This window comes from Myotis myotis, unplaced genomic scaffold, assembly GCF_014108235.1.
Source record: "Myotis myotis isolate mMyoMyo1 unplaced genomic scaffold, mMyoMyo1.p scaffold_m19_p_6, whole genome shotgun sequence".
NCBI lineage: Eukaryota > Metazoa > Chordata > Mammalia > Chiroptera > Vespertilionidae > Myotis > Myotis myotis.
This window is the reverse complement of record NW_023416368.1, coordinates 82,823,851-82,968,029: the sequence shown is the minus strand read 5'-3', so window position 1 is coordinate 82,968,029 and position 144,179 is coordinate 82,823,851. Positions and strand designations below refer to the sequence as shown.

Here is a 144,179-nt window from a genome sequence, read left to right as displayed (position 1 = left end):
TATTTGCTATTTACTGTATTAGAAATTAAAATGGAGCTTTAAAAAATAAGTCCACTGTATTTTTAAACAGTTTTTATAGCATTACTGAAATTCTGAGCTGGATAATCCTTTGTTGTGGCAGATGGTCTTGCCCACTACAGGGTATAATATGCAAGACAATATGAAAAATAATTATTTTCCGCACCAAAATTTGAGTGGACATGTGTCATTAATTTACATTTTTGCAAATTTTTTAAATGTCTGGCTTAAGAGAAGACACCTGATTCTCATGGATATTCTGTCTGCAATCATTTGTCATTACTTCAGTCATCTTAATCCTTTGCTTTGAAGAAGTGTTAGGAAGACCCAGCCTCATGTAGCTATCTGGCTAGAAAAAGCTGTATTTACAAAGACTCAGATAATTGTGATTATCCTTTGACATTGGACCAAAAGTCCACAACTGCTGGTATTTTAAATTAGGTACAATGGAAATTTACATTATACCCATGAACTTACAGTAGGTACTCTGTTAAGTTCGTACCGATTGATCTATCTTGTAAACCAAAGGAATCTTTCACTTCTACATTATTTTATGATAACGTTAGTCATTTGGAGAGTATTGGTCCACTTTCTTACTACAGTGTCCGTACCTCCATTTTGTGAGTATCACCACCAATCTTGCCAGAAAAATCTCTAAGTATTGAAAAGCTGCCCAGCAGACAAAGCAAGGCACACATTGTTTCCCTGGTCGAATAGCTCAGTTGGTTTGAGCGTTGTCCTCAGATGTCAAAATCATGATTTTGATCCACGGTCAGGGCACATACAAGAAATAATCAATGAATGTGTAAAATTAAGTGGATCAATAAACCGATGTGTCTCTTTTTCTCTCTCACCCCCTGCCACCTCTTATTCTATTTCTCTGAAACAAAAACGAAGAACAAGAAAGACAGTCCATGTTTTCCCAAATCCTGATTGTTAGCTTGATAGCTTGATAAATGTACAGTTTACTTTCCTTGATGGGACAGGCTCACTGTTTATGTTTTGCGAGAATGGCAGGTGTATTCTCAGGTAAAGATGTAATTCTAAGGAAAGAGTGGCTTGTTCTGCTCACAGCTAAGTCATGAGCGCTTCTCCTTAGCAAAACCACATCTCAGTGTGCAGAAGTGCGTAATGCCCACTCTCCCCCTGTTGAGAAGGTGAAAACAGGATCCACGTTTCATAATACTCTTCCTTTTTATCAAGGACGTCCTGAAGTGAGGCAGAATTAGTTTTGAACTGCAAGTGGCAGTGAAGAATACACTGACTGCTAGCACAGTGTGGTACCACTGCCTTCATCCATGCTCACACACCAGTTTTGATCATCTTTGATTTTATACAACATTTCAAAAGTCGGTGTAGACTCAGGCAATGCCTCAATATTCCTCTAGCATGAGTGTTGACCGCATGGGCCTCCTGAGAAATAGGGCAGTGGTTCTCAACCTTCTGGCCCTTTAAGTACAGTTCCTCATGTTGGGACCCAACCATAAAACGATTTTCGTTGCTACTTCATAACTGTAATGTTGCTACTGTTATGAATCGTAATGTAAGTATTTGATCTGCAGGATGGTCTTAGGCGACCCCTGTGAAAAGGGTCGTTCAACTGCCAAAGGGGTCGCGACCCACAGGTTGAGAACCGCTGGTCTAGGGGAACCTAACCCCAGTGGCCGGCAGAGCTCACTTGTTCCAATGAGCAGAGTGTTTTAGTGCGGAGAACATTGCAGTCAAAAGACTGGTCACTTTTAAAATAGAAAGGCACCTTTTTAATTCAAACCTTTAACAGATACAAGAACAAATTCACAATAAGAATGTAATACAGGAAACTTAACAAGTGGAAAAACAGGAAATAAACATGAATGTCATATCCACATGAATTAAAATTCTAAACACATTGTAGCCCAGCACTACTGCTTTATAAAGTGTTCTTGTGTATTCCAGTGTGAGCTGGAGGGATGGAACCATATTTGGTGTACCAGCATTGCCTGTCAGGGAGGGTCAGTGGTTTTGAAGGCAACTCTCGCTGGTCATTGCAGAAAACATCGCACAGGGTTTGATGTACTGAGCAAAAAGAAGTCAGGAAACCCTCTTACAGAGTCAGTTTGTCAGACTGCTCTGTGGGAAGTTAAGCTTCCCCCTGAACCCCGTCTCCACTCCTAGATGATGTGTTGCTGAGAGACTAACATTTCCTGAGTAAGGTTCTCAAATGCATATTCTTGTTTTACAGAGTTGGACGTAAATCAATCGATATTTTCAATGAGAGAAAGCACCCCTTCAGAGTAAGTGTCAGTTTTATTGAGGTTCTATCTGTCTCTCCTACTGTGGTGTTTATTTCATACTGGTCTGCTTTGAAATGAATTATCAGAAGAAAACGACTCCCTCCAGCTTGAAGTCAAAATCATCTTCTTTTCAGTCTTCTCCCCACTGCATGTTGTCTCTAATGATTTTACAAAAGGAGGCTTGCGTGAGGGCCACGTCAGTAAGAACTGAGCCACAGCTTTGTATAGTCAGGGAGCTAAAGTGAGTAAATGTGCCCCAAATGAGTAAGTGTATCTTTCTTAAAGAAACATTTCAGGAGCACCAAACAATATAAATGTCTGTAAATAGACCTACAAGGTCTGTTAAGACTCTTTGAAAAAACTGAGGCAACTACTTAAATTTTAAACCAATTAAAATGAGAGGATTTCCTGCTTCCCTCCTCTGAAGCTCTGCAGCGACATGTAGCTGGTGCCTCCTGGGGAGCACGGCACAGCCAGAGTCTCGGGGTCACAGGAACATGAACATGTGTTTTCAGAGCTGGTTGCAGAGAAGAGTGACATGGGGTCAACATGCCTGTGAGCCTAAACATGGTATACATTTCGGTAGACTTCTGTGGGCGGGGGGAGGGAGAAACATACATAACTGTATGCAGGTTGTCTGTATCTGTGTTCAGTAACCGGTGAGTATAGAATCAGTGTTGTTTAAGATCATTGTTTATACCTCAAAGACTAATAGAGCCCTAGCTGGTTTGGCTCAGTGGATAGAGCGCTGGCCTGCGGACTGAAGGGTCCCGGGTTCAATTCTGGTCAAGGGCACATGCCTGGGTTGTGGGCCCCATCCCCAGTAGGGGGTGTGCAGGAGGCAGCTGATCAAAGATTCTCTCTCATCATTGACGTTTCTATCTCACTCTCCTTCTCCCTTCCTCTCTGAAATAAAAAAAAAAGTGTCATTATTTTTTAAAAAGGCTAAAAGACATGTCACCTAATCAAAATTATTTTAGGGACAGGTGGGCAAAGTAGAAGGCTGCTAGCATGAGAGCTCTTATGTATTTTCCTTCAGTGGGTATTTGTATTGCCTTTTTTCTCTTTTCAGCACGAAATACTTACAACGGACCACTTTCTGCATGACCCTGAACTGAAGAGTGTCTACAGATTTGTCTGTGCCCTTTTCAGTGCTGAACACCTCACCGCTGAATGTGCGATTGTGACCTTGGTAAGACAGCTCTTCCAGGGGCTGCTTCTCTGTCCCAAGCACAGGCGATGGTCCAGCTTTGCACATCAAAGCAGATTCCTGACATGATCCTCAGAACTTTATTAAGAGAAGCTATGAAAGGGAGTAAGCCACACACAGTGGAGCTAAATAATCGTTGGGATTGAAAGTGTTACCATTGCAGTTTCCATCACAAACAATTGCTATTAAAGACATGAGGGGAGGTTTCGGTTTCTTCCCCCAACTCCCCACCCAACCCCAAGAGCTTATATTCTAGTGGGGAAGACATACGTAGTTTTTTAATGAGTGTTTTTAAAGAGATGAACGCTTCAGGTGGTGTGAGCACCAAGAAGATAAAGCAGGATGAAGAGATAAGGTGATCACAGGGATTTACTCTTTTAGGCAGCAAGGTCAGAAGAGCCTCTTTAAAGAGGAAACATTGGAACCGTGACCTGGCTGAGCTGAGGAAGATGAGCTCTGGCCTTGTGGGCAGGGGGCCCGAGGCACGCTTCTGAGACGGGCACAGGGTTTGTGTGTTCAGGGAACAGTGAGGTGTGGCCGTGTGGTCAGAGTGTGGGATGAGGAAAGAAGATGAGGTCAGAGACGGGCAATATCCTATCTCATAGGGCCTGGAGGCTTGCAGGCCATGGGAAGAAGTTACATTAGATTTGCCTGATGGGAAACCTTTGGCAGACATAGAGTTGGGGGTGAAGTGCTCTCAAGGAAAGAGGCTACTCTGGTTCCCTGGGGAGAAGAGAGTGTTGTTGGAAGTCCGAGTGGAGGCAGTAAAGTCAGGAGTCAGTAAGAGTCATACAGGTGAGAGGTGCCCAATGCACTGGCAAGCGGTCAGGTTCCCACGGAGAAGGGGAGGCCAGACCTGCTAGCAGATCGGAGCAGGCTGGCTCAAGTGGAGGTTTTTGGTCCCAGCAACTAGGCAAGTGGCCGTGCCCCCTCTGCTATTAGGGATGGCGGGGGAGTGGGCAGTGAGATGAAGAGCTCTGTTCATATTGTGAAGGCTCCGATGCCCTTAGCAATAGCAGTTTCAGTGGCGTGACAGCGCCAGGGGCAGACTAAAGTGGTGAACGAGAGAATGGGATGGCCTCTGGCTTTGGCTGGCCAAGCAGTGTCTGTAGAACGTAAGGATAGAAGGAATTTCACCCTTGCCAGGTGGCTCAGTAGATAGTGCAGTAGCCCACACACCAAAGGGTCACGGGTTCGATTCCTGGTCAAGGACCCCCACCTGGATTGCACGTTCGATTCCTCTCCCAAAACAAGCAAGTGGGGGGGGGGGGGGGGGCAGCTAATGGATGTCTCTCTCATATAGATGTTTTTCTCTCTGTGAATATCTGTCTCTCCCCACCTCCCTTCCTTCCACTCTTTCTAAGAATCAATGAAAAAATATCCTCCCATGAGTTTTGGCAAAGAAAAAAAAGAATTTCAAAAATGGATCAAATCTGTCATTTCTAACACTTCTAATCAAGCATTTACACTGAGCTAAAGTGAAAGACCAGTGCTCTACTTTTGCAGATTTTCATGGAAAGGCTGTTGGACTATGCACATATTGACATGAATCCCACTAACTGGAGAAGAATACTTTTGGGATCCGCCCTTCTTGCCTATGAGTATTGGGACAAACAGACTGTGTGGGGCATGGACTACTGCCAGCTCATCAACAACATCATTACCGTCGATGACATGTGAGCGCTGCTCCCAAATTTCCTTCCCCACTTTATTGAGCTCACCCCTGTGGGCAGGCTCCCCTCTGCTCGGGCAGGGGCAGGGCGCTGAGCAGGGCAGGACGCAGCGCCACGTGGGAGAACACGGTTGGAGTCTGACTCCGTGCCCGTCAGAGGCCAAGTCCTAAAGGGGGCTTAGTCCAGCCAGCTCATCTATCTTTCATGTTTCTGCTTTTCATAGTTTAAAAAGTGCAGCCTGTCCTGTCAGGAGGATTAAGGTGAACAGAAACTTCCCTTTTGTCCTCTGCTGTTAGTCACATGCACTAGGTGGGGGATGGGTCCCCTTTCCCATCAAATGTGGCTGATTTAATTAATTAATTTATTTATACTCGAGGAATCCTTGTTGCCTCAAGAGTGTTGGCCCCTCAGATAGTAGTGGTGGCTTCCCATGGATCCCTTCACGGCGGTGGTGACGTGCCCGCTTCGTTTGTTGGTACCTCTCTACTTCCACAAGCCCCTTCCTGTGAAGGGCCTGGTGGAAATGCCTGCAAGTTGGTTAGGGCCCAGGAGCAGCCTACATCACTCCTTTCATCTGAACACTACAGCGGGCCCTGGTCAGTGAGCCAGGAGCACGAATCCACAGCTGCACTCAAGGGACTCTGAGCCCCCAAGTCAGCAGCAGGAGAGCAAAAGGGGGCGGTCACCTCTTCACACTCCTCCCAACTCCAAGTGCTGGGATGCAGGAGGGACCTCAAAGAGCTGCACCTGGTTTGATGGTTACAGTCTTAGTACAGCTGGGTAACCTTTACTTGTTTCAAAACACAATTTAGAGTCATTCTTGTAGCGCAGAGTGACATTTTTGTCGGTAGCCCAGATGACTGAAATGTTCTGTGTCGGTTTTGTCTCCTCCTCCTCCCCTAGGAATGAGATAGAACTATATTTTTTACGTTTAATTTGTTATAATACTCAGATCACTGGCAGAACGTATGCCAGATATTACTTTGACCTTCTAGCCATAGCCGAGAAACACAACGTGCACGATCTATTTGAACCTTTTTGCAAAGTAGAGAACAGAACCCAGAGGTAAGGCTGTGGAATCACTAAGTGGGGTTTTCTGTCTGTCACCTAAGCCAATATCTGTTGACAAATTCTGTGAAACAATGATTAGGAAAATGAAACGCTTTATAAAGTTAATACATTAAATAAGAGCTTTTTAACTCTTTCACATCATATATCTTTTATTTTTCACTATTGCAACTCCTCTTCTACTATGGTGCTGTTCTCAGAATGTCCACAAGAGGGCACTATTGCATCTAATCCCTTATTAGGGTGCTGTTTTCAGAATGTCCAAAAGACAGCACTATTGCAACACCTCCCTGCAAGGGCTAGAGCGCTCTAGGTCTATTATTTGGGTTTTCTTTTCAGTCTGGCAGAATTCATTACTAGGGTGTTGTTCTGAGAATGTCCACAGGAGGGCACTATTGCAACACCTCCCATATTAAGGTGCTGTACTCAGAATGTGCACAAGAGGGCACTATTGCAACCAGTCTGTTACTATGGTGCGATTCTCAGAATGTCCACTAGAGGCACTATTACAACACCTCCCTGCAAGGGCTAGAGCACTTGAGGTCTATCTTCCTGGTTTTCTTTTCAGACTGGCAGAATTCATTACTAGGGTGCTGTTCTCCGAATTTCCACAAGAGGGCACTATTGCAACACTGCACTGCAGGGCAAGAGCCCTCTAGAACTGTCATTTGGGTTTTCTTTTCAGGCTGGCACAATTGATTACTAGGGTGCTGTTCTAAGGATGTCCACAAGAGGGCACTATTGCAACACCTCCGTTACTGGGGTGCTGCTCTATGGATGTCCACAAGAGGGCACTATTGCAACACCTCCGTTACTAGGGTGCTGCTCTCAGAATGTCCAGAAGAGTCACTATTGAAACCTCGCCCTGCAGGAAAGAGCCCTCTAGGTCTCTCAGTAGGGTTTTCTTGAAAAAATTATTCACAACTGAATTGGACACATTTATAATGGGCGCTTTCTGTGGTACCTTCGTGGCACTTTAGAATAAAATGTGTTTCTACCATAATTATCATGCAAGTGAAATCGGTCCTTCTGATGCTTCAGTCATTAGACCTTCCCCACCTTCCAGTGAAGTTCAGCACATGCCCAGTTCATTACAGTTGGCTTGGAGTAGAGAGTAACTAGTGAAGATTGGCTAGAATTTGAACAGCTCACAAAACACTGATTGTGCCCAAGTGTCTGTTTAGTGTGTTTACGGAACAAATGTTCAGGCAACAGATGATACTGTTCTTTGCTATCATTGAGAACCCAAAATTTAAGTAATTCTAAATTCCCTTGCTCTGGCAATCTACTTATAGCCCTTAAGGGACTTCCCTTAGTGAATTTGCAGAAACAGGCATCCACAGAACCTAGCAGTGTAGACCTCAGCTACCCAAAGGGGCAGGAACTATGCGCTATGTAAAGGAGTGTGAACGTGTGGCTCTCAGTGATGCTTGTTTGAAAGGGTTGGAACCCGTTTATTTTTTAATTGTGCCTTCTTTGTATTTGGTTTCCTTTCCTAGGCTATTTCCAGAGGCAGTCAAGGAAAAGACCTGGGCAGACCTGCTATAGAAAGATCCCTTAATGCTGACAATGTTATTGGCATGCAACACACCAAAGCCATGCTCTCTAAAGAAAATCAGGGGTTGTAACATCATGAGACCCTCATCTACAAAAACTACAAAAATGCCACCTCTCCTTCTCAAAAGCAGTGGTAACAAGCAGTTAAAGAGATAAAGGAGGTCCCTGGCCGGCTTGCCTCAGTGGTTAGACCATCAGCCCATTCACCTCAGGGTCCTGGGTTCTATTCCCAGCCAAGAGTGTGTAACTGGGCTGCAGGTTTGATCCCTGTTCCCAGTCCAGTCCCATGTAATAGGAAACAGTTAATGTCTCTCTCATATAGATGTTTCTCTCTCTCTATCCTTCCTCCCCTCCCTGCCTTCTCCTGTCCCTCCCTCTCTTCATTCCCCCCTTTCCCTCTTTCTAGAAATTAATGGGAAAAATATCCTAGTGTGAGGATTAGCAAATTAATTAATTAATTAATTAATTAAAATTAAAAATAAAATACAAACCAGGAATAAACAAGAGGTTTCCCTCAAATCTTAGTGAAATTTTAAACTTTGATATTGTGTGCTTTGGCATCCAAGGCACCCCTGCAGAAGTATAAATGCTACAGAATTATAAAACACCATTTACAATTTAATTAGAAAACTTTGCCAGAGAGATCCTAGATGGCTGTTAGGAAAATGAGGGTAATCGCCACCTCCCACAGCGACAGCAAAATGACGACTAAGTTACAGGACAACCGTCAGCCAGCACCACCTGAAATCTGGCTGAATGGAAGTCCTACATCTAGAGAGTAAAGAAGATTGAGACTGGTAGGAGGGGTGAAGGCATGGAACTGGATGGCCTGGCGCCCATTAGAAGAGCAAAAAGAAAACAGATTCCAAAAATATGAAGATTGTGTAAGGAGCCCTAGGACAACTTCAGCCGTACCAACATTCACATCAGGGAGTGGCTGGAGGAGGAGACAGAGAGCAAGGTATTCAAAATCTACTTGAAGAAATAATGACGGAAAACTTCCCCTGCCTGGAAAAATAAATAGACTTACAAGTCCAGGAAGCACAGAGAGTCCCAAACAAGAAGAACCCAAGAGCCCCACACCAAGACACATCATAACTAAAATGCCAAGGGTTAAAGACAAAGAGAGAATCTTAAAAGCAGCAAGAGAAAAACAGTTACCTACCTACAAGGGAGCACCCATATGACTGTCTGATTTCTCAACAGAAACTTTGCCAGAAGGAGTTGCAAGAAATATTCAAAGTGATGGATAACAAGGATCTACAACTGAGATTACTCTACCCAGCAAAGCTCTCCTTTAGATTTGAAGGTCAGATGAAGAGCTTCACAGAGAAGAAAAAGCTAAAGGAGTTCATCACCACCAAGGAGGAGGACGAAGAGGAGGAGGGGCTGGGGGAGGGAGAGGGAGAATGGGGAGAAGAAATCAAAACAATGAACAATAAAATGGCAATAAATACAAAACTACCAACATAAAACTCAAAATAAACAAACAAGGAATCTACTGAACAAAATAAATTGATGAATAAAATAGAACCAGAGGCATGAAAACATGGAACAGACTGGGGAAACTCAGAGGAAAGGGGGCCGTGGGGGTGGGAAGAGATTATCCGAAGATCTCACCTGCCTATATGCATTACCTATGGACTCAGACAGTAGGGGGGTGAGGCCTGGGGCAGGGCAGGAACCGGGTGAAAGGGGACAATGAGGGGATAAAAGGGACATCTGAAGTACTCTCACCAATAAAAATTAAAAATACTAATAAAAGTTTAATTACATTTCTCTTAAACTGATTTAGTTTTGTATGTTGTAAATATTAAGCTTTTAATTTTCTGTTTCAGCCCCCTCGTGAAGATGGCAATGATTGGCTGGAACAAAGAAATTTAATATTTAAATATTAAACATTATATTGGTTTCAGCCATCATTGGATGAAAAAAAATAGTTTAATATTTAAATATTAAACATATCACACGTTTTTGATTCAGCTATCTTTGGTAGAAACAAAGATACTTAGTTTTAAATATTAAATTTTTGTTTCAGCCACAATTGGCTAAAAATATTAAAATTTTAAGAGTGAACATTTTTGTTTCTGCCAATATTTACATCTTTAAGAGGGGTCCAAAACGATTAACATTAAAAGCTAAATATTTAAAATTTGCCAAAATAAATAACTTTAAAAGAAATTTAAGCTCCCAAATGATGTTTTATAAATCTGTAGCATTTATACTTCAAGTGCCAAAGATTAAATTTCACTAAGTCTTTAAGGGAATACCTTGTATTTTTATGGAAATGTCCTCTTTTAAAAATAGTTCTTTGAAATGGCGATTCAAGGACCAAACTGGAATTATAACTAAAACATACAGGAGTGATTTTCAAACATTTTCATCTCATGGAATACGTAAACTAATTACAAAAATTCTGCGCACACACTAAAAAACATATTTTCTGCCTATCTGACAAAAACAACATATATAATTTTTATTCACTCACTCCAGACAATTTTTGGTCTGTTGGCTGTTGCTTTTTATTTTTATTTTATTTTATTTTATTTTGACAATCTAAGGGAAAAGAGGTCAGTGCTCCCTATTAAATAGTCAGGTATTGCATGTTGTAAATATTTTTGCAGCAAACAAGTTGAAAGTAATAGACCTAGAACAAAACTCAAAAACATATTAAACACACACACACACACACAAATATCCAGAGCCAACAATGTGAAATTCACAATGTCTGTCAGCCAATAAGAAAAACTCCCAGGCAGGGGGGCACGGGGTGGGGGGCGGGGAGGGGGGCCTGGGTGAGTGGAGAGGGGGTCCTCGCAATGGAAGAAAAAAGGGGACATCTGTGATACTTTCAACAATAAAGATAAATTTTTAAACATAAACAATACGCTTACCCACAAAAAAGGAAACAAACAAATAATCAAGGAAACAAAGAAAAAAAAGAAAGAAAACCTATCAGACACATAAAGAAGTAAGGAGAATATTATCTATAATCAGAAGAAAAATCAGTCAATTGAACAAGACAGCAGACAGGGACATTAAAAGAGTTGTCATAACCATGTAAGAAAGTATGGGCATGTTGAGCTGGGACAGGGAAGGAATAAAAAGACATGAGTCAAATCCCAGAGATGAAAGAGCTTGAGATGAAAACACAGAATGGGATTAACAGTCGACTAAATGCCATAGAAAGAAAAGATTAGTGAACGTAAATACATAACAGAAAACTACACAAAATAAGAGAGAAGACACAGAAAAATAACAGAGCATCAGTGAGCTATGGGCCAATTTAGAGCAGCCCAATATATATATAAAATTAGAATCCCCAAAGCAGGGTGCAAAAGGAGGAAATGGTGATACAAAATATTTTTCAAAATATTAACCAAAATGAAGACTGTGGAGCCACACCTATAAAGGGCTGAAGGAAAAATATTGTCAACATAGAAATCTTTTAATGATACAGACTTTTTTGTTATATAAAACCTGAGAATATTCCTCCCCTGCAAAACTGCACCACAAAATTGTGAAAAGAAGTCCCTCCCCCAGAAGAATGATGGGACCCAGAGAAATCTGATACTACTTGAGAGAAAGAAGGTCTCTAGGAACAATAACTAGAGGGGTAAATATAAAATCATTTTCTCATTTTAAAATGGCACCAAAATAAGAAAAATAAATGGGTTCTCTTTACCTGCTTCCTCGCCAACACTTGCATGATGGAAAGTTCTGGAAATGGATAGTAGTGATGGTTGCACAGCATTATAAATATATTTAGTGCCACCGAATTGTACACTTAACAAGGACTAAATGGTAGCTCTTTTTTACTTTAATTTTATTGTTGACACTTTTACAGCTGTCCCCATTCTGCCCTTTGCCCACCTCCACCCAGACCCCAGCCCCCATTCCTTCTGGCCATCTCCACCCTGTTGTCGGTGTCAGTGGGTTATGCACATATGTTCTTTGGTTAATACCTTCATCTTCTTTCATCCAGTCCCGCCTCCCCAATCCCTCTGCCAGCTGTCAGTCTGTTCCATGTACCCATGCTTCTGTCTCTGTTGTGTTCATCAGTTCATTTTGTTCATTAGATTCCACATGTGAGTGAGATCATATGGTATTCGTGTTCCTCTAACTGGCTCATTTCCCCTAGCGTACTAATCTCCAGGTCCACCCATGCTGTCACAAAAGGTAAGAAGTCCTTCTTTTTATGGCATGTAGTGTCCCATTGTGTAAATGTACACTTTGATCCACTCATCTACTGATGGGCACCTGGGCTGTTGCCTGGCCGGCGACCATCACCTCCTCCCCAACCCCGCCAGGGCCTTCGTTCCCAGGCTGGGACAGGAACCAGGGTGAGTGGTGGTGGACACGGCTCTTTCCCAGGCGGTCTGAGGGCCGGCTCCCTCCTTATGGCCAGCAGCCAACCTCCCATGCACCATCCCTCTCCCTGGCCATCAGTCCCTGATCGCTCCGGGTCTGATAGGCCCTGATCACCAGCCAGGCCTAGGGACCCCACCCATGCACGAATTCGTGCACCAGGCTCTAGTTTTTTAATAAAACTCCATAATGTTTTCCACAGTGACTGCATCAGTCTGCATTTCCTCCAACAGTACATAAGGGTTCCCTTTTATCCACATCCTCGCCAACACTTGTTTATTCATTTATTGATGATAGCCATTCTGGCAGGTGTGATGTGATACCTCATTGTGGTTTCAATTTGCATCTCTCTGATAACTAGTGACTTTATAGTATTTTTTTCATAAATCTATTAGCCATCTGTATGTCCTTTTTGGAGAAGTGTCTCTACAGGTCTTTTCCCATTTTTAAATTGAATTGTTTGTTTTCCTGGTGTTAAGTTGCATGAATTTTTTATATTTTTTGGAAATTAACCCTGTATCAGACATATTACTGGCAAATATGTTCTCCCATACAGGGGGTTCCCTTTTCCTTTTGTTGGTGGTCTCGTTTGCTGTGCAGGAGTTCTTTAGTTTGATGTAGTCCCATTTATTTATTTTTCCCTATGTTTCTCTGGCTCTAGGAGACATATAGGAAAAATGTTTCACTGCCTATGTAACAGGATTTTTATGGGTTTGCAACTTACATTTCAGTCTTTTATCCATTTTGAGTTTATTCTTGTGTACGGTGTGAGTTAGTGGTCTAGTTTCATATTTTTTGCCTGTACCTTTGCAATATGCCCAACACTAATTATTGAAGACACTCTTTTTATTCCATTGTATGCTTTTGCCTCCTTTGATAAATATTAATTGCGCTTAAAGGCGTGGGCACCCCACAGTTCCATTGATCTCTATGCCTATTCTTGTGCCAATGCCAGGCTGTTTTGATTATAGTGGCTTTGTAGTATGGTTTGATATCTGGTATTATGATCCCTCCAACTTTGTTCTTCCTCAAGGTTGTTAAGGCTATTTGGATCTTTTTTTGTTCCAAAGATAATTTTGGAATATCTGTTCTAGATCTGCAAAATATACCATTGATATTTTAATAGGAATGGCATTGAATTTATAGATTCCTTTGGGTACTGTGGATATTTTAATGACATTAATTATTCCAGCCCATGAACATGGTATACGGTATTCTTCATCTTATTTGTATCTTCCTCCGTCTCTTTCTGCAGTGCCCTATAGTTTTCCGATACAGGGCTCTTACCTGCTTGGTTAAGTTTAATCCCAGGAGCCTTATTTTCTTGTTGCAGTAGTAAGTGGGATTGCTTTCCTAGTTTCTCTTCATGAGAGTTTATTATTGGTGTATGAAAATGCCACTGGTTCTGAAGGTTAGTTTTGTATCTGCTACTTTGCCACATTTGTTCATTAGATCTAGTAGCTTTGGTGGAGTCTCCAGGGTTTTCTAGCTACAGTATCCTGTCATCTGTGAATAATGACAGTATTACTTCCACTTTCCTAATGTGGATGCATTTTATTTCTTCTTCTCCCATCTTCGCTGTGACTAGGACTTGCAGTGTTACGTTGAATGAGAGTGGTGAAAGCACACATTCCTGTCTTGTTCTTGTTCTGAAGGGAAATGCTTGTAGATTTTGCCCATGAGCATGATGTTAGCTGTGTGTTTGTCACATATGGCTTCTATTACATTGAAGTATGTTCCCTCTATTCCCACTTTGCTGAGAGGGTATACCATAAATGGGTACTAGATTTTGTTAAATGCTTTTTCTGTATCTATTCATATTACCATGTGGTCATTATCCTTCACTTTGTTTAGGTGGGGTATCACATTATTCACTGTGGATATTGTAGCGCCCTGCATCCTCAGAATAAAGCCCAGTGGATGTGAGACAGAAACAGGGATCAGTTGCCTCTTCTACAAACCCCAACCAGGGATCAAACTCACCACCTGGCTATGTGCCCTGACTGGGAATTGAACCAGTCACCCTTCGGGGCATAGGACAACGCTCCAACCAATGAGCCACACTGGCCAGTGATGTATGATATTTTTAATGTATTGCTGGACCTGGATAAGGTTATATTAGACCTATGGTCTTTCTTTGTGGTGTCTTCATCTGGTTTTGGAATTAGGGTAATGCTGGCCTCCTATAATAGTTTGGGCGTTTTCTCTCCTCTTGAATCTTTCAGAATCGTTTCAGGAGGATAAGCGTTAGTTCTTCTTTCAGTGTTTGGTACAATTCACTGTGGAGCCATATAGTCCAGGACATTGACATGTTGGGAGTGTTTTCATTGCTGTCACTGGTTGTAATCTGTCTATTCAGATTTTCTGATCCACCCTGATTCAGTTTGGGAGATTGTATGTTTCTAGGAATTTATCCATTTCTTCCAGATTGGCCAATTTGGGGCATGTAGCGGTTCATAATATTTTCTTTCAATCCTTTGTATTTCCTTGGTGTCAGTTGTTACTTCTCCTCTTTCATTACTTTGTTTTTTAATTGATTTCAGGAAAGAAGGGAGCAAGAGAGAGAGATAGGTGATGAGAGAGAATCATTGATTGGTTGCCACAGTGAGAAATAAGCCTGCAACCTGGGCATTGGCCCTCATCAGGAGTCAAACCATGACCTCCTGGTTCATAGGTTTACACACGACCACTGAGCCATGCTGGAAGGCATCCTCTTTCACTTCTGATTTTGTTTATTTGGGTTCTCTCTCTCTCTCTCCCCTTTTTTTTTTTTTTTTGATGAGTTTGATTAATGGTTTATGAATCAATCTTGTTTCTTTTTTCAAAGAACCAGCTCTTGGTTTCATTGATCTTCTGTATTGCTTTTTTAGACTCTTTTTTCATTTATTTCTCCCCTGATCTTTATTATTTCCTTCCATCTACTCACTTTGGGTTTGTTGTTGTCTAATTTCCCGTTTTATTTATGGGTACGTTAGATTGTTTATTGAGATGTTTCCTATTTTCTGAGGGAGGCCTGCTTTCTCTGTGTCCTGTAGATTATGGCTTGTTGTGTGCTCATTTCCATTTGTCTCAAGGTAACTTTGGATTTCCTCCTTGATCTCATTGTTAACCCATTCATTGTTTACTAACAGGTCATTTAACTTCCATGACTTTGTGTGATTTTTACATTTTTTTCTTGGGGCAGATTTCTTGTTTCATACAATTATGGTCAGAGAAGATGCTTGATTTAATCTTAACCTCCTTAAATTTATTAAGACTTGTTTTGTCTCTTAACATGTGGTGTATCCTAGAAAATGTTGCATGTGCACTTGAAAAGATTGTTATTCTTCTGCTTTGGGGTAAAATGCTCTATTTTTATTTCCATTTGCATGGAATATCCTTTTCCATCCCTTTACCAGGTTACCAGGTAGGTACCCAGAAGAGGGATTCCTGGATCATGTGGTAACTATTCTTAATTTTTTGAGGAACCGCCATAGTGTTTTCCATAGTGGCTGTACCAGTGAATGAGAGTTCCTTTTTCTACACAACCTCTGCACCACTTACTGCTTGTCTTGTTGATCATAGCCATCCTCACAGGTGTGAGGTGCGATCTCATTCTAGTTTTTATTTGCATTTCCCTAACAGCTAATGGGGTGGAACTTCTTTTCTTATATCTGTTGACCGTGTGTATGTCTTCTTGGGAGACGTGTCTGTTCAGGTCCTCTACCCATTTTTAACCTGGATTGTTTGCTTGGTGTTGAGTTTATGATTTCTTTATGTATTTTGGTATTAACCTCTTGTGGGAGCTGTGTTTGCAAATATCATTTCCCATTTGGTCGGTTGCCTCTTTGTTTGGTGGTTGTTTTCTTTTGCTGTGCAGAAGCTTTTTTGTTTGATGCGGCCCCACTCACTGGTTTTTGCCTTCCCTTTCCTTTGAGGTCAAATTCATTAAATGTTCTCTACAACCAAGCTCCATAAATGTATTGCCTATGTTTTCTCCTATATAATTTATTGTTTCAGGTCTTATATTTAGGTCTTTGATCCACTTTGAATAAATATTTGTGCATGAGAACCAACTGCAACCTATTTCCATTCTTTTGCATGTGGCTCTCTACGTTTTCCAGCACCATTAACTGAAGAGATTTCTTTCCTCCATTGCTGGCTCCTTTGTCACAAATTGCCCATATACACGTGGTTTTATTTCTGGGCTCTGAATTCTGTTCCGTTGATCTCTGTGACAGTGTTTCTGCCAATATCATGCTGTTTTGATGATCCTAGCTCTGTAGTATGATTTGAAGTCACATAGCATGAATCCTCTGGCTTCATTCTTTTTTCTCAGGATTACTTTGGCTATTCAAGGTCATGGGTGGTTCCATACAAATCTGATGACTTTTTGTTTGATTTCTTTAAAAAATGACATTGGGATTTTAATGGGCACTGCGTTAAATCTGCATATTGCTATGGGTAATATGGCCGTTTTAACTGTGTCGATTCTTCCAATTCATGAATATGAATTATCTTTCCATTGATTGTATCTTTTTCAATCTCTTTTAATAATGCTGTTGGTATATGAGTCTTTCACATCCTTTGTTCATTTTATTCTTAGGCATTTTGTTCTTTTTGGTTGCAATTGCAAAAGAAATTGTTGTTTTTTGTTTTAATTTTTCATTTCCTTTTCTGAAGTTTCATACAGGTAAGCAGATACAGACATCGGTATGGTGGTTACCAGAGGGAACAGAATTGGGACAGTAAAGGGTAAAGGGGGCCAAATACATGGTGGCAAAAGATGATTTGACTTTGGGTGGTGGGCACACATGCAATATACAGATCATGTATCAAAGAGATGTTCACTTGAAGTCTGCGTGATCCTATTTACCAATATCACCCCAATGAATTTAATAAGAAATAAAAAATAAATCCCTAGATAAAGCCTAAGGACATAATCAACCCTATAAAAATTTATGCAACAATATTTCCTACATAGCTTTAATAATAAAAATTGAAGCAATCTAAACATGCAAAATGAAATAAATGGTATATCCATGAGGAATATTATGTATTCACTTAAATTGTATCTATAAGTTTTAATAGTATGGGGAAATAATTGTGCCAAAACATAAATTTATAAAATAAAGGGTATACTACATTGTATTTTACTGTAATTTCACCTCCTGAAGAACACATTGCGCAGCAAGTAATGGAAGGGTCTGGACTAAAATGTTAATCATCGTTCAGGGTAGTGAGACTATGCGTATCTTTCCTTGTTTTTCACATTTCAGAATTTGTCTCAAATAATAAAGAGTTGTTATTTTGAGAATGAGAAGAAAGGTAAAAACTAGAAAAACATTTCTATGGAAAATGTATTCATACCGCAGCTCAGAAATCTACCAAAAGTGTACACATTTATGCTCTAAACTAAATCCATCAGGTGGTTTTAAAAATACTCTTATGAGAGTCAGATGATTCAGTTCCCATCACCCCTATAGGTAATTTATTCCAAAGGATAACAATCAAAAAACTTGAAACTTAGCTGCAATTTTTGGTTTCTATTTGAATCCATTATAAATTAGTGAGTTGTGGGAATATGTCTATATCACATTCTAACTCCTCTTTCCTTTAGTAAGCAACTGGTTCATTTCATCTTTATCTTCTTGTGTTTTCTCATTTATCGTCTCTTGATTATTTTATTCTCTATCATCTCAAGTTCTTGGGGTGCTAATCTCCAATTTATTGTGTCCCGACTATACCGCACATTGTATCATTCTCTCATGCCGTCTATAGGTTTAACTGTGAGCACAGCTTTAGCAAGGTGCATTGGTTTTTTAGATATTCCATGTGCCTTGACTCATAAAAGTGTACCCTAAAGAGATTTTGCATTTGCTCTGTCACAGCTCTTGGGAATTCCATCCCATTCAGTTCCCATTTATATACTAATACCTGGCCTTCAGAATTTCAAACCATATGACCAGTACTAGTTCAGATCTTACACGTTGGCGTGGGGTTTTAATTTCTCAGAGGAGACCCCTTCTTATGCACAAAGCTCCTAAGGCACAAACTCTTTTAGACCCTGGATGTGGTCTCTCTAGTGCTCTTGTCACAGAGGGGCGGCTCTCCCAGTTTCTTCAAATACATAATTTCTCACGCACCTGAAACGGTTGCCTAGCTACCGTAAGAGGAAAATGAATTGGATCTCTCCCCTCATGACAAGTCCATTCCTACGCCTCCGCCAACAGCCCAGTAAGGAAACTGCCGCCTACCTTGTGGGCATCCCCGCCTGTGCCTCTTCTCCAGGCCAGTGGCGTCCTGCTCCTGAGAGCTCTGGCCCTGGCGCCCATGCTCTCCGTGTGGGGAGGAAAGATGTGAAGTGTGGAGGGTTGGGGACAAGTAGGCACAGCCCAGGGGCAATTCAGGGGTAGGTTCTGATTTCTATCTACATCCCTGAGATGAGGTTCTCTCAATTATATGACCCCTAAACAGGGTCATAGTGGGAATTATCTTTCAAAAACAAAACTGTGTCTGACTGTATAGGACATAACCAAGCCTTTGTAAGCTCTTTTTGTCATTTGTCACATCATTGGCTTTAAGAGCGTTTTCTAAGGGAAGGGTGGGGAGTTATTGCTCATTTACAGCAGAAGCTGCCCAGGACTACAGGCCCTCAGGTGTCCGCTGGGCACACGTGGAGCATCCAGGCTGGCACTGATCTGAGACCTTTCTTCATGCAAGTTTCCCTTTTCATCAAGGATCTCAATTCAGTGGTTCTTTCTAAATGTTCCTCCTCTTTGCCCAATAGGTGAGTCTAAACCTCTTATTCCATTTCCATGTCTCATCTCCACCACTACTGAATTTCCCACATGTATCACCATCCTTTTGGCATTGTTTCTATAAATGCTGACTCTAATATGTAGCCTGTAGACTAACAGCATGCTTGTGTAAGATTCCTAGGAACTGCCCTGGCTGGTTCTGGTCAGTGGTTAGAGCGTCCACCTAAGGGTCACAGGTTCGTTTCCAGTCAAGAGCACGTAACAGGGTTGCAGATTTGAACCCTGCCCCGGTTGGGGTGCGTGCAGGAGGCAATAAATGTGTCCCTCTAATCTTAATTTTTTTCTCTCTCCCCCTCATTCCTTCCTTTGTGCTCTCTATAAAAATCAATGGGAAAAATTTCCACGGATGAGGATGAAAAAAAAATCCTAGGAACTATCTTCAGAAGATACAGGATCCGACCTTCAATCATCCCAGTTCCAGGAGTTTTGCTGACCTTCAACCTCAGAACCAGGAGGACCGAGACCAGGAGGACCGAGAGCAGGAGGACCGAGCCCAGGAGGACCGAGACCAGGAGGACCGAGACCAGGAGAACCGAGACCAGGAGGACCGAGACCAGGAGGACCGAGACCAGGAGGACCGAGCCCAGGAGGACCGAGACCAGGAGAACCGAGACCAGGAGGACCGAGACCAGGAGGACCGAGACCAGGAGGACACCCGCAAGACCATCGCTTGACCAGTTTCAAGATGTGTGGGATGGACTGTGCAGGACTCATGCAGAGAACTTTTCCGTCCCCTCCCCTTGATATCTTGTTTGCTTTCCCTCTCCTTCCCATGAAAAGCCCAGCCTGCACTGAGATGTTGAGACGGACTTTGTGACAAGAGCCTCCCCATCTTCTTCTTTGTCGGCACTTGAATAAACCACGTTCCTTTTTTACCAACATTTGTCTCGTGAGTTTGGCTTTTGCGGCCCCAGGCTCCTGAACTTGGGTTATGGTTAAAACTGGTAAAGTAGGTGATACGGCGGTCGGACCAGGACCTTGGTAAGTTGCGGAGGGCCCAGCCTGGGTCCCAGAGGGCTGTGGCAGGGGTTGCAGGAACTTCCTAGCAGCTGCCAAGAGGTCTTCAACTCATTGGCGTCTTGCTCTCCCTCTCAGGGCATCTGGCACCTGAAACTCTGCGCTGGTGAAAGGAAACAGGTGTCCGGGGAGTCAATGGACTCCAGAGCTGGGTATCGTCTGGTGTGCAACCAGGAGCCACTGCCCGCCATTTGGGGTTCTTTGAATCCTTTTGGATTCCTTGGGGATCAGTAGGCACTGCCTGGTGGCAGGCACGGCTCAGGGACTAAGAAAAACCCCAGTTCCTAGGTTTGGGATTTGGTGGGAGCACCTTTTGGTTTTGGTATTTGAATTTGGGTGTATTGTTTGCCTTTCTTCTTGCATACCTCTTGTGGGGTGTCTTACTAATTATGTTCTTGATTTGAAATAATATTGAAGAAACTTGCATAGGAGCCATGCTGCTATAGAGGTGCCTGCTCCTTCCTGTTTGTCTAGCTGTAATTCTGTGTGTGAACCTTGACTGTTAAGCATGGGGGCCTCTGCCTCAGTACTGAGTGGCAGCCCCCTGGGTGGCATTCTGGCCATGAGTGGTCCACCTGTGGTTATGAGCCAACGGCCAAGAAAAATATCAATTTTTAATTGTAACACAGCTTGGCCCGTGTCTGTTTTGGGGTTTGAAGAGTGATGGCCCCTAAATAGTTCTTTAATCCAGCCGTCGCCAACCGATGGTCCGTGAAGTCGAAAGGTTGGCGACCGCTGCTTTAAACTACTATACTATTTGCAATTGAAGTTGTTTTGCCAAAGGCCTGGTAAATGTGATATGGTCTGTTGCATGCAAGCTTTGATGTTGTTACATCACAAGAATTCTGCTCAGAAAGATCCAGATTAGTGGTTCAAAGAGGGGGGGAAAGTGCTTACTTCCCTCCCAGACAGTAAAATTCACAAGGAAAGAAGTCTTCTAAACACTCTTAAATCTTCCTCCTGAGGCCAGGGGCTGCCTCAGTCCAGGGAACAATGGGGAAATTAATGCCTCCCCAAACCCCACACAGGCTGTGCATGCAGCTGGAGCGACTGCCCCACCCCCTGAATGTGAAGGGGGAAAATGGTACTTTTAAATGCCAGCTGCAGGGCCTGGTACCCCCCTGCCGTTTCCCAGCTTCCCGGGAGTTGTCAAGGTCAGGTTATCTCTGTTATGCCTCTTTAAATATGTGAGTGTATCTGTCAACGAAAAAAACATGTTTCTGAAAATTATGAAATGTTTTGTTTTTAGTTGTCACTAAAAATAAAAATATCTAAGAATTTAGAATTCTAATTAAGTTGTAAAAAATATATGCTTTTGACAATAAAAAGTAAAAGTTACAGCAATATTTTTTTAAATTGGAAGAAAATAAATTGTTCTTAAGTTAGTTATTTCTGAATGAGTTAAGAAAAAAACAAACGGAAAGTGACTAAGAGACACAGAAGGTTTGTGGTTGTCACAGAAGATTGGTGTAAGTTGCATAGGGCCCTTTGCAAGTTGAGGAAGGATTGTGTAGAGGTACGAAGCAAAAAGAGAAAGAATAAAGGAAATTTAAAAATTAAAAAGAATTTAAAGTTAATATTACAGGAAGAAAGGACAATGAAGAAGGAATATGGAAAGGGAAATGGAAATGGGGGAAAATAAAAAACAAAAAAAAAGGTACTTAGATAGTAAAATGGAGTCGTAATTTTAATGACAAATGAAATGGCCAGGAAGCTTCACTTAATTTTTCAAAACCAATTGTAATTTCCCCATTGGAATCCCAGGTACAACTGACACTGGGGAACTAATTAATTGCTTTCTTATTCTGATATATTTTCATTTATAATTCTAAATGTTATCTTAAAATGTTGTTACCAAAAAAGCCAATTCCTTTATCAATTGCATTATAATCAAATCTATAACCATGGCATTTTAATATTTTTTTGTCATTTAAACACAGTCATTATTTAACAAGTCAAAAGATGTAACCTTGCCGAAACCGGTTTGGCTCAGTGGATAGAGCGTCGGCTTGCGGACTGAAAGGTCGCAGGTTCGATTCCGGTCAAGGGCATGTACCTGGGTTGCGGGCACATCCCCAGTGGGAGATGTGCAGGAGGCAGCTGATCGATGTTCCTCTCTCATCGATGTTTCTAACTCTCTATCTCTCTCCCTTCCTCTCTGTAAAAAATCAATAAAATATATTTAAAAAAAAAAAAAAAAGATGTAACCTTGCTTTTGCAAAAATGTTACATCTTTTGACTTATTCTAAATATGAATTTCTAAGAATAGATTTTGAGATCATACCTTTAAAATAAATAAAGATTTATAGAACTAAGAAGTAACTGGAGTCATAGAAATACTGTCAAATAATCAAGGTAAACAAGAAGTGATTATGGGACTTAATAAACTGAAAATAACAATTGTTTATTACTTTGTTCAAAATAGTGGTCATTTTTTAATTTTCTTAGAGCAATATGGTAAATTGACCTTAATAAGCAATATTAAAACATTTATATTTTTCTCCCTACAATATCCTTCCAAAACTTAAAAATTCATACTGAGTGACTATTCTTATTTTCATGGCAATATGTTTGTTTGCATGAATCCAATAAGAATCTGATATCTTCATAACAGAACAATTGTTGTTTTATTAACCAAGACTTTGACTGGAATGTTATGTTTGCAAAAGTCATGCCTAAACTCTAAATGTCAGCAAAAAACTTTAAAGAATAAAGATTGACTTTAAAGCCAAGAAAAGTCACTTGGAAAAATGTCCTGGTAACTTTCCTGGGAAATGACAAGGAAAGACCTGAAGACATTTTGGTGAACTTGAAAACATGAATTTACCCAAACCTGTAGGTTTTACAGGCAAAGCCTGATGGCAACTGTGTGACTTGGCTTTTTGCCCTGAGAGGCTATTTAAAATTCAATCTGAAAATTTCTTGTGAAATTATAACAAAACAAATTTTTAAAAGCCTATATAATTAATTGCTCTTCCTATTATGTTTATGCAAATAATAAGGCTAAATTGAAACAGGACTTAATATACTAAATGAATTGGTTTTAATTTTACTTTAATGAAAATAAGAATAATTTTAAAAAATAAGTTTCAATAAAATCTATAGAACACAATTATAGATATTAGACTCTAATTCAGTTAATTGTTAGTAAAATGTTATTTTTTGCCCACAACCTAGACTAGAGCCTACATTTTTCTAGTTTTCTGAAATATTTCAGATACAACACTCTAACTTCCATGGAAATGAAAGAAAATTTATAAGTTTTGACATTCTTTTGACATTGTTCCTATAAATGCTGACTCTGACTAACGTGTAGTTTTTAGAAAAGCAGCATATTTGTATGAGAATCCTAGGAGCTAACTTCAGAAGATACGGACTCAGACCTTCAGTCATTCCAGTTCCAGGAGATTTGTTGACCTTCGACCATAGAACAGGATGATGTAGAACCAAGATGACCAAGACCAGGATGACACGTACCAACCAATCACTCGACCAGTTTCAAGATCCTTATCGGAATGGACTGTGCTGGCCTGCACATAGAGAACTTTTTAACCCCCTCACTTTGATACCTTTGTTCTGTTTGCCTTCTCCCTCCTTATAAAAATCCCTGCCTGCACTGAGATGTTAAGATGGGCTTTGCAACAAGAGTCCCCCATCTTCTCAAGTGTCTGGCACTTGAATAAACCACTTTCCTTTTTCATCAACATCTGTCTCATGAGTCTGGCTTTCAAGGTGACAGGCAGCTGTAGGTGAGTTTCAGTTACATTATTACCATAAATCTTCTCCCTGTAATTCACAACATGAGTCTACATGGGTTTCACATGAGCCAACTGCACATTTATTACTTTGACTTGTGTTGACTATTGGCTACAATAAGCACCTAAAACTCTCAGCCTGCAGGCCGCATGCGGCCCACAAATATTTTTGTGGCCTAGCCAATATAATGGTATGTAAGAAATGTTTTAATAAAAATGGTGTCACTTAATTTTTACAATATCCTGCTATACATAATTATTATGTATAATGCTCACTAATGACTGATTACTATAATCATGTTGCATTCATTTCCCTAATGCGCAGGTGCACCATTTCTCTCCACTAGTATTAGCAGCGAATATTTTAGCAGCCTATTGCCACGTCATTAGTCTTGGACTGACTTGTTTAGTGTGTGCAACAGGAAATATTTCACTTTTGGAGAACAAGAAAAATAGGTTTATTTACATTATGCTTATTAATTTGTGCAGTTATTCAGTTTCTGGTAAGTTAATGTCCAAGAAAAAAATATTAATTTTTATTAAAATGTTCTATTTATGTTAACCATTACTCATTTATTTCAGCCCTTTGTATTCAGCATGTCTTTATCAAAATAAACCTATGTTTCTATGGAAATTGAAGCTTTTGTTTTTTTGTGGCCCACATACACTTAAACCTTGTTTATTTGGCCCGTGTTAGCCTTTGAGTTTGACATGCTTGGTGTAGAGAGATGAGAAGCATTAACAAAAACAGAAGTTCAAAATGATGATGAGATCAAGAGATAAGACACTGAACAGCCTTTCAAATGGTATTTCTTCCAGTATATGGACCTTTTAAAATCTCACTATACTGAGGCAATCCTCAAAAAAAGTATTTTCCTTTTAATGATGAACAAATGGCTGTGAATTCCTCAAATGGACCATGTGATGGTTAATTTTATATGTCAACTTGTCTGTGCCAAGGGATAACCAGGTGGCTGGTAAAACATTATTTCTAGACGTGTCTGTGAGGGTGTCTCAGAAAAACATTAGCTTTAATTTGATAAACTAAGTAAAGAAAGCCCACCCTCAGAAATGTGGGTGGGCATCCTCCAACCCATTGAGAATCTGAATAGAATACAAAGGAAGAGGGAGGACAAATACTTGGCTCTCTCTTCTTGAGCTGGGACATTCATTTCTCTTGCTTTCAGACATCAGAGCTCCTGGTTCTTGGGCCTTGGAAACCCAGGACTTACCAGCCCCATTCAACCCCAATTCAAAGGCCTCTGGACTCAGACTTAATTATGTTGCCCATTTTCCTGGTTCTCTACCATTTGGAGGGCTCATGGTAAGACTTCTCAGCCTCCACTCCACATGAGCCAATTTCCATAATAAATCTCATACCTGTGTTTATATATCCATATCTATTTATATTCTATTGGTTTTGTGTTTCTATTAGACAACTCTGACAAGTACAGGCCATTTCTTCACCTAAAAAAAAAAACATTCTATTGTAGAGAAAATATAAACCACACTTCAAAATATAATTTGACTTGTTTCTGTTTCTTTTTGTTTCCATTTTTTCTTCCCTTTCTCTTCCTAAACAATTTAGTCCTAAATCCATTAGGTGGGGCAAAGCAAGGCATGTGTCTATGGTAGTAGGGAGTGGAGTGGGCAGCCATGATGGCCCACTGTGGGGTACCAGAGTCTGAGAAGAGAGAAAAGGGTGCCCTCAGAAAGGTAGCCGGTTGTCAGTGTCAGAGCCCCAGTGGAAAATAGAGGCCCTCGCATGCAGATGTGGCCTGGTGTGTGTGGTGAAGGTCCTGCAGTGAGGAGCCAGAATTGCCAGATTTAGCCCTCCCCACCAAGAAAGCCAGCAAACAAAACAAAATACAAGACACCCAGGTACATTTGAATTTCATGTAAATAATAATTTTTAATACACATATATCTCAAATCTTGCATGGAGTTATTTATAGTTTTTCTGAAATTCAAATTCAATGGGACATCCTGCATTTTATCTGGCAACAGTATGAGAAGGACATTCACACAAAGGGTGTGTGGGGTGGGGTGAGGAGGGCATACATTGGGAAGGTGGGAGAGGCCCACAATGGGGGTTCAGGCCTGGGGCAGAGAAAGAGGGGCACTGGCACAGGAGGTGGGGTAGCAGTGGAGGTGTGAGGTTCCTAAGGACACAGTAACCAATTACCACAAATATGGTCACTTCAAACAACAGAAATCTATTCTGTCGTATCTGAAAGGCTGAAGTCTGAAATCAAGGTGTCTGCAGGGCAGTCTGCAAGGTGTCTGAAGGCTCCAGGGTAGAATCCTTTCTTGCCTCTTTCTCCCAGTTCAGGGGCTATAGGCATTCCTTTGCTTCTGGCTGTAGAACGCCCATGACTGTCTTCCTGTGGCTTCTTCTCTTCTGTCACTTACCTGTGTGTGTCTTTTATAAATACACCTGCCACAGAAGCCAGCTTGCATAGGCTACCAGTAGCCAAATCAAAGACAATTGAACATCAACATAAATAATTTAAAAAGTGAATTATAACAAAATGAATAAAACAAGAATCACAGTCCATGATGGCATACATGAATGAGTGAATGAATGAATGAAAAATTTAATGAGATAGAGGCTATATTCGTGCTTTTAAAGTCTCTTCCAACAAAACACACATCAATTACAAACGGGGCAGGATTAATTCCGAGAGACTCTAGAACAGCTGTTCTCAACCTGTGGGTCTCGACCCCTTTCACAGGGGTTGCCTAAGACCATCGGAAAACACATACATAATTACATACTGTTTTTGTGATTAATCACTATGCTTTAATTATGCTCAGTTTGTAACAATGAAATTGGGGGTCACCACAACATGAGGAACTGTACTAAGGGGTCGTGGCATTAGGAAGGTTGAGAACCACTGCTCTAGAATGTGTCCAGCCTCAGCCTTTGGAGCTCAGCTGACCTCCTCCCCACGTGGCGCTGGTGTCTTCTAGCTCCAGGCCTGGATTCCCAACTGCTCCTGCTGGAGTGGAGAGGCAAGCTGCCAGCTCCCCCAGGGCATGGGTGTGGCTGCACTGCCAGAGTGGCTGCAGAAAGCTCTGAACTTGGCCACCTGGTCATCACACCTGCGACAAAGGAGAGTGCCAGCCTGTGAACGCTGCTCCCCACAGTCAGCGTCAGCCTCAGAGTGTGGGTGCTATCAGTGAGTCTGTCTCCTCCTGCAACCTACGCATCCTTCTGCTCAGCACGCTCCCCTGGCTTCCATCTCAACCAGAGGAAATGCCAAAGGTCTCACCTGATGTGCCGTGTCCTCTCACACCTCCCGTGCACCCACCTCCCCTTGCTCTGCTCCAGCCAGAGTGGCCTGCTTCTCACCGCCCCTCCAGTGTGCCTCAGGGCTCTGTACAGCTGTTCCTCCTTCCTCCCACCTCTGCATTGCTTAGTCCCTCACTTCTTCAGGTCTCTGCTCAGTGGGGCCTTTGCAACATCTCCCTGCACTTCCCTCTGCCCATTCCCTACTTCATCGTTTTCCTCCCACTTGTCATCACCCAGTTGAACAGAGCCTCCAGGAGAGGGAGGCGCCCGTCTTGTTTATTGCTATTTTCCTCATGCTCCCAAACTTGCCAAGCACATAGTAGGTGTTTATCAAATGCTTGTTGTTGCCTTTAAGAATTGCTGCCCTCGGAAAAGCAACAGGACTTTACAACATCATAATAAAAGTTGGTGCTGCCACCAATGGTGCTCCTACTGTGATCAGGTTCACGGAATAGCTGCTCCCCCACTGCTGGACAAGCATGGGATGCAGGGACATGGAACAAAGGGAGAGGACCAGGCATCCCTCCCCAGAGGGAAGTGTGGGCAAGAGGAGAGGCGCTGGCGCCATCTTGCCCTCCTCCACACAGCCGCTCTCCCCCTCCCTGGGCAGTCTTGGTGACATACGCTGTGCCACTTACAAGGCAGCTTCTGCCTTTGCTGTCATGGAGCCCTGCCCTGAGAATGCCACGTGAGGAAGACAGGTCGGCCTGGGGGAGGGTCAGGGGCCGTGTGCAGGGTAAATGCGGTGCCCCAGCCAATGGCACCAACTGCAAAATATTTGCATGATGCCATTTTGGGCCTTCCAGCCCTGCTGACCCTCCAGATGCGTACAGCCCAGTGAGTGAGCCCAGGCAACACCAGTAAGAAACCATCCAGATGGCCCATTAACAGGGCCATCTTTGCTAAGATGATGTTATGGGCCCATTTCTTACCCCTGCCCTCATTTCCTCCCATGATGCTCTGGGTCTTGACCTGGACACCACCTCTCTCTGGGCAGCGGTTCCAAATCTTAGCTGTGCAATAAAATCTTGGCGATAACTTTAAAACATGAGTTCTGTTCCAGTTATTTATTCTTGTGCAACAAATCATCCCCAAACTTAAAACAACAATAATGCACTTGGCTCATAATTCTGCAATTTGGGGAGGGCTTGGTTGAGGCAGCTGGTTTCTGCCACACACAGTGTCAGCTGGGGTGGCTCAAAGACTGGAGCCGGGGTCATTTGAAGTCTGGCACTCTCGCTGTGTCTGGTAGTTGAGGCTGGAAGTCAGCTGGGATTGTTGCCCAGAAGATTTATGTATGTCTTTTCCATGTGGCTGTCTGTGCTCCCTCATGATCTGGTGGCTGGATTTTCTAGGATGAGTGGCCCCAAGGGAACAAGGCAAAATTAGAGCAGGTCTTCAAATAATGTCGTTTTGCTCAACGCCATTTCCTTATAATGTCGATGAGATGCCATAGAACTTAACTGCTGTTTCAATCAATTAGCCCATGATAAAATTGTTTTTGTTGTATTTCCTTCCGCTTAAAGTCACAGAACCTATTAATGATGTCAGGTGAGGACTTAACTGTACATGGTAGTTGTCTTACCTGGCCTTTGAAGTCACATAGTGTCATTTTTGCCATGTGTCCCTCTGCCCACCCCTTGGGTGTTCTCTGGCCTTCTACATGGGGAGCAGCTGCCAGGGTCTCTCAGGAGCAGGGCCTAGGGGGTGATCAAAGTGGCAGTGGGGATGGGGAAGGGGATTTTACAGCTGAGCCCAGGCTTTGGAGTCAGATAGTCTGAATTTCAATCCAGTGCTGCCACACACTCCCTGTGTGACTTCAGGCAGATGGCTGCCCCTCTCTAAGCCTCAGTTTCCTCATCTCTGGGTTGGACTCACACTCACTAACAGAATTTCCATGCACTTTTAAAGGCATCAGCGACAGAATGCAAAGTCTATGTGAGAGGTTTGGGATGGGATGGGGGACCTGAGTTTGCCAAGCCCGTTGGTTCCTTTGCCTTTACCCCATCCTGTAAGTAAGGGCCAGGCGCATTTTAGGTACTCCCGTTCAGCGTAGGAATTTTTTAAGGATTGAATGAATAAGCGGATGAATGATTCAACCAACTGGTCTCCGAATTTGGATACACCTTTTTGCCAGACCTTGTCCGTACCAGGAGTCTGAGACCAGTGGCTGAGGCAGGAAGCCCCGCCCCCCCTTTGTCCACTCGTCTCCTAGCAACTGTCAAACACAGTGGGCCCGCCTGTCTCGCGGGCCTCCTCTCTCTGCCCGCTGCTGCGCAGTGGCTGTGCGTGCGGACTGACACCAGGGCGCGAGCCAGAGCTGCTCTCTGTGCATCCGCTGGAAGGTACTCTGGGTGCCTTGAGGGGACCCGCCCCCATCCCCTGTCCCACGCTGCATCCTTTCCTCAACTTGAGCCGATTCGGCTTCCTTGTGTCTTGAGCCCAGCACTCAAAGCCCATTTGTGTCTTGCCTCGGGGTTCTCTCCTGTCTTTACCTGCCAGGCACTTGCACATGCTGTCCTTGGGCCACGTTTGCTACTCACCACAGGCCCCTCTGGGTGAAAGCGCGGGGGGGGGATTCTGCTCCCACCCCTTTCGTTCCTGGTGAATGCATTTCCCTGGTGTAGGCATTCCAGAAGTGCCCAATTAATGCAGCTGGGGCTGGGGGAGGGCAGAGACTCAAATCGGAGAAACGGGTGCTGCTTATGATCCGAATTACTGCCAGGACCATTCTCTGTGGTTCAGCCATTCATTGTCTAACTTTATTGAGTGCCTACTGTATGCCCGGCAGTCTGAGGCCTTGGCCATTCCACTCTGCACAAGACAAGGGAAGGGAGGAGGGAGAATGGCTAACCTCCTGGGAGCAGAGGGCGGCGACAAACGTGCCTTCATTTCCTTCCAGCTGGTGGGGCAAGGTGGGCAGCTCTCAGCCGCAAGCATGTCGCTGCAAGCCTGGGACTGGGAGGATGAGGACATGGAGAGCATGGGGCCCATGTCCTCCTTGGGCAGCTTTTGCCAATCCATGAGCGAGTGTGATGTGGAGGACTACATGAATGCCAGGTCCCGGGCCCTCGAGTCAGAGTCTGACCATCTGTACAGCAGCACCGCGTCCTCCAGCACTTTAAACGCTGACGTGCCCCAGGTGGTCCCCTGCAAATTCATCATCTCACTGGCCTTCCCCGAGACTGTGAGTAAGTGCCGGAGCCGAACCCCAACACTCTATCAAAAGGGGGTGGACAGAGAGAAGCATCCATCAGACCGTCAAACCTCAGAGGGAAGGTAGGGGAGGGTGGGGGTAAGGGGACAGATCAACCAAAGGACTTGTAGGCATGCATATAAACCTAACCAATGGACATAGTCAACCCGGAGGTGAGGGCATGAGTGAGGGGAGGGGGGTCAATGGGAGGATAAGGACACGTATGTAATACCATAATCAATCAATAAAATAAAATAAAAAGGGGGTGGACTAATGGCCTTCTGCCAGGAGGTTAGGACACTCATGCTCCCTCCCCGGCTCTCCCAAGTAGGGTAGTAGATTCCAGGAGCCAAGATCAGGAAAGAAGGTGCAATTTCAGGAGGCCCACAGTGGTTGTGCGGCCTTCACATACTTAATCCACTCCATAACCCTAAGAAGTAGATGGTGTTAGATCTGCTTTTTGCAGACGAAGAAATGGCAGAGAGGTTAAGGCCTTGGGTCCCCTAAACTAATGGAGCATCACCTGGTTTCCTTATTTAAAATGCAGATTCTCAGGTGTAAGGATTTCCGAGTGTAAAGGTAAATTGATGGACTATTACTGCCACAAGGCTGTGTGACAAACCCAAACAAGCTCCCCGATCCATTGGCTTCAACCGGGAACCCCTTGTTCGTCTGGATCACAGGGTAGCTGCTCCAGCCTGAGCTCCCTGCAGTGGTTCAGCTGTGCTTCATGTGTCTGTCACCCTCCTTCTGGGCACATGGGCTGATCCAGACACATTCACATTATGGAAAAGCAGGGGGCCAGCCCAGTAACCACGCGCTCGGTCTTCTGACACCTCCCACCTGCTAACATTTTATTGGCCGAAGCAAGTCATCTGGTTGAATTCCAAGATGAGGGGCAGAAAAAAAGTACTCCACTTTTATATACCCTTTTTGTCTACATAAACTATACTCCCCCCCCCCCCCCCCCCGACACACACACCATGATGATTAATTTACACTTTTCTTTGTAGTTGTCAGCTGTGGGTTTCAGATATTTTGGAGACTATTTGCTTAGGTGTCTCCCCTGTTTAGAACAGATCAATCTTCTTGGTGAATTGAACTTTCTGTTCTAATGTGGTGACCTCCTCTATCCATTATGATGCTTTTATCTTGGGTCTATTGATATCAGAGCCCGGAAAAGACTGGTGGCAAATACCAACTAAAAGAAAATTGGTGTTAATTTGATCGCCTTCAACCTTACGTCTCCTACAGCATCTCCTAGACTTGTTTTTTCTTATTTGGGTGCTTCTTCAAAAGACATTTACAAAGTAGATCTCGATGCAGCAAAAGTTGATGAGGCCTTGCATGTCTGAGTGTCTTTTATATTAATTTATTTTTCCAATTACTCCTGATATGCAATAGCACATTAGATTCCAGTGTAGCATGTAATGATTAGACATTTATATACCTTACAAAGTGATCACCATGATAAGTCCAGCACCCATCTGATACCATGCATCATTATTTACAGAGTTATTGACTATTTCCTATGCTTTACATCCCCATGACTACTTTCATAACTGGCAATTTGTACTTAATTCCTTTTATATTTTCACTCAATCCCCTCCCATCTGGTGCCCATCAATTTGTTCTCTGTATCTAGGAATTTATTTCTGGCTTGTTTGTCCATTTATTTTGCTTTGTAGAGTCTTATATTCACCCAAAGACATGTCCTCCTTAAAGGACATGTCTTTGTCCTTAGCTGAGTATAAAATTCTAGTTTTGATGTTTTTTCCTTCAATATCTGAGTATTTATGAATTTGTTTGTAATGTTTATACAAATTATTTTTAAGAGAAATAAGATGCTACAATACTTTTCTAAAATTTGCTTTAAAAAATTGACAGTGTCTTAGATGTCTTAGGAAATGAGCGTACTTGTTTTGACTTTGCTGATATTTTGTTTGAAACACCTAATAGTATGTTTCTAAGTTATCCTACCCTTTATTGGTGAACATTTGTTTGCAAATGTTTTCTGTTATAATCCTGCAGTAGCCCCCCTTGTGTGCACCCTTTTGTTCAGGTATGTGGGCACTTCTGTGGCCTGAATTTCAAGAAGTGGAATTGTTGGGCTTAAGGTACAGTGGGTCCTTGAATAATGCTGTTTCATTCAATGTCATTTCATTACAACATTGATGAGGTGCCATAAAACCTTAACTCTTGTTTTTATCACTTAGCCTATGGTAAAATTGGTTTCACTATATGTGGTTTTATTTATAGTCCAGAACCTATCAATGATATTGAGGACTTACTGTATGCATTTATATTTTTTATAGATACTGTCCAATTTCTCACCGAATGGGGTTGTAGCAATGTTTTCTTCCTATTGATGGGAGGGTCCGTATATCCTTGGATTGAATCAGAACATGGACCTGGGAAATGCAGCAAGCTTTCTGATCAGTTGCACCTTCCCAAGCAAGTCTAATGCCTACCAACCTTTATTCCAAACTCTGCACAAAAGCTAACTCTGCTGGTGGCACACAATTAATTCAGAAGCAGTCTCCTGGGTTCTCCTGAGTGTTAAAACACACACACACACACACACACACACACACACACACACACACACACAAAAAGAACTTGAGATTTTAAAACTTCAGTTTTAAATATAGTCATCACGTTTTTATAGGATGAAATTTGGATTAAATATTTATGGAGCTTCTAAAGCAACTTCTCCTGGTGTGTAAAGGCCAGCCTGGAGGGCAAGGGCAAGCAGTGGAGGCCCTGATCTCTGGTGAAGCCCATCCTTTCCCCATCCGCCCCACGCTGTGCAGCTGCACGCATGAGGTTTTGCGGGGCTCTGCCCTCTGCCTGCAATGCCTGCCAGCTTCCCTTCTACCGGACTCTGCTGAGGTCCCCCCTCAGGGGCTTCCTCCACACCCCCACCCCGACAGAGTTCACCCCAGCCTTCTCTGCTGTTCTTCAGGACCTGACTTAGACTGCCGGGGTTACACAAGTCATATCGTGCTGTGATTTGTGTTTTAACTTTACTGCTGAGACTAGGGTGAGGCAGGTGCGGTGCGGGAACTACGAGGGTGAAGCAAGACTCATTAAATCTGTATCTTCTAGGTCCGAAGAGAAAATTTGTAAGTTTGCTCGAAAAATACAGGAAACGCTCCAAAATGGAAAAATCTGTTGCAAAGGGTCATCGTATCTACCATATTGAGTATTTTCTTCTGCCAGAAGATAAAGAGCCTAAAATCATTGACATGGTGGTGTTTCCATCGGTGGTCAAATTGTTCATGGATACGGGAGTAAAGGTGTGCGTGTGTGCGTGCATGTGTATGTGTGTGTGTGTGTGTGTGTATGTAGCCTCCCATATAGCATACAACCTAATGCTCACTACACAAAATGTACTTGTTTCCCCTGGAAGTTGCTAAAAATGCAGGATCTTGGGCCCCACCCCAGACCTACCGAATGAGAATCTGCATTGACTTCATAATACCCATTATGGTATTTTGATGGTTTTTTCTTTAGATATTTTTACCTTGTACTTTCTTTGGTGTTTCAAAGGTTTTTGTAGCTCCTGCAATTTCTCTCTCTGTGTGCATGTGATGAAATGTGTGCACACCTGCCTGCCTGCACACACACACACACATACACACACACACACTCCTGCCTGCGGCCCAGCTGGGATTGTAGTCACTGGAAAGGACACTCTTTTGTAGGTAATTTCTTTAACTTAATTTTTTTCCCAAGGAACCCAGAGTGTGACAGGGCCCAGCCCATGACACCCATTTCCCAGTGTGATTTGGAACCTGGGAGAGAGCCAGTCACAGAGGCCAGACAGGTGGAGAGCAGGCCCGGCCTCCCTGTCAGTGGGGGGAGGCTGGCAGAGGCGGGTCCTCCGGGCTGCTGAGCCTCACACTAAAAGCCTTTTGGTATTTTTCCTCATAGACCATGAAGCCACGTCAGGAAGGAAACAAAGTCTGGGTGTCATGGACCCAAAGGTTTAACATCAACGTGACAAAGGAATTACTAAAGAAAATCAATTTTCACAAAATCACCTTTAGGCTCTGGGACACTACGGACCGGGTTTCCAAAAAAATCAGGTTTTATCGAATAAAGTCTTCTGCCTACTCAGAAGACGGAGGATCTTTTGGTGAGTCAGGGATCCATGTTTTATTGTAAATGTTTCTAGGGGGTGTGGCTTCTCACCAGTAACAGGAGAGAAGCCGGCATCCCCTCGACCTCCTTTACCTGGGCTCCTGCTGTTTCTGTGTCAGTCGTCTGTCATCCCTCCAGTATCCTCAGCTGTGGAAGAGCCTCCTGCTCTCTGTGTGCAAGCACATTAGCCACCAGCTCCCCCTCTGCCACCTTGAGGGACTTCCTGTCCCTGGGCGGTGCTCACATAGTCACCCACACCAAGCCTCGCTCCCTGGATGAGTATTGTGTGTTCGCTGGGGAAAAAAAAATTAGAGGATATCAAGAAACAAGAGAAAACTTTTTAAAATTCCCACCACCCTGAGACACCATGTTAGCGTTTTCACATGGTGAAGCTCCTATGTGTGTCAAAGGATTCCAAGTCTCCTTTGAATTCCCCTCGAAGGAGAGTGCTGGAAGGAGTAGAACAACCCAGGCTTTGAAGGCAGACAGCTGGATTCCATCCTGTCTCTGTCTTGTACTAGCTGGTGGCCTTGGGTACCTACTTCCGCTAATCAGATGCCCAGAGCAGGGCAGTGGGTGTGGTCCCCCACCCCCCTCCAGACACAAGCAAAAGGGGGGTGTGCGTTGTCTCTAGAACTTTTAAAAACAATAACAGCCCAGCCAGGGTGGCTCAGTGGTTGAGTGTCAACCTATGAACCAGGAGGTCACGGTTCAATTCCTAGTCAGGGCACATGCCCAGGTTGCAGGCTTGGTCCCCAGGGTGGGGCGTGCAGGAGGCAGCCAATCAATGATTCTCTCTCATCACGGATGTTTCTATCTCTCTCTCCCTCTCCCTTCCTCTCTGAAATCAATAAAAAAAATACAAAAATTAAAAATTAAATGAATGAAAACTATAGTAAAACGCTGCCAATTAAACGATGCCATGACATCATTTATACAGAGTCATCCTCATTTTGGAGTTGTTAAAAGGTAAAAGCCATGTGCCTCTGAGAGCACTTGGAGTGTGGTACTGTTGCTTCTGCTGGTGGCTTGCAGGGAAGTACAAGTTTTCTGATTTGACAGTAAGCACAGCGAGACTGTCACTTGCTGGGAGCAAATGGCAGCGCCACAATCAGTTACTTGTAACTTGAAAATCTGCCCTTTCTCTGGGTTTAAAGCCTGATTCTTCTCAAGGAGCCTTTCTGACGATAGGCGCTTAGGGCTTCCAGATATATATATATATATATACACACACACTCTCTCTCTCTCTCTCTCTCTCTCTCTCTCTCTCTCTCTCTCTCTCTCTCTCTAGAGGCCTGGTACACGAATTCGTGCACAAATGGAGTCCAGCCAGCCCAGGCCGCTGGGGTCTGGCTGGCAGGGGGAAGGGGCCATGGGCAGTTGGCCAGCCGCCCCCACCCCTAGTCAAACTCCAGGTTGAACTCCCAGTCAAACTCCCAGTCGAGGGGACAATTTGCATATTAGCCTTTTATTATATAGGATATACTAGAGGCCCAATGCATGAAATTCATACAAGAGTAGGCCTTCCTTCCGTCAGCTGCTGGCACCAGCTTCCCTCTGGCAACCAGGACCCTGGCTTCCCTTGCAGCCTGGGCTTTGTCTGGAAGGTCTTCCAGAAGGACATCCAGTCTAATTAGCATATTACCCTTTTATTATGATAGATCGATTTCAGAGAGGAAAGGAGAGGATGAAAGTCTAATTAGCACATTACCCTTTTATTATGATAGATTGATTTCAGAGAGGAAAGGAGAGGAAGAAAGAGATAGAAACATCAATGATGAGAGAGAATCATTGATTGGCTGCCTCCTGCATGCCTCCTACTGGGGACCGAACCCATAACACAGGCATGTGACCTTGACCCAAATCAAACCTGGGACCCTTCAGTCCACAGGCTGACACTCTACCCACTGAGCCAAACCAGCTATGACAGGGCTTCCAGCTTTTAATATTTCATTTGCATCCAGGGTTTTTTTTTTACCCCTGGCACCACTGGCATTTGGGTCTGATCCTTCCTTGTTATGGGACTGTCCTGTGCATTGGAGCATGTCTGGCAGCATCTCTGGCTCCCAAAAGTAGCCTCCCAGTTGTGACAATCAAGAATTTCTTTGGACGTTGTCCGCTGATGGGAGTGGGGGACAAAACTACCCCTTGCTGATAACCACTGGTTCGTATGTAAACTACTAATTGTAGGGTTCCTGTGTGAGAACATCGGATTCAAGCGGACTTTCTCACTTGTACCAAAGAAAGACCCAGGACCTCAAAGTGTGGGCTCTAAACCACTTGCATTAGATGCACTGGGAGTGCTGCCTGAAGGCAGGTTCCAGGCCTGTCCCAGAGCTGCTGAGCAGAATTTCTGGTAAACATCTGCCCCGCAGGGGGCTCACATTGGAGCAGAGGTGCTGGGGCGTGTGTATGAAGATGGCTTCCTGCAGAAGGGGCCATGGGAGCCAAGGTTGGAAGGGTAAATGGAGTCAGCTGGCCAGAAAACGAAGGAGGAAGGGTGTTGTAGGCCCTGCTGGGAGGGGCCACAGGCCCTTTGCTTCACCTTCTTGAAATAAGACCACCTGCCTTTCCCAGTCAGAGAAAGATAAATACCACATGATCTCACTCATTTGTGGATTATAGAGAACAACATAGACTGATGAAAAGGGACAGACTCAAAGACTGAGAAACAGCAATCAGGCTATCAATCCCCAGAAGGAAAGTAGGGGAGGGCGGGGGTAAGGGGAAGAGATCAACCGAAGGACTTGTATACATGTATATAAGCCATACCAATGGACATGGACAACAGGGGGATGGGAGCATGAGTGTGTGTGTGGGGGAGGTTGGGGGTTAATGGGGGGGATGAGGACACATTTGTAATACCTTAACTAATAAAAAAAAAAAAAAAGACCACCTGCCTTTCTTTGAACCTTATCCAAGCTTAGCATCATCTGCATCTGTTTAGCGATTTTTTTCTATTACAAAAATCAGTGTATGTTTGCTTTGAAAAAAATTTAGAAATAGACTAGCTCAAAGAAGAAGAAATTGAAGATCATCTGATGCCTGACCACAGAGAGCCATGGCTAACATTTCCCCGTCACTGTCTATGTGGGTACAACACGTTAACAAAAATGACTCTACTACACATGTTGTCTTAAGCCTGCCTTTTATCACTTAAAAACTTTCTTCTGCAAAGTATGTATGGTAGTACAGAACTACCATATGAGGTTTGTTATCCAGGAGATATGAAATTTATTTGAATACACTGTAGGTCACATGCCAAAATTTGTTAGCTTTCAGTCTGCTGGTGTTGAATTGGAGCATACCAGCCAAGAGTTAGCATTTCTCTTCTATAAAATCTGCTCCATCTCTTGGTGTCTCGGTATTGGATAAAAATTACCTCATTCTTGAAGCTCCCCAAGTCACAGTTGACTTCTGCTATGTCCTCAGCTCTTGGCCACCCACCCACCGACACCTCATTGATGTCCCTGCCTGTGTGTTATTCTCTGAGCTCTCTCCCTCGGCTGGCTCTTCTCTGCACACCCAGCTCTATTCCTGCCTCCTCTCTTCTGTCATTGTTCCATGACCTTTCTACATCACCCTTTACCCTGGCACTTTATTACTCTGCAATTTTTTTATGGTTTGCCAGTGACTTAGGGGAGAACAAGTCTGATTTCTGAGTCCAGCCTTGAAGGCACCTTATCATTTGTTCCCCAAGGCTCCTTTCTCATTGCCTCTCCCACACCACACCTGGCCCATCCCCTGGGCCCTGAAGACACGAGGCTTTTCCTCATGGCAGAGCCAGCCTTCAGGCATTTGGTATAGGGAGGGGGCCTTTAGCCTCATTTCTTTCTCCAAAATTTTTATCCATCCTTCAGCATGACCCAATTTCACTTCTTTGTCCCCACATCTTTCTTGGAGCTTCCATCATCTCCACTCATTCATCCACTTCCTCTGCGCACTCATCATTCCACACATGCTGGTTGCTGCCATGTGTAAGCCAAGCCCCACTTTGACAGAAGTGACCGACATGCATGAAGGGTCATCTCCACGCTGGGGACAAATGCTCGGGGTGTAGTCCTGACTTTGCTAAGGCCAGTTCTCGGCCCCGGGACAGTTACCTGAGTGTCATCTGTGAAATGGGGGAGTGGGAATGCTTTCTTTCAAGTGAACTGTGATGATTACATGGAATAATATATATCCAGCACTTAGAGGTCTTATCTAGAAGAAGTCAGTGCCTGTTGAGGTTTGAGTCTCCTGGTATTTTGAAGCAGCCCCCTAAGCAACAACTCCAGGAGGCCCGGAGTCTGACCTATCTTCCCCGTTGCTCCATCTCCAACACCCACAGAGTCATTGTCACATAGTAGGCATCCAGTAAGTACTTCTGGTTGATTGAATCAATGATTCTTTTTCATCCTGCGTTCCAGACGAAGTGAAACATTTGTTTTCAAATGAGAAGAGACCATCCGAACAAGGCAGTCCAGCCAAAATTGAGTGGAGCCAGGCGTATGATCCGGTAAAGGCCATCAAAATAGGAAGACCCTTAAAGTCTTTACATGGTGAGTAGAGATGACTGTTGTGGACGAGCTGAGTGAGGACTGTGGCAGGGAGAGTGACGGACGGGTGCTGCTGCTGTGGTGTGTGTGTGCCCCAGTATCTTTGCCTTCTACCTACTGGCCGCTCTGCCGGTGCCAAAGCAAACTGCTCCCTGCACACCTCACTTTTTATTGTGGATTTTTTTTTCTTTATTTATTTTTTGTCTATGTCGTGGCTTACAAAAAAAAAACTTTCTAACTGTAGAAGTTATATATGTGTTTTTTAGAAAATTCAGTGAATTAAAAAGTACCAAGTAAACAGGGAAAATGACCTTTAATTCCACCACTAGGAACAAGCATGGTCATATTTTGGTTTATCAGAGCCTTTCTCTAAGATTTTTTTTGACGTAGATAAAGTTATCCTGGACACATATTGTGTGTTCTGAGATTAATGTGTCATTACATGCGCTCTCCAATGTCCTTCAGAACCTTCCATAAACTTTATTTGTGGCGGTTAAGTAATATCTCATCTGCTGGTAATGCTACAGTTTGCTTACTCATTCCCTATAGGTGGGAACTTAGGAAGCCAGAAGTGTTTTGAGTATTTTCTAATGTAAACATTGCGAAGTAGACAGTTGAATAGATAATAGGCATTTCTTTTTTTTCTTTCTTCTCTTTGTGGGGTATTACATAAACAAATGGAGGCCTCCTCTTGCCTTCATTTGTCCAAATAATTATAATTAGTTTGCATAATTCAATCATTTACTCATTTTATTATTGACAAACCCTTTTACTTGTGCTCGCCGCATACAGACCTTTTGTCTGAGGCTGGCATCAAAAAATGTGGAAGGACCCTCATTTCTTGGTGAACTAGTTTGGAACAAGATGTTGGGAGACATTTGCTAATAAATATTACCAGGTCTCACCCAGCAGTGCCTGAAGCTTTTCCCAAGAATATCGAGGGGAAGGAAAAGCTACTCAGATGGGAAGATCTTGCCATAGTTGGATAAGGAAGGACCCATGGTGTTTGGGGGAGTGGCAGTGGAGCCCTGTCTTGCACTAGTCCTACAGACTCCCACTGTGAGCCATGTAGATTTTTTAAAATATATTTTTACTGACTTCAGAGAGGAAAGGAGAGAGAGAGAGAGAGAGAGAGAGAGAGAGAAACATCAATGATGAAAGAGAATTATTGATTGGCTGCCCCATGCACGCCCCACACTGAGGATCAAGCCTGCAACCTGGGCATGTGCCCTTGACCAGAATCAAACCTGAGACCCTTCAGTCTGCAGGCCAATCGATGCTCTATCCATTGAGCCAAATCATCTAAGGCTGAGCCACGTAGATTTTTAGTAAATTCAGTTACTAGGGGGCTCGTGCAGTCCAGGTGAAATGAAAGGAGAGCTTGTGTTTATGAGCACGTTTTATGTCCGACACTGCGCTTTGGCATGCGTTACTTTATCTCCTGTAATGTTCATAATGACCACTGTGAGGTGGTATTACTATCTCCATTTGCTACACAAGGGGACTGAGTGGTTAAAGTAATTTGCACAAAGGTCTAAAACCAGAATTCTTGGGAATCTTGGGAGTGTGATCCCAACCAACACCTCAGATCACTGTGTTCACAGCCCTTGCTGGCTGAGGGTGCAATGGCTCTTAGGGCCTCTTGGAGCCTAGGAAGGGCCTGGAGAAGGAGTTTCCGTGGATGCTGTGGGGACCATGGGTAGAATGGAGCCCAGCTGCTGGCTTGGGGGAATGGGATGAGTACAACCAAGTCAAAATGTCATTTAAATATCTTAATTTAAAAAATGTGTTCTGCATTGAATTATAGATTCATTTGGGAGGAATTGACATTTTTACATTGAGAAGTCCTCCCATCCCTGATCATGCCGTATCATTTCACCTAATTCAGGTCCTCCTTTATGACTTTATTAATAGATTTTATTTTTCCTTCTTCTTATAAACACTGTGGATAATGCCTATAAATGAATTCCTGGATATTTTAGAATTCCAGTTACTTTTATTAAAAATATATATTATTTTCCATCATACAGGGTGGGCAAAAGGAGGCAACATTACAGTTGTGAGTATGGAAACACAGTTTATTCTTGTAGTATTATTTAGTAATTATTGAATTATTTTCCATATGAACAACTGTAAACCTAGTTTTCCCCACTCTGTATTTTCTAGTTGGTTAGAAGTTGATAGTACAAGTGTGGTCCACAGCCCAACAGCACCAGCGTTACTGGAGAGCCTGTGAAATATGGCCTCTCAAGCCCACCCCAGGCTTACTAAACCATAATCTGTATTTTATTTAACAAAATTCCCAGGTAATTCATGTGCATATTGACATTTGAGAAACATTGGGTTAGAGACATGCAATGCTATATTTTTAATTTGTCTACATTTAATCCAATAAATAGATTCTTAGATCTCTCTGGTCCCTGGTTTTTTTCATCTTTTTATTTATTTTTATCTTTGTGAATTTTTCAAATGGAGAATTTCAGGAATACCAACTATTTCTTTGGGAGGAGCAACAGTGATGGAGATGAAGGAATTAATTGAGAGACCATTATTTAGCAGCTTAACAAACATCATATAAAAGCAAAACTTTCAAAGTAGGATTGGGTTTTGGAATTTTATAACATAACTAAACTTAGAAGAATTATAAAATACTTCTATAAGATTCTTTGATATCTGACCAAATGTTACTCCAAATAAAAGGATACTACACATACTTTCAACTTATCCATTCAATCTCACCTCATCCATCCATTCCCACCACCCACCCACCCATCCATCCATCCATCCATCCATCCATCCATTTAATTCCTTTCCATTCCATTTACTTTACCTGCATTACCCCATCTATTCACCCCTTCCCACTCATCCAGTATTTTTTGTGTTCCTGATCCATGGTGTTGTGAATATGGGAAACATGAAAATCACTAATGTCTACTGGAGACGTTCAGGCAAATAATTACAATTCTATGTGATAGATGCTAAATTAGGGGTAGGTATGTAGTATGATGGGGAAGCATGAAAGAGTGGAGGAAAGACTCTACTTGGAAGATAGGAAGCTGTTTGCTTATTGTGGAATGAGGGAAAGAACATCCCAGGTTGTAGGAACTGCTCATGCAGAAGCTTGCAACCCTAGTGACAGGCTGCCAAGCAGCAAAGAAGCCAGTAAATCTACCTCCTCATTTTTAAAAAATATTTTTAAAAAAAATTTTTTATTGATTTCAGAGAGGGAGGGAGAGAGAGAGAGAGACATCAATGATGAGAATCATTGGTCGGCTGCCTCCTGCACATCCCACACTGTGGATGGAGCCAGCAACCCAGGCATGTGCCCTGATCGGGAATTAAACTGTGACCTCCTGGTTCATATGTCGACACTCAACCACTGAGCCACTTCGGCTGGGCTCTACCTCCTCATTTTTGTCCTAGATCTGCTCACCAGTTTTTCACAAGCAGCAGGGTGTCCAGATGGAGGTAGACAATTCTAGAGCCAGTGCCCTGGCAGCCTGCTGTGAGGGCCATTTCCCACTCATTCAGCTGTAACTGCTCCGAGTCCTTTCCTTAGCTCCCGGTCGGTCCACCTGCTTTCCCTGGTTCTGACGCTACGCTGGCCTGACGCTGCGAAGAGGAGTGACTGCTTGAGTCAGGCGCTGTACAAGGTGCTGGAAACACAATTGATAAGATCCTTTCCTGTGTTTAAGGCCCTGAAAGACTAGTCCACACTTTCATATCTGAACATCTCTCAGCTTGTTCTGTGTTCTCCCTTTTTCAGATTAAACAGCCCCACTCCTTCTTCTGTTCTTTAAGCATTTTAATGAGATCTTCCAACCATTCTTTTTATTTTTAAATAAAGATAGAAAAGTGCACAGAAAAATATGACAATGTACCGACAATTTAGGTCAGTGATGGCGAATCTTTTGAGCTCGGCGTGTCAGCATTTTGAAAAACCCTAACTTAACTCTGGTGCCGTGTCACATATAGAAATTTTTTGATATTTGCAACCATAGTAAAACAAAGACTTATATTTTTGATATTTATTTTATATATTTAAATGCCATTTAACAAAGAAAAATCAACCAAAAAAATGAGTTCATGTGTCACCTCTGACACGCGTGTCATAGGTTCACCGTCACTGATTTAGGTGTTACTATTTTGCTATGTTTCCTTCTTTCTTGTTCTTTCTTCTTTTTTTTTTAAGAAATAAAAGATTACAGATATAATTTAAGTAGACTTTGCATCCTGTACTTTTAAGAAGTATACTGGCTCTGGCAGGTGTTTCCCAGTGGTTTGAGCATCAGCCACGCAGGGTGACAGGTTTGCTCCTGCCCCCAGTCAGGGCTTGTGCAGGAGGCAACCAGTGGATGTGTCCCTCACATTGATGTTTCTCTCTCTCTCTCTCCCCCCTCCCTTCCAATCTCACTGAAAAGCAATGGGGGGGAAAATATCCTCTGGTCAGAATTTATAAACGAAATAAATAAACAAGCAAAATAAATAAGTAAATAAATAAATAAATAAATAAGCAAAAGTATACTGTAACCTTGCCCTGGCCAGCATGGCTCGGTGCTTAGAATGTTCGGGTTTGATTCAAGTCAAAGGAACATACCTGGGTTGCAGGTTCGATACCTGGCCCTAGTCGGGGGGTGTGTGGGAGGCAACTATCTGATGTGTCTCTCTTACATTGATGTTTCTCTCTCTCTTTCTCCTCTCCTCTCCCACTCTCTCTAAAAAAAACAATTGGAAAAAAAAAATATCCTCAGGTGATGATTAACCAAAAAAAGAAGAAGAAGAAGAAGAAGTATACCTTATCCTGGATAGAATTTGGTGTTGGTCCTTCCTGCCACCCATTCTTTCTCACCCATTCATACATCATTGTATTGATTTTTGTTTTTATGAGTTACAGAAATGACTTTATACCATACATATCTTCTTGCAACTTGTTTTTTTGCACTAAACTTTATTTCTGAGATTAAAGTGTGTCAATATACATAAGTCCAGCACCTTTATTCCAGCTTCTATAAAGTACCCCGTTAGATGGATGTATCATCCTTCATCCATGTAGTACCCCCCGAGGGGCATCTGACTTGTCTCCAATTTCCCCGCTGCCACCAGCACTGCCGAGTGAGCATCCTTGAGGTGTCTTAGTGCACGTGCAGGCGAGTCTAGATCAGCGATTTTCAACCCATGTGCCACAAGAACTTTTAAAACATGCAGTACCTGACTATTTAATCAGGGCCACTGACCTCTTTTCCCTTAGATCAGCAGTTCTCAACCTTTGAGTCGCGACCCCTTTGGGGGTCGAACAACCCTTTCACAGGGGTCGCCTAAGACCATCGGAAAAAACATATATAATTTTATATTGTTTTTGTGATTAATCACTATGCTTTAATTATGTTCAATTTGTAACAATGAAAATACATCCCGCATGTCAGATATTTACATGAAGATTCATAATAGTAGCAAAATTACAGTTATGAAGTAGCAACGAAAATAATTTTATGGGGGAGAAACCAAGATGGCGGCATAGTTAAACACTGGAGTTTGCTGCCTCGAACAACCACTTCAAAAATACAACTAAAAGATGGGACAGACATCATCCAGAACCACAGGAAGGCTGGCTGAGTGGAAATTCCACAACTAGAAGGAAAGAGAAAAGCAAACCGAGACTCAGAGGGGGCGCAGTGCGGAAGTAAAATACTAAGGTGCAGAAGTGCATGTGGAGAGGGCTGGCTGCTGAGGGCGTGGTTGTCGTTTTCAATCCAGAGGGAGTCTTGCCCCAGAGGAGTGTCTCCAGTACAGAAGTTCTCCCACTGCAGACACAGCTGATTCTCACAGCCAATTGGCCTGGAGGTCAATTCCTCCCAGTGATACCTACAATAATCAAGGCTTAACTACAACAAGACTGTGCACAAAGCCCACAAGGGGGTGCACCAAGAGTGTCCTCCTCAGGTAATTGGGGAGGCTGAACCACTGGGCCCTAGAGGACACTTAGCACAGAAAACCACTTTATCAACACAGGGAAGCATAAAAAATGCCGAGACAAAGAAAAAGGACACAAATGACAGAAATGGAGGAAAGCAAACTGCTGGATATAGAGTTCAAAACCACACTTTTAAGGTTTTTCAAGAATTTTCTAGAAACTGCCGATAAACTTAATGAGATCTACAAGAAATCTAATGAGACCCTTGAGGTTGTGATAAAGGACCAACTAGAAATTAAGCATACACTGACTGAAATAAAGAATATTATACATAATCCCAACAGCAGACTAGAGGATCACAAGAATCAAGTTAACGATTTGAAATACGAAGAAGCAAAAAACACCCAACTGGAAAAGCAAAATGAAAAAAGAATCCAAAAATACAAAGATAGTGTAAGGAGCCTCTGGGACAGCTTCAAGCGTAACAACATCTGAATTATAGGGGTGCCAGAAGAAGAGAGAGACCAAGATATTGAAAACCTATTTGAAGAAATAATGGCAGAAAACTTCCCCCACCTGGTGAAAGAAATAGACTTATAAGTCCAGAAAGCGCAGAGAACCCCAAACAAAAGGAATCCAAAGAGGACCACACCAAGACACATCATCATTAAAATGCCAAGAGCAAAAGACAAAGAGAGAATCTTAAAAGCAGCAAGAGAAAGAAAGGCAGTTACCTACAAGGGAGTACCCATACGACTGTCAGCTGATTTCTCAACAGAAACTTTGCAGGCCAGAAGGGAGTGGCAAGAAATATTCAAAGTGATGAATGCCAAGAACCTACAACCAAGATTACTTTATCCAGCAAAGCTATCATTCAGAATTGAAGGTCAGATAAAGAGCTTCACAGATAAGGAAAAGCTAAAGGAGTTCATCACCACCAAACCAGTATTTTATGAAATGCTGAAAGGTATCCTTTAAGAAGAGGAAGAAGAAGAAAAAGGTAAAGATACAAATTATGAACAACAAATACACATCTATCAACAAGTGAATCTAAAAATCAAGTGAATAAATAATCTGATGAACAGAATAAACTGGTGATTATAATAGAATCAGGGGCATAGAAAGGGAGTCGACTGACTATTTTTCGGGGGGAAAGGGGTGTGGGGGATGTGGGAAGAGACAGGACAAAAATCATGCACCTATGGATGAGGACACTGGGGGGGCGGGGGGTGAGGGCAGAAGGTGGGGTGGGAACCCGGTGGAGGGGAGCTATGGGGGGGGGGGGAAGAGGAACAACTGTAATAATCTGAACAGTAAAGATTTAATCATAAATAAATAAATAAATAAATAATAATTTTATGGTTGGGGGTCACCACAACATGAGGAACTGTATTAAAGGGTCGCGGCATGAGGAAGGTTGAGAACCATTGCCTTAGATTATCAAATGAAAAGATGACAACAGCCAACACAACAATAGCCATTCAATGTGAATGAATCAAAATTAGACCTATATTTTGGTCAGATTAGCAAAATATAGAATATATTTTTTGGTGTGCTGCAGAATTTTAGTTATTAGTTTATGTGTGCCATGAGATAAAAAAGGTTGAAAATCGCTGGTGTAGGGAATTTCCCAGCACGGTTTCCAGGGGTATGAAACTGCTGGAAGCTAATTCCAGCAGGTCATAAATGCAGGAAGTTCATCTAAAAGTTGGTGGACCTTGAGGCTTCAGCATGGTTGGAGATGCATATTATTGCCTGCTGGAATAGCTGAAAGCATTTCCCCAAACCTAAAAATCTGCATATATTATTGCCTGCTACTAGAACAGCCGAAGGCAGTTCCCCTAACCTGACAATGCCTACTGTCTACCAAACCTTACCTTTGATATGTATATCTGCTTTGCTTTAGGGCAATTTGTGTTAATAAAAAGCTAGGGGTCCAGAGACTTGGAGAACTTGGTTACTGAGGCTAGGGTCTCCTCTGGCTCCCCAAAATGCCTTCCAAATTTATATTTCATGTCTAGTCTCTTTATTAATTTACTCGCAGCCCCTTCTCCAGATTCCTGAACCCTTCTAGATGCAAGGAAACACCCCCAGCATGAAACTCCTTACTCCTCAAGATGTTGCCAGTTCACCCACTGGGTTGTACCTATTTGCCCTCCTGACAGCAGTCCTGAGAATTCCTCTTTCTCCACGTCATCACCCATGCTTGACACAATTGGGGGCTTAGTCACTGATTGCTAGTGGGTTTGAGAGCATCTCATATGCTTATTTGATCACACTCTTATATGATCTGGCTATCCTTATATCTTTGCTTATTTTTTTAAAATATGTTTTTATTGATTTCAGAGAGAGAAAGGGAGAGGGAGAGAGCAATAGAAATATCAATGATAAAAGAATCATCGATCAGCTGCCTCCTGCACGCCCCGTACTGGGGATCGAGCCCACAACCTGGGCATGTGGCTGACAGGGAATTGAACAATGACCTCCTGGTTCATGGGTCAATGCTCAAATATTGAGCCACACCAGCCAGCTATCTCTGCTTATTTTTCTGTTGGATTTCAATTTTTCTAAGGGATTAACAAGCTTTATATTTTACATCTTCTGGATAATTATGCATTGTCCGTGACATACATGAGAATATCACAGACTGAGTAATGTTTAAGAAATCTTTCCTCCTCAGGAGGTCAGTATAGTCTCCCATGTATCTTTTCATGATTTCGAAGATTTTGTTTCCCACCTTTAGCCTGCAGTTCATTCTGCATATGGCATGACTTGTCGGATAGTTTCCTTTGCCTGCAAATAGATCGTCAATATAATTAATTGACTAGTCCATTCCTCCCCACTGATTGGAAATGCCACCTCTGGCATCTACTAAGTCCCTTATGTGTGTGGATCTAGCTCTGGGCTTTCCGTCAGTTCCATTGGCCTCTACACAATGGAGCCAATAGCTCATGGTAACTTTGGTCCCTCCTCCCATGTCCTCAGGTAGCAGCAGGTGGAGAGCCAGAACCCCCGTCAATTCTCCCTGCATGTGACTGGCAAGTGGTCAGCTTACCCACATTTAGACACCTCATCTGGTTGCTTGGAAGGTGCGGCAGCACAAAGAACAACCTCTGCCTTCCAGAAGCTTCCAGAACTTTCCCGAACCTCTGAGAGAATTGATGGTATTTGCATGTAGCAGCTTAAATGTGAGCTCCTCTTAATGCTTATTCCCTCCTGCGATTTCACAGTTAAATGGAAAGAGTCAGAAAAGGTAAGGAGAAGACGGCAAAGATCGAAGAAATACCGAGAAGAGGATACTGACGCCAAGCTGCCAGACTACTGGAGAGAGGGCGCCTTCTCTGTCCAGCTGGCAATAATGCCGCTCCTTGCAGGTACCCACCCTCCTCCCCCCGCCCATTCCCCGACAGTTCCTGGTGTTTGTCCAATGTGGCTAAAAGTCCATGCTCACAGCAGGACACACAGAGGCTGCTGGCGTGGAGGTGGCAGATGCTTCTGTCAGGACACTGGGTGGGGCTCCGGCAAAGGAAACAGAGAGGTAACCTCCTCCCTCCCACTGATGTCATGGTTGATGGCGATAAACTGAGAATGGTCCTGGCTCGGCAGGCCGATCGTGTGCTTGTGTTTGCTAGAGTAGCGTAAGATCTACTCCAAAACCAGCGTGACTATTTGTAGTAATCATCTTCAGTTGCAGAATAGCCCAAGAGTTTGCAGACTTTAGTGGTAAATGTTGGCTAGCTAGCAACCCAGAAATATTCTAGAAAGACTCTGAGTTTGAAATAAACTCTTATTTTCATTGCATCTTGGAGGGGCCAATCTTAGCCAAGCAGGACTGGTTTGTACACTGGTTCCAACACTTACTAGCCAAGAGACCTTGGACAATGACTTAACATCTCTGGGCCTCAGTTCCCCATCTGTCAAGGCGACCTGATAGCAACCACACAGCATTGCTTAGGATTAGGTGGCATTAACACATGTTCCAGTCTAGCAGGTGTAGGTGCACAAACCACACACAGTCCATTCCCCTGCCCCTTCCCCCTTATCCTGGAACAGCGGTGCTCAAGGCGGGCACTGGCGCCCCCCAGGGGAGGTTTGGCATTGTGTGGGGGCATTTTTGATTGTCACAAACGGGAGCCAGATGCTTTTGGCATCTAGTAGGATCCTGTTAACTGTCCTCACTAGAAAGAATGATCTGTCCTCAATGTCCGTAGGACTGAGGTTGGGGATCCCTACCCTGCAGTTCTGGCTGACACCTCCCCAAATGTCTGAGTGATGATTTCACTCCATGTATGTTTTGGAGATTTTTTTCTAAACTGGGGTAATCTTTTCCTGGAAAGGGTTTCCAAACTGCAAGAACACAAATCATAATTAGTCGTGGCCTGAATGAGTTGGCTTTATTGAAGAGAATCACGTGGGAATGGGGAGGGTCGCCCCCAGGAGACGCTCACTGCCTCGGCAGACAGCTGCCACATGGGCCATGGCCTGTTTTGGAAGTGCCTACGCTTTCTGAGCACGAGTGACTGGGGTTTATGTGCCCTAGAAATATAACTACAAGCATTTGAAAGGAATAGGACTGATTTTTTTAACCATGTACTATGTGCTTGGCAGTGTTCCTGGCACCTTCACGTGCAGAGCACTAAGAAAGGTGGTATCTGTGCCCATTTGGCACAGGAGTAAACTGAGCCTCCAAGAGCCTCTGACCTGTTGTGGGTCATGTGACTACCAAGAGTCAGATGTGGGATTTAAACCTAGCCTCTCTGCTTGCAAAGGTGCAGCTTTAGCCACCTTTTCCCTACACCAGTATCTCCCCACCTGGTGAAGTGAAAGGACACCTTTTATGAGACAAGCACTCTCACAGCTCTCTGTGTGCCATGCATGGCTCGATGCACCTGCCCTTTTTTCTAGCTGTACTACTGCAACACCAACACAGTGGGAGCTGTGCCACGCTTGACTTGGCTCAAATCTATCCGTTATGTTGTGCATCAATATCTATGCTTTCTCATTGGACCACGGCAGTTAAAGTGACACCAATGGACCCCAAAATAGACATTAGCGTGAAAGCTTTCCAACAGAGCTTTCTACAGTGATGGGTGTCTGATATCTGCATTGTCCAATCCTGTGGCTCATAGCCACACATGGCTCCTAAGCATCTGAAATGAGACTCATGAAGAAGGAACTGCCTTTTAAATTAATGTAAAAAACAAACAAAAAAATAATTTTAGTTAATTGAAATTTAAGGAGCCGTATACAGCCAGTAACTACTGTACTAGACAGCACAAGCCTAGGATGGTGGTTCTGAATGCCCTGGGGGGCTTTTTAAAATCCCAATGTGAAGGCCAACTACATCAAACTGTCACGGGTGGCACCTGGTATCTATCTGTATTCCTTCTTGTAGCCTAGAGGGGATTCAGGACCTGCTTGTATTACTAGATGACCATCAAGATTAAATTTAGAAAATTAGATTCTCTGAGAGAACTTATGGAAACTCAGTTTGAGGAGCTGGTGTGTGACATGCTGTCTGCATATGTTTCCCAATTTGTTTATTTTTTTAAGATTTCTTTTTTTTCATTGTTGACTCTTCTTAGCTTGCCTCATCCTTCTGTGCTTGTCTTTGGAATATCCTGAGTAACAGTCTAATGCTGTGTGTGTCTTCCCCCACCCCCTACCCCTGCCCCACTAGGATGGCAAACTGTCGTGAGTCGTGGCAGTAAAACGTCTGCCAACATTTTAGATTGTTTTTTGACTTTAAAAACAGAAGTTCCCATCATGACAGAGGAGCAAAAGCAGGACTTAAACCCCCTGATCATAAAGATCAAAGGTATTTCCTGCCTTCCATCACAACCTGTGCCCATCGATGAACTAGAGGTAAGAATGAGCCAGATGGACTGATTGGAGAGCTCTTTCCCTAGCCACTGCCCCATGACCTGTCACGGTTTATCCCCATCATGGCCCTCCAGGCGATGGATAATCATCCCCACTTCACCACTGAGGATCTCACAGTGAGACATGAAAGAGATTGGGTTTCTGGGGTTGGGCGCTACCAAGTCTTGAGGTCTCCCATGGGTGTTCTTCAAATGGGAGCAGTGATCCTGCCTTTGGAAGGAGCCCTACACTTCCTTGTTACAGCAGCTTGTTTTGAACCAGCCAGGTTTAGCACTGCTGCTTGTCTTGGAAGCTCCCTTTCCCCTCTCTCGGTGGGCACCCTGTCCCTGGATTCTCTGTCTTCCTCTTGCTTTGTTTGCTCCCTGGTTATGCTGGAGCTCATCCTCTTATATCTTCTTGAGAAAAGGTTCAATGATGGGAGATACGCTTGTGCTTCTTCAGCCTAAGGATTCATGTCTTTGATGTGTTCTTAAATTCTCCATCCTGATCTTCTCTGTTTTCACCTTCCTGCTGTTGTATCTGCCATGGTGTTCTGAAACACCAGTTAGCTATATGTTAGATCTAATCCCATTCTCCTCCATTTCCTCTTATTCATTCCTTTATATTTGTTAGTAGAGGCCTGGTGCACAAAATTCATGCACTGGGGCAGGGAGGGGGGGACGGCCTCAGCCCGGCCTATGCCATCTCGTAGTCCAGGAGACTTGGGGATGTCTGACTGCCATCACTGCTGCATTCGCCAGCCTTGAGCCAGGCTTCTGGCTGAGCAGTGCTCCCCCTAAGGGAGCACATTGACCACCAGGGGGCAGCTCCTGCATTGAGCATCTGCCCTATGGTGGTCAGTGCATGTCATAGCAACAGGTCATTCTGCCATTCAGTTGATTTGCATATTAGCCTTTTATTATATAGGATATCTTTGTCTTTTTGTGTAAACATGGGTAATCCATTCAGCTACATATTTTAATTCACTAATTCTCCAGTTTTTTACTTTTTAAATGTATTTTTCAATTACAGTTTTGACATACAATATTATATTAGTTTTAGATGTACGAAAGGGTGATTAGACATTTACATAGTTTACAAAGTGATCAAAAGACTCCAGGAAAGAAAATCACCAGGGGATTTCCCCTCACTCTGTCCTATAGGGATCCTCACACCCATTTCTTGGACCAGAAATAGGGGGCTTCTCTTAGAGCTCCCTGTCCATGCCTGGTACACAATTCTGGGATTCAGGCTTCTCTGAGCCCAGTCAGGAACATACTGGAGGAAAATAAAACCCAGGAAACTCAATGAGTTCAGTCTCCTTCACTAGTCTGCCCATTTCCTTTTACTTTTCAGAGTCCTCTAATAAGCTGCTTCATGTATTCTGTCTAGGGTTTTTAGGTGCATTCACTGGGAGAATGCAAGGTGGGGTGTGCTTCTACTCCACTTAAACAGACTTAAAAATTCCTTTTACTATTTTTAATTTTTCATTTTTGGTTGTTAAAATTTTTTAAAGTTATTTTTATTGATTTCATACAAGAAAGGAGAGGGAGAGAGAGAGAGAGAAACATTAACGATGAGAGAGAATCATTGATTGGCTGCCTCCTGCACGCCCCCCACTGGAGATGAGCCCGCAACCCAGGCATGTGCCCTTAACCAGAATTGAACCTGGGACTATTCAGTTCGCAGGCCGACACTCTATCCACTGAGACAAACCAGCCAGGGCAAATATTTTTAATATTGACATTATTGCAGGTGTCCCCCTCTTTCCCCCTTGCCCACCTTTTTTATTTAAATTTATTAGGGTGACATTAGTTAATAAGGTTACATAGGTTTCAGGTGTACATCTCTATGATACATGATCTGTATATTGCATGTATGCCCACCACCCAAAGTCAAGTCATCTTTTACCAACATATAGTTGACGCCCTTTACCCTTTACTACCTCCCCACCACCCTTCCCTCTAGTAACCATCATACTGGGTTTTTTTGTGTCTATCAGTTTCAGTTATATAAGCTTCTGCACAGTAATTTTTTTGTTTTTATTATTTTCTAGATGTCCTTTTTTATTGTCTGTATACAAGTCCTTTGCCAGATTTTATATATATATATCTATATATTTACGTAGATATATAGATATATAGATACGTGTGTGTGTGTGTGTATATATATATATATATATATATATATATATATATATGACATTTTCTGTCAGTCTGAGGCCTGACTTTAATTTTCTTAATAGTGTCTTTGATAAAGTCCATTTTATCAACTTTTCCTGTTACAACTAGTGTTTTTTTGTGTCCTCTCAAATAAACCTTTTCCCACCTTAAGTTCATGAAGGTTCTCTCTTAAGTTTTCTTCTAAAAGATATATAATTTTAGCTTTTATGTTTAGGTCTGTGATTCATCTAGAATTAACTCCATTTTCCTGACCATGAAAATGGTATATTTCACTATGTAGACTATCTTTAATTTCTGTCTGCAATGTTTTATAGTTTTCAGTACATAAGTTTTATACATCTTCCATTTTATTCTTAAGCATTTTTTAAAGACATATGCTATTGTAGGTGATGTTTAAATTGTTTCATGTTAAAACTATTCATAGCTAGTAAATAGAACTCTGATAGATTTGACCATGATTATTTTTTAAAATTTTTTAATGTAATGTGTGTTTTATATATCTGATTATTATTATACCTTATGCCTTTGTGCACCTGGTTTGGCTCATAGGACCATTTTCCCCTTAGGTGTTTTGTGATTTTTTGCTATGATCTCAGGTTCAGTGGACTTTTCTCTGTGGGAATTATTTGAGGCCTAGGTTGAAAGTGGGTTTCTGCAGAAAGGTTTCTTAAGTCCTTCTTCTAGGTACCTGGGAGCACTACCAACCCCAGCACTGTTTTAAAACAAATTTCAGCATCAGTGTAAAATAAATAGGATACTTTAAATATGAAAATGACTTTTTTAACAGTTTTTTATTAGAAAACTAGAGGCCTGGTGCACAAATTCATGCACCAGTGGGGTCCCTTGGCCTGGCCTGTGGGAATGGTCCAAAATAGGCTCTCCTGCATCCCTTGAGGGGTCCTTGATTGCAAGAGTGCATAGGCAAGGTTATGGGACCCCACCGGTGCACAATCAGGGCCCGGGAGGGACATGGAAGGTTGGCTATCCAGGCAGGGATGGGGGAGGGCTCTAAGGTGTGTCTGGCCCTCCTCATTCAGTCCCCACCTGCCGGACCCCAGCAGCAAGCTAACCTACTGGTTGGAGTGTCTGCTCCCTGGTGGTCAGTGCATGTCATAGCAAACAGTTGAGCTGCCTTAGCATATCATTAGCATATTACCCTTTGATTGGTTGAATGGCCGACTGGTCAACCAGACACTTAACATATTAGGCTTCTATTATATAGGATCCTAGCACCACAGCGAACATATGCCAAGGCTCCCTATTCCCTGCCTCAACACAGCTCTTCCCTCTTTTCCATTTCGTTTTCCAACCCCTCATAAGCCCCAAACCTCTCTGCATCTTTCTCCCCCTTGTCGCAGCTTCCCATGTGGATGCTTAATATGGTAAAGATGAGCCTGTGCCAACTCCCCAGATGTATGTCTGCGTCACTTGTGTCCACCTTTTTTTTTTTTTTTTTTTTGCCTGACCTGGACCTAAGACCTAGAAATGTAGACGTGAAAAGGTGCATGGCCTGTCTTCATAGCATTCACAATTTGGGAGGAAGAAGTAGTGAGCCAGCTGTTGAGCCTTTCCTGTGCCCGCCAGCTTGGCGCTATCACGTATGTCACTCGGTCCTGGGGATGGCCTTGCAGAGCAGGCTCTCTCATGGGTGTTCTGTGGATGAGGAGACCCAGCCTCGGGGGCTGTGGGAGGCGAGTGTGGCACTGGGATCTAAGCCCCTGCAACTGGGAGGCTTCCTTTAAAGGAAAGATGACGTGATGTCCCCCGACTTTCTCACAGAGGCTCTGCACCCCCGTGTACTGCAAGTACCAGTTTCATAAGACTCCCGTTCACCAGACCGAGGGGCGGCCCCATGGAAACCACGTCTCCTTCCAGGACGTCAATGTCATCTTTCTTGGGGCAATGAGCTCCAATGACCTGAGGGAATACCTGGAGGGCCCCCCAATGGTGGTAGAAGTTCATGATCGAGACCGAAAGTCAGAGGAGTATTCCCGGAAGCCCACCCTGTTTGGGGAGGACCCTATGGATTCATACATCAACTTTCAGGCCTTCATCTCTCCCGAAGAGACAAAGAACAACCCCTTTGAATCCCAAAACAAGATGTGGGACCCATATGGAGTCGCACTAGTAAGTTTTGCTGACCTCCTCCTCGGCCACAAGTACTTGAACTTGGCTATCCCCATCCACAACTGTAAGTCCAAGCCCCCACACCATGACGAGGACGGCAGGAGCAGGAAGGTTGTGGGATTTAGGGCCCCTAAAGATTCCCATCACGGCCCAATGCCAATGGGCAACTACATAGACGCCAACTCCCTGCTCAAGCTGCGAGTGGATGTCACGGTGCCACTGCGGACCATGACAGAAGCCCCTGATTCAGACTTCATGGGCACCCAGTTTGGCCGCATCGTTTTCGTATTTGACAGCAAGAAGATCTCCCTCCTGTATAGCCTGCTGCAGGACATCACCATGATCAATGCCAAAGCCCTCGACCTGGACTCCTACCCTATCACGATCCTCCAGCAGATCCTGTCCGCCTTTAAGATTCGGGTGAAGGTCCAGGAAAGGCCGGACCTGGATGTGCTCACCGGCTTCCACCTGCTGGATGGGAAGATCCACCTCCTCATCTTGGAGGGCTTGGCTGACCAAGGCTTGAAGCGGCTGTGGGAGAGCCACCAAAGCCGGTAGGTGGCATCTGGATGCTGAGTGAGGGGAGAGATCTCTCCAAGCCAACCTGAGGTTCTCTGTCCTCTCTGAGAGGGATACGTTCGCTCCTTTCTTCTTGGGGTTTATTATAGGGTGCTCCTCAGGGCTCAGGAGTTGGGTTTTATAACAAGAGGAACTGATTGATTGCCTTTAGTTGAAGGGAATACTTTCAGGATACATAGAAGAAAAGGTGGTTCAGGAAAAGGGGTCTGGCTTCAGACTCCTGGGGGGCCTGCTTGGTTAACGGGGAGCAGAATGTTGTGTGTGGCCCTGGTCCATGTGAATTGAAAGGAAAAAGAAATTGTGCTTTATGACATTAAGGTAGACATCACAAAGAAATAGATTTCAACTCCCCGAGGTAGGATATATGTGATATTTTGGATCTAGAGGAGCTGTCAAAGCTACAGAAAATTCTTCTTCCCTGAAGGCCTTCCAAAAGCATGTGATGGGGACATTGTACAGGCAACTGAAGTGTCTGATTCTGGGCTGGAGCAGATAGCCCTCATGGTCCTTCCATTCTTTAGTTTTGATGACATGAGAATTCTCTTTTTCTTTCATGACTTCCATGCATCCCAGTTTGGGTAAATAGGACCTCCCTCCTTTAATATGCGAGTCCCATATTTGTCCTCAGAGCTCAGATATCCCAGGACCCAGATGTTGATAACAGCAGAAAGTCTTCAAGTTGAGTCTATCCATGCAGCAGGGGAGTGTGGCCCTGTGGGGGCCTGTTTTGAGCTTATGGGCCAAGAAAGACTGGAAGAAACTGGCCTTATGGCTGGTTATCTTCCCAAGAGAACTGAAAACAGGTTCCCACACAAAAACATACACATGAATGTTCTTAGCAGCATTATTTATCATAATCAAAAACAACCCATTTGTTCATCGACCAATGAACAAAATGTGATATATCCATACAATGGAATAATATTCATCCATAAAAGAGGAATGAAGCATTGACACACATGCTTCACTAAGTAAAGGAAGCAAGACATAAAAGGCCACATATTCTATGACCCCATTTATATGAAACGTCTGGAATAGTCAAATCCTTAGAGATAGAAGTAGATGAGTGGTGGCCAAGATCTCAGGGGAGGCACGGAGGAAAAGTGTGGAGTGATGCTAACAGTATAGTTTCTTTTTTGGTGATGAAGATATCCTAGAGTTAGACAGTGTTCATGGTTGCACAACATTGTGAATATACTAAAAACCACTGAACTGTATGCAGTACTTTAAAAGGGTGCCACTTATGATGTGTAGCAAAGAATTTGGCCTTGCCCAAGAGAGGTCAGGCCTTTGCCCTTGTCTCCTGGAAGGTAATCTATGTTATACCTCATGGGAGGGTCTTTGTTTAGGTTGGGAGCTGACCACACCAAATCTGAAGGTGGGAGCAGCCTCATCTGACAATCATAGTGACGACTGGCTGTGCCAAAAGACCAGCAATGTGATTTAGGTTGGAGCTGTGTGAACTGACCTGGAGACTGAGATTGCCACATGGGCCATCAAGCAATTAAGCAGTCGTGCCTCTGTAGACATGGCCTGTGGACACCAAGGCATGGGGGAGTGACTGGGCGTATGGTCACTCTCCAATGTCATGAAGGCCGCACACCCTGACCCATGAGGCAAGGCCAAGGGGAGCTTTGTGTTTGGAACCATCCTGGACCCTGATCTAGGTACCTCTTCCTTTGGCTCATTTGAGCATGTACCTTTTCCCTGTAATAAGCTCTGTGAGCAAAGCAGCTTTCTGTAAATGCTTCTAACAAATTGACAAACCTAGGTGTGCTTTTAGGAACTCCTGGAACTTTCCGTGGTTATCAGAAGTCAGGGCAGTTTGGGGGTCTGTGCCTTCAAGCTTTGCAGTTTGTCTAATTCAGGTCATGTGGTATGTGGATTATGTCTCAATGGAAATATTTTTCCCAGGGGCAGAAATAACATAGAGTATGTCCACTGATCCCAGTTCAATTAAGCTAGAAATTAAAAAAATTATTAACCCAAAAAAAGTCAAATGCTTAAAAATTAACAATTATTTCCAAATAACCCATGGGTCAAAAGAGAAACTGTAATGGAAACTAGACATTTTTGAATTCAACAATAATTAAAATAGTAAAATATCTAAATTTGTGGGATGACATTAAAGCATTATTTAGAAAAAACTTTACTCTTAAATGCTTATGGTTGAGAAAAATAAAGGCTGAAAATTACTGAGACATTTACTGGAAATGTCTGAGATGTTACAGACATTGAAATAAGTGTTTTAAACTATGTCAATCAGTTTAAAATTTCATTAGAAATTTACCAAAAAATAATACCGAAAATATTTTCAGATTAGATAGTTTCATGAGGTGTCTCAGTATAAAAATTAATGTTGAATTTCTAAATACCACCTACCTACAAAAAATAATTTTCAAAGAGGAAGCAATTTAAAGGTATCATAAAATATGACATTGATAGGCATAAATTTGACAAAAGGGAGCAAAAGACCTCTGTCGTAAATACTATAGGACTTTTAGAAACATTTAAGAAAACCAAAATAAGTGAAGGGAGTTACCATGTTTATTGTTTGGAATATTCAATATTGTAAAGGTGTTTATTATCTCCAAATAGGTCTATCAAATCAATGGAATTCCAATTTAATAATACTAACATTTTTTTACCATTTTTATTTTTATTTTTCCATCACCTTTTATCCCATCTATTGCCCTCTTCCACCTCCACCCTTTCCCCTCTACCCCCATCACCACACTGTTGTTCATGTCCATCAGTTCTCTCTCTTTTTATTCAACCCCTCCACCCCTCCCCAACCCACCCCCACCCCCCAAGTGTCTGCCTGCTCTCTATCTATAAGTTTATCTCTATTTTGCTTGGTAGTTCAGTTTGTTCATTAAACCCCACTGGCTGAAACAAGGGTGGGGCAGGGTAGGACAAGGGGAGGGCACCCAACAAAGAGAGAAAAAAAGAAGAAAAAGAAAAAATGAGGAGGGGAGGGGTGAGATGGTACCTGCCAGTTTTAACAAGGCAGAGGAAGAGCAGGAAGTTGGTACCTATCAGCCTCTGCCTCCAGAAAGCATCCCTGCGTTACAATTAGCAAATGAGTCTCTTTCACATAAAATCTGGGCACTTTGCAAAGAGCTGCTTCTGTGCTGGGCCCTGGTCAACTGAGTCTGGCACCAGCCCTTTCAGAATCATTTCTCCGTTTGCTGCAGCCCCACAGATCTTGTGGGAATGAGCTCCATCGTTTTCAAAGCTAGATGTTTTGAGGGCTCATCTCTTAGGTGCTCGTCTGAAAAGCTGGGATGTCCCATGTGGAAAAGGAACCCTTCGCTGCTCATGCAAAGTTTCCGTTTTGAGTTTCCTTCTGACTGCGGGTCATTGTGCCAGGGTGAGGATTATGGTGACATTGTGTCCTCCTTTTTACCTGCTCCTGTGTGGCTTTTTCTTGTTTGCCCTATGTGAAAGAGGGGCTTTTTTGTTTGTTTGTTTTCTTTGTTTGTTTGTGTTTTTGTGGGTTTTTTTTTCAGAGAAAACTGTCTCATATGTAGCTACAGAGCTGTTGTGTGTGTGGGAGGAGGTGGGCTCAGGGTCTTCCTACATCACATCTTGAGCAGGAATCTAGGTTGAGTTTTTGTTTGCTCTGTTTTAGTTTGGGGCAGGGGGTGGTATTTGTTTGTTGCCAATTCATATCCATTGACTAAAGCACCATTTGTTGAAAATACTATTTCCTTTATAGAAATACTTTTGCATTTTTATCAAAAATCAGTAGGTCATAAATGTATGGATGCATTTCTGAGTTCTCTATTCTGTTCCATTGATCTATTTATCTCTTCACCAATAGCACACAGTTTGATTATTGTGGCTATAATCAGTCAAGTAAAGTGATTCCTTCCCCTTTATTCTTTTTTTCAAAATTGTTTCAGCTATTCTAGTTTCTTTGCCTTTTCATTTAAATTTTACAAAAAGCTGTCTATATCTATAAAACGTCTCACTAGAATGTTGATAGGAATTGCTAAACCTACGTATCATTTGGGGAAGAACTGACATGACTGCTGTTGAGCCTTCCAATCCATGAATATGGTATGCTTCTCCATTTACTTAGATCTTTAATTTCTTTCAACGGAGTTTTATAGTTTTCTTTTTTTTATATTTTTTTATTGATTTCAGAGAGGAAAGGGGGGAGAGAGAGAGAGATAGAAACATCAATGATGAGAGAAAATCATTGATTGGCTGCCTCCTGCACGCCCCACACTGAGGATCGAGCCCGCAATCCAGGCATGTGTCCTGACCGGGAATCGAACCATGACCTCCTGGTTCATAGGTCAACACTCAACCACTGAGCCATGCCAGCTGGGCAGCGTTTTATAGTTTTAAACATGCATGTTCAGCATATGTTTTGGTAGATTTATATCTAAGTACTTTCTTTTTTAGTCATTTAAAGTGGTATGATATTTTTAATTTCAGTTTCTAGGTGTTCATTGCTTGTATATAAAACATGATTGATTTTTCTTTGTTGATCCTGCCGCCTTGCTAAACTCATTGGTTTGAGGAGGGTTTGTTTTTGGTAGGGATTTCTTGGGATTTTCTACATAGACCATCATATCATCAGCAAATATGGATAGTTCAGTCTCCTCCTTTCTAAACTATATGTCTTTACTTCCTTAGCGTGCTGGCTAGGACTTGCAGCATTATTTTATATCAAAGTAGTGACATCCTGCCTTGTTTCTGATCTTCGGTGGAAGGCATGGGGTCTTTCCCCGTTATATATTATGCTAGGCGTAGGGCTTCACAGATGTCCTTTACCTATTTGGGGAACTTCCACTCTATTCCTAATTCACTGATGGTTTCCTAATTCTCTAGTTCACATAATTTACAAAGATCCCAGGTGGATTAAAAACCTATTTGAAATAATTATAGGCTTATAATAAGTCCTAAGAATATTAGAGAAGTGCCACTTACCCAATATTCAGTTTCTCGCAATGGTGACATCTGACATAAAGTACCTTATTGGTGGACATAGTATAATTAATTAGACCACAGATACCTGGCCTTACAGTTCACCAGAAAAATCTATTTTTGAAAACCGGTAGTATAGGGTTTTAGATGATAATAAAGGAGAACATATTCATGACCTCAGAATAAAGAGAGGTTTCTAAAATAAGATAGAAGTACAAAGAATAAAGGACAATAATGATAGATTTAGCTACATTAAAATTAATAATAACTTCTTGCCCTAGCTGGTTTGGCTCAGTGAATAAAGCATCAGCCTGCGGACTGAAGGGTCCCAGGTTCGATTCCAGCCAAGGGCACATGCCTGGGTTGTGGACTTTATCCCCAGTGGGGGATGTGCAGGAGGCAGCCAATCAATGATTTTCTCTCATCATTGATGTTTCTATCTCTCTTTCCCTCTCTCTTCCTCTCTGAAATCAATAAAGATATATAAAAAATAAAATTAATAACTTCTGTTCATGCAAAGACACCAAAGGAATTGTGAAAACACAAGCCACAGAGAAAAAATATATATATTTGCAATGTGTGGAGCTAGTATGCTGAACATATAAAATGCCTGTGAACCAATAAGAAAACAATAACAATATCCCAATGGAAAAATGGGCAAAATACTTGAACACATATTTCATAAAAGAGGAAGCTCCATGACAAAACACACAGATACACCAGCAGTATGTGCAGGATACTTGAGCCTTCACCAGGTTCAACAAGGGGTGGGGACAACGTGTGCCAAGCACAGCGGGTGGCATAGCAGGCTGCGTTTAGAGATTGCCAGGCTGGTATAGACAGCGTATAAAGATGAGTGCCAGGGTCGATGTTGTGGGAGGGGCAGTGGGACACAGCAACATGAGGTTGGTATCCGCATTTTAACATTTTCACTGCCAACCTCCCCTTCAAGGTTTTAAACCAGCAGAAAACAAAACAAAAAAACCTCCGTCAGCCAGAACAAAACAACAAGAGCTAAGACCCCATCCTGTGCCGTCTCTTGCAGGATCACCAAAGCAGAGTGCGGGAAACACAAGGTGCTCTACAACTCCCAGCTGCTGTTTCAGCAGCGCCTCTACGCAGACCTGGACACCATCCTGTACCACATGCACCTCTGCAAGCCACTGTCTCAGCTCATGAAGCACGTGGCGCTCCACCTCCGCGACAGGGTGATGCAGAAGGCCTTCCGGGCCCTGACCAGGTACCACCCCCGCCTGCTGCAGGGATGGGAGCTGCCAGCCTGCCTGTGCAGTGCAGTGGGCAGTGCAGCGACCCTTTGAGGGGCACTTACTCTCCTTTACACCCAAAGAAGCTGGGCCAGGGGTGGAATGCCGTCCCGAGGGGCCCCCGAGCCTGTGTCGCTTCCACTATTCCACATGCTCTCCCAAGAGAGCTTGAGAGGCATGTTGGTGAGATGAAGACAGTTCATTCAAACCCATGTCACATGAATCTACCTGCGGTGCTTGGAGAACATCCCAGAATAGCCCGAGGAATAAGAAACTGGTTCAAACCCATTTTCCCAGGAAGCGATGGGAAAGCGCCAGACCCACCAGGCCAGCAACAGCGCTCTCAGCCAGATGTTGGCTTTTCTGCCTGCTTCTCCCTTCTCTCCCTATTCCTCAAAAGCCATTCTCCAAAGATCTGGGTCTTTTGCTACTTGCATCCCTTTGCCTGTGCTGTTTTGGTTTTTTTAATCTTCACCCGAGGATATTTTTAAAGAGAGTGGAAGGGAGAGGGAGAGACAGAGAGAAACACCGATGTGAGAGAGACACATCGATTGGTTGCCTCCTGCATGCCCACCACCACCACCAGGGCCAGGGAGCCTGCAACTGAGGTATGTGCCCTTGACCTGGACCCTTCAGTCTGCAGGCTGATGTTCTATCCACTGAGGGCGAGGGCCTGTGCTGTTTCTTTTGCTCCAATGCTAGTGACCTCCCAGGCCTAGAATGGTGGGCACTCCCCACCCTGGAAGCTGTGCGCTCCTCCCACTGGGTTTCAGGGCAGAGCTCCTCCAACTGCGTATAGAATGGTGCCTGCTGAGGAGGAGAGCTAAGAGGGACAGGCCCCGTTTAGAAGAGAAGATTGACACTGAAGAGGGCAGTGGGGTGCTGAGTGGGTGCTGGGAGAGTGAGTGCTGGGCGCGCTGTGGGCCCAGGCCAGGCGCTATGCTAGGGAGGCAGCACAGTGTGAGCACAGGATGCGGGCTGCGTTCAGTGGGGCCTGGGCATTCAGGGGCTCTACTGCTCAGCGCAGGAGGCTGGCAGGCAGGGCTACCAGTGGCAGAGGTGGTGGGTGGCCAGCAGGGGCAAGTGGCTGGGGCCCACAGTGACCAGCCTGGCCCCAAGGGGACACGCAGTGCCTGGTGGAGGGTCTCACATGCATGGGGAGTGATGGCAGGGAGTCCGCCCCACCCCCCCACCCCCACCCTACCCCCCTCCCCGCCCCCGGGCTGTGGGCACCAGGCAGCCTCAGCTCACCCAGTAAAGGGCACAGATGCAGTCCCACTGCCACTCGGGTCCAGGTGAAAGGCCATGAGTGAGCAGGGCCTCACAAAGGAAGCAGGTGGCGGTGCCTCTACTGCCAAGGGCCCAGGCTGCAGTGACAAGAGACACCGGGCCAGGCCCTCACCGGACGCTGAGCAGAAGCTCTTCCCCGGGAGGCAGGGTGTCCAAGGGAAGGAAGGGGGGGGATGGAGGGGGGTCGGTCCTTGTGAGAAGCAGAAAGTCACCATGAGCCGCAATGCGCTCAGCCTGTGTGGGGAGCGGGAGGAAGCTGGCCTGGCTGCCCCTCGCCTGTGCGCTTGGAATCTACTCAGCCATCAAAGAAGGAAGTCAGGAAGAGTGACTGCTCCAGGAGCTCAGGGTCCTGCTGCCTGGGCCCCTCCCACCGGCCCTCCTCCCAGCTGCCCCGCCTCTGGGTCCAAGTTGCTCCAGAGGGAAAGGGGGGGGAGGGAGCGGACAGAACCCCATTCCCATGGAGCCCCATTTCTGTGATCATCCCCAGCTCCTCACTGCCTGGGCCTGAGCTGTCCCGGCAGAGAAGGGGTGCCAGTGTCCCCCAGGCTGTGGGGGCCCCCCCAGGTTCACCTCCTGCAGCGCCCCCCCACACACAGAGAACCCCTTCCTGCCACTAAGGTGACAGGGAAGGGCACGTGGGAGTGGGCGGCTCTCAGACGCTTTCCTTCTATAAGCACATGTTCACCCACTAAGCAGCCTCTCCGAGCTGTCCTTTCCTCTGGTAAAGTGGGGATGGTTTGACCTGTCTCGCAAGGCAGGTGAGCCAGAGGAGGGTGGCCCTTCTGTGTTCCAGGATCTACTGCATCTGCCATTACAGCACCAAGCTCAGGGAGGTGATCACCCAAGACCTGCTGCCTTCCTCCACCATGATCAAGCACTTGAGCCAGGAGTTTGGCTTGCCCATTTCCCTAGAAGAACTCACCGACGAGGAGAAACTTTTGGCCACCCCACCTCAACCCACCTCCACGCATGACCTGCAAAGTCGGAAATTCACCCTCAACACTGATATCCTCGCCCACCAGGAGAAGTACCTGCAGTGGCGGAACAGGGTGATGAAGAAAAGATACGAGACTCGCAATCTGATCCAGGTGGGCACCCTCTCCGCTCTGCAGTCAGGGGTGCCAGGCCTTGGCCCCACCTGGGCTGTCCGGTCGCATGCTGGGAGACATAGAGCAGGTGGCCACATCCCGAATGGGGCATCTGCCTCTGGCCTGTACTGACTCTCCTGCCCTGGAATCCCAGGCGGGATGGGCAAGAGGTGCCAGGTGCAGGGCTGGCCCATCCCAGAGACACTCACTCATAGCCTGGCACACCCCGTCCTCCTGAACGGTGACAAGGAAAGCTCTTTACCTTGGCCCCAGAGCCCATCTTTAAGGAAGAACTGTTGTGTGTGTGTGTGTGTGTGTGTGTGTGTGTGTGTGTGTGTGTGATCTTAAGTTGCTAAGGGCATGTTATTGAGGGTCCAAGCAACACAGGAGATAAACTAAATGAGCATGAGAAAATGTAAAAGGGAGAGAGAGGAGACTGAGAAGCTGGTGCAGCAACAGGAGGCTGGCTGTTATGGGGCCTAAATGGCCAACAAGAACCGCCTTCACCCCACACCAACCAAAATACAAAAACACCAGCATCCAAGGTGGGACTCGAAGTCCTCACCTGTGGTCTGTGTGTAAGAAGCCACCGACCACATCCCCACACCAATCTCTATTCAAACAACAAGTCCCTTAGGAGTGTGCAAACTAGCAAGTGAGTCAAGGCCACTTTTTCTTTTTAACCTTCTTGAGTTAAAAAAAATTTTTAAGCAAAAGATAGTTCTTTTGCTGAAGGTTGCTAGGCAAGTGAAGGACAAGCTGTGCTGCCCAGCACTTAGCAATTCAGAGTAAAACTCTTCCTCGTTGTCTTTTTGGGTCCCAGCCACCTTTCTCCTCTGAAACCTTCTGTTTCGCCTTTTATCTCTTTCCTCGTTGCTATTTTCTTTCGATGTTTTTATTTTTCAGCTATAGTTGATAAACAATATTATGCTACTTTCCGGTGTATAACAAAGTCATTAGACATTTGTATACCTTATGAAGGGATCACCCTGGTAAGTGCCGTACCCATCTGACACCATTCACAGTTATTGCAATATGATTGGCTGTACTTTACATCTCCGTAACTGTTTTTATAAATAAATATGAACTGGATTCTTATTTCATTTTATTATTTTTTATTTTTTTTCCTTTTTGCTCAATCCCACCCCTTTCCACATCCAACCTTACCCACTCTCTCCAGACAGCGGTCAGCCTGCTCTCTGTCTGTGAGTCTGTCTCCACGTTGCCTGTTAGGTCAGTTTGTTCATTAGATCCCACACAGGAGAGAAATCCTGTGGTAGTTGCCGTTTTTATTCACAAAGGAAGCCAACAGACCATCCCGAGGCTGTGGAGAGAAGAGGCTGATACCCCCCATGCACACAGCCGCGGTCAAGGAGGGCGGTCCTTGCTGCTTCAGTGCATGGCTCCCTGTATAGACCGCACAAGCCTCCCGCCTCTCCCACACCTGACCATCTGAGCCATAAACTCTGCCAAGTGCTATGTGTCCCAGTGCCAGTGACCTTGGGCCAGTGCCACGTGCCTGGTCCAGCGAGTTCCACTGTAGACAGTAAGGGGCCAGGCTGGATGGCCCTGGGGCAAGGTCTGTGATGAACCGCCAGCTCCCATGTTTGGGAACGGATGCCTCCACTGCAGCCATGCCCCGGGGCCTACTCCAGGCAGGCGGCTGGTGCTGAGGGGCCCTGAGCGGGTAATGCCTGGTGTCTCTTGTCTTCAGAAAAACATCAGGGAAGCCTACCAGATGAGCAGGAAGTCCCCAAAGCCCGTGGTGAGGGTGATTCGGGGCTCGATCCCTGCTACAGAGGATGTGTACAACTACAGCATTCAGACCCTGAACTCCACAGAGCTGGTCAAGAAGAAGCTGTACAGTGAGATGGACAAGGTGAGTGAGAAGCACAGAGCACGGGAAGCAGCCATGTGCTTATAGGCAGGATAGCGGCCTTTGCCTGACCCCATGAACTCTCTCCTCTCTGCCCACCCTGCCTGGAGCCCAGCAGGAGATCTGGTGTGTGGGTGAGAGCCAACCAGCAAGGGGAGGAAGCAAGGGCCCAGGCGCTGGGAGAGGTGTTCTGTTCCCACGCTACGTGTGAGCCCTCCACGGGCAGGGGTGAGCCAAGAGGTCCTCAAGGCAGATGTTCACAGCTGCCAACCACTGCGGGTCCCTCGCCTCCGGGAGAAGGTAGCAGCTGCCCCGGAAAAGCAGCCGTCACCCTGAAGGCTAAGTCTAAAGCAGTGGTTCTCAACCTTCCTAATGCCGCGACCCTTTAATACAGTTCCTCATGTTGGGGTGACCCCCAGCCATAAAATTGTTTTCATTGCTACTTCATAACTGTAATTTTGCTACTGTTATGAATCGTAATGTAAACATCTCATACGCAGGATGTATTTCCATTGTTACAAATTGAACATAATTAAAGCATAGTGATTAATCACTAAGACAATATGTAATTATATATGTGTTTTCTGAAGGTCTTAGGTGACCCCTCTGAAAGGGTCGTTCGACCCCCAAAGGGGTCGCGACCCACAGGTTGAGAACCACCGGTCTAGAGCTAGGCTTTCGGCACACAGTGCATTTAGACAAGGGCGACTCGTGTCAAAGGGAACACAGATGGGACACTCCCAGGGCCGCTGCCCAGCTCAGGGCATCTGTCAAGGACTGTCCCTGTGCCCTCCGCAGTTTCTGACATCCGCTTGGAAACCTGAGGCCGAGTCAGCCCCATCCAAGTCTGCCCCCACCCCCACTTCCATTCACACGTTTGCCCCTCATTTCCAGGAGCCATGGAAAAGATACGCGTATTCACAGCGCTTCCTCTCAGCCATGGTGGAGACTCGGAATTTAAAGGAAGAGGAGAAGAAAGCCAAGGAGAAGTCCCGCCAGGCCTGGCTCACAACCAATGGGTTCCGAGTGATAGGTCTTCATAAAAGCACTGAGAGCGACCACCACCTCGACCTGCTGCCCATTGGCGCCACCACAGAGCTGACCGAGGTCCCCAGGGAGGAGCGGGGTGTTGGGGGGGCGGGGGGCATCCACAGGGGCCTTCCCCTAAATCACCTTTCCTGACGTAGGAGTGGAGGGAAAACGCACTGTTTGCTAACGTGATGAGGCCTGTGCTGGACCGAGACAGGTGGAGCTGGGACCAGCGCCTTCGGGACTTTGATCTGTACAGGAAGCCACCGCCTTTCTTCAAGGCGCCCGCTTCTCGGACCCTGAACCCAGCCACAGGTAACAGTGGAGATGTGGGCAAGGCCCAGCTCCCGTCTGCAGGCAGGAGCCCGTGTGGCTTTCTGTCTCCAGCAGTATCCAGTCTTGTTGTCAGTGCTCACCCGAGGATACTTTTTCCTTGATATGGAGAGAGAGAGAGAGAGAGAGAGAGAGAGAGAGAGAGAGAGAGAGAGAGGCGTCGATGTGTGAGACTCACATCAATTGGTTGCCTCCTGCACACACCCCAACGGGGGCTGGGATTGTGCCCTTGACCGAGAATCAAACCCACGACTCTTCAGTCCGTGGGGCCAGTGCTCTAACCACTGGGAAACCCCAGCAGAGCAGTCTCCATTTTGCTCTCGATGCCCCAGAGAGGAAATCAGGCTCCAGAATGGGTCTGGCGCCACAGGCTGAGTGCCGGCCGGAACTCAGACCTGGATTCTAGTTCCAGCTGGAACATGAACTTGCCATGTGGTCTGGGGAGGTCCCGGCATTGCTCTGGGCCGGGTTCCTTAACTGCATAAAGGGACGTTGGAAGCTTGATCTAAGGGCTTTCTGAGCTTCAACACTGTCTCACCCCATGACCGGCCACTGGAGGCCCCGATACCAGCGGGGGGCAGAGGATCTGGGCTCCACCGGGACCTTCCACCTCCCTTCCAGCTCCAGACGCTGCCGTCTGTCTCCCTCTGGGGGAGCCTGGGGCCTGGCTACATCCATCCCTCGGAGTCCTCTTGGCCTTCCTTCCATCCCTCTGTTTATAAAGACCTCCCGGTCATTGATGGGTTGATAGAGAACCCAAATGTATTGGTTAACGGAGCCAGAATGCTTATTCAGAGAAAAAGAGGTGGTTTTCCTGGCAACAAGGTTTGCCGGAGAACCCTTCCCCAGAAATCAGGATGGAATTAGCGGGACGGGTTTCCTTCCTCCCCGGACTCCCACCAGCCCCGGCTGCCATGCTGTGGTCCAGCCAGGAACACCGGGCTCGCCTTGCTGGCAGTGCCCTGGGGGCTCCACTTCCCGCCTTCCCTGCACGGGTGCCCTGGGCGTCTCAGGCCCCCTGTGTATGTTGCTGGAAGCATGAAACAAACACGGGCCTGGGCCTTCCCTCCCTGCAACACATTAAAAGAAAACCACACAAAACTCAGCCCTGGTTGGGTGGCTCAGTTGGTTGGAGCTTCGTCCCGTGCACCAAAAGGTTGTGGGTTCGATTTCTGGTCAGGCCACATACCCAGGTTGTGGGTTTGACCATACATGAGGCAACCCATCAATGTCTCTCTCTCTCTCTCTCCCTCTCTCTCTCTCTCTCTGTCTCTCTCTCATCCTAAATAAATCAATGAAAACATATCCTCAGGTGAGGATTAAAGAAGGAACATTCAGAAATGGCAGGTGAAAAGGGGAGACTTGAACTGGTGACCCAGCCTTTTAACCTCAACGGGACACAGAGAGACCCTGTTGCTGACAAGGGGCTTCCATGCCACAGGCCTAGATGAAGCCCCTCCGAGGGCCACCCAAAGGGGGTGGGGTCTGCACGCCTCCCAAGCGTGCCCTGCAAAGCAGCTCCGCGTGCCTCCTTCCCAACACTGTGTGAGAAGACCCGGCCTCTTCATCTGGTGCAAAGCGCCTCCTTGCCAAACTGAAGAACTCGAATTTCACTGGAAAGTTATTTCCAGAGTCACAATATTTATAAACTGTCACCTTCTGAGGATTAGCTCCCGAAACCCTGGCCGAATGTTCAAGCCAACCCCCTGCGCCAGCTCGGGTCTGAGCACCCCCCTCTTCTCTTTGCCTCTTTCTCTCACCACAGCCGATTGCAGCTTATACTTGGAGGGAAAGGAGTGAGCCCGGCTTCCTCCTCCCACCGCAAGGCTCCATCTTCAACAGGCTTTTCTAGGGGCAGCCCCCAACCACCTGGAGCCGGAGCAAAGCTTGGAACCGGCTGGTGTGCTGGGCGCCAGCTGAAGGGCGCCTGGAAAATGCAAGGCCTGTTAGCGCCACCTAAAGACACCTTTTGTCCCTCACGTCAAGAGTAGAGGGCAGTCCAAAGCCCCGTGGGAACAAGCCTATGTTGTCATATACCAAGCAGTGCGGTCGTCCAGCACGACCTGGGGGGATGAAAGCTGGGGCTCCTAACCCCCGTGGCCTGCATGGGGCACCTGCCCTCAGCCTGCAGGCCCTTCTTCCCGCAGGGTGAAGACAGAGAGACTGGACGCCATCACCACGGGGTGGCCCTCAGGGTCATGCTGCCATGCTTTAAAGGCTGCTTCTGAGTAAAATCGTGACTAGAAGATTAAACAGAAACTGCACTATTTTTTAAATATTTTTTTTATTGATTTCAGAGAGGAAGGGAGCGGGAGAGAGAGAGAGAAACATCAATAATGATACCCTGACCAGTTTGGCTCAGTGGATAGAACGTCGGCCTGCGGACTGAAGGGTCCCAGGTTCGATTCCGGTCAAGGGCATGTACCTTGGTTGTGGGCACATCTCCAGTGGGGGCTGTGCAGGAAGCAGCTGAGAAGATGTTTCTCTCTCATCGGTGCTTCTAAACTCTTTATCCCTCTCCCTTCCTCTGTAAAAAATCAATAAAATATATTTTTTAAAAAAAAACATCAATAATGAGAGAGAGTCATTGATCGGCTGCCTCCAGCATGCCCCCTACTGGGGATTGAGCCCACAACCCAGGCATGTGCCCTGAATGGGAACCAAACCATGACTTCCTGGATCATAGGTCAGTGCTTAACCACTGAGCCACGCCGGCTGAGCATACTGCACTATTTTATATTCTTCTTGGTCCGGTTGTTTCCAGTCCACGTTTTAAGTGCATTTTGCTCCTGGTCTGGATGAATGACACGTTGTGCGCAGCTTTCAAGCTGTTTCTTTGGGGATGTGTGATCTAGTGGACACGGCTGTTCATGCCCGAAGCAGGTCCCCGCAGCCTGAGGCGGCGGCACAAGCCCCAGTGTCCACTGTGAAGTCTCCTAAACTAGCAGCACATCCTCAAACCCCAGGTCCCGGGATTCCATCCTCTCTGTCTGCGTTCAGAACCTGGGGACATAGGCAGCAGTGCCCACAGGTCAAAGGCTGGAAGAGGCTTCCTTGGGCCAGGAGAGAGATCTTTAGGTGAGAACTGGGATTCACTCAGCTGGGAATAACCCCACGTCTACGCCTCTGGAATATGTGAGGACTGTCCAGCAGCGGGCTGTGGCCTGGGGGCCGGCGGCAGCAGGAACCACGTTCCTCAGCTTCAGGACGTCTGGTCCAGACGGTGGGCACCGATGGATGCTCACCTCTCCGCAACCTGCTGGGACACTGTCCTTATCTGTTCATCTGGATTTTCTGGAGAATCTGGGAGGGAAGAGGAGACAGTGGGTGACCTTTCTGCATCGTGATTATAAATATTCCTGGAGCCTTTTTTCTAACAGCCGGTGGGTGGCACCACCGCTCTCCAGACTCCCAGGAAGTGATTCTGGCTCATTCTGAGTAACAAATGGTTCATCCTGTTGATCCCTAAAAACTCCAGATTGTGTGGGTGTAGGGGCAGAGAAGGCACTTGGTCAATAAAAGGCCCCTAAGCGATTCGGGCCTGTTGCAGGAGAAACCACCGCCTCGCTCTCCATGGCACATGGGCAGCAGGTCAGCACCGTGGAGGCGCCTGGCCAGCATCCAGGGCCGGGCCTGCACAGAACTGCGTGGTCTCCCACCATCCCTCAGCAGCGGGCGAGGCTCTGCAGGGGAACATGACACAGCCTTGAGGCCCATAGGACTGTCGGGGGTCAGAAGAATTTGAGCTTCACATCCTAACCAGGGGTGGGGAACGTCAGGCCCGGGGGCCATATAAGGCCCTCGAATTCACCCGGTCTGGCGCTGCTAAGGCATTAGGGGTGAGGCAGGCTGTATTTTTAAGTTGATCATTTTGGATGGCCTGAGAATGACGTTATAAATATCCAAGTGCCCCTTGGCAGGAAAAAGGTTCCCCACCCCTGCTCTAAGACGTGGCCACATGGCTATGGAAGAGGAAGAGCATTCCAGAGAAACAGCAGCACAAGCAGAGTCCCCGCGTGGTCCAGGCAGCAGCCTGGGACATCTGCAAGAAGGGCAGCTTTGCTCTGGCCACAGTGCAGGGGTGCGGAGGCAGGGGGTGCCTCCTTCCTCTGTGAACCTTCCCTGGGCAGGTGCCAGCAGGGCCCTCTCAGGAGCTCTGGCAGAGCTCTGTCTGCAGCCTGTGCTCCTGCCTCGCTGCAGGCCTCCCCCAGCCCTCGCTCCAGGCAGAGGTTTGTGAGCAGCCAGCAGCCCCGGCAGCCTGACGACGCCCAGAAACAGCTGTCAACAGTCACCTAGAGCCGGGCCCTCTCCGCCCTCCCCCGAGCAACCCTACTCACACTTGTTCAGCTGAGATAGGTGAAGAGATTCTGGTAGAAGCTTCTGTGCAGAAGTCCCTGCGTGGCCAACAGAACCTGCCAGAACCAAGGTCGGAGAGGAGGCTGGGATCACTGGCCCACAGGGCACCCCCTCCCTGGTGGGTGACTTCTAAGCTTCAAAGCACTATTGGACAAGCTTGGCTGGGGACAAGAGGCCTGGCTCAGGAGTTCCCAGTCTTAGGTTCTAATTCCAGCTCTAAGCCAAACTAGCTCCGCCCCAAGGGCAAAATATTCAACATGCCTGGGCCTTAGTTTCCCCCTCTGTGAAATGGACATCATAAATTCCTGTGGCCATGAGCCACTGTGGGTCAGTGCACATAAAGCCCAAATACACAGCCGGCACTCTGTGACCGCATCGGCGCCTCCAGCGGGGGGAGGAGGACAGACAGGGTGAGGGCACTGGGTTTGGGACCCAGTCACTCACCCACCCTTTCCTGCCAGGTAGGAAGATGAAGAGTGGCCCTGTGTCCTGAACGACAGGGAGCCTCCGGAGCTGGCAGTGCCCACCACAGGCCGCAGCCACAGCTCTGTGAACCTGAACCCGCCAGCCTGCAGGCCAGCTGCTGTGTGGACCCTGTGCTTCACCCTCTCTGGGACCACAGCTGGGTGCCAAGGCCCTTGACTTGCCCAGCCCCTCCCACCTGAGACTCCTCCATGACACCTAATGACCCTCTCCCCACCCCCACCCCCACAGGCCTCATTAAAGTGCAGCAGGACAAAGCCAGCCAGGGGGAGGCTGCACTGTGGGGGCAGGGTGGGGCCGGGTGGGGGCAGGGTGGGGCGGGCTCCCCTCATGGTCACAGTTCCGGATCCCTGCTCCCATGAAGCAGCAGACATGCCCTAAAGGGAGAGGATGTTGGCCACCAGCTTCAAGACCATCAGCTCCTCCATGATGGCCTGGGAACAAGAGGCCCAGGGTGGAGGCCTATTATCTGCCCCCACCCCCCCCCACACACACACACACAGTCCCACCCCGGGCACACCGTCACCCATATCCGAGCCTCACTTTATGCCTCAGGGAAGAGGGGCTAACATTGCCTTTCCCTATGGGTTGTGGGAGGTTGGCTCACGGCTGCCTTCTGCTTTCCCTTCTCTGTCTAGATTTAGGCAAGGGGCAAGGCAAGACCAGGTCCCAGGAACCTGGCTGAGACCAGAGGCCGGTGCTTAATGCACCTTCAGCCGCAGAGCCTCCCAGATCACGTCCCGAGACTGGGCCCTGGTGGGCTGCCCCTACCAAATGCGGGGAGCCGCTCTCCACCTGGGGGTGTTCACCTGGCAGCGGCTCCCACCCAGCCAGCCAAGAGGTCCCTGGGACAGGCAGCCACAGCCTGTCTGCCTCCCCACCCCACCCCTCCATGGTGAGTAAGATTTCCTTCTAGGCCTGGTCCCAAAGGTGGCCACTTGGTAAATCATCGCGGCACAGATGCCGGCCCATCTCCCGGACCCCCAAGTTGGAGGGCCTGCCACCCTCTGGTCTGGCAGGGGCCCAACTACTTTGCCAAAGCAGAGCAGCAATATCGCCAAGACCAGCCTAAGTAATAGACGTTCCTGAGCTTGCCGGCATGTTCAGGCAGCCAGAGGTAAGGACTCAGCACAGCGCCTCCTCCCATGGCCCGCCCTGTTCTACGGGCATAGGGCACGGCAGGGGCTCCAGGGCCCAGGCCCTGCCACATCCTCCCCAACTCCCCCAGGTCACATCCCTTCTGGGAAGGAGCTATTCTACAGGCTACACCTGCTGGGCCCATTCCCCTTAACACCAGGGTGCACAACTCTGAGATTCCCCGTCAGCCCCAGGTCCATGGTTCAACTCAAGGAGTCCCGAAGCCTCTGGCCAAGGTGTCCAGGGCAGTGGTCACGGTGCCCCAGGGAAGCTCACAGCAGAAAGCCCATGGCGCGTGACCTGAGCCCTGCTGCTCCTCCCACTGTCCAGAAACACGACCCCCACCCCCACAGCACTACTAGGCTGGCTAGATGGAGCAGAGTGATTGCAGGCGTTTTTGCAGCCTGCCACAGTGTCCCTAACAGAGGTATTGGGAAGGACAGTGAGAATGACTAAGTAGTCATAAAAATAATAGGAAACCGTTATTTACACAGAGTGGGGGCTCAAAGCATGTTTAATGAACAACTCTCATATTTACAGATGAGGTTCAGAGAAGTTCAATAACTCCTCTAGGTCACACAGCCAACTAGTGGGAAGAGCTGGAATTTGCACCCAGGGCTGTTGGATTGCAAAACTCGAGTTCACAGCTGTCACCCGCCCCTGGCTTGCCAGCACAGGTTATTCAGTTCCACCATTAAGAGGCACTAACGGAAGCTTTAATCTGGGTTGGAAGCCCTGTTTCTCCCTTCTGACCTTTCCCTTTATTGTTTTCAGACAATGAGAATGACCTCATTTTAAGATACCAGCTGTCTGTCCAGCTTCTCACTGGGGCAGGGCAGTCAGCCAGACAGGAACTAGAAACCAGAGATCATGTGTTTAAAAAAAAAAAAAAAAATCACCCACTCACACCAGCAAAGACCCAGTGGAGTGTGTCGACTTCCACCCTCGCCAGGCTGTGTGGAGGCACCTCAGCCCCCGTCTGGTGGGGAGGCGGTTGGTGGTGATGTCAGAGAAGGCTCACAGCGTGGGGGCCAGGACATGGATCCCTGCCGGATACTGAGGAATCAGTCCTTCACTCCCTGGGGAGAGCCCCCAGCCGTCAGAAAAGAGCAGGTCCACCCTCTCGCCACTGGGTGGCGTTAGAGGAGGCTTTCTCCACCGCTCGGGGACGGAGGCGTCTCCCTAAGAACGCAGGCATGCTGTTCCCAGCGAAGGGGCTCTTGCCTTCCCCCACCCCCAGGAAGAAAGCAAGAGAGAAGGCAAAACAGATGCAAAAGATGGAGTGTTTACTGAAAGCAAAGTGTGGGAGGGGAGAAAGGGAGCGATCTGGTTGCCTGGGGAGCCCACACTAATAAAGAAGACGGCTCCCCGGACTGGTCCGGTGGCTACAGGTCTTGCTTCTTCACTGCAGGCGCGGAGGTGATGTCTTTGCTTAACAGTGTTACAGGGTGTGGGACTGAGCCATGGAAGGGTTACAGAATGTTACAGAATGTGCTAGGGGAGGAAATGGGACATGAGAAATTGAATGTGCTGGAAGGGGGGACTGACGTATGGAGAGGAATTGTGTCAGGATATGAAGAAGGATTGTATTAGGGTTAGGAACCATGGAAGAAAAATTGCTAGATTGTCTTAGAAAAACAATGTGTTATGATATGCTCCAGCCAGGTGTGACTCTGTTTACCCCCCCTTTGTTCTTATGAACTTTCTATGAACTTCTAAGGTAACACTGTTGTGCTATAAAGGATCATACTGCACCCTTGATCTCTGCCACATGCTCCGAATCTCCCAGAGGGGGAGATAGGCGCTGTGGTCAGCTGGCCAGCTTAATAAAGGCTCTTAAATTTAAATTCTGAATCGATCTCTTTGAGCCAACCCATAACAACAGGTTCCCGCTGGGAGCTAGTACCGTGACCCCTGTGCAGGCGCCGAGCTCTTCACTTTTGAGGTTCCTGGTTTTTGCTCTTCAGGGTCCCCCAGGGGCTGGCATCTACTGCGCAGGTGCAGAACAGAGCGTGTGGCTCTCAGGAAATCCCTGCTAGTGCGGGCCGGTGTCCACCGGCGCATGCGCAGAGGGGAGCTCTTTTGGGAGTGCCTGAAAAGAAACTTGAAACTTATCTAGGAAAGACTCAAAAAAAAGGAAAACAACCCAGCATTCCCTTTGTTTAAGAGAGGCTCTTAAACAGTACTGTCCCTACCATCCAGATGTCCCTGGAGCCCTGATGGGGAGGGAGCTGGGACTCCACCCACCACTCCACCACTAAGGAGAACCCCCGCTGCTCAGGGCTTAATAAAGGTCAAGCGGGGAACCTGGATGTCCACACTCACCTGGCAGTAGTGAGGCAGGACTTCCACCCCTTGAACAGTGTCTTCAACAAGGCCTGGGACCAGGCTCCTGTCACTCAGGACCCCTGCTGAGACCTTGAGGTACAGGAGCCCCCGTTTTGGCGGCCCTTCCTGACAGCCTGGGTCCCTGTCCCCTGCTGTGACCTGCCTTGGAAGGCCTGTCTCAACATCCGGCCCTCCCTTCTCCTCAACCACGTGGGCTCTGGCACAGCCAGAAGCAGTTAGTCTCTACTGTTAGTTGTCTGGTGCTGCCACGGCCAGAAGAGTTGATTTCCCTGGGGCTGGCCAGCCAAGGGCGCATTGAAGTGCTCGGACCTGTGCCCTGGTGAAGAGAGCGGGAGCCACGGGCTCTGCTGGCATCCTGATCTTGGCCTGCCGTGTGCTAGGCAGGTGTCAGGTCACCTCTCCTGTTCTTCCTGGGGATGGTCTGGCCCACCCTCCTCGGGGCCTCCAAGGACACTGGCCAGTTCTATGCGAGGCAGCTCAGCACCATACCCAAAACTACGGCTCCAGGCTCAGATAGGCCTGGGGCTGAAGCGTGTGGGCAGCCAGCTGTGTGGTCTTGAGCCTGTAACTTGATTTCTCTGAGAACTGAGCATGCTGCTGCCAGTGATGGGTGAGAACAGTGCCTGATACTTACTGATCACTCCACAAACATTGGCCATGATCACCTATGCTGGGGCCAGAGTTGAGAGCGAGCTGGGAACCAAGGCTCAGGGTTCTGCTACGCCTGGTGCGGGACACGCAGGGGTTGGCATCACCCAATGGGAGGTTTGAGGGGTCAGGATCGGGTAGGAAAGGGAAGGCCACTAGAAGCTGCTGCTGATGGTCCTTCTACTCAATCAAGAAGGTAGGGATCCCCAGAGAAGAAAACCCTGCTCCTCCAATGTGGAAGGCCACCTATTGTTTTCACTAGCTGATAAGCATAGACAGAGAGCCCCCCCCCACCCCCCACCCCGCCCCCAAGGCTGGGTGCCTTTGAAGTCTTAGCAAAGGTCGGAGCTAGGCACCACCTCTGTTTGTCCAGACAGTGGTAGCTGAAGCAACTTCCCCATCTATTATTATGTAAATCCTTGCTGATGGGCTAGTCTGCCTGTTGCTGGGGGTCGCCTGCCTAAGGGCTATGCTATGGTGGATCCCAGATCAATTAAAGCTTGGTGAGGCCTGAGCACCAGGGGAAGTCCTTCCTCCTGAGTTGGACTTACCCGCCTGGCCCCCCAAATATCCAATTATCTCTTGTCTTTTCTCTTTCATTTGTGTGCGGCTCCGCTTCCAGGTCCTGAACCCTGAACCACGAGGGACGTGGAGGGAAACATTTACCAACACTCCACCACCACTATGGGCAGCTCCTTCATGCCCACGCATTCCCCTGCATGCTGTGTATCAGGGTTTCAGTATGTGCCCTTGGACCCCACCGGATGTGGCTCTGACAGCTCAGCCCTTGCCTTGTCCCTGGAGGGGGGGGGAACTGGTCCCCTAGGCAGCAGGGGGATAGTGACAGTGTAGCTGGTCAAGTGGAATGAAGTTAACTAGAAGAGGACGTTCTGCCAAGAAAAGGCGGGGGCCTGCAAGCGGGCCACGTCAGAACAAAGTCTTGCACGCAAGATTTATTGTTCAGAGGTAGAATTTCCTTGAGGTGATAAATAGTCCATGAGGGCATGGAAAGTACAAGGGAGGGTACACAGCTGCTGGTTGAGAGGGTCTTTGAACAATACTGGAAATTAATAGTTTAATGTATAACTTAGCTCAGATGATTTCATAGGCATGCCTGTTTACCACTGTCACTTGCTGTACTCCATTGTTACTTGCTGTACTCCCCAAATAAAAGCCATGAGAACTTTGGAGGTTTTGCTACACGCCTGAGCGAGCAGTAGCCCTCTGCTTCTCTAAACTCAATCCTGCTTGCCGAGCTCATCTCAGCTTCACTGTTCACCTGCAGACCACCTGCAGACAGAAAGACAGCAGAGTCCTTTACATCTGCCTGGCCACCCTCAGGTCACTGGGCACCTTCCTGCAGCCTGAGCTTAGCGCCCCCGCCCCCATCATTACCCAAGGGCCACGGTTGGCTGGACTTAACTGTGGCCCTGTGCTTGATTCTGGCCTCCTTCCCTTGTGCTGCTCTATCATGGTAGCAGGCATTCTTTTACTTTGTGGGGGTCCCAGAACCCTCCCTCTCTCAGACTCTGACTCCCTAGGTTCACTGGTTTTGCCTCTGGCCCCCGAGGGCTCCCCCAGTCTGCTGGATGCCAAAGGCTCTGGCTTTCAGTAGTGATACAAACTCTAGGTGGTTGCTCCTGGTAGAACCGGACAACCTTTCGCTCCCATTGCCCAGCTGGCATGGACCACCTGCTCCAAAGACCAAGCCACATGCACCAGGAGTTAATCATTAGCCAGGAGTTAATCATTCTTGAGAGGGGGACAGGGGGCTGCCCCAGGGCCTCCGGCAGAGTCGAAGTCTGTGGACAAGAAGTGCTGAACTGGGAGCGTAAGGGCAGCTTACCCAACCTCTGCAGCAACAGGATGTCTGCTTGCCTATAATTAGCCTACCCCTGCTTGCTGGACCGTGCAGCCCCACATCCTGGCACAGTAAGTTTACCGAGGCTTTGAACAGAAGCCAAGTCCCCAGGTGTTGGCAGCCGGTGTCAGCCAGGGGTCTGTTACAACCTAATTTTTAGCAAAAGAGAATGTTAGAAACCATACAAAGACCCGGAAGCAAGAAACAGAACCTAGGCCTGTATAGGACTAAGTTCAGCAGAATTGGGGGGCTCAGCTTTGGGAACTGATCCCCTGAGCCAGCACACCGGTGTTTTGAATAAGGGTGAATTTCTGCATCTTCCGAGTGCTTAGTGGTCTGTCTTCCCGCCTCTCAGTTACTCTGCTGTGGCAGGAGGATCTCGCTGGGCAGGGGGCGGCTGGGAAGCCCGCATAGGTCTCCCAGCGTCAGAGTTGGGTGGTGAGGAGGAGTGGTGGAGGGGAGGATGAACCTCAGAAGCACAGCTGGTTTGGGGAAGTAGTGGGTCCTCAAAGAAGGAAACCACATGTGGCCAGGGCTAGAACCAGTGTCTCCTTGCTGAGCCCAGGGACCCAACCCCCAAAGCAGATTGCCACCCCCACTCCAGCCCCCCCGCCCTCCCAGCCACACCTCCCTGAGCCCGAGAGAAAGGTTCATTTCTGAGTTTCTGATTTAAAAATAACCAGGAGCCATCCACTAGCAGAGTGTGTCCACTTATTGGTCATATATTATACTCTATTCACTGAATCACACACGTTTTATTTCATATGACACATACATTTTGGAGGTCTTTTTATAAGAGCACATGAAAACATGCCTCATTTTAAAAACTTGACTACAGCCCTAACTGGTTTGGCTCAGTGGATAGAGTGTCGGCCTGTAAACTGAAAGGTCCCAGGTTCGATTCCGGTCAAGGGCATGTACCTTGGTTGCAGGCACATCCCCAATAGGGAGTGTGCAGGAGGCAGCTGATCAATGTTTCTCTCTCATTGATGTTTATAACTCTCCCTCTCCCTTCCTCTCTGTAAAAAATCAATAAAATATATATATTTTTAAAAATAAATAAAATAAATATAAGTAAAATGTATAGAGCAGACTGAAGCATCTGGGGTTCGATTCCGATCAAGGGCACGTACCTAGGTTGCAGGCTCCATCCTCGGCCCTTGTCAGGGCACACTTGGGAGGCAACCAATCGATGTCTCTCTCACATCAATGTTTCTCTCTTTCTATCTCTCCCCCTCCCTTCCACTCTCTCTCTAAAAATCACTGGAATAAATATCCTCAGGTGAGGATTAACAAAAAATAAATAAATAAAATTTTAAAAATAAATAAATAAATCATTTGATTTAAAAACTTGACTGCGTATTCCTTATTACATTCTATGGATATGTCACTAATTACTGAAACAGTCCTGATGGATCAACACCTTGTTTCTATGACAACAATGAAATGGAAACAGTAGAATGGAAGGTGATGTATCAACATGATGGTGAACTATTGTGAATGCGTCTGATCTGTTTAAACCAAACACCAATTATTATCTAGAAATTTTTGGTCTGGCAGGCAATTAAAAAAACTGTGAGCCACTTGTTGCTTGCCATACACACATTTATTCTCCTTCAACAAGTTAATGAACAATCAGAACCTGATCTGTTCAGCGGCAATGAGAGCTAACAAAAGCCCTGGGCTGTGTCAGTCTTTCTTGACCTGTAGCCCTTGTTTGCCCCCAACTGTTGCATCAGAGAAAACCTTCGCTCATGATGCTCTCTCTCCTCAGCAGTGAAGGGTGTTGGGGGACATTCTTTCAGTTTGTGAAGGGCGTCTGGGACCTTGTGGCATCCATGCAACGGCCCCGCACACCCCAGAGAGACTCAGGGACACAAATGCGGTTTTCCAGAGTTTGGTGGCAGGAGGTAAGCCCTGCTGGCTGGTCTCCTCTTTGCGTGTGGCAGCCTCGTGGACTTGTCAATGTACTTACAGGTTTACAGTCACATGTTTGTGTACAAAAGGCTCCTTTTCTTCCATCCAACCCATCACGGCCAATAATTCAGGGTGATGGAATACATCACCTCACCCTGAATTTATATTTCAGATCACCCTGTATTTATAAATCAAATTTATCACAGTTTCCCTGGAATAAATTACTAGCAATGGTGTGCCACGCCAGTACGACCAAGGGTGATCCCGAGGGGGGGTAGGGGGGAGGGGTGAAAGGATTAAGGAAAGACGGACAAGAGAATAATAGCTGGATCTCGGTGGGACGCTGCCTCCCGAAGAGGAGACAATGCCAGCGCCCACAAGCCGAGTCTTTATTTTATAGCAGATGCCACGAGGCAAAGTAGGGGCGTGATCACGTTGTTTACAGCATTCTCGTGAGTTCCAACCTCACTCAACTACATGCACCTGAACTCTAGCACAAGGCACGTGGGGCTACGTGTTTGGACCATAGGTTCAAGCTCACAGCCACAGCCGTTGGCTATGATTGTGCTGGGAGGGCCCTGCCCTCCAGCTGGGACTTGCACGTGGCAATGAGAGGACCCTGACCTTCCATTAGTCCGAGGCTTAAACCTGGCCAAAACACCGTACTCATGCCCCACACAATGGAAGTTTTAAATGAGCAGATTATGCACATATTAAATTTGCATAGTGTCAAACTATCCTCCTGAAAATGGTGCATCTTATGCAAGTTTTATTCATGTAAATTTGAAATTGTATGATATAAAAAACACCATATGAGCTCTGTCCCGTGTGGCTCAGTTGGTTGAGCACTGTCCCATGCACTGAAAGGTCACCGGTTCCGTTCCCTCTCCTCCCCCCCACGCCCCCCCTCCCCCCCAGGTCACATGCCCTAGTTTCAGGCTCAATCCCCAGTAGAGGGTATGCAGGAGGCAGCCAATCGATGTTTCAATGTTTCTCTCTCTCTCCCTCTCCCTTCCTCTCTCTAAAATCAATAAAAACATATTTTTAAAAAACACCAGGAGAGTCTCCCAAAATTTCAACTTTCCAAGGGGAATCACAGAATTTCAAAGCCAGCCAGTGGAGTGAATTATACCCTCTGGTTATATCGCTGCCACGTGAAGGAGACATTGAGCTAGTTGAGCAGAAAAGGGACACAGTCCTTTTGTCCACAACCCAAAAATCACACATGAAAGTTCTTCAAATGAATTATGATGACTCTTGGCTGTTTTAACATTTATTGTTGTAATTTAAAATTGTTTTTTAAATGTGGGGTAAGAACATCGTCCATGCACTTATTGATTCTATTGCTGAAAAATACACCTAAAATCCGGTAACCTTGGAAAACAAATTAGGAAGGGCAAAAAAATAAATAAATAAGGCCGAACCACCACTGAGAGAATTCATGCTGGTTTAGCAGCCCTTACACTAGCACAGGCTCAAGGTGAGACTAAGAAAACAACGTTTTCTTTAACCAGATGGGTTCAAAACTGTTATCAGGAAAAGTCCCGGTGACCTGACCACAAGCTCCTTCCGGTGACAATGCAGCACTAATGGGGGAATGGGGGAGGGGAACCCCCTTTTTAATATGTATTCATATGGGAATTACGTATTGAATTATGCAGATGTTTGAGCAATGTAAAATCTTTACAAGCATGAAAGGCAACAGAGAAGCAAGAGAAGGATTGTGAGCTGAACCCAGGTGCCGGGCAAGGTGGCAACAGCTGGAAGAGGGAAATCCACTCATTTCCCTCCTCATTAAAAAGGATCCCTTGCCGTAACCGGTTTGGCTCAGTGGATAGAGCGTCGGCCTGCGGACTGAAATGTCCCAGGTTCGATTCCGGTCAAGGGCATGTACCTTGGTTGCGAGCACATCCCCCAGTAGGGGGTGTGCAAAAGGCAGCTGATTGATGTTTCTCTCTCATCGATGTTTCTAACTCTCTATCCCTCTCTCTTCCTCTCTGTAAAAAATCAATAAAATATATTAAAAAAAAAAAAAGGATCCCTTGAACACTTTACTGCACATAACATGCACTTCTGGGTTCCAGTCTAAGAACGTTCCCGTGTTCCTCTTTCTGTCTGTGGCAATAAAAGCCAAAACAGGCGAAGGCAAGATGACTCGTTTTCACAGGGAAGATACAGGCGATGATGCTTGTCCAGTCCTTATGTGACCACAGGGGGCGCCGTCCATGAGCAGCTCAGTGTTCTGTTCTTTGCCAAAAAACAGTGACAGGATGAGTCCCAGGCTGTGACTGGAGAAACACAGGGTCTCTTCTGTGGATAAATTCTGATGACTTCCCCGGTTCCTCCTACTTGGGGGAGAAAATACGGAGAAAAGGCTGACGAGAAATTTACACCTCAGAAATTCACTAAAAAGTTTAGCATACAGGGGCTGACAAGCTAGAATTGCTAAGGTCCAAAGCTGAATAAAGAAATCCTACCATCTGACTCTACAGTTCCACACCTCGCCCCTACCATCATAGATGGCCTTTTTATTTATTTCATCTTTTTACAAACAGGTGAAGTGCTTACTGTGTGCCAGGCAGCGTTCTAAGCACTTAACACATAGGACCTCATTTCATTCTCATGAGATAGATACTACTACTCCCATTTTATGGATGGAGAAACTGAGGCACAGCGACATTGAGTGGCTTGTGCAAGGTCACAGAGCCTGGAAGTGGTATAGTTGGGGTTTGAACCCAGGCGCTTTGGCGTCATTTAAATGCAACAGTGATGAATCACTTAAATGCTACAGATGCGTAATGAAGACTTCAAGGTTCAATGCGTGCTTTTTAGAATGCAAAGTGTTGTTCAAAGATAAGGAATCATAGCCTTGGCCGGAGGCTCAGGTGGTTGGAGTGTTGTCCTGTAACCAAAAGGTTGTGGGTCCGATTCCAGGTCAGGACATATACCTAGGTTTGGGGTTTGATCCCCAGTCAGGGTGAGTACAGAAGGCAACTGATCAATGTTTCTCTGACATTGATGTTTCTCTCTCTCTCTCTCTCTCTCTCCCTCTAAAAATCAATAAAAACGTATCCTCTGGTAAGGATTAAAAAAAGATAAGGGGCCCTGGCCAATGTTGCTTGCTGGTTCGAGCATTGACCTGTACACCAAATCGATGCTATGGATTCCACCTTGTGAGATGGTTTTGGTGACCAAGTGTGTGTTGGGACCCTTCATTTACAGCTCAGATAGACATATCCTTTGACCATTGGTGATTTCGGACAAAAGGAAACCAGCGGAATATATTGTGAAAACAGGGTAATGTTAGGACACAGTCAGTAGCCACATAGCAGAACTATCCTTGACGTGCAACTGTGTGTTCTATGAACAGCTGTTCCCTAAAGTTGTTCATCAGAAGGAACAACAATTCTGATAGCAACCAAAGAAAGTTGTCAACATTTGGAGGGAAACAGACCTGTGTTAGAATCCCTCTAACTGGCTGAGTAGCTTTAAGCCAGTGGTTCTCAACCTTGGCTGCACATTAGAATCACCTGGGAATCTTTTAAAAATCCTGATTTCTGGGCCTCATCCTCCGGAAATTCTGTTTCTTTGTTACTAATGTTATGGCCTCACCCCATAATGAAGAAACAGAATTTCCGGAGGATGAAGCCCAGAAATCAGGATTTTTAAAAGATCCCCCCACCAAAAAAAGATTCCCAGGTGATTCTAATGTGCAGCCAAGGTTGAGAACCACTGCTTTAAGCAAACCATTTGAGCTTTCCCTGTTTTCTTTACTCAACCTTAAACAGGCAATTTAGACACAACAAATTAAGTTGATGGGCCAGGCACTGCTCCAGACAAAAGGAAAACTATAGTAGCCCAAACCATGAAACTTACAGAGGGTAGAGACTGACTAAAAGCAAACACTCTGATGTCTTTAAAATAAATAACATATAATGAGATACAGGTATTCAGAGAATTAAAATAGAATGCAGTGACAGAGAGTGAGACTATCATAGAATGAGTGGTTAGGAAAACTTCTCTGAGAAGGTGACATTTCAGCTGAAGTTCGAACATTAATGAGACAACCTGGGAGGATGAATGGGAAGGGCAGGGGTCCTCAAACTTTTTAAACAGGGGGCCAGTTCCCTGTCCCTCAGACCGTTGGAGGGCTGGACTATAGTTTAAAAAAAAAACCTATGAACAAATTCCTATGCACACTGCACATATCTTATTTTGAAGTAAAAAAACAAAACGGGAACAAATACAATATTTGTATTTGCATGTGGCCCACAGGCTGTAGTTTGAGGACCCCTGGGCTAGAGGAATCAGCTTGTGCAAAGGCCCAGAGGCAGGGATGAGCCTGGGAAGTTCAGGGAACTGAAAAGCAGCCAACACAGGTGAATAGGGGTGTTGGGCCAATTTTAAGTGATGATGGGAGGTTCAGTTTGATTCTAAATGTGATGGGAAGGCAGCGATTTAAGTAGGGGAGTAAAATAATCTGATTTATATATTTCACTGCCACTCTGGCTGCTATATAGAGAATGGGAAAGGGAATGGGGGGGGGGGGGAGAGAGAGAGAGAGAGAGAGAGAGAGAGAGAGAGAGAGAGAGAGAGATTTTAGGGTGAACTTTTAGAGTGACATATTAAGGGTCAGATTTGACCACTTCGGTAGCCACCTCCCTGTGTGTGTGTGACATCGATAAAACTTACCCCATATTTTTCCTGTACTCCACCCATAGGAATGTCATAGAAATAGTGACAATGATAGGAAAGAAGTAAAGAGTGCTACAATGTTATAGCAATAGAAAATAACTGAAGAGTGTTATAGGAAATGTAGAAAAATTATTTTGTGTGAAATATTTATGTGAAATATTAAAGAGCACAGGAATGACCACTCTGGCCAAGCCTTAGCTGCACCATATAGATAAGACCATAGCTGAATGCTCCCCTTAGGAATGACGTCTGTAAACCTGATAGACACCTTCTGAGTGACACTGTAGCTGATAACCAGCCTGTACTCTGATTAACACTTTTGTAATGACGTACGTTACTGATAGCCATCTGGACTGCCGTGGGTCAGGACAGGCTTAAAAACGGGTCCCCAGACATCGATCCTCTTTTTGATCCATGCTCCACGCTGCCTTGCTCCACGTCAGAGGGCGGAAGAACGCCAAACCTCTTCCTGCTGACTCGACCCAACCGGACGGCCAGCCACCCAAAGACGGATCCACCGCTGCCCGCAGAGGATGCCACTCTTTCCTGGGGACCCCGTTAAGTCTGAGCCCACGGCACCAGGAACCTTGTGAATAATAAAGTGTGCTGTGTGATTTGCAACTGCATATTTTTGTATAATTCCTCTGGCAGTCTTAACTATATTAATATAAAATCAGATAATAATGCCTACCCTCGGTCCTGCTTGCTTAGAGTAGTCTCTTTGCTAGCAACTGCTTAATGTCGGAACACCTGCATGGTTAAGTTTATCTCAAGGGACGCCTTGGATAAAACCCCACATACTCTACTCGGACATTCAGCTTCATAATGCAGGAACCTAATGCAATTTCTCTTTTCTTTCAGATCAAGAAACAAGGATGTTCACGGCAGCACGAGAAGTGGGGTTCAGACAAGTGCACGGCGTGGCAGAGAAGCTGGTCTTACCACTTTGGTGTGGGTAGTAGAGGCAGAGACCTCAGTGCTTTCGGTTTCAACTCCTTTCTGCACCCCACTAAGCCATTTCTTGTATTCCATTCGCACCTGTAAGTTTGAGGAATATAGAGGATTGTGTTACATCCAGAGTTTGGTTCAGAAAAAAAAGGAACCTAAAAATAGGAGACTAAAGACTAGCCACTGCTCTCTACAGCTCTCTCATTGGTTTTCTGTATAGTCTTGACCAAACCCATAGTGATTTCTTTTAAGTATATTCTTATTTATTTCAGAGAGGAAGCGAGAAGGAGAGAGAGAAACATCAATGTTGAGAGATCCCCTACTGGGGATCGAGCCTACAACCTGGGCATGTGCCCTGACTGGGAATGGAACTATGATCTCCTGGTTCATAGGCCGACACTCAACCACTGAGTCACACCAGCTGGGCTAATTTTTAATTTAAATTTTACTCTCCTCAGTTTTAGAAAAGGTGTTTACTAAATGTCAAGCACCATAAGGACTCTACATGGTGATAATAATGAAAGTGATGATGGTGATGGTGATAAAGGTAATGATGATAAAAAGGGTAATGATGAAAATAATGAAGGTAGTGATGATGATGGTGACTATGATGAATGTAGTGATAATGAAAGTGAATATAATCATGTTAGTGATGGTGATGATGATGGTAATGATGATAGCAAAGATAATGATGGTGGTGGTGTGATTATGGTGTAAATCAGGGGTCCTCAAACTTTTTAAACAGGGGGCCAGTTCACTGTCCCTCAGACCATTGGAGGGCCGGACTATAGTTTAAAAAAAAACTATGAACAAATTCCTATGCACACTGCACATATCTTATTTTGAAGTAAAAAAACAAAACGGGAACAAATACAATATTTGTATTTGCATGTGGCCCGCGGGCCATAGTTTGAGGACCCCTGGTGTAAATGATGATGATGATAATGAAGATTAAATGGTGGTGATGGTGACAATAATGATGATAGTAAAGGTAATGATGGTGGTGATTATAAGGACAGAAAAAGGCCGTTCCTTTTCTTTGCTGTGGCCTTCCACAACTTATGAGAAGCACCTGGTAATTAAACCCCAAGAGTGTTGGCTCCTCTGACTTAAACAGTTCTTCTGTTCAAACTGCTCTAAAGCTACTCTAAAGACTACATTCTTGCATCTCCCTCCTCCCTGCTGTTTTCATAACCCAGGGATAATTCACACCAAGGAACCTCTAGTTAGTAGAAAGTTTCCTTCCAAGCTTCTTTTGAATTCTTTTTTTTTTCTTTTGAATTCTTCATAACTTTTGTTCTATGCATGTTTTACAGGCTTGGGGAAAATTGATAAGACATCTCCTTAGGACATCTGCTGGACTGTGTTCTGGAAAGCAAACTAACGTTTCAAGACAACCCCCCTGGTATCTGCTCAACTTCAACACAAACCTCCTCCCTTCCTTGTTGCTTAGCAACAAACAGCCACTGCTTAAAAGAGCAGACCACCCTTTCTTCCCTGCCCTGTATTGACTAGCAATACTTGACCCTTTCCTCTCTTGGAGAGTAAAATCAATTTCCTCTCTGCAAATCTTCTTTCAGTTGTGAATTCTTTCACAGCCCAAGTCACCAGCCAAACTCTAACAGTGATTATGATGATGAAGGGCACCATGTATTGAAAACTAGTTGTGTTTAATGTACTTACATACAATATATCATTTAACCCTTACATAAATCCAATCAGTAAATGACTTCTTGTCCCCACTCCCCATTAAAGATGAAGAAGTTGAGACTCTTGAAGGTATATTACCTTGCATAAGGTCAGACAACCAGCACTCAGAATCTTGTCATTCTTACTCCAGAGACCTAATACTAAGCCACCCAAAGTGACTCCACAAATTGTCTTCCTTTAACCTCTTCAACAGGTTATAAAAAAGACGTCTGAATATTTAATACTCAACATTAATTTGCCAAAACACTTTAATTGTATTTTATTTCTTGTGTGTGTAAAGAGTACCAAGCATTAAGAAGGCACTAACAGCCTAGCCTGCGTGGCTCAGTGGTTGAGTGTCAACCTATGAACCAGGAGGTCAAGGTTCGATTCCCAGTCAGAGCTCAATCCCTAGTATGGGGTGTGCAGGAGGCAACTGATCAATGACTTTTCTCTTATCATTGATGTTTCTATCTCTCTCTCTGAAATCAATATTAACAGACAAAAGAGAAATTAATGAACCGTTAAGATGTCTTTTTATCACTTGCATCTTTTTTTAAAATATATTTTATTGATTTTTTACAGGAAGGAAGGGAGAGGGATAGAGAGTTAGAAACATCGATGAGAGAGAAATATCTATCAGCCTCCTCCTGCACACTCCCCACTGGGGATGTACCCGCAACCAGGGTGCATGCCCTTGACTGGAATCGAACCCGGGACCCTTGAGTCCGCAGGCTGATGCTCTATCCACTGAGCAAACCAGTCAGGGCATCACTTGCATCTTAATTGCTGGCAGTTCCACTCACTAGCAAAGAAAGAGAAAGCCAGGAAAACCATACTCAATCTTCTATAAAGAGTAAAATTATAATAATGCCCTCCACTGAGAACTTGGTATATGCCAAGGTTGTTACTAGGAGATTGATACTGAATTATCTCATTGAATTATCAGCCCTATGAGGTAGGTACTGCCACAGTTTTGGATGAGAAAATCGCAGCTCAGAGAGGGAAGCAGCCTGCCCAAGGTCACACAGCAACCCACTCATTGGAAAAACTGGGATTAAACTAAAATCTCTCTGAGTTTACTAGTATCATAGATTTTGCCAAATATTACAGTGCTCTCCATGCAGTGCCCTTCACTACAGGAGAATTATTCATCCTCTCTCTTGTGAGTTCAGGTTTGGCCATGTGACTTGCTTTGGCCAATGAAAGAGATGACTGTGCCATGATCACTTTCCCTTTGCCATGAGAACACTGATGTTCTACATAGGGGCTGCCCCCTCAGCATACATCCTCAAATGAAGATAATGTAGTTCATGGAGCTATGTAGCATAAGCAAGAAATAAATCTTATTGTGAATGAGGGGAGGGAGGCTATTTGTTACTGTAGCATAATCTACCTTATCCTGACTGATAACATGTTCTGCTATGAACTGGTTTGTGTCCAGTTCATATGTTAAAGCTCTAGCTCAACAATGAGAGCCAGTGGCCATCATTGTCTTGGTAGGTGACCACTGATGGTTATTTGGAGATGTGGCCTTTATGGAAGTAATTAAGACTAAATCAGGTCATAAGGGTAGAGCCCTGATCCTATAGAGTTAGTGTCCTTATAAAAAGAAGCATAAAAGCTCTCTCGAATTCTCTCACCCATTGAGGACACAGAAAGGAGATGGCCACTTGCAAGCCAACTAGGAGGCTCTCACCAGAGCCTGACATTAGTTGCACCTTATCTCAGAATTCCATCCTCCAGAATTCTGAGGAGATAAATTTCTGTTGTCTAAGCCACACGGCCGCTGTTTTTTATGGCTGCCTGAGCAGATGACTGCATGTTCTTAAGAGATATGCTCAAATGATTAATGTTAAGAGGCTAAATGAAACCCAGAGCACATGGCAAACCCAAGCAGCACCTAAACCTTCTTCCCAGAATCAAGGCAACCCCAAAATATAAAAGGTCAGAAGAGGACAAGAAATGAACAGCCATTTAATAAAACTCGGAGAGAAAGTAATTAACTTTACCTGGCGATTAAGGAGACAGTGTACCACAAAAAGCAAAACCCCCTGCAGGACATTGATGATGGTGAACATGTAGGCAATGACTAATCCGATTGTCTTCCCAACTTCATCAACCATAAAAAATCCAAGGCCCCAAGAACAGCCCAGGGTAAACAGTTGAGCAATGGCTTTAAATGTCATGACTCTGAAAAGGAAAAAGAGTAATAATTACTACCATTTATCAGGGACGCACTGCTTGTTGGGCACTGTACTCAATGCCTTGGGTGCATCACCATCTTTAAACTTCATAACAACCTTGGGTGGCTAAGCAGCTTTCACAAAGGCACGTAGCTTAAGGATGAGGCAGAACCCATGTTTTCAATTATTGCCTCTGAGAATAACACTTTCTCCCACTCTTGGAAATGATTTCCCTGCGAAGTCTCTTACCTGGACTTACTGGAAGATTTGTGGAAAGTGCATTCTAGAAATTTCTATTCCAAAAAGTGGATGATGAAGATATCATGACTTTAGAACATAACACGGTGTTGGATTTCTTCAAACAAAAATTGTGTCTAGAATGAGTTGTTGATGGCCTTAGGCTAGGCAAGCTGGTGTGTGTGTGTGTGTGTGTGTGTGTGTGTGTGTGTGTGTGTGTGTGTGTGGAGATATGGAGAAACACCAAGAAGGCTGACATTCCAGCCCTCCAGGATCAAAGAAACTGAAGCTGAGATGTTAGGTTAATTTCATACGTACATGAGATCGAAGGTAAGATCTGAAGTTGGACAGAAATTCCTTTAAGTTTTGTCCACATGACTCACCAATGCAAGGTTTGTACACGCTCTTGGGTACAATGAATAGTTTGTTCCTCTTATCAGGGGGGATATTAGTAGTGCCCACCACAGAGGTTGGTGTCATGAGCATTCAATGAACTAATCTTGGTAAGTGCCCAACACCTACCAGGTTCCTAGTTAATATTAGCTGTTGCCATCAGTATTTTTTAATAATTTAGGTCAGCACCAATGAGAATTGAGTTTTTACAACCAAGGAGAATGGAATCCAAAAGTGGTTGAACTTTCAGGGTGAAAAAGATAATGTTGATAGTCTTGGCATTAATTTTATATGAAGAGTGAGCTACACAAATGAGGCACCCAATGAATATTTACTGAATAAAGAGATGAGGGAGTACATGAAATCACCTGAAAATTATAGTTTTTACTTCTTCTATAAGTTGTCCCTTATGTATTCTTTATCTAGTGCCAGGAAATGTTACATCACATTTTTGTATAGGTTTTTCTCTCCCAGGCAGAATTGTCTTGTAGGAAAATCTGGAAAACAGTGATTCTGGTAACTTCTTACCTGGTGTCCTGAATGGTGGAAACTTCTTTATTGAGGGAGGAAAGTTTGCTTCTCAAAATCCACAGAATTTGGAAGTAGAACACCAAGTTTATCTGTGGAAGCAACATGGGAATTTTACTTGAAATTTCCTTTTGAGGCCATGTCATGCAACCCAACTTGAGATGAACCTAAGACTCTTTTCCCAAAAGATACAGGCTTCATAAGGATGGTGTAGACACATGCTCTGGTGTAAACAGCACACAGTATAGAACCTGTGGCACTTAGTGCTTGATCACAGTGACTATATAATTTATCATTCAAACCAGGACACTTTGAAAGTGAAAAAGTGCTGTTAATATCTATACCAGGATAATGAATGTAAATGAAAGTTCCTAACCAACAGAAAAACATGTTACTCTATGCAGAGTAGACACTTACTAAATATTTGTTGAATAAACGAATGTAGAATTTTTAAAAGAATGCCTGGTAGAGGGTTATATTATATCAAAGCAACCAGTGAGTGAGTCAGAAGCCAGGGAAAGACACAGACAGATTTCCAGTAAGAGAGGGTTGATCAATTAAGTTATATTTCCTTATCTTTATCTCATTTCCCCTTTAACAAATAACAAACACTCTCTATGCTTGGCCAACCCAGGGCAGGCACCCCAATATATAACCATCAGTGGTCACCTACCAAGATAATGATGGCCACTGGCCCCATGAAGCTCCAGATGAACCCTTTATCAATCTTGAGCCAGCAGCTGTTGAGAGAAAGATAAGGATTCCCCACTTATTTCTCAGAAGAGAAAGTATTTAATTCAGGCTCCTCTCACAAGATCTGAGCAGTGCCAGAAGCTGTTTAGGTCAGACTTGGATTTTAGATGGAATCAGGCCCGAGTCTCCATCTGATACAGGCTATATGTTCTGAGTTTCAGTTTTCCCAGGTGTAAAGTGGTGCTAACAGAAGTATTTTAAAAATTTAAATGATTACTGTGACTATCTACAAAGCCTTGAAGTCAGGTTGGGTCAGTTTTGTGACTTTATTCTTCTCCTTCAACATTGTGTTAACTATTCCAGGCCTTGCTACATAAATATTAGGACCAGTTTGTCAAACGTCCAAAAAATAAAATGCATTGTGAACCTATAGATGAAGTTGGAAAGAACTACCTTCGTCTTGACAGTATGCAGTCTTACCACCCATGAATATGGACTCTCTCTCCATTTATTTGAGCCTTCTCTGATTTCTTTCATCATTTTCCTCATATAGATCTTGTAGGAAATATGAAATGAGGTCATGTGTACACAGTTTTTGGATACACTTCCTGGCAGAGTTAAGGCTCAGTAAAGGTAGGTATCCTAATAACAGTGAGTACTATAATAATAAGTGTTACAATAAGAAAGAGAATAAAAATAATTTTGTCATTTCAAGAGTGTTATACAATGAGAATCATATGGAATGTAACCTTTGGTAGTGGTTACACCTCTATATAAAATTGTACAGAACTAAACACACAAAGGAGTACAAGTAAAACTTGAGAAGTATGAATATGACCCATGGATTGCTTCAGTGTCAGTGTTCTGGGTGCGACCAGGAAGCTTTTGGAGGTGTGCATATGCTTGTTACCTTGATTGTGGTGATGGTGTCACAGTGTATGCATGTGTCCAAACTCACAAACATATATTCATTAAATATGTATAATTTTCTGTATATCAATTACATCTCAATAAAGTTGTAAAACAGGAATAAAGATAATAATGTAAATGTAGTTATTAAAACTACCATAAGCCCTGACTGGTTTGGCTCAGTGGATAGAGCGTCAGCCTGTGGACGGAAGGGTCCCAGGTTCGATTCCAGTCAAGGGCATGTACCTTGGTTGCGGGCACATCCCCTGTAGGGAGTGTGCAGGAGGCAGCTGAATCGATGTTTCTCTCTCTCTCATCAATGTTTCTAACTCTCTATCCCTCTCCCTTTCTCTCTGTAAAAAAAGTCAATAAAATATATTTAAAAAAAAAAAACTACCATAAGACTCTGTATGCTGTCATGGCTTATGTTAGCAATGGTAGTATAACTTATTCTGAAAGGGAACCTGGCAGTACAAAACTGGCAAAGATATCAAGCAATAGCCAACACTCATTGGTCAGAAAAGCTCCCACTCTTAGTTCTGTTCCAAGGGTTGCAAAACTATGACCCATGGGCCAAATTCAGTCTACCCCTTGTTTTTATAAATAAAGTTTTATTCAAGCACTGCCATACCCAGTCATTTACATATTGTCTATGACTTGGCTGCTTTCATACTACAAGGGCAATGCTGAGTCATTGCCACAGAGACCACATGGCCTGCAAAGATAAAAAAGTTACCATCTGGCCCTTTATAGAAAATTTGCCAACTCCCATCTACTCTACCATCTCCAGAACCATTCTGGCAGGACATCGGGATCAAGCTGGAGATGAGGCATTCTCTGACTTCAAGATGGACAGCCTCCTACATGTTTCTTGTTTGTTTGTTTATTTTTTGTTTGTTTGTTTGTTTGTTTTAGCACATGCATACCTACTTCCTACCCTAAGCCCCATTGCCAAAATACTAACTTCTTCAACAAACTTTGCAAGGCTTTACAAACTTCTTTAGTGAGGCAGCAAAACATGGCTGTTAAAAATACTGCTTTGGGAATTCTGACTTACTTGCTTTCAGATATGACCTTGAGAACGTTTATTAGATGCACTAAGGCCCTGCTGTCCTGTGCATAACATGACAAGCAATGCCAGCCCCATGGGAAGAGTAGATGAGAGCCTGCAGATAGAAAGCACTATCGCTGACATAGCACAGGACTTTGAGATTTGTCGTTATTGTTATTCTTTACATTCTATTCTTTCAGAATCCTACAGATCATAAAACCCACAGATTTTTAATGTGGGGTCATCGGTTTGCTCTCTTGCCCCTGAATTTCATGAAGTTGTATTATGGCTACCACTTCTGCCATAAACGCTATCATCATGCTTACTGAGTGTATGTTCCATAATTTTTGTGTCCTGCTATTGCAGACACAGCCACAATCAGAGCTGGAATCCCATAGCCTGCAGGGTACATGAATCTCTTCTTGAACCTGCCCGCACTGGTGTAGTTGGCCACCTTGAGGTTCCTGACAGTGAGGAAGAGATGCAGTCCTTCGAGGAGCATCCAGGTAAAGGAGGCCAAGTAGAGGTAATGCAGTACCCCTGCGATGATGGAACACAGCACCTGGAAGGGAGAGAAGAGTTAGGAATGTGGTGCCAATGTTGTCTGTACCTGATTATATCCTCAGCACTTATTGTTTCCTGGATGCTGACTGAAATTTTAATTCCAGCACCTATGACACTTTGCCTGGGGCAACACATTTTCTGGAGGCTTTCGCTAGCCATGGAAGTCTGCTTGTCCCATGCATGGGGCAGGCCAGAAGCACCAAGGGATGAATGCCATTAGAGCAGACCTCAAATCCATGACATATGAGTATTGGTATAGAGATGCTCCATTGCTCTTGCCCTGTGGGAGGCTGTGATGGTTAATTTTATCCATCATTTTTGGGTGTGTTTGTGAGGGTGTTTCTGGAAGAGATTAGCATTTGAACCAGTAGCTAAGTAATAAACATTGCCCTCACCAAGAAGGCATCATCCAATCCATGAAGAGCCTGAATAGAAGAAAAAGGAACAGGAAAAGAGAATCCACTCTCTCTTCTTGAGCTGAGATGTCCATCTTCTTTACCCCTTGGACATTGGCAGTCATGGTTCCAATGAAGTGTTATTTACAAAATAACAGAATTAGCCTGTGCACTGTAGTTAGCCAACTTCTGCCCGTTTTGAACTAAGGAAACTGAGGCCCAGGAAGTTAAAATTTCTCCCAAGATCACAAAGCCAATAAAAAACAAAAATGTATTTGAAACTCAAACAGCCTGCGGAGATCATGCTTACTGTTAACCGTAGCACTTTACTGCCTTTTGTGGGGGTGTGGGGGGAGGGGAATAGTGCTTTCATAACTTTCTGGTAGTGCGATCATAGTCTTTAGGGTTGAAAGGAGCCTTGGAGAACATCTGCTACTAATTCTTCCTGGATGTGATGATATGATCATGATCATGATCATGATCATGATCATGACAAAAATAAAAGCTAGCATTGTCCTCTGGTTGATTAATCCAGACTCTACATTCTATCTTGCTAGAGCCCTATGCTGATGCCCTTGTTTTAGGGAGGAAGATTAAAAAGGGAAAGTCACTTCAACAAGATCGTGTAGTGAGTAGGATGAAGAGTCGAGATATAACTGCTGGTTGTGTGGTAAAGACACTGTCCACCAAAAATGCAAGCCTCCCTCCACCCCTCAATTCTAGAATATAGATTTGTCTCTAAGAAATTACTCCCCAGCCAGAGACTATATTTCCCAGCATGCCTTGCAGTTAGGTGTGACCATGGAATGTGAGAGGAAGTGATATGTACCACTTCCTGAGGTGGCCCATATAAACCTCCCTCGTGGGACTCTACCATGCTCTTTTCTCCTTTCAGCTGGCTAAAATGAATGATCTTGAAACCACGTATGAGCCAGAAGGGCCTCCCTCAGCCTGAAGTTAGAAGATAGACACCCTTCAAACATGTTCGCTCACCCTCTACAGATACATACAGGTAAAGTGTATACATACTCTTGTGATAAGCCACCGATTTTGGGAGTTAATTTGTTACAGCAGCTATTGCAAACCTGTCTAATACCATCAGTCTGACTCACAATCATTTTGCTCAATGCCCGTCAGAAAGTATGGGTCTTATCAAAATTATACAGGAGGAGAACTGAAATCGGGACTCTTGCAGTTTCCCCCCAGGTGATTTTTGCCGCTCTTCCAGTCTTTCCTCAAGACAAGATGATAGATTTGATTATTTCAAGGATATTTGATTAAATTACCTACCTCAGGCTCAGTTTGATCAATCCCAGTGAGGAAGAGGAGGTGGGCCAGGAAGAGGCAGATGCAGAGCTGCAGGTGGAGGGTGGTGCTGAGGTTCTGGATGGGTCGGCACAAGAGGAAAGTGAGGGCTGCCAGGAGGAGACACAGCAGAGACAGGCTCAGTCCCACGTAGGTGATCACAGTCAGAATGGGATCTGCCTAGGAGCCACCAAAGGAGGGACCTGTTATAGTTTCCAACTCTGTAGTTACGTTCCTGATGGAGAGTCAGATGGGCTTCCTAGCTCAGGCCCTCGGGTGAATGAGTGAACCTCTTTGAGACTTGCTGTTCTCATCTTCAAAATAGGGGCATATATAAGAACAGACAGGCATCGATGTGAGAGAGACATATCAATTGATTGCCTCCTGCACATACCCGCACTGGGCCAGGACCAGGGATTGAACCTGTAACCCAGGTACATGCTCTTGACCGGGAATCAAACACATGAACATTCGGTGTAGAAGCTGATGCTATAACCAGTGAGCACACCAGCCAGGGCTAGTTAGACTTTTTTTTAACTTTTGTTACATATAGTTATTTTTAAAATAGACATATAGTTATTACAATATTACTGATATATTCCCTATGTTATACTTTATATACCTATTAATTATTTTGTAACTGCCAATTTATAGTAATCCCTTCACCCAACCCTCAATCCCCCTCCCATCTGGCATCTCTCAGTCTGTCCACTGTATCTATGAATTTGTTTCTGTTTTGTTTGGTCATTAATTTTGTTCTTTAGATTTTACATATAAATGAAATCATATAGTATTTGTCTTTCTCTATCTAACTTATTTCGTTTAGCATAATAGCCCCTAGGTCCATCCTTGTCACAAATGGTAAAATTTCATTCTATTTTATGGCCGAGTAATATTCCATTGTATATATGCACCACATCTTCTTTATATAGTTATCTATTGATGAGCTCTTAGGTTGCATCCATATCTTGGCTATTGTAAATAATGTTGTAATGAATATAAGGGTGCATATGTCTCTTTCAAGTAGTGTTTTGGGCATATTTTGAAATATACCCAGAGGTAGAATTGCTGAATTATAAAGTAGTTCTATTTTTAATTTTTTGAGGAACCTCCATACTATTTCTCTAATGGCTGCACCAATTTTCATGCCCATCAATAGTGCACAAGGATTCCCTTTTTTCCATATCCTTACCAATGCTTATTATTTGTTCATTTATTGATGATGGCCATTCTCACAGGCATGAGGTGATATCTCATTGTGATTTTTAATTTGCATTTCTCTGATGATTAGTGATGTTGAGCATCTTTTCATATGTCTATTGACTATCTGTATGACTTCTGTGGAGAATTATCTATTGACTATTTCACACCAATCCCATCTGGCTGAAAATTTTCTGTTGAGAAATCAGCTGACATTCTTATGGGAACTTCCTTGTAGGTAAGTAACTGCTTTTCTCTTGCTTCTTTTAAGGTTCTCTTTGTCTTTATCCTTTGCCATTTTAATTTTGACATGTCTTGATGTGGACTGCTTTGACTTCATTTTGTTTAGAACTCTCTGCACTTCCTGGATTTGTATGTCTTCAAATAGACCCTCAATCCCTTGCTCTCTTTCTTCTCCTTCTGGTACCTCTATGATGCAAATCTTGCTAAACTGAAGTCATCCCAGTATAGTCCCTTAAACTATACTCATATTTTTAATTTTTTTTTTTTTTTTGCTGTTCCAATTGGGTGTTTTCTGCTACCTACCTTGTCTTCCAAATTGCTGATTCAACCCTATGCTTCATCTAATATGCTGTTGATTCCTTCTGGTCTATTTTTTTATTTCAGTTATTGTAGTATTTTTGACTGGTTCTTTTTTATAGTTTCTGTTTTTATGCTTACTATCTCTTTGTGGAAGTTCTCACTAAGTTTTTTGACCATCTTTATAACCAATGTTTTGAACTCTCTGTTTGGTAGATTGCTTGCCTCAATTTTATTTAATTCTTTTTCTTGAAATTTCTCTTGTTCTTTCATGGTTGTTTTTTTTTGGGTTTTTTTTGTCTTCTCCATTTGACTGCCTGAGTCTGTTTCTGTGTATTAGGTAGATCTGCTACATGTCCAAGTCTTGGCAAAATGGTCTTATGTAGTAGGTGTCCTGTGGGGCCCAGTGATGCAGTCTCTCTGTTCACCTGAGCCAGGTGCTCCAGAAGTTCCCTTATGTGGATTGTGTATGCCTCCTATTGAAGTTGAGTCTTGATTGTTGTTGAAATGTCAGTGGATGAATTGACTTTAAGGCTCACTGACTGTGAGGATTGGCCACAACCACAGCACATGAGCTGCTCTCCACAGGCTGACCCCATGGAGTAGGGTTTGCCCCAGCAGATCCTGGTGCCTGCCGAGACCATCTTTGGGTGTGCCACTTGTGGAACTAATTGGGTGCTACTCTAATGTGGTCTGAAGCTGGCCACTAGGTGTGTTGGTTCTGGGGCCCGCTGGGAGGGGCTCTGGTGCAGGCCATAGATGCTGCCTATGATTGGCCTAGGGCTTCCTATTAGGAGCTACAAAGTGATTGTGGTTGGTAGCTGCCTGTGTTAAGCTTGGATGTGCATGAAAAAGATCACACTGAGAACCAAGGCCAGTTTTCACCAGTACCAGACCTGGGAGAGTCATCAAAAGTCACAAAGACCTGCCACCATCTGCTGGCTGCCCAGAAGGCTCAGCCACTGAAGGAGCCTCAGGTTGTACTTGAGTTGGGTGAAGTAGGGTCTCAAGGAGTCCCCAGGTTGGGGCAAGTGGAGTTCACCAGACAAATGCAGGTTCAGGTTCGGATATGTTGGAGTGCGCTCAACACAGAGACAATGGCTGTCATCCCTCCAGCCCTGACCCTGAAGCCACATAACTCAGTTTCTCCCTGTATGTATCTGGTGGCCCCCAAGCCACTGTCCCTCTGCCAGAGGTCAAGATGAGTGCCCACAAGTGAGATTTTGTGGGTCCTTTAAGAGAACACCTAGATTTTAAGCAGCATCCTGTCTGACCCGAACGGACAGAATCCTGCTGATTTTCACAGCCTGATGTTTCATGGGCTTATCTTCCCAGCACTGGTGCTCTGAGCTGGGAAGCCCGGCATTGGGTTGAGACCCCTCACTCCTCAGTGAAGACATCTGCAGCTGAGAAATCCTATGGATTCTCACCACCACACATGGGTTTGGGGCCAGCCCGCTTTATGTCTTTGTCCCTCCTACCTGTCTCAATGTGGCTCCTTTATATCTTTAATTATAGGACTTCTGTTTAGCTACTCTTCAGATGGTTCTCCAGATTGATTGTTCTAGAATTTAGTTGTAATTTTGATATACTTATAGAAGGTGGTGAGCACAGCCTCCATCTACTCCATCGTCTTCAATGGAACTCTACACTGTTTCTTAATTTAAATAAATTAAAATGAAGTAAAATTTAAAATTTGGTTCTTCGGTCACACTAGCCACATTTCACATACTCAATAGCAACATGTGGCTGGTGAGCCTATTGGAAAACACAGCACTCAGAAGTAGTTTCCATGAATGTTAGTATTTCTTTGTCTGTCTTGTTCCAGTGCCTATAACAGCATCTGATGCATAGCAGGCACTCATATATGAATGGCTATGCATCAGCTAGAACTGACCTCCAGAGTCCTCCAGAGGGACAAAAACTCCAATTATCCACAGTGGCTTGATAATGCTCTTTGCGTGGCTTCTGTCATTTTTCCCATTTCACTTCCTCAGTCCCCTGCTGGTACTTCCTGGAACTACCTCTCAAGTAAGTTACTTCTGCTTGACCCCACATCTTAAGAGTCTTTATAAGAGCAGATCACGTCCCAGCTTCCTGGACACACTCAGATTCACAGGAAGGGACCATGAATCTTGGTACCTTAGGAGCAAGAGCCATGAGGACAGCAAAGCTGGAAAGGTGGAAGCACTTGCATTTGGTGTAAGAATCATTGCTGCTCACATGAGTGCAGCCCTCCGTCGACCAGCCGCCTCCCTCCTCTGATCCTTCCCAGTACACACACAAATATTTTGTTCTCGCACCACCAGGCTGGAAAGAGAATAGCATAAAAGTGGCTCTCTTTCTGGTTTTACTATTTTAACTTCATAGGTTGGTCAAGGATTCACTGGGTTGGAAACTGGCTGGGAAAGCCCCATCCTCTGGAACCCGTGTGGTGAAGAGTTTTATACTACACGTTTGTGGACTTTATTCTCATTGATTCTGCCATGCTCTGGTCATCTCAGAGCTCTGGAAATTGACCCTAATGAACGGCTTTACCCAGGTTGCCTGTCATTGGTAGGACCAATGAGAGGAACTAGTGAGAGATCATTGGATGAGAGCTAAAGAAGCCCAGGTATTTTTTCCATGCTTCTTTCTCCAGCAGGGCAATCCCTCCTCTATGCCTCTAGCCTTCACTGGGTTCAATAATGCTCATCCCCCCGCCCCCATTGCCTTTTTAGGCATAATCCTTCCTATATCATAGAAGGCTAATATGCAAATCAACTGAATGGCAGAATGATGGGTCGCTATGATGTGCACTGACCACCAGGGGACAGACGCTCAACTCAGGAAGTACCCCCTGGTAGTCAGTGTGTTCCCACAGGGGGAGCACTGCTCAGCCAGATGCCCTGAGCCGGGCTCACGGCTGGCAAGCGCAGCAGTGGTGGCGGGAGCCTCTCCTATCTCCGCAGTAGCGCTAAGAATGTCTGACTGACAACCCCTGAGGGCTCCTGGACTGCAAGAGGGCACAGGCCGAGCTGAGGGACCCTCCCCACATGCACGAATTTCGTGCACTGATCCTCTAGTGTGATAATAAAAGCTTCTCTGGAGGCCTCAATATTTATTGTCTGTTCTCTGAACCCTGGGTAATCAGAGTTGGATTAGGTTAGCTGCTAGGATCCTGATAACACACCCATTTAAGGTAACACATAGAGAACCAGTTCTGGGTTTTGCTCACCTGAGTATGTTTGAAGGTCAGGAACACAGGTTTAGACATATAAACTTTTTCCTTTACACCAATGGTTCCACTCACAACACGAGAGTTCAGTTTTATGTCCAGTGTTCCTCTTCTATCACTGAAAAAGGATCCATTCAGGATATCCCCAAGAGACTGGTAAGTGATAAGCGCAACTTTACGCTCTGAGAAAACAGAAGAGAAATCACTTTAGAGGGGGCTTATAGTCTGGTGAATTGGAATAAAAAACTTTGTAAGTCCCCACATCTTGGCCCAGTCACCTAAAAATGAGACAACAGGCCTAGAATCTGAAGGTCAAGGGAATCCATCTTAGACACAGTACCTCTTGTGGTTCCTTTGAAAGCATCATTGCAGTCAATATCCATTGTGTTATTTCCAGCTTCCAGAACAGTCTTCTTATTTGTCTCATTGCACCTCTTGGTTTCATAGACTGGAAACATTAAGAGAGTGAGTTTTGCTTGGCTCATTTCTCATGCCTAAGGAACTGAAAAACTCCCTTCTGTGAAAGACCCCTTACTGGTGATTTCATTTTCTGCATACAAGGTAGACCAGATGGTACTCCCTTCCACTTCTCTGGCTGTTGGGAATTAAATGGTCAAAAATCACCTGAGAAACACACACTGCCCACCCAACTCTGAGCTGGAACTAGGGCAGGCAAGCTCAACCTCTATGGTAGAATATTTAAAGGCAAAAACAATTTTAAAATGTGTGCTGAAGTACTTAGTGAGGGGGGAAACTTAGTTTTTTAGCAAAAGAAGCTTAGCGTCTAAAAGATTTCCAAGGAAATAGTCCTTGGAACTGACCTTCTGCATTTGGGAAGAATCCTTTGAGTGAACTCTCTCCATGACATATAAACGCAAAGTCTGACAAAATATCCCTGCCCCGCCCCCATAGGAAAAATGCTCTGTGTTTCTTACCTATATCAAACACAGAATTTTCATGCTTTCCTGGAGAAGTCAAACTCTCATTCCATATGGTCAATTCCATGCCTTGAAGTAATTGGGAAGCCTTTTTTGCAATGTACTGTTTGCTTTCATTTTTCTTTAGAATTGTCTTTCAAAGAAATAAAGCTAGTTAGGTAGACTCTTACATAAACTTAAAAAATCAGGAATGTATATGAGTGTGGTTGGGTGAACCCAGAAGGCAATAACATTTATTAAGGTGAGCGAGGTTCTGTGCTGGCAACCTGATATGACTTTTCTCATTTATCACTGGCAGCCCTGTGAAGAGTGTATCCAGAGCTTCATTGTATTTTTGAGAACATGAAGGCTTAAAAAAAAAAGAAGGAATCTAGAACCTACAAAGAGTTTCTTATAGAGGAAGATAGGGAATGAGAGGTGGTGAGGGGATAAAATGAGACTCTAGGATAGATGCTTGATGCAGATCTTTGAAGGACACCTTTGCCAGGGTTTCTCAATCTTCTCAATTGACATTTGAGACCAGATAATAGTTGTGGGAAGCTATCCTGGGCACTGTTAGGTGTTTAGCAATATCCCTGGTCTCCATTCACTAAATGCCAGTAACACCATAAATGTCCCCAGATGTTGTGCCAACCAAAAATGTCCCCAGATGTTGCCCCCCTGGGACAAAGGACAAAATCACTCCTATTCTGTATCCTAAAAGTCACAGGGTAGCATTTCAGCAGAAGAATGACGTGGAAGACTAATTAGCTGTTTCCCAAACCTAGCTTCACCTTACTCACCCAAATGGTCTCTGATGGCTGTATCTTCTCACCAGTGCCCTCTGGGAAAGAAAAGTAGCCAGTGAATCAAATATGGGAGATAACACACCCTGGTTCACATCCCTTCTTCCAAGCACCCTCAAGTTGGATCCTTCCCTGCTGCTTCCACATCCTATCCTACTTTCCCTCTAAGAAGTCCCAAATGCCTTCTACAGTAAAATAAAAAGAGAATTAGGATGGGGCTTCCAGTTCAATCATTCAGTCCATAGTATTTATTGGGAAATTACTAAAAGCCAGGCACAGCGCTAAACCTGATGAATAGACGTCGACATAGTGACAAAGGGAATTCCCTTCTAGAGTTTGCAGGCTATCAATAATGGCAAACAATTAATTGATTACAAGGGTTCAAGATGTTAACAAATAGAGTGAGATGACTTGGGAGTATACAAAAGAGGCCCCAGAATATCAAGGGTGCAGAGAAAACTTCCCGAAGGAATGGATGATAACTGATTGAATAATGTAGAAACAGTAATAATACTTGCCCTTGTCTACACAGCATGGTATATAAAGTGCCATCATACACATTAGCTCATTGAAAGGAACTCAGAAGGTTCTAGAACAGAGTTATGTAGCATAACAGCTAATATTAATTGAGCCTTCCCAGGCGCAAAAAATATTTTACATGCCTGAATAATGATAGGTAGAGTGTGTTCATTTCCTAGGGCTGCTGTAACAAAGCACTACAAACTGGGTGGCTTAACACATGGAAATTTATTATCTGGAAGATACAAGTCCAAATCAAGGTGTCAGCAGGGCTGTGGGCCCTCTGAAGGTTTTAAGATATATTCTTCTTTGCTGTTTCTAGCTTCCGATGGTTGCCCCTTGCTGTCCCTTGGTCTATGGCCGCCTAACTCCAATCTATGCTTCTGTCATTACATGATCTTCTGTGTGTGTGTCCCTATGTCCAAATTCCCTCTTCTTATAATGACACCAGTCATACTGGTTTTAGGGCCCACCCTAATCTAGAATGATCTCCTAATTCCCTGATTTGATTATATCTGCAAAGACCCTATTCCCAAATAAGATTACATTCACAGTTTCCGTGAGTGGACACGAATTTGGAGGAAGGTATTTCACCCAGTATGTGAGGTAAGAAGTCTCTGAAATAATCTCTGCTTCACATTCCTTTATCCACATTCTGCTGTGTGAACTCACCCCCACCCCCACCAATCACCCCCCCCCCCCCCCCCCCCCCCCGACTCAACTCAGAGACTTATTTCTAATGAACAGAATACAGCAAAAGGGAAAAGATGTCACTTCTGAGGTTAGGTTAGTAAGGACTAGGATTTCTGTTTTGTTCACACTGTCTTCTTGGCTATTCTCATGCGCTTGTTGTAACAAAGTAAGCTAGAGAGGCCAATATAGCTAAGAACAAGGGCGACCTCTCAGCCACCACCAGAAAGGATGTGAGGCCTTCAGTCCAATCGTTTTCAAAGAACTGAATCAGCCAGCAACCGTGTGAGTGAGCTTGGAAGCAGACAAACCTTCAGATAAGACTGCATCCCTGACCAATACTTTGATTGTAATCGTGAGAGATCTAGAAGCAGAGGACCAGGTAAGGCACGCTTCAATTCCTGCCCTACACAGTCCGTGAGCCAGTAAAGATGTGTTGTCTTAAGCCGCTAACATTGGGGTCATTTGTTACTCAGCAGCACATAACCAGCATAGTCGAGGCTACTGCTATTCTTCCCACTTACAGACGAGGCAGAAAGAAGTTAATCATTCCCCAAAAGTAAGCGGTAGTGTCAGAAATCAAATCCAGTCTAACTCAAAATACGGAATTACACCAAGACTTCAAAAATAAGGCAATAGGTTGTGGATAGTGAGGGCCAGGTTTTTTTTGTTGTTGAAGAAAGAAGTTACAAAGAAGGAAAAAAGGAAAGCTAGATCAAGCCCTGGGGTTCAACTGGGATTGGAGCTAGCAGTATGAACTCATGGAATTTAGTACATATACAGTTAAAATGAATGAGAGAAAGAAACAAGTAGAGAAGTCCAGTAGAAAATTAGAGGTGTCGATTTGGAAGCCCGGGAAAGAGACATAAATTTGTAAGGCAGTGATGTAGAGATGGTGCTTGATATCTCGGGCTTAAACAAGATTTCCTGGGGAAAGATTACAACGATGGGTTGAAGGACAAGGGCCAGGACAGATCTCTGCTCTCTTACCCTGGCCTGACATTGGTGGAACTCTCAAAGTCTTCCTCGCCCCTCCTTGTTCATGTTGGAAAGCACTGGAGGTTCTTACCATAACAATCTGGATGGTTCAATTTTAAAACACTAGCCACCCAGTTGAGAATAGGAATATTTGGGACACAGCTGCAGTAGTAACTTCCGATTTCATTTCTGCAATATGATTTCTGCTTGCACTTTGCCAGCCCGGTCTTACACTCATCAATATCTGTGAATCAAGAGAAAAAGAGCATTTTTCATTCTCATAAAACTATATTATTTTCCCTTGCCCATGGAATCTCTACTACCCAGGATCATTCATAAATGGACATCTATTCTCACATAAAATGGCTCCATATTATAAAGATGATAATTCTCCTTCAGTTAATTTATAAATATAACATGATCCCAATAAAAACTATCTACAAGTATTTTACGGAGTGCGATGAACTGCTACTATCGTGCAAGAATAGCCAGAAAAACTATGAGGTGGGGATTAGCCTTCCAGACATCAAAACATACTACAAAGCCAGGGCCCTGGCCAGTGTGCTTACTGGTTAGAGTGCTTGCCTACAGGTTCAAGTCTGATCAAGGGCACATATCTGGGTTGCAGGTTCGATCCCCAGCCCCAGCCAAGACACATGCAGGAGGCAACCAATCAATGTCTCTCTCTCCCTTTCTCTATTTCTCTCTCTTTCCCTCCCACACTCTCTCTCTCTCAAAAAAAAAATCAATGGAGCCCTAACTGGTTTGGCTCAGCGGATAGAGCGTCAGCCTGCGGACTCAAGGGTCCCAGGTTCGATTCCAGTCAAGGGCGTGTACCTTGGTTGCAGGCACATCCCCAGTAGGGAGTGTGCAGGAGGCAGCTGATTGATGTCTCTCTCACATCGATGTTTCTAACTCTCTATCCCGCTCCCTTCCTCTCTGTAAAAAAATCAATAAAACATATATTTTTAAAAAATCAATGGAAAAAATATCCTCAATAAAGATTAACACAAAAACAAAATAACGATGAGATACTGGTGCATGAAGAGATAGGCTAGTAGAAGAGACTAAAGGTCCAGAAATAGACCTAAATATACATGGGGCTTTAGAACCTGATAACCGTTAGATGTTAAATCATTGGACAACACATTCTGCTCTCAGGCATTGCTGGTGAGAATGCAAATTGGTACAGCCTTTCTGGAGTTAAATTTGGAATATCTAATCAAGCTACATATGGATTTACCTCTTGACTCAGCCATCTTACTTCTAGGACCTTACCCTAAAGACATACTTCCACAAATATTAGAACAGCCTAAACATCGAAACAACTTAAATGCCCATGCTTAGGAGAGGGTTGAATAAACTATGGTTCGTCCCAAAGCTATAAAAAAAGAAAATGGGGACAATCTCTATGAACTGATTTGGAGTAAATTCTAGGATACATTTAAGCTAAAAAAGCAAAGTGCAAAAGGGCATCTATGGTGTCCTATCAAAGTGTCATGGTCGCAGAAGACAAGGAACTCTGAGGATCTGTCCCAGGTTACACAAGATCATGGCAAGGATCATGGCAATCAAGGCCAATGTGGGATTCTGAAATGGCTCCTGGAACAGAAAAAAGGCGGGGCGGGGGGGGGGGGGGAGGCGGGGCGCTCAGCATTAGGAGGAGAACTAATGAAACTTGAAAAAAGTCAGTATTTAGTTAATATCATCACCTGGTTTTGATCATTGTACTGTGGTCATGTCTTTGGTTAACCTCAGGGGAACTGGGGGGAGGAAATACGGAATTAACTGAGCAGTTTTGGCAATTTTTATTTAGGTCTAAAACCATTTCAAAACAAAAAGTTTTGGGTTTTTTTTTAAAAAAATAAGATATATCCAGTATTGTGGTTCCACTCATAGGAGTACCCTAAGAGGAAACAAATTAACAGAAACAAAAAGTAGATGGTGGAAGCCAGAGGCTGGAGGAGGGGATGAGGGGTTAGTATTTAATGGGAACAGAGCTTCAGTTTGGGAAGATGAGAAAGTTCTGTGGATGGATGGTGACAATGGCTGCACAACACTGTGAAAGTACTTAATGACACTGAAAGATACATCTAAAAATGGTTCAAAAATCAATTTTATGTTGTGTATATTTTGCCACAATAAAATAAAACAAATCCTAGTCTACCATTGCATGCTTCACCTTCTTCATTGACACTAATGCCATCCATAAGATGTTCAGTTCCACCAATCAGATATTCAGGAGTGCTATTTTTCTTCAGTATTCAAATTGACCTTTAGAATTAGTGGAATTGAAAAAGAATTTTGGCTGGAAAAGATGGTTGTAGTGAGAAGTGAAACTGGAACACTAAGCTGGGCCAGATCATGATAGGTAATGAGTGCCAAGATACTGATTCATTTATTTGTTCTCTTGGTCAATGTTTTTATTGAACATCTGCTATGTGAGAACACTATTCTCTGTCCTAGGCATACCACAATGAACAACACAGAGATGATCCCTCCCCTTGTAAAGTTTTCCAGTAAACAAACATATAAAAACCAATGCTGCCTTAACCAGTTTTCTCAGTGGTTAGAGCGTCGGCCTGCAGACTCAAAAGTCCCAGGTTCAATTCCAGCCAAGGGCATGTACCTTGGTTGCGGGCACATACCCAGCGGGGAGTCTGCAGGAGGCAGCTGATCGATGTTTCTCTCTCATTGATGTTTCTATCTCTCTATCCCTCTCCCTTTCTCTCTGTAAAAAATCAATAAAATATATTAAAAACAAACAAACAAACAAAAAACCCCAATGCTGAGACTTCAAAAGCCCAGGGTCCTGGGAACTCTACCTTCCTCTAAAGAAAAACCAAGGATCATCAAGCCAGCATCAGGAGGAGGATGCATAGGGATAGGGACTTCTTTAAGGACTCTGGGACTATCTATACTAATAAAAGGGTAATATGCTAATTAGACCAGGAGACCTTCTGGACGTCCTTCTGGACAAAACCACGGTGGTGGGGCTGAGGCAGAGGCGGTTAGGGGTGATAAGGCCAGGAGGGGAGGGCAGTTGGGGGCGAACAGGCCGGCAGGGGGGTTAGCTGGAGGCGAGCAGGTCGACAGTGGGGGGTAGCTGGGGGCGATCAGGCTGGCAGGAGGGGGCAGTTGGGGGCAAGCAGGCTGGTCAGGGAGGGCAGTTGGGGGCCATGAGACCAGCAGGGGATGGCAGTTGGGGGCGAGCTGGCTGGCAGGCAGAGTGGTTAGGGGTGATCAGGCAGGCAGGCAGGTGAGCAGTTAGGAGCCAGTGGTCCCAGATTGCAAGAGGAATGTCCGACTACCAGTTTAGGATTGGGCCTAAACCAGCAGTTGGACATCCCCTGAGGGGTCCCAGATTGGAGAGCGTGCAGGCCGGGCTGAGGGACAGCCCCCCACCCCTGCACGAATTTTGTGCACCAAGCCACTAGTCTTGTAATATTGTTGTATCTTTGCAGCACTAGCATCCCTACATAACTCAGGTAACTCAGGGAATGAGATAAAGAAGGATGTCCCTGCCCCCTTCCAAATGCCAAGATGAATGTGGATTGCATCCTACCTTCACATTTCTCATAAAATTCAGTGAAGTACCTCCTTCCAGACATGGACTGATACCCATCTTTGCAAGCACAGTGGGTTCTGTTGAAGCATCTGGCATTTTTAGGGCATGTATGACAGAAAGCTGCAGAGAACACAAGATCCTTTCATTCATTTGTTTACTCATTTACTCAAGAAATATTCATTGAGCACCTAGGATTACCAGACTCTGGTCAAAAGAATGTCCTCCTGGGAATAGCTCTGTTGGCGTCCTTTTTGCACCCATCCCACAACTGAACACACATGCTCACAGTGCCCAAACCTCTCCCACCTCTGCCACCAACACCACTTTTTTGACAGTAGAACTTCTCCAGCACCTGTGTTTCTTTACCTGGGGTTATCTTTGGCAACCAGAGTCCTCTTTGCTCTCCACATGATAGTAGCAATGCTTTCTCCCCACAGAAGTAGTTCTCTCAATCAATGACTGACAAAAGTCAGTGCATTAAAATAAAACCAGTTATCATATTATCAAAAATAAACAGAGAACAGGAGGTGACAAAATTGTAACCCTAATGAATTGCTGACAGGAATGTAAAATGGTACAGCTCTTGTGGAAAACAGTTTCGCAATTTCTAAACTAAAAAATATAATTCCTGTCCTGGCTAGTGTTTCTCAGTGGTTAGAGCATCAGCCTGTGCACCAGAGCATCTTGGGTTCCATTCCCAGGCAAGGGTGCATACCAGGGCTGCAGTTTTGATCCTCAGCCCCAATGGGGTATGTGTGGAAAGCAACTAATCCATGTGTCTCTCACATTGATGTTTCTCTCTCTCTCTCTCTCTCTCTCTCTCTCTCTCTCCTCTCTACTCCCTCCCTTCCATACTCTCAAAAAAAAAAAAAAAAAAGAATCAATGGAAAAATATCCTCAGGTGAGGATTAACAAAAAGTAAAAACAAAAAAATTAGAATTCCCATATGACCTAGCAATTTCATTCATGGGCTATAGCCAAAAGAAGTGAAAGCAGGGTCTTCAAGAGATATTTGTTTACCTATGTTCACAGCAGCACTATTCCCAGTAGCCAAAAGATGGAAGCCACCCAAGTGCCCATGAATGGGTGAATGGATAAATGAAATGTGGTCCATCCACACAAGAATATTATCCAGCTTTTTAAAAAAGAAATTCCAACACATGCTACAATATGGATGAACTTTGGAGACATTGTGATAAGTAAATAAGCTCATCCCAAAGGGCAAATGCTACATGGCTCCACTCGGAAGGTCACTAGGAGTCACATTCATAGAGACGAAGTAGAATGGAGGGTGCCGAGGGCTGGGGGAAGGGGAACAGGAAATCAATGTTTAATTGGGGGAGATAGCCGTGAGGTTCATGTTTCTTACTACGTCCAACAGTCCCCATGGGATCAAGCTCCAGTTGCCCACATGTAACTCACTGTATAATGGACCCTATATTGGTTCCTTGCCTTCTAACCTGACTTCCCACTCCCAGATGGTGCTTCCTAGGATCACCTTCCAGATAAATTACTTGCTCAGGATTTGCTTGGGGGGTTCGGAGGGGAGAGGGACAAAGGCAAAACTACCTCCCAAAATTATTTGGGACACAGGCTTTTGGGGGAAAACAGGCAAAGTCCAACATCCACCAGCTGTGTGACCTTGAGTCGGCTACTTCTCTAGAGAACCATTGGTCAAGTGGGGATAATGTCAAAACCATCTTTGCAGGGATGTCATGAGGATTGAATGAGTTGGAGCATGCAATTTGCTTAGCATTGAGCCTGGTGAAATACAAGAGCTAAATAAATGGGTGACAATGGTGATAGTGGAGGAGTGGGAGCTCCAAGGAATGGGCAGAAGGCATCAGGGATTAATATTCTCTCCCAATGAAAGGTCGCCTTCCCTCCTCTGGAGGTAGGTTGCAGACCCCAAATTCCTTTCCCTGGCCTTTGACAATCGTAGACTCACCTCCAGAATTCTCCACTTCTGATCCTGACAGAATTAGCAGGACACTGAGGCCTAGAATAGAGAGAGAAGGGGATAGTTCAGGTGGGGGATGCTCTGGGGCTCTGCTTGGCTGAGGCCTAGGTGAGTTCCGGGCTTCATCTGCCATTATTCACTTTACTGTAGACTCTTCCAGGCAAACTATAAACCCAAGGGTCATGAAAGGCATCATGTATTACTACAGTATGAGAGGTACATCTGTTGCAGCTGTAAGAAGTTTGACACCCAATTCTAATGTGCACTGGCGGGGGGGAGGGGGGAGAGTCTATACCAACAAGCAATCCGTGGATACCAATTGGGTATTTTACAATTCAACTCAATTCTGCCACTGTCTATCCAGAGACATCCACAGATTAAGGGCTACAGATTGGACGTTCCAATGATCCCCTCCTTGGGTTTGATTAATTTGCTAGAGTGGTTCACAGAACTCAGAGAAACATTTTACTTACTAGATCACCGGTTTATTGTAAGAGGATACAACTCAGGAACAGCCAGATGGAAGAGCTTCGTAGGGCCAGGTATGGGGGAGGGGGTACTAAGCTTCCATGTCCTCTCTGGGCACCATTCCGGAAGCTCTCTGAAACTCATCCTTTTGGGTTTTTACAGAGACTTCATTACATAGGCATGATTGATTAGCTAATTGGTCATTGATGACTGATTCAACCTCCAGCCCTTCTCCATCCCTGGAAATCAGGGGGTGAAACCATGAGTTCCATGGCCAAAATGGTGCCGTAGGTAAAGGCAGTACTCATCTCCTCCCCCGACCACATTAAAATTACAATTAAACTACAGAGCAACCCTCACTGAGAACTACCAGAAGTCTAGCTGAACAGAAGTCCTGCAACTAAGGACATAAAAGAGATGCTACATCGATACTGGTAGGAGGGCCGGAGACACCAAGCAGGCTGGTCCCACACTCACATGTGTCAGTTAAAAATAGACTTTAAAACAAAAGACAAAGAAGTTCCCAGAAATTGCATTTTGGGGTATTCATCCAAAGAAACCCAAAACCACTAAATTGAAAAGACATATGCACCCATATGTTCATTGCAGCATTATTTACAATAGCCAACATATGAAAGCAAACTAAGTGTCCATCAGTAGATGAATGAATAAAGACACGGTGCATCTATACAACGAAATATGACTCAGTCATAAAAAACAAAATCTTGTCACTTGTAACAAAATAGATGGACCTAGAGGGTATACTCCTGAGTGAAACATTTCAGCAGTGAAAGACAAATGCCATATGACTTCACTTATATGTGAAATCTAACAAAATAGAAACAAACGGGTACAGAGAACAGTTTGATGATGGCTAGAAAGGTATGGAAGACTGGTGAAAAAAGGTAAAGGGATTAAGAAGTACAAATTGATAATTACAAAATAGTCATGGGGATATAAAATACAGCGTAGGGAATATAGTCAATAATATTGTAATAACTATGCATGGAAGGAACCTGCAACCGAGGTATGTGCCCTTGACCAGAATCGAACCGGGGGCCCTTAGGTCTGCAGACTGACGCTCCATCCACTGAGCCAAACCTGCTAGGGTGGTCCACTCATTTTTAAACGGCAAAGAGAAAACAGGTGAAGTCAATTTCAATAATATATTTTATTTAACCAGCTATAGCCAGAATGTTATTTTAACACACCATCACTATGAAACAAATTATTCATAAAGTATTTTACATTCTCGCCAAAACCGGTTTGGCTCAGTGGATAGAGCGTCGGCCTGCGGACTGAAAGGTCCCAGGTTCGATTCCGGTCAAGGGCATGTACCTGGGTTGCGGGCACATCCCCAGTAGGAGATGTGCAGGAGGCAGCTGATCGATGTTTCTCTCTCATCGATGTTTCTAACTCTCTATCTCTCTCCTTTCCTCTCTGTAAAAAATCAATAAAATATATTTAAAAAAAAAAAAAGTATTTTACATTCTTTACTGTATGTATTAAGCCTTTGAAATTCAGTATGCATTTGGACTGGTCTTATTTCGAGTGCTCAGTAGCTACACGAACAGCCCAGGTTTAACCTCTTATAACCAGTGCATTCTCTGGAATAAGGAGAGAGTGAAATAGCATAGTGTTAGGCGGGAGAGAGCCCAGGATCGGATACATGCAGACATGTGATGAGATAATGGACTCCCCCTGGCATTTCTAACAGATCAGCGGGCCAGACACAGATACCGGCTTCTTCTCCCTGAATCAACACCGATCCCCACACAGATACTGACTCCTTCCTGAATACCCTGCTGACCCCTGCAGCTGAACCTTCCTCAGCTGAATACCTCAGCTCATGTCCCCGCCCCTCACCTAACCGCAGTACAAAAAAAGCGCCCCCCTCCCTGTTGGCGTGAATCCATGTGCCCTGTCTTTGGGGTACGTGGGTCTCCCGGGGACGCAGAAATACACCTTTCCTTTTCTTTCTTTTCTGATTCACTGGACTCTTTATTTCCTATGCCGCCTCCTGAGCCACCTAACCTAACACATAGAACATAAGAATCCCAGGAGTCCAAGACTATGGCCAATTTGGAACAAATCAGAATGTTTTCAGGATGATCTATTGTGAGGATGACCTAAAAATGTCTACCATATGACTAGACAGAGCTTCATATTGAAGTTGGAGATGAACTCAGAAATGCAGACAACTCTGAGTAGGTCTCAGAAACAATGTGATGATGCACACCTGATCACCGCTTGACCAGTTTCAAAATGCTGGCCATCCTGTTCTGGGACCAGTACGGAAGACATTCATCAAAACCCAAGACCCCTTGCCCGACCTCTGTGGCTCAGTGGTTGAGCATCAACCTATGAACTAGGAGGTCAGGGTTCAATTCCTGGCCAAGGCACTTGCCCAGGTTTTGGGCTGGGTCCCCAGTGGTGGGCATGCAGGATTCTCTCTCATCATTGATGTTTCTATCTCTCACTCTCCCTCTCCCTTCCTCTCCAAAATAAATGAAAATCTATTTTAAAAGAAAAGAAAAAGACCCATGACCCCTACAGGGACTCAAATTCCAGAACTGCAAATCACCAGAACCCCTTGTACTTACCCACATTCCTTTTCCCTGAGGGGAAAGTGGATGCTAGGGTTTTAACCTGTCACCTTCCCAGATTTCCAGCATCTGGTATTATCAAACATGCATTTATAATCCAATCCCTGTCTCTTCTTTTTGGCTGGGTGGTGACAGGTAGCACAAGCCCAGGACTCAGTTGACCTCCACTTACAATACTATTAGGCTGAATCATATGACATGGCCATGTCTGAGAAGTATGGTAGCAACCATCTCAGGTAGAAACTGTAGTTTAACTCTAATCCTGTTGTTTGGCTTAACAATAGAAAAGTTATTTTGATTTTCTGAATTGTATAAATCATCCCATTCGATTGAATGACTATCCCATTGATTGTTAGCTTACTGGTTTTAGAAAGCACATTCTTCTGTACCTGGGAAACAGGACAGCACAATTATCCTAAGTTGTCTTAGTGGCCACAGATAATGTGTTCCAGTTGACTCAGTGGTCCCAAGACCAGGACAGCACAATTACTCTAAATTGCCTCGATGGCTCTAGAGAATGAATTCCTGGCAACTCAGTGGTCTCAAGACCCGAGGGCTCTAGATAATGTGTTCCTGTCAACCCAGCGGTCCCAGATAATGTGTTTCTGTCAACTCAGTGATTCGGAAACCCAAAACTGTAATTAACATGCTTAATTCTGCTTCTGTAAACTGCTTTTTGCGAACCAGGTTCCTTATTCCAAACCCTGGGATGTAATCAATACCTTTGTGATTTTTGCCTATATAAACTGGTTTTTCGACCATCTTATTACTATGAGATTTGGGAAAGCAAAATGGCCCCTCATAGTCCTGGATTGCAATAAATGTGACTCTTTAATTCGACTTCTTGGGGCATCCTTCTGTGATTCGAGGGGTACATTACAACATCTGTAAGTAAAAAATACTCAAACATCAGCAATTTCCCTGTGAATGCTCCCCCTCCCCCCAATAAAACAACAACAACTGTGGACAAAAGGGGCCATATGCTAACTTTATTAGCTCAGGGAAGGCCTGCATGGTGGCCTTACAAACCTAAAGTAACCACAAAGAATGGTCTGAAATTAAAACTTTTTTTTTTTTTTTTTTTTTTTAACTAAAAACCAGTTTGTGGTGGGTAATCATGTCCTAGGCCGGTGTCTTCCCAGCCTTTGCATACCCTCAAGCCTTTGCAAATCTCCAGGCCTGTGAATGGCCCATCTGGCATACCCTTTTGCCTACTTCCTCATGTAAGCTTTGTCCTACTCAGCATAAGTAGCTGGTTTATGGTGGGGAGGGCAGAGCAGATGTTTGTGGGCGATCTACTGCTCTCCCATACTGCCAGCATTATTGGAATAAACACTCATATATGATTCAACTGTGCTGAATTGGCTCAAGTAGTGACAGGCAGCCCAGGCCCATTGATTGTGTTACCGGGAAGCCCCAGGTGGGCTCAGGCTGCCAGTCGCAATGTCCAATAACGAAGGCAGAGTTGAATCAAATATGAGAAGGCCAGCCAACCAAGAAGACAGGGAGCTTACAAGCATCCAAAACCTGTTTTATGGCAAGGTGCAGGGGACAGGATTATAAAGGGGGATGGGCTAGGGTGAGGCTAGGAATGGAATGCAGCTACCTGCAGCCCTGGAGGTCTCCAGAATTCAGCTATTGTTCTTGGTCATCAAGTGATAAGAGGATGTCTGGACTCCTGGTGGGAGTCCATGCATAATGGTTCTGCTTGCTTGCTGGTATGGACGAAAGGGGCCACATGCTGACCTGACAAGTTCAGGGGAGGCCTGCATGGCGGCCTTGCAAACTCAGAGACCTAAAGTAATCACGAAGATGGTCTGAAATTAAACTTTAACTAAAGCAGTTATGGTGGGCAGTTACGTCCTCGGCCAGTATCTTCACTGACAAGGTCAACTTAACTGAGTCTATCTGTCTTTTTGCATCTATGATAACATACCCTTGAAATGTCTGGGTAACTGGTGACTTCCTTTTATCTGGAGCCCCTGGGGCACAACCAAATGTGCTGGGTCCCAGGACAGATATCACAAATTCCTTCATCATCATGTTAATTGATCCTGCACCCACCTAAGTATGTGTCCATCATTTTACTTTTTATCCAATCCCAGGGGTTTCCCTGCTTTGCTTTATCCCTCCTCCTTAATCTATCACCAATGAATTTTATGTAACCCACCTACATCCTTCTTTTGATTGCAATATATAAATACAAATGTAACCCCGCCATTCTCCGGAGCATTATCTTAATTCGTTGAGGTTCTGCTTCCTGGCATATGACGTCAGTTTGACTCAAATAAACTCCCAAAAATTCTTTTTCAGGTTTCAATGGTTGTTTTTTTTACGTTAACACTGGGTCCATTGTAGGTACATTGTCCATAGCTGAGTCACCTCCTCAATCACTTTTGCACCGGCCTAAGAAATGAAATTTAGAAAAACTTACCCCCCCCCCCCCCCGGTTCACATAAGTATATGTATTCTAGGATTTAAAATTAATATGATTATTTTTCAGATTAATTCAGGTGCTCTATCTATCAGGTTATAAATTCCTCCCCCATCATTTGTCCAGTTACAGGACTAGCTATAATTATAAGAAATATTAATCATGCTCTGTTAACCATGATTGTTCTATTCTGATTAGAGAAAGCACATCCTAAGCTAAGAGTTGTACACCCTGTGATATGGGAGCTAACATCGGAATGCAGTCTATTTGAAAGGGGGCAGCAATAGAATTTGGGGAACCAGCTAGTATTGTGAGAAACATTAACCCTGCTCTGTTAACCATGATTGTTTTATTCTGATGAAAGAAGGCACATTCTACCCTGGTTGGAGCTGACAAGGAGATGCCGCCCTTCCTCCCCATTTGGAGCTACCTGTTATCATGGAAAGATGAACAACTTTGCTGCAGAAACCGGAATCGCCAGCCCTTTGAAGGTCCCCAGCCCTTTTGCCCACCTGCAGGCCTTTGCAGACCTCCAGCCTGCTCACCTGTTAACTGCCCATCTGGCACTCCTTTCGGCTATTTCCCCGTGTAACCCCAGCCCCTGCATATCACTAAGCCCTTTAAAGACCCCTAGTCCTTTTGCATATCTGTGAACGGCCCTTTTGCCTACTTCTCCTTTGTACTTTTACTATACAGTGGGGCCTTGATTTACGAGTGTCCCAACTAACGAGTTTTTTGAGATACCAGCTGTCTCTCAGCCAATTTTTTGCATTGAGTTGATAGAGTAATTTGAGTTAACGAGCTCCTTAACCAGCTCGGTCTCAGAACGAATTAAACTCTTAAGTCAAGGCCCCACTGTATAAGCAACTGGCTCATGGTGGGGTGCAGAGCAGGTTTCTGTGGCTGACTGGCTGCTCTCCCATGCTGCGGGCAGTACTGGAAGAAACGCTCCTACTTGATTCAACCCTATCTCTGCTTCATTGGCTGGAGTAGTGACAGCAGAAGGACCCATTGTTTGTCCCGTTACATAATCTCCTTTTCTGAGAACTGCCTGTAATCAAGGAAAGATTAACAACTTTGTTGCTGAAACAATCGGGTCCCGAGGCGCCCGCCTTTTGCCCATCCTTTTCGACCCTCCCTCCACTCCTCCCCCAAGCCCGCATTGCCTGCAACCTGTAACCATTATACCTTCCCTACTTCCCCATGCCTAGTTACTACTTTCCCATGTAATCTTTGTCCTTCCACCCAATATAAGCAGTTTATGGGGAGGGGTAGAGCAGATTTTTTTTTTTTTGGATGACCTGCTGCTCTCTCATACTGCCGGCCTTATTGTAATAAACACGCATCTATGATTCAACCCTGACTCTGCAATTTAATTGGCTCAGCTAGTGACAGGCAGCCCCGGCCCATTCGTTGTCCAGTTTCAATATGCTTGCTTAGATCTTTCAAAACTCCTAGCCAGTATTTGACTCATCCGATGGTATTTTTTTAATTATTATTATTACTCCAAATGTAACCGACAACCAAAGCGTCCGGGCTGCCTGTCACTACTTGAGCCAATTAGGCAGAGATAGGGTTGCGTCATAGATGAGCGTTTATTCCAATGATGTTGGCAGTAGGGGAGAGCAGTGGGTCCCTCACAAAAATCTGCTCTGACCCCCCTTACCAGTTGGCTGGTTATATACACACACGAGGTAGAAGATCGCTACGTGCAGCTGTGAGCTACAAATCTAACATGGACAGGGGAGGGTAGAGTCTGCAGTCCGGCCTTCAGAAGCTCCAAGCCTGATAACAAGGTGGTTAATCTTCTATGACAAGTATGTCAAACTTGCGGCCCACAACAAATACTCCCGAACGATGACTCATTTATTTCAGCCCTTTGTATTCAGCATGTCTCTACTGAAATAAACTTACGTTTCTATGAAAATTGAAACTTTTGGGGTTTTGGGGGGGGAGGGGGACGGCAGCCTCATAAACTTAAAACTGGCTTAGTTGGCCCGGGTTAGCCTTTGAGTCTGGCATGCTTGTTCTATGTGATGTTACAAACAGCTCAGCCCATTCCTGGGACCAGAGAATGGTCAGCATTCCTGAGGAAAACTCCCAGAGGGGGTCAGGGTCTGGGCACAACAACCAAATCAAAGCGTGTCCTGTGCTTGGTCTGTTCTCAAAATGTATTTCTCTTTTGAGTCATGGGCCCATCTGGGCTTTAGGGTGTCTTATCTTTTACAGGCCTGTTTCATCCTCCAGTTTCCAGGGTCCGAAAGAAAACTTCTTATCTGTAGTTAGTGAAGTGAATAATTATTAGACAACCGTGGCACTGTTCTTACTCATGCCCTCCCCCCTCACACAAAGACCCTAACGCCGAGAGACCAAGGCTGGGTAAGTCCAGGTCTTTGTAACTTACTAAAGGAAGGTACTCTGAGCACGGAGCCTCTTGGCGGTCATCAGTGTAGCAGCCTTGAAGTGTCTGTCCCCTTATCCTACCGCTGAGGGGTTCCCTTCTCCCTCTGTAAGATCCCATTTTTCTCCAGCCCCCTGGGGACAAGCCAGAAATGGTTGGGAGTTACCCTAGCCGCCGGGTCCAGCCCTGAGATTTGTAGCCACAAATTAACATTCCAATGAAGCGATAAGGAGGCTCTGCATTCTATCCGTTTTGAGGCTGTAGCCGACCTTCTGGTTTCTTAAAGAGTATGTCAATAAAACCCTGTGTTATTCTCTCTCCTTTTTCACAGTCTAAGGCAGCGGCTCTCAACCTGTGGGTCTCGACCCCTTTGGGGGTCGAATGACCCTTTCACAGGGGTCGCCTAAGACCATCGGAAAACACATAATTACATATTGTTTTTGTGATTAATCACTATGCTTTAATTATGTTCAATTTGTAACAATGAAAATACATCCTGCATATCAGATATTTACATGACGATTCATAACAGTAGCAAAATTACAGTTATGAAGTAGCAACGAAAATAATTTTATCGTTGGGGGTCACCACAACATGAGGAACTGTATTAAAGGGTCGCGGCATTAGGAAGGTTGAGAACCACTGGTCTGAGGGAAGTTTATTTCGGGGAGGAGGGGATGCCTTGCGCCAGCCACGAAAACCCACAGGAGTCGGCAACCAAAACTACAAAGCCTGAGAGATCAGGCCCGTGGCAGAGATAAACCTTGGGAAGGGAAGCCACACTCCCTCAGCCCCTCCTCCTTCCAGACCCTCTTCTCTGGGGGCGCGGCCTTTGCAGCCCTACAGCCCCTCCCCTGGTCTCTTTGTTCCGGTTTCACCCTCTCCCCCCCATAAAATCCCGCCTGCACTGTGCGGTGAGGTGGGTGTTTGAGGACAAGAAAAGTCTCCCGACTCCCCACTTGCTGGCAACTGGAATAAAACTCCTTTCCTTCACCCCAGCACGTGTCTCTGAGTTTGGCGACAGGCAGAACCGGACTTGGCCTCCGGTCATTTCTTTGCAGACTTGACGAGCCATAGCCAGGAGCAAGTGGGAGCCCCCGGTAAGTCCCCAGATTTCGGAGGGGGTCCCCTTGGCCGCCGGGGGCTGAGATTTTGAGAGTCCCCAGCAGCTGCCGGGTGACTTTACCCGGGGACTGTCTCTTTCCTGGGCCAGTCGCCTATGACGCCCAGCTGAGGGGAGGAAACGGGTTACTGCGGGCTGACTGGGAAAAGTGCCTGGTGGGCAGGACCAGAAACCCGCTCCCCCCTGCCATCTGGGTTCATTTGATGCATCTGGGGTTCCGTGGGAACCAATTGGCGCCACTTGGCGGGTGGCAAGGCTTTGTGAGAACACTCAGTCCCCCTTCCCCTTGTACGGGGGTCTGTGAGGAGTACTTGCTCTGGTCTGGTTGTATTTGGATTTCTGGGTTCTGGATGCTTCTCTGATGGTGAGAAGGCAAGTCGAGAGCAGATAAACCTCCTTTGCTTGCACCACTGTAACTACGCCAGCGCTGGTTTCTTGCATCAGCCAACTGCCCAAACTGCAACGGATGTGGAAAGTCCCCAACTTACCCAGGAGCTTACGGGTAAAAGACTAGAAACCCGCTGGCTCAGGGTGCTCAGCCTCCGGGGTGACGCTGCTGCTGTCACAGTTGTGTAGATTGTGTAGGGTTCTTGATCGTGTTCCTGTTTGTGTTTCTAGGCAGGGGCAGCCCTACTTGGTAAAACTGCGTCCTTCCCAGTCCACTGGTTCTGCCCTTGGCTAGTAACTATGGGAACAACGCAGTCCATCCCGAAAGACGGCCCCCTCGGCCGCATATTAGAGAATTGGCATCTCTATGGATATCCGCCAATGACAAAGAAGAAAATGATTTCCTATTGTAATAAGGTCTGGCCTACGTATGTTTTGGAGTCCCAAGAGCGATGGCCCCTGAATGGCTCTTTGAATTACTATACTATTTTGCAGTTACGGTCATTCTGTGAGAGGTCTGGGAAATGGGGTGAACTATGTTATATAGAGGCTTTTATGCGTCTGCACAAGAAGAATGATGCAGTCAAGGTGGACAATATGTTAAAGGTTCCATGGGGAAGCTCTCTGAAGCCCCCCCTTGCAGACAGTAAGCCGAAGCCTCCCCTTGCAGACAGTAAGCCGAAGCCTCCCCTTGCAGACAGTAAGCCAAAGCCTCCCCTTGCAGACAGTAAGACGCAGGAGGGGAAAAAGAATGAGGAAAGGGCTCTTTCGGCCTCCCGGAACCCAGGGTCACCAAGGCAGGGAGGTGGCGTTTATCCACCGTTGCCGCCCCCACAGACCCCAGTAGATCTTAGAAATCAGGGAACGCAGGCCACCAAGGCCCCTCCTTCGTGTGATGAGCAAACAGTCTCCCCTTCTAGGACCTCACAGGGCACCCAATGCGGACCAGCGGCTCCCCAGACTGGAGCAGTGCCATGTCTGCCGAGACAATTGCCAACTGGAGGCATGAATCAAATGGGCCAGCCGAGGGAGTATTACTGGGCCCATACCCCACTTTCAGTTTCGGATTTACTTAGTTGGAAAAGTGTTAATGCCTCTTACCAAGAGGACCCCGAGAAAACAACTGATTTCATTGCATATGTTTTCTCAACCCATCAACCTAACTGGGCCGATGTCGAGGTGCTTCTGAACATCCTGCTAACAAGTGAGGAGAGAAAACTAGTAAGAGATAAGGCCATAGAGGAAGCCTATCGGCTTTATGCAGAGAACCCCAGCAGAACCCCTTTCCCAGCAGGGGCAGTGCCTGTTGTAGAGCCTCACTGGGATCTAACCAGCGGAGGCCTAGTGCACCTGGAGCATTACAGGAGGTGCATACTAGAAGGCTTAAGGAAAGGGGTGACTAAGAAAAACAACCTAGACAGGGTACTGGCAATACAGCAAAAACCTGACGAGGATCCTGCTGACTTTCTAGAGAGAATTTACCAAGTCATCCGGAAATACACAAAGATAGACCCCGAAGCATCTGAAAATGTGTGGCTAGTCAATCTGGCCTTCGTCCAAGGGAGTGTCCCACACATTAAGAACAAGCTTCTAGGGCTGACGGGAACATTGGGGATGAAACCGCAGCAGTTGGTCAATATTGCCATGTCTTATAGCAGGAAGATGCAAGTGCCGAAGCCGACTATTATTGTCTTAGGGCCTGGATGGGGACAGAGACAAACGAAGTGGAGGAGGCCTCTAGGCCCAAACCAATGTGCTTATTGTAAGGAGGAAGGGCATTGGAAATACGAATGCCCTAGACTAGCTCTGAAAGAATACAGGAATCAGCGTAGAAACATGATTGCATGGCATGGGGATTCCGACTCCGATGAGGAATGACGGGACCCAGGGGCTCCCTTGGATATACCCGGCCCTGTTCTTATCTCCCCACAGGGGCCCCGGGTACAACTGAGAGTAGGGAACCAACCCATAGACTTCCTTGTGGACACGGAGTGATTTACTCCATCCACCTCCGTGGCAGCGTCGGGGGTTTCAGGAAAACCCTGGAAAGCAAGCTTTTCTTAAGCCAGTGGTTCTCAACCTTCCTAATGCCACGACCCTTTCATACAGCTCCTCATGTTGTGGTGACCCCCAACCATAAAATTATTTTCGTTGCTACTTCATAACTGTAATTTTGCTACTGTTATGAATCGTCATGTAAATATCTGATATGCAGGATGTATTTTCATTGTTACAAACTGAACATAATTAAAGCATAGTGATTCATCACAAATATGTAATTATCTATGTGTTTTCCGATGGTCTTAGGCGACCCCTGTGAAAGGGTCGTTCGACCCCCAAAGGGGTCGCGGCCCACAGGTTGAGAACCGCTGCCTTAAGCCCCTAGAATGCTGGCGGGAGGCCAGCCGAAAGCTAACTCACCGCTCTCCTCACATGCCAGGCTGCCTGACTCCTCTGTTGGGTGGGGATTTGCTTTGCAAGTTCCCTGCTCTAGTGACTTTCTGTCCAAGAAGCAGCAGCTCCCCCTGCAGGTGCCCCCGGAACACACACTAACGCTCCTGATGTTTCTTGCTGAAACCAGAGGCCCCCAGAGGAATTTTCCCACCCGAAATCTCTGAGCAAGTAAGACCCTGTGGGCCCACAGGATCGGGGCCAGCAGAAAATCTTTCTCCAGTATCTGTTCAGTTAAAGGAAGAAACAATTGTGCCTAGGAGAAAACTACCCACTGAAAAAGGAAGCGTCACAACCATCCTGCAGGATTTCTAAAAGCTGGATTCATTAGGCCTTGCAGATCACCATATAATACACCAATCCTGCCCATTAGGAAGCCAAATACCATTTTGTCCAGGACCTACAGGCTATTAATGAAATTACTCAGGACATTCATCCATCTGACCCCAACCCCAAACCCTTTGTTGATAGCTATGCCAGGGAACAGTAGTTGGTTCTTTGTTTTGGATTTGAAGAATGCCTTATTTAAAAAAATAAATAAATAAATTGTGGGTTTTTTTATTGATTTCAGAGAGAGGAAGGGAGAAGGGGAGGGAGATAGAAACAACGATGATAAGAGAGAAGCATTGATCAGCAGCTTCCTGCACACCCTCTACTGGGGATTGAACCGGAAACCCAGGCATGTGCCCTGAACAGAATCACTCATGACCTCCTGGTTTATGGGTCGATGCTCAACCACTGAGCCATACCAGCCGGGCAGGATGCCTTTTGTATTCCAATTGACAAGCAGGCGCAATTACTTTGCCTTCAAATGGCAGAACCCAGTGAGTAAAACTACTACCCAGCATTGTTGGGCTGTGTTGCCATAGGGATTTAAGAACTCTCCCATGGTTTTCAGAGAACTGCTAGCCTAAGACTTGAGAGACCTATAATTGGACTCTACTGGCAACTCTTATGAGACTTGTTTAAAAGACTCTGCCAGTCCAGCTGGTGTGGCTCAATGGTTGAGCATCAGCCTATGAACCAGGAGATCATGGTTCAATTCCCAGTCAGTTCACACGCCTGGTTTTCAGGCTCGATCCCCAGTAGGACTTGTGTAGGAGGTAGACAATCAATGATTCTCGTTCTTCCTCTCTGGAATAAATACAAATATATTTAAAAAATAAAAAATACTACCAAAGCCTTTAACCATCTTGCATCCTGTGCATATAAAGTTTTCCCTCAAGACTCCGATTTGCGGACAAGAAGTGTCTTATTTAGGGTTCAACTTAAAACCATGGGAGAAGCCCTAGCTGGTTTGGCTCAGTGAATAGAGCATCCGCCTGAGGACCAAAGGGTCCTGGGTTCAATTCCGGTCAAGGGCACGTACCTCAGTTGCAGGATCCTCCCCTGCCCAGGCCTGGTTGGGGTACGTGCAGGAGGCAATCAATCGATGTGTTGCTCTCACATTGATATTTCTCTCTGTCTTTCCCTCTCCCAATCTCTCTAAAAAAATCAATGAAAAAATATCCTCGGGTGAGGAGTAACAAAAATAATAAATAAGTAAGTAAGTAAGTAAGTAAGTCTTTGGGGAATCTTTGTTGGAAAAAAAAAAAATAGGGAAGAGAAGTCTTATGGCAGACCAAAAAAGAAGCCATTGCTGCCCCTAAGCCTCCTGAGAACCAGAGACAACTCTGAGAGCTTCTTGGAATGGCAGGATTCTGTCACATGTAGATTCTTAACTTTGGGCCAATAGCTAAGCCACTCTATGATTCTTAGAAAGGGCTTGACATAGCCCACCCCTGGAATTGGACACAGGATGTCAGAGGGCTTTTGAGACACCAAAGGGAAAATTAACCTCAGCCCCTGCATTAGGATTGCCTGACCCTCAGCAGGCTTTCAAGTTTATATACATGAAGGGCAGAAAAAAAAGAAAAGAAAAGAAAAAAAGAAGGGCGGGGCATTGGACTCTGAGCGCTTGTCCAGATAGTGGGAAACTCCCCGAACTCCCCAAAGCCGAATGCGTGTTTCTCTAAGAAATCAGATCATACCACCCAAGGATGGCCTCCCTGCCTCAGGGCGGCAGCGGCAGCCTGAAATGTCCTTCAGGGAGCAGAAGGGTTTACCCTAGGACCGACCATCACAGAGTTCACGCCCCACCAGGTGCTAACCCTGCTAGAGCAGAAAGGGGGCTCCTGGTTAAAGGCTGGATGAATGGGCACAAACCAGGCCATCCTGTTAGAGAACCCAAATGTCGCCTTGCAGACACCAAATGTTACTCTGTAGGACCCAGCCACTCCCAACTGTGAAGGCAGGCTGGGACCTCCATATAACTGTTTAGAAATTATTGACCAGGTTTACCCCAGGTGACCAGACTTGTCAGATCAGCTGCTGGGACTTACACGCTGATGGAAGCAGCTTCATGGAAAATAAAGAAAAGCCGGGTATGCGGTGGTGACCAATGGCAAGGTAATGGAGGCACATGCCCACTCACAGGCACCTCAGCACAAAAAGCTGAGGTGAGTGCCCTCACCAGGGCGCTGGAACTGTCTCGGGACAGACGGCTCAGTATATGTACTGACTCTAAACTTATTTTCATGCCATACGTGCTCATGGGGCAATATGGAAAGAAAGAGGATTTCTAACTTTGGAGAACAGACATTAAATATCCAAAAGAGGCTCTAACCTTACTTAAGGCGGTAATTTGCCTACTCTGCCTACTCAAAGCCGCCATTATGCATTGCCCAGGGCATCAGAAGGACAATTCCCAGGTAACTAGAGGGAATCTAAAAGCCAAGAAAGCAGCAAAGCAAGCAGCCCCCAGAGACTCCCTTAATTGGGGCTCTAACACCCCACTTAGACTTGACAGAATTGAAACCTCCTCCTTACACAGGGCCAGGCAAAGAATAGGCCATGAGTGGGGGTTTGCTAACACTGACACTAGCTGTTGATGGAGAAGCGATGCCCAAAGCTCTGGTATACCCAGTCCTGAGACATCTGCATGAAGGAATGCACTATGGGTGGGATGCACTGGCTGATTTAATCTGGCCTTACTTAAAGGGACCCAGTTTGCAGAAGACTATTCAAAAAATAACTCAGGGTTGCTAATTAGATGCTAGAAATAACCCCAAGATAGAACGCAACCCAGCCGAGAAGGGGGAACAATACAAAGGAACATGCCCCATTCGAAGATTGTCAGATTGACTTTACCAATTTGCCTAAAACCACCGGGAATTTCAAATACTTGATGGTTATTGTAGAAAACTTTTCCGGATGGGTTGAGGCATACCTGACTCGAACTGAAAAGGTGACTGAAGTGGTGAAAACTCAAGGAATTAATTCCCAGATTCGGACTCCCTAACAGTATTCAGAACAGCCATCATTTATATCTGAAGTCACCTAGAAAGTCAGTCAAGCACTGCAGGTCTGATGGAGAGTACAGGGGTCCTGAACCCCTGTCTACTGGAACTGGGAAACAGACATGAGCCACACCTTGGAGAAAACTTGGGCAAAGCTGTCAGGAGGCACATTTGCAACGAGACCAGGTGCCTCCTATTGCCTATTCGGGATCAGGGTAGCCCCTAGATGTGGGCTCAAACTGAACCATTTTGAAATTGTATATGGGAAACCCGAACCTCTGTTCTAGGGACTCCCCCCACTGGCTTAGAACGGATACAGAAATTAGACACTGTTTAACACGTAGGGCTAGTTTTGCTAACCTTGCCTAAGTTTGTTCTTTCCAGCTCTTATTTTCCCACAGAGGAACCTCTGCCTCCGCCCCCTCCCCCCCCTTCTCCGCTTCTAGCTGGGGACAGATTGAAGACTTAGAGGACCCAAGGACCAGAACAACAACCAGTGGACGGCTGTAGCTCGCAGGAGTGAAAGCCTGGATACACCAAACTCCAGTTCAGAGAAGTGATTTGCATTCCTGAAGGGGATCTGACATGCCTTTTCCAGTGACAGACCTTGGCTAAAGCTAGGTAACAATGTCACCCTTCCTATTTCTTTCTTTTTTAAAAAAAAAAAATATATATATATTTTATTGATTTTTTTTTTACAGAGAGAAAGGGAGAGGGATAGAGAGTTAGAAACATCAATGAGAGAGAAACATCGATCAGCTGCCTCCTGCACACTCCCCACTGGGGATGTGCCAGCAACCAAGGTACATGCCCTTAACCAGAATCGAATCTGGGACCCTTGAGTCCTCAGGCCGACGCTCTGTCCACTGAGCCAAACTGGTCAGGGCTCCCTTCCTATTATGCTCTCCAGCTCTGCGGGCATCTGCCTGGACAAATAATGCCTTGATAGGCTTCTCCCAAGTTACGGCTTCTTTGGCTTATCTGTCACCTGGTTGGACTTGTCATTCTAAGCCTACTACTGGCTTAGACCATAGTGACCCTCAATTTTTCCTGTTGAGATTTTTTTCCTCCATCCCACCCTGTACTGTTAAGGCAGCAAAGCTTGGGAGCTCCTACCATATACCCATCAGCTTAGCTTCCAGTGCGAATAGCAAAAGCCACTCTCCTTCACAACCCCCTCCTTGTGTTAGCAAACCTATAAACATTACTGAACAGTGGAAATAATAGCCTCCATGTTCCTAAGGAAAGGAATTCACCACTCTCTTGCAGCACTACAAATACTTGGTTTCCTGGAGATCCCAACAGTTGTGAACCCCCACATCTCCCTTGATTTATTTTTATTTTTGTTAATTTTCACCAGGGATATTTTTCCCATTGGTTTTTAGAGACAGTGGAAGGGAGGGGGAGAGGAAAAGGGAGGAAAGGGAGACAGGAGGACAGAGAAACATCGATGTGAGAGAGACACATCAATTGGTTGCCTCCCGCACCCACATACATATCCTTGACCAGGAATCCAACCCGAAACCCTTCAGTGCCCAGGCCAACACTCTAACCACTGAGCAACACCAACCAGGGCCCACATCTCCTTTAAAATATTGGGACTACTTTCAGGAAAACCTTGCTGGAGACTGTCCGGACTGGCTAGTAAAGACTGCCTTTGCTCCAGCAGCATCTAACTCTTTAATGCAATGTGCCTCTGAAGGATATATCTTCATTTGCAGCTGCAGAAAACAACCCTTGGGCCTATCCCTGCCTATGGAACAAAACAGACTCTGGCCCGTGTCCTCTTAGAGCTCTAGTTACACCCTTGACTGTCCACCCACAGGATGAGACACGGGTCATTTTTTGCGGTTTCAGATGAGGACTGAAGAATAGATAGCTCAGACTTCTTGCCCTTCAAAGGCACATTACACAAAGCCTCCTGAAGGGTCCCCAGCAGGACTGAGTGGTGGTTACCCCAGCAGTAACCCCTCATTAACATGCTCTTCAGTCCCACCTCTCCCCTCTCTGACACTCCACTCCCTCCCTGTGCCACCTGGGATCTGCTTAGGCCCAATCATTGTCTCAATTCTGGTTTGGGGTTGAGCAAGGGAGCGGTAAATGAGAAATTGGGCCCCTTCCATGTTCTAGCTCCTCCCATCCTGTGGGAAGACTATGAACTGTAAGACCTTGGGAGCCTGGCCAGCATCTCAAAGAAAACAGCTAGCAGTTTTGAGCACACGCAGCTGGTGGGGGCGGTGGGCATTAGCACATCCCCACCCCCTGCAGGTCCTGTTTTTCCATAAAACCTTGTGTTGGGAGAGTCTGAGTGGTGTGAAACAATAGCACTGGCCATGGCATAAGTCATAATAAGCCCACGTCTTTCACAGCCAGTCCTCTGGTTATTTTGGGGGGAATCCAAGAACCAAAGGCAAGGTTTTCTCGGATCTCGCCCTCAGCACTTTGCATAACAACTGGCTTAGTGGGCAGGTTGGATTCCAGAGAAATTCCTGTAGAGCTAAAGGCAGGTGAAGAGGGTGGATGGGAGGCAGTGTGAAATGTAGTGTGGGGAACCCCACTTTGGACAAGGAGCTCCCTGTGGTATGAGGGGACCACCACGTGAGCTTTCTGGGGAGATCCAGAAAACGCCAGCAGGACCGCTTTCAGTCCTGGTAACAGTGGCGTGGAAGTGCCACTGGCAAAATGAAGGAGCAATTTTAAATTAGTCTTTTGAACACCTTGAGTCTTCCTTTTGGAGACTCAGAGGCTGCTGTGGTCCCGGGACTTGAGGGATCAGGGCTGCCCCCCAGCCCTGTGCCGGAGCAGCATGCGGGATGGGGGTATTGGGGGGGGGGGGGGGTTGGGAGAATATGGCACACTTTTACATTCAAATTGTTATTTTGGGATGTTACATCTTACAGAAAAGCAGAGTTCTTTGTCAATTGCATTTTAATCAGATATAACTATGCCATTTTAAGTTTTGTCATTCTCAGTCACTGTTTTACCCTGATGCATTTGCAAAGAGATTTCATCTTAACGATCCATGGAAAAAAACTGTGACTTATTCTAAAATAGAGTTTTCTGAGAATAAATTTGCAAGATCAGGATTTATGGAAAAACTGACATGATCTGGATAAAGAAGAATTGATTATATAGGCCTGAATGAACTGAGAATAATTATTGTTTTATGACTTTGTTAAAAATGCTGATTTTTTAAAAAAATGCTTTGTTTTCCAGATATAAGCACCCTTGTTTTTTCCTTAGAGCAGTTTGGTAAATTACACCTTTATAAGCAATACAAGGCATTTGTATGTTTTCTTACCTGATCCCTCTAGAATTCTGAAACTCTTAATAAGTGAGTATTACTTAATTGTCATGGCAACAGTGTTCAGAGGATGTGTTGTAGAATAGTGCACCTGCAACCTTTGTATGCTCTTATAAGGAGAGGACAATGGTGGGATGGGCAGGATAAGCACCAGCGGGCTTTTGAGGCAAAAGAGCAGGTAAACAGGTATAGGCGTTTGGTATCTATGATCCAGCCCTACCTGGCAAATTGGATGCACATGTAACCCAGGAGGGGGTGTCATGGGGTCTCTGGCAGCGACAGGGGAGACTCCGCCTCCCAAAAGGATTTTGGTCCCAGGTGTGGAAAGGGGCTGAAGAAAGATACAGCCTAATAGAGAAACAGCTCAGTGCCACCTACCACCCCCTGCAGGCAACAGCCTATGCCTGGAAGCTTTGCTGTAACGGTGCGGACCACCTATCCCATCATGGGGTGGCTGCATAACGTGTCTCACACCCTGAAAATCGGGCGCAGCACAGACACAGGCGTTAATGAGATGGAGTGTTTACCTGCGGCAGAGACAGGTCCATTCAACGTCCCCACTTAGCCAGGAATGGCAGGCGCTGTTGGGGCCAGTCACCTTGGTGTCAGAAGGAGAGGCTGAAAAGACACTCAAAGGAGAGCCTATTGGCCCTTCGCCGGTGAGGGCAGGTGTGGTTCCAGTGCCACCTGACGCCCCATGCAAAGGACAGCCCCCTGAGTGGCATGCTCAGGACTGGACTATCAGCAACAGACCCCCGTGGGGACAAACCATGTGGGCTGACGTATATCGTGTCACAGGACATCCATCATTATATGTCCAGGGAATGGTGAAGCGAATGCACTTGCTCCCAGCAGAGGCCCCAGCAGAAGACCTGGCTACACAGGAAAATGACACATACCGGTCAAAAAACCCTGTGAGCAACAGCTGAAGCCTGGGGCCTCCCACTGGAAATGACTGACATTGCAGCTTGTCAAGGCTGTTCTGTGGTGCCGAGCAGCATCCGTGTCCCTTGCTGGCAATGACCGGACGTCACGTGCAAGACTGAGCTGAGAGCCACAGCACTGAACGGCGACTGCGCCGCCCTTGCAGTCCAGCAGGAGCTGGGCTGGTAGAACGCTATAACGAACTCTGGAAAATGCCCTGAAAACTGAGGACGGGTCGTTACCAGGATGGACCCCATGACTCTGACTTACTACTAACCAGGAATGAAAAGCCCCGACCAGATCAACCTGCAGCGTTCCAGATGCAGCAGCAAAGGTGGGTGGCCCACCGAGAGCGCAGATTCGAACAACGAACAGGATGCTGAGACAAAACCTTGTTGGGGAGCGGAGAAGAGCCTGTTGCTGCCAGCACCCCAGGACATAACCCTAGTGCTAGTGTATTAGCCTGGCCCTGGGAAACGCAAACTGGTACCCGCTGGTGCGCTCTCCTAGCCCCTTGGGGGAGGGTCTTGCCCATAACTAGTAAGTGACTGACTGCTATTCCAGCTGGCAGATGTGTATTCCTCCTCTCTCAGCTAGCATTCCAGGCCAGGGGACATTGCCAGTCAAAGGGATGGTACAGGAGGCCAGGGAGACACCTGAACGAGCCACTGTTCTTACACAGGATAGAGCGATGGCCTGTGTACTACCCACTGGTACCGATGTGGTTCTGTTGGTGTCTACTGAACATTTGCCTTATTCTCCTGAATTCAGTGCAGGCTAACAGCTCTGCAAGGTGGGCTGATGAAGGGGTCCCCGGGTCCAATGTTTCAGGCTGTTGGGTCCCCCTCTGGGCTGCCTTGGAAACAAATCCAGTGAACCCGACAGAATGGTCCTGTCTCAGCATGATTTGGAAAGTTGTCTTGGGCCTGGGGATCTGCTTTATACACTGATACTAGTATGTGTAAGTCTGTTATTCCTTTACTGTTATGTTATATTGTTGCTGTAAAATATGAATGTGATGTCTCCTCCTCCCTCCCCAGGGTATGTGCGGAAGATAGAACGGGCAGATTGTAGGGGAGTGGAGAGGGAAGGTACCCATGTTGGGTTGGGATGTATGGGAAAGGGGAACATGAGCCCCTTCCCAGGCTGTGGCTCCCCCTTCCACCCTGAGGGAAGACGATGAAGGCCATCGGTAAGAACTGTGAGACCTTGGGAGCCTGGCCAGCTACTCAGTCAAGAAAACAGCCAGCAGTTTTGATCTCACACAGCTTGCTCAGAAGTGCATCCCCTCCCTCTGTGTGCCTGTTTGCCTCTGTTTTCTGTGCTGGGAAAGTCCGGGTGATGGTGGAACAATAGCACCTGCCGGCCGCCCCCAGATGGGACTTGGTGGTTCAACTTCATGGTGGCAGCCGGTGTGGCAGTGAGCTTCAGATCAGCCCCACTGTTGTGCATATAAGTCCCAATAAACCCATTTCTTTCACATTTCACAGCGCGTCCTCTGGGTTACTTCTTTGGGGAATCCAAGAACCAGGCACTGAGGTTTTCTGAGCCTCGGCTCTTTGCATAACACCAGCTAAGACTCAAAAGATTCTAATAGGACAGGCGCACAGTCATTTCTGGAGAAAGTGCCAAATGTGGGGAAACAACCGAAACTAGGACGGACATGGGGTCATGGGGAGAAGAGGGAGGTGGTTCTTTTTCCCACTCACCTGAGAGCAGGGGCAGGCACCTGCCCCCCATAGCGCTGAGACACCAGGGACAGTCTGGGACGCTCCAGCAGAGCGTGGCGCGGCGAGGGTTCCTGGAATGAGTAAGCCACGGGGAGATCAGTTTCTGGTGGTCACAGAGTTTAGCAGCCAGAGGGCTGATGTTTACCAAAACCCTGTAAGTTCTGCCCATCTTTTTTTTAAAAAAACAAAACCACAGAACATGATTATATTTAATACACAAGTTTGATACAACCAAAAAGTAAAACACCAGAGTAAAATACTAACAAAAAACATGGTATTTCATTTGCAATGCATGAGAAATGGTTAGCATCTTTAGTCATAAACAAGCTCTTAAAAACCAGTCACAGAAACTAAAAATGCAAGGAAACTGGAAAAAATAAAATGAAACAAGTGATTAAGTGTTGAGCATAATGATTTTGTTGAGCAGTGATGAATAATTTCTCTATCAGTGAGCAGAATAAAGACACTGACACCTAATATTCTACAGTTTTGAACAATGTTGTGTAGTTTGAATTCTCAAACACTGGGAGCAGGTTAATGAGAAGGACCTATGATGAGGAGGAATGCTAAGTTTTGAATCGGGATATAAATTGAGTGTTTTTAGCCAGAGCAATTCCAATTCATCGGAATTATTTCAACAAGTTAGTTGAATAAATTCAAAAGGAATGATGTAAAGGCATGTTTAATGCAGAGAACATGTGTGGCCAGTGTACGCCTAGAACACTACTTGCCCGTCAACGTCTAAGCATCACCAATCGGGTGCGCACTGACTATTTGTAGATGATAGTGTAGGGAATACAGTCAGTGGTACTGTGATCTGAATATATGGGGCCTGGTGGGCACCAGAAATATTGAGGGGACACTACTTTTCAGTCAACCTGAAACTAATACAAAATAATATTGAATGTAAATTAATTGAAAAATAAAAAGACATTCTATGACATGGGGGGGGGGGAGTAAAAGGAAAACAAAGGTACATAAAGTAATAACTACATAACAAATTTTTATGTCACCTAAAATCTAAAAAAAATTATTTTTTAATGAATACATTTTAAACCTACTACTCTATTATAATAAGTAAAATAGAAATACATGGGAGCCCTGGGGGAGGCCTTGCAATGGCATGCCCAGAGCTTCAGTAGTAAGGTCTCCAGCTTCCCTTCTCCTGGATTCAGTCCCACAGCAACAAGGACAACAGTCAATGTGCTGCTCACAGTTGTCGCCATGCCACCCGCCAGATCACCTTGGACATGAGCTTTCTCACTCCTGTTAGATTGTCTGCCCATCTTTTGACTCAACAACTCCACACGTAGGAAATCACCCCAAGGGCAGGCTCCTGCAAGGCTGATCGGGGCAGAGTAGCTTACAGGAAACCGCTCACAGCCCAACAGGTGAGGAACACAAGCACCCCTGCTGGGAATCCTGCTGGAATTTAAACTCCTAGTCTATTGCCACCCGAACCATCCAGCCTGGGAAGCTTCACAGAACCCACTGTCCAGTAAAAAGCACGCACAGCCCTAACCGGTTTGGCTCAGTGGATAGAGCGTCGGCCTGCGGACTAAAGGGTCCCAGGTTTGATTCCCATCAAGGGCATGTACCTCAGTTGCAGGCACATCCCCAGTAGCTAGTGTGCAGGAGGCAGCTGAATCGATGTTTCTCTCTCATCAATGTTTCTAATTCTCTGTCCCTCTCCCTCTCTGTAAAAAATCAATAAAATATATTTTAAAAAAAAACAACAGTGCACATACATTAAAAGGGGCAAAAACGTAACAAATTTCAGTGTCTTACTGGACCCTAAATCCAACAAGTGATTTTTTAAAAAGACTGGAGATGTAATGACACTAAAGAATGATTGTGCCTTTTCCATAGGTATAAGTTCCCTCTTTCCTCACCTGTCAACTCAGATGACTGCTCCAAAGGAAGCTATAGATATGATAACAGGGCTATGTTTAAATACTGATCTTTTGGAGATATGCACTAAAAATATTGCAGGTGAAATAATGTAACACAGAATTTATGTCAAGATATCTGGGGAGGTTTGGGGAGTGAGTGGGAACAAACACGAGATGAAATTGGGCTTTTTTTTAGAGCTGGGGAAGGGCCTGTGGTTTTCATGATGTTATTGTCACTAAATTAGCATATGTTTGACAAGTTCCCTAATGAAAGGGAGAGAAGAGGTTGTCTTAAAGGTGTGCTGTTAAGAAGATAGATAACCAAAGGGAAGACATATGTATGCTAACATTTGTATAATAGGGGCGATAATAAAGAAGTTGCTAACATTATATGCAATTAGAAATATATGTACATATAGTTCTAATGTATTTACATCACAGGGAAACCATCTCTATTTTACACAAATGTTATCTATTCTCTACAATTTACGTGTGTGCGCACTTGAGCATACACAGGGTCATACAGGCCTTTGCACAAACATAATAAGTGCCTCAAATGCACGTATACGTATAATGAGTTCGTATTGGCATAAAACGTTCCTGGAAGTTACCTGAGAAATTCATAACACCTGTTGCCTTTGCAAACTGAGAGGCTGGGAAACAGCATTCTCCAGAAGCAAGGAGACAGTTCCCATTCTGCCCTTTCAAAATTTCCATTTTGAACCAAGTGAAGGTATTTCATATTTTAAAAAAGGAAGTCACTCCCCCCCCCTCCCCCATGGCCTAGCATTTGTTGAAACTGAAGACTTGTGCATAAACTTTTATTTATATCTAATTATCGAAATTGTAATACTTGCATTCCTAGTCACGTTATTCTAGAGGAGAGAATAATGGAAGTACTAGCCATCTATCTCTATGAATGAGCCTTTCAAAGAAGACTTTAAAACACAATGTAGCAGAGTTTGCCCTGAGAATATCATTTTTATATGTAAAAAGCGCTCTTATCAAGTCATGTTGATGGGCAGCCGAGGTTTAGGATAAAAGTCCCAGTGCACATTAGCAAAGATAAGTGCTCTGCAAATCGGTTAAGTCACCCAAAAGTGATGCTAAAGGCACCGATGGGAAAAATATAGCAAAAGAGTTTAATTGGTTTCATAAAGTGTCAGCGGAAGGAAAGGCAGCATTTAAATATGTGTAATGAAAATAATTCAATATTATAAATAAAATAATGTAGGAGGCTATTAAAATAACATGGAAAGCCACCGTGACGTAGCATTATGATAACAGCAGGAACTGGAGCAAAATACAGAAAATCACATGTAAAGAAATTATAAATGTCAATAAGAGAATGGCATTGTGAGTGATTTTAAATTTCTTCTGTTTAACTTCTGTAATTCCAAATTTTATACTTTACTTTAGCAATAAGAAATTAATAATCATGGAATAGTTTAACAGGAGAGGAAACACAATGGCCTAAAATACGGCTTCTTTGTCAGCTCCATCCCTTCTCTATTCCTGTTTTGACACAACCATTCTGCTTTATCATGGAGGTTGGAGTCCTTCAGGGCCACCCTGTGGATCAATTCTCTTATCAGGTGCTGGCAATGACCAAGACCAGAGGTCCTCAAACTTTTTAAACAGGGGGCCAGTTCACTGTCCCTCACTGTTCCACACATGTGCACTGTGGGCCCGGGACGAGTCGGCTGCTAAGCAGGACAGGCAGCGGCGGCAAAAACACCCGGCGGGCCGGATAAATGTTTTCCTCAAGGGAGCACATAATCTTGTTAACTATCCTGTAATCCAAGAGATTTCCCTGCCTTTCTTCCTCCCATGTTCATGCAATCATCCTTACCTTCCCTCCTTAAGTCCAAATATATAAAGGAAACTGCACACTGCCACTCTGGAAAGCATTTTTCTGACTCTTTGGAGATGTTGCTTCCAGGCATGCCTTCTGTTTGGCTCAAATAAACTCATAAAAATTCTCCACAGGTTTAGATGCCCTTATGTTGCCGTGGTGATGATGGTACTGGTGAGTGAAAACGGTGTACATGGTTGTAGTGACAGTGGAGGGAGTGGTTTTGGTAATGACAGTAATGGTGGTGATGAAGGTGGGTGTGATAGTGATGGTGAGGGTGGTGGTAGTGACACTGGTGGTCATGGAGCTCTCATGACCCCAGTTATAACCATGACCTTGCATGCTAAGGACTGACCCCCTAACCCAGTGGTGATGTGAGGCCCCTACAGGAGCAAAGTAGTGGTCTGAGAAGGCCCATCCCAGAAAAATCTCTTATTCCTGCTGTTCCCGAACAGGCTACTCATGCATTATGTACCGACACCAAACATGTAAATCAAATTTTGCTGCAGATAGTTCTTGTAGCTCTTTCATTATAACTTTAGAACATTTATGAAATGTCTGTGGCAGGCCAAGAGTTTACTAAGAGTGTTGGTGCTATTGTTTGGGGCAAATAGAATATAGTTATAGCTATAGTTATAAGAAATATTAATCCTGCTCTGTTAACCTGGATTGTTTTGTTCTCAGAAAAGAAAGCACATCCTAACCTGGCAGGGAGATGTGCGCCCCTGGGACTTGGGAGTCAACCTTGGAATGTGGTCCATTTCCATTCGAGAGCTGCCTATTACCATGGGCAGATTAACAACTTGCTGCCCAAACATGGAGTCCTGCCCCAGCCCACATTGCCTACTTCCCCATGTCTGTAATACCCATTTTGCATACCCTTTCTTATTCCTTTTGCCTACTTCCCCATGTAATCTTTGTCCTACCCCATATAAGCAGCTGGTTTGGGGGGGGTGCAGAGCAGATTCTCATGGATGGCCTGCTGCTCTCCCATATGCCAGTATTATTGGAATAAATGCTCATATAGGATTGAACCCTGGCTCTGCTTAATTTGCTCAAGTAGTGACAGGCAGCCCGGATCCATTGGTTGTCCAGTTTCACTATCATCTCATTGAAAGCTCACAGCATTCTATGATGTAGGTCAGTGGTTCTCAACCTTCCTAATGCCACGACCCTTTAATACAGCTCCTCATGTCGTGGTGACCCCCAACCATAAAATTATTCTCGTTGCTACTTCATAACTGTAATTTTGCTACTGTTATGAATCGTCATGTAAATATCTGATATGCAGGATGTATTCTCATTGTTACAAATTGAACATAATTAAAGCATAGTGATTAATCACAAAAACAATATGTAATTATCTATGTGTTTTCCTATGGTCTTAGGCGACCCCTGTGAAAGGGTCGTTCGACCCCCAAAGGGGTTTCAACCCACAGGTTGAGAACCGCTGATGTAGATCTCATGATCCCCACTTCTCAGATGAAGAAATTGAGACTCAACGAGGTTCTATCATTTGCATCACTTGCTCAAGGTGATGCTACTACAAAAATGCTAAACTGAGACTTGGACAAAGTTAGGCTGAATCTAAAGCTGTTGTGTAACCCCAACACCAAGACCCTAAACCCCCATGCCTCCTAGGAGCTAAACATGGAATACAAATAAATGAGTCCATTGGAGGGAGAATTGGGAACTGTGCCAAACTGGAGGTCACGGGCTCCACCTAAAGTCTTTCAAATCCACTTTTGCCTTAAATGCAGAACCAGTGGGTACACTCTCTGACTGAAAATCAGATTCTGACCCAACTTTGAGGAGTTATTCTAGGTCACTTCCTACATGCCTCCCCTTCTGCCTACATTTGTTTCCCTTTTGGGTTCGTGTCTCTCTTTCCTTCCAAAAACATAGTCTAAAACACACTGTGGAAACTCCCAGCATAAAGACACCCTGTCCAGTGAGGACAGTTCTTTTTAGAGGTCTCATTTGAAACCAGTTTAAATGGTATTTTATGTGAAGGAGGTGATAATGTTTCCCGGAACAGCTAGACCTCTAGCAGTGCTGCTTTGGATGTTTTTTGTTTTCTGTAAAACCACTTTCCTGAGGAATGATTGGCATGTAAAAAGCTGTACATGTTCAATGTACACACCTCGATGAGTCTGGAGAAAAGTACACACCTATGAAACCGTCACTACCATCGGGCCATAAGCATATCCATCACCGTGTTAGGGGCCGAAATAGAATAGTGGGGACTAGCTATAGCTATTAAGAAATATTAATCATGATCTGTTAACCGTGATTGTTTTGTTCTCATTAGCGAAAGCACATTCTAACCTGGCTGAGAGGTGTATGTCCCAGGATCTGGGCGTTTACCTTGGAATGCTGTCCATTCTCCCTTTCTGAGATCTGCCTGTCACCATGGAAAGATGAACAACCTTGTTGCGCCCACCCTTTGCAACCCCTGCCCACATTGCCTGTAATCTGTAACCATTTTACCCATTTTTATTCCTTTGCCTACTTCCCCATACCTGTAATACCCATTCTTATTCCTTTTGCATACCTATTCTTAAACCTTTTGCCTACTTCACCATGTCTGTAATACCCATTCTTATTCCTTTTGCATACCTATTCTTAAACCTTTTGCCTACTTCACCATGTCTGTAATACCCATTCTTATTCCTTTTGCATACCTATTCTTAAACCTTTTGCCTACTTCCCCATGGGATCTTTGTCCTTCTACCTCGTATACTAGTAAGCATTTGGCTTATGGAGGGGTGCAGAGCAGGTTTTCATGGATGACCTGCTGCTCTCTCTCCCATATGCCAGCAGTATTGGAATAAACGCTCAAATATGATTCAACCCTGTCTCTGCTTAATTGACTCAAGTAGTGACAGGCAGTCCAGACCCATTGGTTGCCCAGTTTCAACCTCCCAAAGTGTGTCCCCTTGCCCCCTTTGTGATGTGTGTGTAGTAAGATCCACCCTCTTAGCAGATTTTCCGTACACAGCACAGTAGTGTTAGCTGTGCATACTGTGCTGTATAGAGCTCCAGAACATATTCGTCTTCCATCATTGAAACTGGATACCCTTTGACCATTACCTCCCGTATTTCCCTCTCCCCAGGCCCGCACCCACATCCTACTCTCCGACTCTGTGAGTGTAACTACTGCCGTTCACAGTGAGGTCTCACGGGTTTTGTCTTTCTGCGTCTGGCTGATTTCCCATAAGTGTCAGGGCTGACTTGCGGAGAGCTTTGGCCATGACCCACTGTAAGAAATACATTTTGCACCAGAGAAAGAAAGAGAACTGAGCCAAGTTGCGCAAATGGATATCAACTATATGCAGCTTCTGATATTTTATAACAACAGCCCTTTCCTTCCTTCTAAAATGCTGGCTGGTACTCACTAAATGGGTTTCATAACCCCCTACCCTACCATGGGGTCACAGCAGTTGGCTGAAAAAAAAAACACCAACCTGTAGATCAGTGGTTCTCAACCTTCTGGCCCTTTAAATACAGTTCCTCATGTTGTGACCCAACCATAAAATTATTTTCGTTGCTACTTCATAACTGTAATGTTGCTACTGTTATGAATCGTAATGTAAATATCTGATATGCAGGATGGTCTTAGGCGACTCCTGTGAAAGTGTCGTTGGACCGCCAAAGGGGTCGCGACCCACAGGTTGAGAACCGCTGCTGTAGGGCCTTTGGCCGTAAATAAAATAGACAAGCCTTTCCCCACTCGCCTGGCACTGAGTGTGCTGATGTGTTTATGGGGGTGAGGGGTGTGGTGTGTGAAAAGGTTTGGTAATTCACTGTGGGACTCCAGGAAAGTCATACTTTTAGATCTTGTTTTCTCATTTTTAATAACAAATGAGTTACCTGCTGCATCTGCTTCAGACCGTGTCTTGCACCTTTCTTATTTAGTGCCCTTTAAGCTCCTCAATCTCTCTGGAGTGTATATATTAAAGCAATTCGGGCCCACTCCTCACCCAAGCAGAATTGGGCAAATGGACCTGAGAGAGATGCCCCCAAAGGCACAGGACCTGTGATGAGTCTCCTGGAAATTTTTCCAATGCAGAACATTTTTCTAGACCCAAGGTTACACAGGAATATTTTCTATGAAAAAACACTTAGCCAGTTTCTACTTACCCACAAGATGAAAATCCCTTGATTCTCACCCAGTCTGGGAGCTTCTCAGAGCTAAGAGAAAACGGAAGTACATGGTTTATTATCTCGATCTCCAGTTTCTCAAGGAGCCTGTGGGTGGAGCAGGCTGGGGTGTTGGCAGGGGAATTTGCATAATGCAGGGACCATTATGTAGTACATTACCCGGGTGGACCATATAAAGTGCCTCAGAAAATGAACTTGGAAATGGTGATGGTGTCCAATGGGGAAACCAGGTAATGGAGAATGATGCCAGCTTCCACCTACACCAAGGAAATGGATTCAGCTTCGAGGATGCTCCCTTAGGTTGGTGAACTTCTTAGTGAGAGACTTGAAGGCCAGAGTATGGGAGAGAGTCAGTGTATCTACCATGTTCCCCAGTTTCCTTTTGTCATATTCCACCTCAGTTTACCACTTTGGGAAAATGGCACGCCCATACTCTTGGTCTTTGAGATAGGGCTACCCAACATAATCACACTCACCTACTTGGCTGGTAAAATTCTTGACTGGTCCCATTAGCATGGTGTCCTGAAATTTTCTTCTCATTTGTACTAGTATTAGAAGAATCTTGGTAAGATCCAGAAAAATTATGGCCAATATCCCCAACTCTGACAAGTCGAAATACACACCCAGCGATTTACTCCTTATCTTGGTTTAGTACATTTATGAAACATTGTCTTTGTTAACATAAAAAAACCATTGAAACCTGTAAAGAATTTTGTGAGTTTATTTAAGCCAAACTGTCGCCATATGCCAGGAAGCAGAACCTCAACAAATTGAGATGACGCTCCGGATAATGGCGGGTTACATTTGTATTTATACATTGCAATCAAAGGAAAGGGACGTAGATGGGTTACATGAAATCCATTGGTGATAGATTAAGGAGGTGGGATAAAGCAAAGCGGGGGTGGGGGGGGGGAGAAACCTCTAGAATAGGGTAAAAAAATGAAATGATGGACATATGCTTCTTTTACATAGATGGATAGAGCATAGTTTAACATAATTAACAATTGATAACAATAACAATGAGAGAATGTCCTGGTGCCATTTGTTGTTCCCTGAGGGGCCCGGAAAAAAGGGAAGTTACAAGTTACCCAGACATTTCGCAGATATGTTATCTTAGAGGCAAAAAGACAAATGGGTTCAGTAAAGAGCTAAGTTGATCTTCGTCCTGGAAAATACTGGCCTAGGACATGACTACCCACCATGTTTGTAGTTAAATATTTAATTGCCAGACCATCTTTTGTGGTTATTTTAGGTTTTTTAGTTTGCACAACCGCCATGCAGGTCTTCCCTGAGTTTGTCAGGTTAGCATGTGGCCCCTTTTGTCCACACCTTATTATCTCTAGCATGAATATCTTCCTTTTTCAGTGTCCCATTTCTTTTTATAAAATATTTAAATTATCAAAAAATATATATTTAAATTATCACCTGTATATAGCTCTCTAGGTGGGCTGGTCCTCAGCCCCTCCATGTCAGACTCAAAGTATTTGCTGCAAGTGATACTCAAAAGCAGCGGTTCTCAACCTGTGGGTCACAACCCCTTTGGGGGTTGAACGACCTTTTCACAGGGGTTGCCTAAGACCATCAGAAAACACATATATAATTACATATTGTTTTTGTGATTAATCACTATGCTTTAATAATGTTCAATTTGTAACAATGAAATTAGGGGTCACCACAACATGAGGAACTTTATTAAAGGGTCGTGGCATTAGGAAGGTTGAGAACCACTGCTCAAAAGGTTTCTTTTGCATGGCAAAGGAGAGAGTGTTTAAGCCTCCCTTGTCCGCTGAGCTGAAGCGAACAGCCTGAATGTTAACCTGAAATGCCTAAACCAACAGTCCCTGAAATTCTGAGCCTCCCAAGTGCTCACAGCCTAATTCTGCATGTGACAGATTACTAGCCCAAACAGATGCCAGAATGCCCCTTCTTCGTGTGCAGTCCTCCCATGCTGACTCTAAACTTGGGCACGTGGCTGGCTTTGGCCAAAGAAACAACAAACAGATTTGAAAAGTATTTGCACACTGGGGCTTGCCCTCTTTTGCTGCACTTGAAACCCTGAGATCACTATGTGAATGATCCTAAGCTACCTTCTGGAGGAGGAGAGAGCATGTGGAAGAGAAACAAGTCTCACTAGTCAATAACCCAGCATTCTGGTTGCCAACCTGCCAACCACCAAATGTAGGAGTGAGGTGAGGCCATGCTAGATCATCCAGCCACCAGTTGACCCACCAACAGAAAAGAGGCCATCAGAGACCAGCCAAGCTAGCCTAGATCAGAAGAAATGTCTAGCCAACCCCCCCAAAATCATGAACAAAATAATATAGCTGTTGTTTTAAGCAAAAGAAATTTGGGGGTGATTTGTTACACAGCCAACGCTAACTGATATACTTCACTAAGTTGATAAAGACTAACTGGAACTTGAAGCAAACATAATTAGTCAGGAGCATTTATGGAAGGAACTAGGGCTTATGGAAGTTCTCACACCGTAACCAAGAGAATAGTACAGGAAGAACTCTATGTTTATAATAAAGCTCTATGGTTCTAATTTCTCCTCTCCTTAACTTTATTTTTTCTCTTATATATACCCCTCCATCTTGGCACACAGGCCGGAGAATGCGCGTGGCTTGCCATGTCTGCATGCACTGGTTACAACCCTTTCTTTTTCCTGAATAAATCCCTTTTGGTGACAAAACACCTAATTGATATTATTTTTCAGTTGACAAAGTAGAGTGGAAGGAGTACTTTGCACACATGTGGTCAGGCCTGGTACCACATGACTTCAACTTCCAATCACAGCTGATTGGATCTAGGAGGTGGCCCAGCAGAGAATACCTTAAGCCATCCTCTCTATTGGATGTTAACTGACCAATGCATCCAGCTTATGTCTCTCTTGGAGAGTTTGGATGCAAAGCCACAGTGAGGGATTCATATAAATAGTGAAGTGGCCCATGAGCCAATGAACAAATGAAAACTGAGAAAACTAGAAGCCATCAGACGAGGGAGCGTGTTGATGACCTTCCTCTCTAAGGCCTGCTTCAGGTGCCTCACCTTCCCTTGGTAGAGCAGTAGGTTGTCATCATCACAGGATTCCACTTGGTCTCACAAACCAAGGGAGAAAATGCTCAGCCTAAGGGACAGAGGTGTGGCCACCTCTCAAACTTTATCAAGCATGTAACAAGTCACTCTGGGCAATTGTAAAGAAACTGCTCTCCATCCTCCTGTGCTTGCACTGGGAGGTTGTCCTGTCCAGACTGCATCATCAGGACCGTCGTGTGCTCTCTCTGTCTTCAGCTGGGGTTGACCAATGGTAGCTGTGGAAGGAGAGAAGAGAACTGGACGAGAGAGAAAGATGGAGTATTTCTTTCCCAGGTGACTGGATTCTTCTGTCACAGGCTAAGGCCCTTTCCAGGTTTCTATAACTGCTCCCTCCCTTTGCCCCTTCAAGCCAAGGATTGATAAGAGTTCCCCCACCTACCATTGCTGCTCCCAGGGTGCCCACCATCCTTTGTCGCTTCCCTTTACCCCTGCTGTGAAATTGTAATTTATCATAAGAAATGTATCATTGGTCTTGCTCGGTGTCTGGCACAGAGCTTCTAAAAATCTTTGGAATTTCCTGAGCGATAAGATCAATGGGAGCATCTTTTGTTAGCGTATTTGTTTTTGTCTTCAGTTCTGGATATCACTTCAGAGCCATAAAGGTGAAATGGGTGTCTGGTTATTTCGTAACAAGTCTCTTTCCACCACAGCTGAGTTTATGTTACTGAGGTGACTTTTGGAAACACCTAAGGATGGGGGCCGGTTGCCAGGGGAACCAACCAAGAACAGAATAGAGGGTGGGAACTTTCAGTCCACCACCACCCCACACACACTATTTCACCAGAGGGGCAAGGGGCTAGTTGAACCACTCACCAATGGCCAATGATGTAATCAGTCATGCCTGTATAATGATGCCTCCATAAAAACCAACAGAACAGGGCTTGGGAAGCTTCTAGGTTCTGAGCACCTGGAGATTGGGAGAGAGTGGTGCCTGGAGAGGACATGGGAGCTCTACACCCTTTCCCACATACCTGGCCCTCTGCATCCCTTCCACCTGGTGGTTCCTGGGTCCTATCCTTTCCTAATAAACTGGTGACCTAATAAGTAACATGTTTTTCTAAGTTCTGCTCTATCAAATTAATGGAACTCAAGGAGGGAGTCATGGGAACCTCCCATCAACAGTCAGTATGTCAGAAGCACAGGTGACAACCCAGACCTCAGATTGGTGTCTGCAGTGGCAGGGCCGGGGGGCAGTCTTGTGGGACTGCGCCCTTAACCTGTGGGTGTTGTCTCCAGGTAGATGGTGCCAAAACTGAGTTGAATTATAGGACACCTACCTGGTGTTGGAGAGTTGCTTGCTGGTATGGAAACACCCCACCCACCTTTTATCTGGTCACACCTATATAAATAGTATCTTCATTTAACCCATTCGTCTGGGTCCACTACTTCTTGCCAAGTAGACAACCAATACACACCCTAGGACTATAACCAGCTCTACCCATTCTAACCAGAAGCCAACCCTGTTTTATTAACTGTAACAAAAGAGGAAGCCACATCTGGGGGCGGGGGGAAGGAAATATCATCTTCCACCAAACTGTGGAACTCAAGCACAAAACATCAATGCCACTTCCTTCTTTGCCAGTCATTTAACAGTTGTTTCTCAGCAAACTAACTTTCCATGCCTTGAAATAGTGGTATTTCACAGGAGGAATGGATAGAAATGCAGCAAAGATGTCCCACCCTGTAAGAACAGGACACAAGAATCACAGAACCCAGTATTTCCCCCCCTATCAGAATGGCAACCTAGACTTGATGCTGAAAGGTCCTGGTGAGCAGCTCACAAAATGTCTTTTCTCACCCACCGGCTCACTGTAAATCAGCTGAATCTAGCCCTTAGAATACATGGTCACTTTTGTTTCAAACAAACCT

General features: G+C 45.1%; 4 protein-coding genes and 1 long non-coding RNA gene across 7 annotated transcripts in view; 4 read left to right on the top strand and 1 right to left on the bottom strand.

Annotated features, from left to right (window-relative positions):
- The window catches only part of LOC118658538 (cyclin-Y-like protein 1), a 14,730-nt gene extending 9,549 nt beyond the window's left edge, over nt 1-5,181 (top strand). Inside the window, exons 5-7 of the mRNA XM_036314051.1 lie at nt 2,240-2,291; nt 3,364-3,483; nt 5,008-5,181. Of these exons, the coding sequence (XP_036169944.1) occupies nt 2,240-2,291; nt 3,364-3,483; nt 5,008-5,181 (346 nt within the window). The remainder of the gene's footprint in view (nt 1-2,239; nt 2,292-3,363; nt 3,484-5,007) is intronic.
- Nucleotides 5,182-29,972: 24,791 nt separating this feature from the next.
- On the top strand, nt 29,973-69,198 carry CFAP92 (cilia and flagella associated protein 92 (putative)). The gene is given in 15 exon segments (XM_036314050.1): nt 29,973-30,225; nt 33,339-33,529; nt 34,167-34,371; nt 37,688-37,693; nt 38,786-38,874; nt 41,322-41,508; nt 48,056-48,199; nt 50,506-50,690; nt 54,650-55,551; nt 61,563-61,757; nt 63,866-64,160; nt 65,875-66,039; nt 66,931-67,143; nt 67,224-67,380; nt 69,164-69,198. Coding segments are annotated over 15 exon segments (3,222 nt in total).
- A 12,993-nt stretch (nt 69,199-82,191) lies between these two features.
- On the bottom strand, nt 82,192-139,243 carry LOC118658270 (putative adhesion G protein-coupled receptor E4P). The gene is made up of 17 exons (XM_036313536.1): nt 139,194-139,243; nt 131,283-131,374; nt 110,126-110,176; nt 108,175-108,297; nt 104,701-104,853; nt 102,420-102,460; nt 101,635-101,770; nt 101,040-101,147; nt 100,700-100,881; nt 99,625-99,792; nt 95,728-95,922; nt 93,805-94,040; nt 91,499-91,565; nt 90,826-90,917; nt 89,494-89,674; nt 85,787-85,882; nt 82,192-82,494 (listed from the first exon to the last, which is right to left on the bottom strand). Exons 2-17 carry the CDS (start codon nt 131,311-131,313, stop codon nt 82,384-82,386), a joined length of 1,971 nt encoding a protein of 656 aa, XP_036169429.1. The 5' UTR covers nt 131,314-131,374; nt 139,194-139,243; the 3' UTR covers nt 82,192-82,383.
- LOC118658271 lies at nt 84,888-87,390 on the top strand. Of its 3 annotated transcripts, none has more exons than XR_004968266.1 (3): nt 84,888-85,445; nt 85,706-85,884; nt 87,109-87,390. It is a non-coding gene; the product is annotated as an uncharacterized LOC118658271 (long non-coding RNA). The 3 variants fall into 3 exon arrangements; XR_004968264.1 differs by having other exon boundaries at nt 84,891-85,433; XR_004968265.1 differs by having other exon boundaries at nt 84,896-85,433; nt 85,706-85,795; nt 87,109-87,388.
- On the top strand, nt 118,912-121,701 carry LOC118658269. The gene has a single exon (XM_036313535.1). The coding sequence runs from the start codon at nt 119,857-119,859 to the stop codon at nt 121,432-121,434; it is 1,578 nt and encodes a 525-aa protein (XP_036169428.1). The 5' UTR covers nt 118,912-119,856; the 3' UTR covers nt 121,435-121,701.
- Nucleotides 139,244-144,179: the final 4,936 nt, after the last annotated feature.

Coding starts and splice junctions, on each gene's coding strand:
- LOC118658269 (XM_036313535.1), top strand. CDS start 119,857: ATGGGAACAACGCAGTCCATCCCGAAAGACGGCCCCCTCGGCCGCATA.
- LOC118658270 (XM_036313536.1), bottom strand. CDS start 131,313: ATGGGGGGCAGGTGCCTGCCCCTGCTCTCAG. Junction 99,793..100,699: donor TGACCTTCAAACATACTCAG/GTGAGCAAAACC, acceptor TTCTCTTTCCAG/CCTGGTGGTGCGAGAACAAA. Junction 91,566..93,804: donor AATTATGGAACATACACTCA/GTAAGCATGATG, acceptor TTCTCTCAACAG/CTGCTGGCTCAAGATTGATA.